General features: G+C 40.0%; 1 protein-coding gene, 1 long non-coding RNA gene, 2 other non-coding genes and 4 pseudogenes across 5 annotated transcripts; 4 read left to right on the forward strand and 4 right to left on the reverse strand.

Moving 5' to 3' along the window:
- Positions 1-21,089: 21,089 nt before the first annotated feature.
- On the reverse strand, positions 21,090-21,253 carry LOC116272608. The gene has a single exon (XR_004181252.1). It is a non-coding gene; the product is annotated as a U1 spliceosomal RNA (small nuclear RNA).
- Positions 21,254-26,614: 5,361 nt separating this feature from the next.
- Positions 26,615-26,688, reverse strand: TRNAN-GUU. The gene has a single exon. It is a non-coding gene; the product is annotated as a tRNA-Asn (tRNA).
- A 158-nt stretch (positions 26,689-26,846) lies between these two features.
- On the forward strand, positions 26,847-27,617 carry LOC108581409 (annotated as a pseudogene).
- An 11,980-nt stretch (positions 27,618-39,597) lies between these two features.
- On the forward strand, positions 39,598-57,429 carry LOC101020046 (neuroblastoma breakpoint family member 6-like protein). Of its 2 annotated transcripts, none has more exons than XM_009217520.4 (9): positions 39,598-39,816; positions 40,032-40,241; positions 42,487-42,589; positions 45,283-45,518; positions 49,498-49,549; positions 50,465-50,628; positions 52,768-52,872; positions 53,655-53,776; positions 56,983-57,429. In XM_009217520.4, the coding sequence occupies exons 2-8, from the start codon at positions 40,064-40,066 to the stop codon at positions 53,759-53,761; spliced, it is 945 nt and encodes a 314-aa protein (XP_009215784.2). In that variant the 5' UTR covers positions 39,598-39,816; positions 40,032-40,063; the 3' UTR covers positions 53,762-53,776; positions 56,983-57,429. The 2 variants fall into 2 exon arrangements, with proteins under 2 accessions (XP_009215784.2, XP_009215779.2); XM_009217515.3 differs by having other exon boundaries at positions 39,603-39,816; positions 52,765-52,872.
- Positions 57,430-72,005: 14,576 nt separating this feature from the next.
- LOC110740775 lies at positions 72,006-73,127 on the forward strand (annotated as a pseudogene).
- A 9,504-nt stretch (positions 73,128-82,631) lies between these two features.
- On the forward strand, positions 82,632-89,631 carry LOC110740776 (annotated as a pseudogene).
- Positions 89,632-90,713: 1,082 nt separating this feature from the next.
- Positions 90,714-98,035, reverse strand: LOC110740777. The gene is made up of 3 exons (XR_002515903.2): positions 96,972-98,035; positions 94,579-94,666; positions 90,714-93,268 (listed from the first exon to the last, which is right to left on the reverse strand). It is a non-coding gene; the product is annotated as an uncharacterized LOC110740777 (long non-coding RNA).
- Positions 98,036-126,955: 28,920 nt separating this feature from the next.
- Positions 126,956-134,418, reverse strand: LOC101024619 (annotated as a pseudogene).
- Between the last annotated feature and the right edge of the window lie 5,554 nt (positions 134,419-139,972).

The raw sequence follows: 139,972 nt of genomic DNA on the forward strand, positions 1-139,972 counted from the left end.
ATGTTCACCAATAAGTTTTCCTTAAGATTGTTCATGCAGTTGATAAGGCTGCCACTTGCACTTGTGTTTAGCTGCAATACTATAGTTGTAAAATTTAGAAGCCAACGTTCTCCCTTAGTTTAAAATGTAATATTGAAGAATCTACTCCAGCATTATGTAGTGCCAGAAACTTTGGGATGATAATGCAATGATATGTCCAGCAAATATGAGTTTGTACCTGATCCTTATTAGTCTTACTTCTGATGTGATCTACTATAAAATGAGACCACTGAGAGCTTTAAAATAATTAATAATGCCAAGCTGAGGCGGTTAGTTTGTGGGATATTCAGTAGCCATAGGAAACAGTAGTTCCTACTCTGTAACTCAAGTGGGAGTCCACTGTTCAGTATGTCAGCATCAAGACCCTGATCTGCAGTGGAATTTGCAGCCCCCTGCTGTGTCAGCTTCATTACTTCAAGGGAGGGTGAAAGCCTTCAGTTCCTTAGGTCACAGCTGACACATGGAGCACATTTGGTACCTCTTCAGTTACTGACCTTTATGCCCAATCATGTCAGGCTTGCTCACCTGAGAGATTCACAAGATCACATTCCCAGTGCATCGGATCACTGTGTCACACACACACACACACAAAAGCATTTATTTGTCATTATGTATCTCTCCTGAATTTCCACCTTGATAGGCAACATGGCTCACAAACAGCTTTAAATTTGGTTTCTCAAATGTCTAAGGGTTTACAAAAGTCCAGTTATTCAAATGAATTTATCTGACAGTCTGGTTGTCTATTGTTCCATGCTGTGCCTCTGTGACATAAACCAAGAGTCAGTATATAAAAAGATTTATTTCCATTCCTTTATAACCAACCAATAAATAGTATGCCTGTTATATATAGTTCTGTGCATTGGGTTGCCAGTCTCCTTCCTTCTTTTACCTGATTTTTGTTGGAAGTGGAGATGATGTAATATTATGGGTCACTTCTATTAGCGTCCCTGGACTACAGTTCTACCATCTACTTTTTAAGCTGTTTTACCTTGTTATTATAAGATCTGCATATTTGTGAGCATCATTTATGTTATTAATAGTTAACATCTATGGTAGTCACTTCTTTGGTTAGGTCAGAGACTTAAATCTGAAAATTAGAAATTCATTCTTTATTTCAGGTGTGTGCGTGCTGTTGTGTTGATCCCTCTCCTGTCTCAGAAATGTCATTGTGGGCCCAAGTCGATGAAGGGACAGACTGTGAAAGAATGGATGCAGAGCGTGGACTAACTATGTAGTGCCCACTGAATGAAAAACTTTGCTAAAGTTGCTTTTGTGCTATTGTCTAACATTCCTCTGAGTCACCTCGTCTGCTGCTTAAAAATCCCAAAGCATTTTCTTCACCGTCTTGTGGCCATTGTTATAAACTCCACTCTGCTCCTCCTATGTCAACTACCACAGTCTGTTTCATTGCATGGCCCTAAAGGCAGAGCCATGTTTCCAACTTTAAGTGCACTAAGGGTATCCTGTTTCTGCAAAACCAATGGATGTTAGTGGTTCTCTTAGGGTTTTTTTGGTTTTTGTGTTTTTTTGACATATAAGGCCATAATTGGAGTAATGTGAAAAATATTTTTTCCTCCAGAACTTATTAGATGCTGCTATATACAATATTTTTTCTATCATTACACTGTAATGTATCCCAGCTACGCATTTTATATTTCCTAAAACTTCACTTCTGAGAAGGCCCTTCACGTGTTTTTAAAAATTCATGGCCCACCCAGCAGCATTACTAAGTCTTTTCTAGTCTGGCTTCATGGTCTTTCTGTTGATTTTCCTACTGTCAACATGTAATCTGTGAAATGAAACAAAGGGAGGGGATCCAGGCTGAGACTTGGTGACACTCAATTCATCGACCCTTTCACCAGAATACACCTGTGGGTGTCGGCTACTGATTTTCTCATCTCCAGGCACCTCATGCTGAGCTGGGAGCAGAAATCTCAAGCTCTTGTCACTAAGGACTCTTCTGGGCTTCCTCTGTATCACCCACCGTAACTAGCATAATGCTTTACCCACAGGGGCTCAGCAGATGCATTTGTTGAGCTCAACAAATTGAGAATCCAAGTTGTCTCGATAAGCAGAGATGTTATAGTGTAGAGAACTGGATAGGGTAAGCAGAGGAACAAATCAGGTTGTCATTTTGTTGTTATTGTTGTTGTTTCTAATAGTACAAAAATTGTGACTGGCAACTGCTGGGGAATCCTAAGGCAGCACTCTAGTCCCTGACCCCCCCTACATTCTCACTACATTCATGGAAGCTGCTTTACTCCTTTCCGCCTTAGTTATTTAATCTATAACTAGAAAATAAAATACACAATTTCTAAATGCTAGTACTATAACTGATACAGAATTTATTTTGGACACAGGTGACTCTTGAAGTCTGAAAAGCATTTAAATTACCAGACAGAGGCTGGGCGTGGTGGCTAACACCTGTAATCCCAGCACTTTGGGAGGCCGAGGTGGGTGGATCACCTGAGGTCAGGAGTTCGAAACCAGCCTGGCCAACATGGTGGAAGCCCGTCTCTACTGAAAATATAGAAAGTTAGCCAGGCGTGGTGGCACACGCCTATAATCCCAGCTACTCAGGAGGCTGAGGCAAGAGAATCACTTGAACCTGGAGGCAGAGGTTACAGTGAGCCGAGATCATTCCATTGCACTCCAGCCTGGCAAAAAGAGTGAAACTCCATCACCATATACATATATATATATAAATAAAGCCAGACAGAAGATAGATCATCTGTGATTACTATGTCAAGGACAATTTTAGAATACTTGTTAAACTCACCTCTTTCTTTTCACAGCTAGCCAGGACATAGTCAGTATCTACTGATACCTTGAATACCTTGGCTGTGTTAACTGTTTTGAGCCAACATGGAGCCAAGTTGTTGGTTGTGCCTTGAGATGCTGACATCTGGCTGAAGTCCAGGGTCACTGGCCCAGGACAGGTCATTCAGCTGTTTGAAAAAAAAAAAAAAAGCAGAAAAGAGACCAGGTCATCCACTGCGGTCATCTCCATGCAGCATGGGCCACTGGTTCCAATGAATCCACCATCACTATACTTCTCAGGAATCGCTGGTCACTAGACTGAGAGTTCTGTGACAGCTGAGATCATGTCTTACTGATCTCTGTGTTCGTGGTGCCCAGCTCAGGGTCTGGCACTGAGGGAGTTCTCAGGAGAGTGTTCATCAGTTATTGAATGAAAGTGATTGCAAACCTCCTCTCACCTGCATTCCTGTCCCAAATGTCCTGTTGGGGGTGCTGAGATTTCTCCCAGGATGCAGCAAATCCCTTTCCTTAGACTGGCCATTGCCTTACACCATTCATGCTCCAGGATCCCTCTCTCTGGGACATTGGAGGAAAATGAGTCTGATCTGAAGAAGTCCTCTTATGGTTCCCCCTGTCATTAGGAGCAATGTCTGCACCTAAACTCCCATTCTCTGGGTTGCCGCAACACCCCATGTGGGGGAACTTCCATATTTTCTTAAAATGCTATGTTTGTGTTCTTTCTCTCATGAGCTTCAGTCCCTTTGGGGAGACATTAATATCTGAATCCCAAGTGTTTAACACAGTGTAAAGAAAATTAAACATCCAATAAATATTTATGAGATACCATTTGGAAACCTCCTTCAACTGTAAGTACAGAAGAATATTATAAGTATCACTGCTTTGTATACTAGCAAGGGACACTTACTCTGGCACCTGACCTAGGGCAGAGCTTTTTAATGTAAGAATGGATGTCTCCAACCCTTCTCCCAGCATGGTTACTCCCTCTAACCCACACTGACCTGAAGAGCATCCACTGCTACAGCAGCCCCAAGGTCGAGGCTCCTGGGTCTGGGGCGGGGGCTCATGGTCGCATCTTCCCCCTCTTGGAGTTGCTGCTGCCCCTCACTATAAACCAGCTCTGATCCACCCCGTGGCTCTCCATGGCCAGGGGCAGGAGACTCCTGTGGAGTAAGTTTCTCTCAGTCCCACTGCTCAGCTCGCGCTGCTCCTTGAGGGTTTGGATGATGATAGGCATTGACAATTTCCCCTGAGGCTTCTGTCCCAATTTGTCCTATTCCCCCCTTCTTTGGTTTTCATTTACCAATGGCTTGTCCTTTGTGGGTTGTTCTCATCCCCTAAACCTGCTGATTTTCTTTCTTTCATCTGTTCCCTCAGTTCTGGGCTTCCAGGGTGTGGACTCAGCTCAGGCCCCTGCAGGAGACACAGAGTCAGGTCTCAGCTGCCGGTGCTGTGCGGCGTTAAAAACCATCTCAGTTCCTCAGAGACTCAGAGAAAACACAGCAGGAAGGGACCTCAGAGAGGAGCAATAAGCCCCTACCTTACTGACAAGGAAAGTGAAGCCAAGAAAGACTAAGACTCTCCCAGGCTCCGTCACCACATGGTGGCAGCAGATCGACCAACAAGCCTTGGCCTCAGCCTCCAGGTCCAAAGCACCTAACTCACCCTCCAGGAACTCACTGCTGTGTTTCAGAAAACTCTGGATGAAAAACAGCAGTTTCCACTGTGAAAACAAATAAAGTAAAAGGGCATTTCACTGGACAAACCCTTTATCACGGTTCTGTAGTTCTAGTATTTATACTCAGTCAGTTGTCATTCGCTGGCTGGTAGACTGGGGCAGGGAGGACATAAAGATTAAATAATGCTTAACACAAGCCTGCTTTCCGGGCCTGGGATCTCAGCTCCACCATTCTTCAGGGAGTTTCCTCTGCTGTAACTGCTGGAGAGTCTCAGCCCTCACGTGGGTCATTTCTCCATGACGATACCTGTTATTTTCTTCCTCTCTTGGAGATAAGAGAGGGCAGAGATTGGTTCTGGGTCTCCACAATTCTAGGTTTTTTCCTAAACCAGCCAGGTCAGCTGAAAGCAATCATGACAGAGAGGTCAGGTCAGTGAAGAGGGTCCAAGGGGAGCGGGAGTTCCAAGGACAGGCCCTCATGGAGATGGTCAGGATCGTGCCACGGGCAACATTTGACTAATTCTGCTGGGGATGATGTGCCAAGGATTAAGGGGAGGATGCTGCCATAAGGAGAAAGGGCAAGAACCAAAGGAGTAGGAGAAGAAGGAAAATAAAATGATTTCTGTAAAGACAGAAAGAAATGCAGAGCCCAGAGGCAAAGCCCGTGTAATAGAGGTTAGTTCCAGGTTGTGGATCCTAATCAAGAAATTCCGGCCGGGCGCGGTGGCTCAAGCCTGTAATCCCAGCACTTTGGGAGGCCGAGACGGGCGGATCACAAGGTCAGGAGATCAAGACCATCCTGGCTAACACGGTGAAACCCCGTCTTTACTAAAAATACAAAAAAATTAGCCGGGCGTGGTAGCGGGCGCCTTTAGTCCCAGCTACTCGGGAGGCTGAGGCAGGAGAATGGCGTGAACCCAGGAGGCGGAGCTTGTAGTGAGCCGAGATCGCGCCACTGCACTCCAGCCTGGGTGACAGAGCAAGACTCCGTCTCAAAAAAAAAAAAAAAAAAAAAAAAGAAATTCCTACTGGGCTTTGCTCAGCCCCATTTCAAAAAGGTTTTGGATCAGTGACTTCTTTGGTACTTCCACCTTCCCCCTTTGTGAACAAGAATCACTAGAATCGTTTTTCTATGTCTGTCCACCATTGCACACTGACGGCAGATAAGCTGTTTGTTGAGTTTAATAGGTTGATAGAGGGAAGGGAATTATGTCAAGGATCTGGACTTAATGGACACCCTCAGAAGCCTCATTCACACTTGGTGTAGATGATTAAGATGAGATTTTAAACTTTTGATCTGATATGGTCTACATAACATTTTTCACTTTGAACTTATGCTTTAATGACATGAAATTTGGAAACCTTAGGGGAGAGGATGAATGTATTTTGCAGATGGGGGAATGTGAGTGTCCGACTGTGGTAGATGGAATTTCTGAAATGGTCCCCAGACATGCCACACCCTTATCTCTGAAGCCTGTTAAGGTGAGGAGACATCATTCCTGTGATTATGTTGTTACATGGCAGTTATATGACTTTAAGATGATGAGATTCCCTGTGTAAACTGGATCTTATCACATCGCTGCATATATGCCAGTGGTTTCTCTAGCTGTCAGGAGAAGGTGACGTCACAAAGAATGGGAGCTTGAGAAGGACTTCATGAGCTGTTATTGGTTGGAAAATGGAAAAGGCCAGGTGAGAAAGAATGCGGGTGGCCTCTGGAGTCAGAGCGTCTCCTGCCCGACAGCCAGCACAGAAAAAGAAAACACAGTCTTTCAACCCCCTAAAAACCAATTCCTCCTATATCTGAAGAGAACTTGGAGAAGTAGCCTGAGCACATAATTACATAACCAGACACACCTGGATTCAGCTTCCTAAAACTCTTATCATGGAACCCAGCCTCTGTTCCAGACTTCTGTGGTTTCAATTCACTACAGCAAAAATCTTGCACTCACCTTTATGTCACTATTCTGGAGCCCTTGCAACCTGAAGAAGATAATGAGAGGCATTCCAAGCACGTGAGGAGTATCTCTAATGTTACCAGCCAAATTTCTGAAAGAATAAAGATGGTACAATACTAACTCCACATAATCTTATCTGCAAAGTCATCATCTGTCTCTATTTATTATAGCAGATTATTTTTTTTTTAGCTCCTTCATTTAGGTTTGCCAGACCAGGTTTGGTAGCAACTATCAGTTATCAGTAAAAATGAAACAACTCGCAAAGAGCAATGAAAAGGACTATTATTAAGTTCCTCAAAAAAGTGCCTAAAATGCAATATTTCCTCTAAATGTCACAAAACTAAGACAATGAGTCACTATAAAAATTCCCAATCTAAGAAAAGTTGAAATTTAATGATGTCGGTTTTCCAAATTTTTATTTTGTTGGGGCCCAGTCATGGGCATCAGAGATTAGGAAATGACTGTGCAGAGGCTTGAGGGAATTTGGGGAAAGAAAAAATATTCTAAAGTGTGACTCTGCTGATGTCTGCACAATTCTAGAAACCTCCTTAAATGATTACTTCGTAGAGTTAAAATTGGTGAGTTTTATTACAAGTAACTTTTTATTTTTTATTTTTATTTATTTATTTTTTGAGACAGAGTTTCACTCTGTCACCCAGGCGGGAGTGCAATGGCGTGTGATCTTGGCTCACTGCAACTTCCACCTCCTGGTTTCAAGAGATTCTCCTGCCTCAGCCTCCTGAGTAGCTGGGATTACAGGCACGCGCTACCACGCCTGGCTAATTTTTGTATTTTTAGTAGAGATGGGGTTTCACCATGTTGGTCAGGCTGATCTCGAACTCCTGACCCTGTGATCCACCCACCTCAGTCTCCCAAAGTGCTGGGATTACAGGCTTGAGTCACCACACCTGGCCACAAGTAACTTTTTAAATGAAATTTCTGGTTTCAACTCTGGCATATAAAAAGTTGGGAAGTCACCGTTTGTCCTCACAACAAGACAAAAGCTGAACAAATTGAAAACCAACAACTCTTCTTAGATGGCCAGAGAATTGAGGTCACTGCCACCCTGAAAACTAGAAAGACAGGCAAACACAGGGAGTCACAGCTTGCCAGGAACAGAAGCTGCCGGAGCCAGCACCTGGGAGGAGCACTTAAATGGTATTGACAGATTACTAGAAGCTGAAGGTGGCCTGGCTTGAACATTAAAAACTCTCTGAGAACCAGCCATGTGGGGATATCACACTTTCCTAAGTCTGACCACTAGGAACTCAACAAGGTTCTCATGGTGAAGATGAGAAAAAATCCCTGAAGATTGGCTCTGCCAACTTCAGGACATATTGTAAAGCTACAGTAATCAAAACAGTGTGGAGTTGGTGAAAAAAGGTAAAACAGACTCATAGATCAATGGAAAAGAAAACAGAGCCCAGAAATAGACCTACATAAATATAATAAACTGATCTTTGATAAAGGTGCAAAGGCAATTTAATAGAGCAAGGATGGCCTTTCCAACAAATGCTGCTAGAACCCCTGGACACCCACATGAAAAAATAAATAAATGTACACACACAAATCTTAAAACTTTCACAAATGGATCTTATAACTACATGTAAGTTTCAAAACCACAGGATTCCTAGGAGATAACATGGGAGAAAAGCCAGGTGACCTTGGGTTTGGTAATGATTTCTTAGAAACAGCATGGAAAGCAAAATCCATGAAAGAAACAAAATTGAAAAGTTGAGCTTCATTACAGTTAAAACCTTCTGCTCTGTGAAAGACACTGTTAAGAGAATGAAAAAACAAGTTACAGACTAAGAGAAAATATTTGCAAAATACAGATCTGATGAAGGGCTGGTGTCCAAAATAAACGAAGAACTTCAAAATCAATAATAGGAAAGTGAACAACCCAATTTAAGAGTAGGCAAAGGATCTGAACACCTCACCGAAAAGATGTACAGATAGTAAATAAGTAAATGAAAGAGATACTCAAATTCATTTGTCATTAGAAAATTGCATATGAAAACAATGAGATAACAGAACACACCTATTAGACTGACTAAAATCTGTAAAAAGTGACAATCCCAAAAGCTGTCGAACAGGGCTATAGGAATTGTTGGTGAATATGCAAAATGGTAAAAAATTGCATATGAAAACAATGAGATAACAGAACACAGCTATTAGAGTGACTAAAATCTGTAAAAAGTGACAATCCCAAAAGCTGTCAAACAGGGCTATAGGCATTGTTGGTGGAGATGCAAAATGGTACAATCACTTTGGAGAACAGTTTTTGTTGTGTTTTGTTTTGTTTTTTCATTTACAAAGCTAAACATAGTCTTACCCTATAATTTTGCAATGGCAGTTTGACCTATTTAGCCAAATGCGAGGAAGGCTTGTGTTCACCAAAAACCTGCACACAAATATTTACAGCAGTTTTATTTATTATTGTCAGCAACTCGAAGTAACCAAGATGTCCTTCTCAACAAGTGAATGGATAAACAAATTGTGTTGTATCCATACAATGGAATATTAGTGATGAAAAGAAATGAGCTTTTTCATATCCTTTGCACACTTTTTGATGGGGTTGTTTTTTTCTTATAAATTTGTTTTGAGTTCTTTGTAGGTTCTGGATATTAGCCTTTTGTCAGATGAGTAGATTGCAAAAATTTTCTCCCATTCTGTAGGTTGCCTGTTCACTCCGATGGGATTTTCTTTTGCTGTGCAGAAGCTCTTTAGATTAATTAGATCCCATTTAAATGTCTATTTTGGCTTTTGTTGTCATTGCTTTTGGTATTTTAGACATGAAGTCCTTGCCCATGCCTATGTCCTGAATGGTATTACGTAGGTTTTCTTCTAGGGTTTTTATGGTTTTAGGTCTAACATTTAAGTCTCTAATCCATCTTGAATTAATTTTCGTATAAGGAGTAAGGAAAGGATCCAGTTTCAGCTTTCTACTTATATGGATATGAACAGACACTTCTCAAAAGAAGACATTCACACAGCCAACAGACACATGAAAAAATGCTCATCATCACTCGCCATCAGAGAAATGCAAATCAAAACCACAATGAGATACCATCTCATACCAGTTAGAATGGCAATCATTAAAAAGTCAGAAAACAACAGGTGCTGGAGAGGATGTGGAGAAATAGGAACACTTTTACACTGTTGGTGGGACTATAAACTAGTTCAACCATTGTGGAAAACAGTGTGGGGATTCCTCAAGGATGTATAACTAGAAATACTATTTGACCCAGCCATCCCATTACTGGGTATATACCCAAAGGATTATAAATCATGCAGCTATAAAGACACATGCACACATATGCTTATTGCAGCACTGTTCACAATAGCAAAGACTTGGAATAAACCCAAATGTCCATCAATGACTGACTGGAGTAAGAAAATGTGGCACATATACACCATGGAATACTATGCAGCCATAAAAAAGGATGAGTTCGTGTCCTTTGTAGGGACATGGATGCAGCTGGAAACCATCATTCTCAGCAAACTGTTGCAAGAACAGAAAACCAAACACTGCATGTTCTCACTTATAGGTGGGAATTGAACAATGAGATCACTTGGACACAGGAAGGGGAACACTACACACTGGGGCCTGTTGTGGAGTGGGGGGAGCGGGGAGGGATAGCATGAGGAGATACACCTAATGTAAATGATGAGTTAATGGGTGCAGCACACCAACATGGCATATGTATACATATGTAACAAACCTGCACGTTGTGCACATGTACCCTAGAACATAAAGTATAATTAAAAAATAAAAAAAAGAAAGAAAGTGGCCATTCTTTTAAACCATTATACTGGCCGCTGCACCATGTTTTCCCATCCTGGACACTCTGGAGGGCACCGTCTACAGCCATACCCATCTCCCCACCGAGGATGGTGCAGCAGCATTAGTTTGGGGGATGCCAGTGGGCAGGGAAGGGGTGAACCATGAAAGCTGAACAGGAGAAAGCAGGTGGAAGGGGGCAGCAGGGTGGAAACAGAGAGAGAAAATAAAGATGGGGTAGAGAATGGGGGGCTTCAAGGGGAAAAAGAGAGAGAGAGAGAGAGAGAGAAGCAGATCTAGCCACAAAGGAAGGAAAAATCCAGAAGAGAACATTTGTCTGCTAAAGTAAAATCACTTACACCTAACCAGATGCAAGGGCACTGCAGGTCGTGGGTGGCATGCCCTGGTCATGCTGTGATGTTTAGGGGCCATGACATCTACCCTTTGAATCCGAATCATAATAGAGGGGACTCTGTCCCTATCTAGCTGGCAATGCCTTGTGATTTTCCCTTTCGGATCTGGCAGCTCTCCACATCTGCTCACTTTGTGGGAGGCAGCTCTTGGCACACCAGATCAGGACGATTCAAAAACCAGAGCCTTGGAGACTTCACTGGAAACCCTGGGCAGTAGTAGCTGGTGGCATCCAGAGGGTAGAGTCCAAGAGGTAGCAGCGCTGAGGCTCCACACACCCTCAGGAGGACAGTAAGGGGTAATCTCTTGGTGAGTGCCTACTTCCCCAGGAACCTCCGCCTAGGTGGAAATGGGCCCCACGCCCAGCTTTTCTCTGGACAGGCCCCAGTCAGGCATCCAGGGTACTGGCTGAGTCCTGGGCAATGCAGATTCCTGTGTGCTGACCTTGTGGTGGCTGGAAGGGGTCCAGTTTCTGGGACCCCTTCCACTTGGAACTGGACTTGCAAAGACAATGACTCCTGCTGCTTTCAATTTCCTTGGACTTTGGCAATCAGATTTATCCTTTTGGAATGGGAACATGACTCTTTTGCATCACCCAAGGTATGGGGTGGCCTTGGATCTGCCAGTCCTCCCCAGGCCTCAAGGACTGGCTGATGGTCATTGTCTAGGTTGCTGTCACCGCACTCACACTCCCCAGCAAAGATCCCCCAAAGTGTCCTGACTAGCAACATATTCCTCAACTTCCTCTCAGACTGTGATAGCCAATTCTTCTGTTAGTGTAGGCTGCGTGTGGGAGGCTGGTGGTGGGAAGGGTGGGAGCCTACAGAAGGAAGAGGAATGGTAGCCAAGAAGGAACTGAGGAGAGGGAGGCAGGAAGTATGGAGAGCTGGAGGGGGCTGGGGAAAATGGGTGTGGGGGTAGTGTGAGGAAGACAGGGAGAGAGAGGGGATTGGAAACAGAATGAGAGGAGGAGGAGAGAGGAGAGGAGAAGAAAGCAGAAGAAGAAGAGTGGAAATTCCAGCATATCCCAAATCTTGTTCCGGAAATGGTCATCAGTGCTCCATGGATAAAGGGAAAAGGAGAGTTGCAAAGAAAAAGAAAGAAACGTCCCAGCGGGTAGGAGGTCTGGGCAGAATGTTTATTTCAGGGCAGGAAACTCTGGCAACCCAGGCAGGACTGGTGGCTTTAGTGGAGACCTAAATATAGCTCTTCCTTGTCCCTAATCCGGAAAGGAGATTAATCTCATTCTCTGAGATAGAAACCTAAAGAGAAGATCAGAGAGACATAAGTCTGGGGCGACTCTTCCTATTGTTAGGCAGGGACCTGGACCTGACATGGCGGCGCCACTTGGCGTAGCAGGCCCTTTGTTCAAGCAGGCCCTTTGTTTCCAGACTTTCCTCCCTCTTTGAACACACTTACATACATCAGAGGTTCCAGCTGGGCAGTCACACTCCCCCATGACCTGCAGCTCACCTGCATTCCACAAGTTCCTAAACAGCAGTTTTGGTTGACAGTTTCCAAAGACCCCTTCCTCATGACCCTTACTCAACTCCTGCCCTAGTAGTGTCAAGACCCCCCAGGCCCTGTTTGCACAACCAGCTTCCCTACCTCTCAGGCTATAAGAAGCCCCTACCCTCCTCCCTCAGCGCGACTTCCTCAGCCCACGCCTCTGGACGAAGGAACCCCGCCCACAAGCCCTAATAAAAGGCTATTCTCACTGCCATTTGCCTTGTGTCTTCGTTCCCAGTTCGGCTCCAGCCTCAGTTTACCTTTACACCTATTGTAGGTTAAAGGTACTCAAATTCTGTGTGGCAAGGAGAAAAGAATACCTGCAAAAGAAATTCTGGTGATTATGGAGGCTTGCCAAAAGTCAATAACTGAAAACATTCCAAACAGCCGGTTCTAGGGGCTAACGGAGAGCGCTCTGGACTCTGAATCCAGCGATCCGAGTTCGAATCTCGGTGGGGTGTTGCTTTCACTGGTGTTTTACCAGTGAGCCAGAAGCCACTCTGGGAAGCAAACTCCCGCCTCAAAGACAAAGCGAAAGGGATGTGGCTTACATTTGCCCTTCCTACTAAGTCCTGGGTTAAAGAAAGGAAGGTTTGGGTCCCGGGGAAGGAAGCTCTGCTGCTGCAGGTACCCTCCTCCCTCCTGCTCCCGCCTCCCAATGCGTCCGGTACGATGTCCCTTCTCCTCTCCCGTCCCCTCCTCAGAGGTCCGGGTCCCAGAAACCGGCTTCTCACAGGGGTCTGGTCCACAGAGAAATTGCCCAAACACCCAATGGTAGTCACCAATCCTGGTCCCAGTCCTGGGCGAGCCTCCTGGCCCCCTGCAATGGGAGGCCCGGACCCCGCAGCCAGCGCCCCAGCAACCGAACAAGTCCCCACCCACTCTCAGGGCGACCCTGGGCCTCGGGATGAGAGATCTCCTCCACTAAAAAGGCTGCCGCCCCTCAATCCTAGACCCCGACATTCTTTTCACCCGGGAAATCTGGTAATCTTGTCATTTTGGTAAGTAAGCGGTGGGGTGAAAATTTTTGATGGGGTTAGCTCAATCATTGGTGATTGCGTCTAAATTTAGGGTGGATGGTTTGAGACCTAATTTAGGAGTAACACTGTTTTATTCAGATGGCCCATCCTATTCCGAATGTTAATTTACTCTGTTCTTCATATTCAGATTTCCATGAGCCGAATCCAAAGTGTTCTGCCAAGCAGAAGAAAGGATTTTTGCATCTGTCTTGTCCTGAGGTGTCTTCTCCTTGGGGAGAGGTCCTGGCGGGACCAGGGGAGCCCCATCGTCCCGCACTCATCCCTCGGAGCTGCTCAGGCTCCTTTTACCCGTGGCCCCGCGGGAGCCCGGCCTGGCGACCGAGGATCAGAACCCGCGCTCCCAGCCCGGGCGCTTGAAGAAGCCGCCACGCGGATTTCTTTTTCCGGCTGAAATCTTGGGCCCAAAGAATGAGATTTCCCGTACAACCTAAGGCGGTGAATAAAATGCCTTTTTATTGAGCTGCAAAAGAGGCCGCAGTTTCATCAGCAATGTTTTCCTTTCTTTTTCTTTTTCTTTCAGAGACAGTGTCTGGCTCTGTAGTCCAGGCTGGAGTGCAGTGGTGCTACCATAGCTCACTGCAGCCTCGAACTCCTGTGCTTAAGTGATCCTCCTGCCTCAGCTCCTGGGTCACTGGGATTACGGATTACAGGCCAGAGCCACCATGCCTGGTTTTCATCAGCAATGTTTCCTGAGGTTACAGAAAGATTTGTAATCCTGGGAGGAAACACTCCCTTGAAGCAAAAGTGTTCTTCCCTAAAAATGCAAGGAGCTATCTTCTTGATAGCCAGGCAGATAATTCTCAGGTTTTGCCCCCCAGAATCTCTATCTAAAATACAGCAGTGGTCATGCCTAGTGAAAAATTTGAGGGAACTCGCCCAATGTGGGGTTTCTTCAGATATATATATATATATATATGACCAAATATCCTAAAAGATACTTCCTTCCATCATTCCATGCTGTTAGACATTTATAGGACCATGGATGGTGATCTTCTCCACACAAAAATAAATGCTGGTGAAGAACAGGTAAGTGTACTATAATTCGAGTACATCAGCTTTTGTCATTTTAAACCGTGGGTAAGACATGTTAGAGCAAGAGGGCAGGTTGATAACAAGAGGGAGTGTTTTTCTTTTAATTTTCTAATAGCAAAGTGATGTTTCCACTGTCATTTCAGAGTGAGGTGACAATTTGTTGTTGTTGTTGTTTGGTTTTGTGAGATTTTTTTGTTTGTTTGTTTTTGAGACAAGGTCTCACTGTCGCCCAGGCTGGAGTACAGTGGCACGATCATGGTTCACTTCTGCCTTGACCTCAGAAATTCAAGCAAACCTCTTTGCTAATCCTCCTGAGTAGCTGGACTACAGGCAGGTGACACCACACCCTGGGGTGTGAACTGGGATTTGATGTTTTCAGTTGGCTCCTTAACGGAATAGGTTCCCTTACTATTCTGGAATACAGACTGTCTTCATGATTATCATTCTCATGTGCATTATATTTCTACTACCCTGCTAATTTTTTTCTTTTTTTCTTTTTTCTTTTTGAGATGGGGTCTCGCTCTGTCGCCCAGGCTGTATTGCAATGGCAGGATCTCAGCTCACTGCAACCTCCACCTCCCGGGTTCAAGTAATTCTTTTGCTTCAGCCTCCTAAGTAGGCACCTGGCTAATTTTTATATTTTTAGTAGAGACAGGGTTTCACTATGTTGGCTGGTCTTGAACTCCTGACCTCAAGTGATCCACCCGCCTCAGCCTCCCAAAGTGCTGGGATTACAGGCATGAGCTACCACGCCTGGTTCTCAAACCATTTTAAGTAAGGAAAGACAGATTTGTCTGACTTTTTAGTACGTTGCTGAATTATCCTCCAATCTATATTTTTAGGAAGGACCTGGGGAATGGCAACATGGAGATATTTGGCTAAAATATGAGCCATTTCATGTTCTGCTTCAGTCTCTTTTGAAAATCCTTCCAATTTGACTTTTGCAACCAGTTAGTGGCCTTGCCTTTCTCACCAGCATGTGAATTAATTGATAAAGGTCAGAATATTTGGGCTCAAAGGTTTCAAAAGTTAAGTCAAATTTTCTGTCAAACCCTGTAAGGATCTTGGAGGATCTTGGAGCCTGCTTTAGTAACAGAAGAGCGAAATGTATTTAAATTTAGATCAGGGAAGTCTTTTATAATATTCTTAATTCACGTTTTGGTGAAGCGGTATACACAATGATAGGCTCCCCTCTTCCTGTGGGTTTGGGTTTTACCTTGAAAGGGGCTGTCAGAACAGAAGGTTCAGGGAAAGGGCCAGAGCCCTGGGGACTTTCCTCGGGTGATGGTGATGGAAGAAGAGGCAAGGCAGGACAGGAAGGCTCAGGTAAGAAAGACTATGCAGGCGCAGGGGCAGGAGGAGAAGGAGCAGTTGGAGGCGAAAGAGACAAAGCCTCCTCAATATTTCTCAATTTAGAAAACGTGTCAGTTTACCTCCCTCAGCTTACTTCCTCAATGGAGGCAATTTTCTCAGTTCTTTTAGAAATTTGGGAAATTTAGAAATTTCTAGGTCTCATTGGAAGTAAGTCTCCCATTTAATTTGTCTGGTTCTAAAACCAAATTTCTCTCTCTCTCTCTCTGTTTGTTGTTGTTGTTGTTTTGTTTTGTTTTGTTTTTGAGACAGTCTCACTATGTCAGCCAGACTGGAGTGCAGTGGTGTGATATTGGCTCACTGCACTCACCGCTTGCTGCATGACAGCCAGCAAGTCGAAGGACAAGGTGTAGGGGCAGGGAAGGTGACGTTATTCCAGAAAGCCACCAAACTGAACAGATGGTGAACTAATATACTAAAGAACCATCTTAAATTAATACAATTTTCAAGTTCCTTGTATGTTAGGGAAGGGAGGAAGAAGGAGGTGGTTGAGGTGAAGAGGTCTGACAATGACAGACTTATGGGCTGCAGTGAGAGCCCAAGGGGATGGTGAAAATTCTTTGTTCTTTGTCAGGTCACACTGCTCTTATAAATCTTCAACATAACACTGTTACTTGTGCATACAACCTCTTTATCTTCTCATGAGTCAGTTTGGGGAAGTGATTATTGTCATCTGTGCTTTAAAGGTAAACTGTAAGCTAAATCCCTCCCATGGTAGCTTGGCCTATGTGCAGAAATGAGAAAAAGCAGTTAGCCTGAAAGATATCACCACAGGGTAGGAAGGGTTAGGATAAAATGCAGTTAGTCACGCTAGGCCTCCTTTTTATTGTTATATATTTAATTCACTTGAATACGTAATTTTAATTTTTTATACTTTTTTTTTTTGAGACAGAGTCTCACTCTGTCGCCCAGTCTGGAACAGTGCAGTGGTGCGATCTTGGCTCACTGTAACCTCTGCCTCCCAGGTTCAAACAATTCTCCTGCCTCAGGCTTCTGAGTAACTGGGATTACAGGAGCCCGCCACCATGCCCGGCTAATTTTTGTATTTTTAGTAGAGAGAGGGTTTCACCATGTTGGCCAGGCTGGTCTTGAACTCCTGACCTCGGGCTCCCCAAGTGCTGGGATGACAGGCATGAGCCACCTTGCCCAGCCTAACCAAGATTATTAAACCATTCTAATTTGTCTAAAGAATCACATTGATTTTTAAAAAATAATGTAATGGGCCAGGTGAGTGGCTCATGCCTGTAATCCTAGCACTTTGGGAAGCCGTAGTGGGCAGATCACGAGGTCAGGAGTTCGAGATCAGCCTGACCAACATGGGGAAACTCCCATGTCTACTAAAAATACAAAAATTAGCCAGCTGTGGTGGTGTGAGCCTGTAATCCCCGCTACTCAGGAGGCTGAGGCAGGAGAATCGCTTGAACCCGGGAGGCAGAGGTTGCAGTGAGCCAAGATTGCACCACTGCACTCCAGCCTAGGTGACAGAGTGAGACTCTGTCCCAAATAAATAAATAAATAAATAAATAAATAATAATAAGATAATGAACTTTTTCATGTCTTTATATATTAAATATTTACATTATTTAAATTGTTCAAAAGCATCAAAGATTCCTCTCTGCTATCAACTTCATTTCATTTATTTTGTTGTACCAAACTATCAAGACCATTCATTTAATCTACAGCTAAATCTAGTATTTTTTCATGTTAGAAATTCAACAAGAAAATTTTTCCCTAATGAAACCTCACATTTCAAGCATAAGTAGGCTGGGCGAGGTGGTTCACACCTGTAATCCCAGCACTTTGGGAGGCCGAGACAGGTGCATAACTTGAGGTCAGGAGTTTGAGACCAGCCTGGCAAACATGGTGAAACCCAAATCTACTAAAACTATAAAAATTAGCTGGGTGTGGTTGCGTGCTCCTGTAATCCCAGCTACTCTGGAGGCTGAGGCAGCCAAATAGCTTTAACCTGGGAGGCAAAGCTTGCAGTCAGCTCAGATCGCACCACTGCACTCTAGCCTGGGCTACATAGCAAGACTCTGTCTCAAAACTAAATAAATAAATAAGCATAAATAGTAAAAAATAAAATAAAATAAAAAATAAGGCACAGGGTCTTGCTCTGTTATCCAGGCTGGAGTGCAGCGGTGCAATCATAGCTGACCAACTTGGAACTTCCGGACTCAGGAGATCCTCCTGGTTCAGCTTGCCTTGTTTATTTTTAGAGATGAGGTCTTGCCCTGTTGCCCAGGTTGGTCTCCAACTGCTGGCCTAAAGCAATCCTTCCGCCTCAGCCTGTTAAGTTGCTGGGAGTACAGGCGCAAGACATGCAGCCTAGCATTGTAGTAAAACAATTTTCAACAAATTCTTAATTTTCTTTCTTTCTTTTTTTTTTTTTTTCCTGAGTTGGGAGTCTTACTCTGTCACCCAGGCTGGAGGGCAGTGGTGCAATCATAGTTCACTGCAGCCTGCCTCAGTCTCCCTCATGCATTATCATGCCTGGCCAACTTTTAAAAACTAGCTAATACTTAAAAATTTGTAGAGACAGGGGTTTCACTGTGTTGCCCAGGCTGGTCTCCAACTCCTAACCTCAATTGATCCTCCCTCCTCAGCCTCCTAAAGTGCTGGGATTGCGGATATGAGTCACCATACCTGGCTTAATATTCTTATTTTAATTTTATATTAGTGATTATTATTGTTCCTAAGATAATTGGGGCAGTGACTCCTTTAAAATTTTAGAGACCTAATTTGTCTATTCACTTCACTGAAAGAATATGACAGTTTGTTTCATGAGAAAATATCCTATATTTATAAAGAAGGAAAATTCCTTCCACCAAACTAGAGGACATTCTAAGGAAATGAATTGCGCTAAGTAACATCACTTAAGGTGAAAACAGAGGCAATGAATGGTATCTATTAATGTTTATCAGTGAAGGAAATAAACTGAAAATATTAGCATCATTAGATCCTTGGAGGGCCTTCATCGCTGAAAATCTGAGTGATTTTGTGACACCCTTTTGAGTCCGGCAGGACATTCTCTTTCCAGGGCATAGAACAGTGGGTGAATAACTTCTTTTCATTCATTTTCATTAAGGGATGAATTTCCTTAATGTTCTGGAGATTATTACATTTGATTTGTATGGTTGTGAAAAGTGCTCATATTGCTGATTCCATTGCTTGTATGTGATCATATAGATCTTTTCTCTCCTTTCTGTAGTGTGGTTTAAACTTAATCCTTAAAGGACAAGTGTTTGAATTTTAAAGCTGGTTAGAAACCTGAATATACCAATCACAGAACACTGCTCCTTACATGCTACAGATTCAGTTTTTTTCCTGTACTAAGATTTCTTTTAGATATAGTAAATTTGTTAAAGCCAAGAGCTCCTGTGGAACGAAGTTTGGTGGGAGGGGGGACATTGAGTAGTAAGATCACTCTTGTAACAATGATGCCACTCTTGCAGATATTGACAACTACTGGGCCCATAAAATTTTTACCAGACATTTGAAAGACAAGATATGAACAACTTACCATTGCTGCAGTCTCAAATATCAGGAAATACCATTATTCTCAGGACAATACATAGACAATAAAAGAGACTCACAGAGCAGATTAGCTGTCATGTATTACCAAACAGGGATTGGATCCTTGTCAACAACACCCATCAGAGATTGTCCCCAGAAATTCACTTCATAACATCAAAATCAAAAACCCACACTGATGGCAAAAAATAATGATACAATAATGAGAGAGACAGAGAGAGAGAGAGAGAGAGAGACCTGTCCTATAGCCATACTTAGTGGGTAAAAGCCAAAGAGCTCAATTTCTGCTCATGATGCTTAATAGAACAGAGGGAACATAAGCCAATAGCTCAGTGGGTTCACATCTGCACCAAGTGCCTGTTGCATGCAGGATTCTACTGTCTCCAATAATATGTCACAGATAGACTAATTGTTTTTTTTTTTTTGGACAGAGTCTCGCTCTGTCGCCCAGCCTGGGGTGCAATGCAATGGCGCGATCTCAGCTCACTGCAACCTCCGCCTCCCTGGTTCAAGCGATTCTCCTGCCTCAGCTTCCCGAGTAGTTGGGATTACAGACACACACCGCCACACTCGGCTCTTCTCTTTTCTTTCTCTTCTCTTTCTCTCTCTCTTTCTTCTTTCTTTCTCTTTCTTTCTTTCCTTCTCTTTCCTTCCTTCCTTCCTTTTCTCTCTCTCTCTCTCTCTCTTTCTGTCTTTCCTCTCTCTCTCTTTCTTTCGTTCTTTTTTTTTTTTTTGTATTTTTAGACAGGGTTTTGCCATGTTGGTCAGGCTGGTCTCGAACTCCTTACCTCAGTTGATCAGAAGTAGGTGAGGTCAGAAAACACATCCTGGGAGAGGCTGGCAAAATGTCCAGAACCGCCATCGCTAGGCCTGGGGTTTTCTTCTGTAGTGGAATTCATGTAGTGCAGGGACAAAACCAATTAGATACTTCTGGGAGTTAAAAAGAGATGAATTTACAGTGCCATTTGAGAAGGGGTATTAAGGAATTTGCCAGGGTACTGACGCGTGTCAGGTGTAAACCGCGAGTTGAGAGAGAGCTAAGTATTTTCTGTCCATGAAGGTGATAAGCGAGGGCCTGAAGAAAGAGGGAAGGGGGAGGACACTGGCGCCAGAAATAGGAAAGGGCCGCTTGGAGGCAGAAGGATGGGTCGGGATGCTATCTAGAAAGCTGCCTGGCAATGGATGTAGGATGTGGAAGCGAGACATCAAACAAGAAGCTGTCGCTTAAATAAAGTCTGAAGAAAGACTAGATATGTAAACGGCAGGAGACAGCAGGGAAACTGGACCCGGCTCCTCATAAAATTTCCCGCCTTATATTTCAGGGCGGATTGCAGCGCATTTCCGCCAAGACAGTTGAGACTGCGGTTCTGACCTGGGGGCCTGGATGAATTGCGTTAGGGCACCTGGGCGCCAGCAGGGCCGTTCCCCTACACAAAGTAAGCCTGTTATGTCTACAGCCAAAGGGGACACTAAGAGCCCCAAAGGCTCTGCTTTCACCCCAAAGAACAGCGCCCGTCTGCCTAGTTTATACCTGGCTCTATGAGGTGAGAACACATTCCCCGCTAGCACAGAAATCCCACAAACTCCTGTAGGGGTTGCGGTTAGAAGCAGAGTCTGTGTAAAAGGTGACTGGGGGCTCGGGAAAAACACGAAGATTTTTACACAGCGTGAGGACCCAAGAGATTGGAAACCATGGACCAATCTCTGCAAGAAGCAGTCCCTCTTAAAAAGGGAAGAGCTGTACGGCCTTCGCACGAGTTAGCTTGTATTAAAAAGGCTCACAAGGGCTGTCGCTTCATATTTCTCTTGCGGGGGAAAGAATGGCGACTTGTTACTTACTATTCCCCAGCCTTCCGAGTACAAGAATTACACTTAAGACGCCACCAAGACAAGACCCACACCAGTAGAAAAAATAACCTTTAACGTATAGCCTATTCTTTAAACTACAATAAACTCAGGGGAAAGCGCGAACGCAGTCCCCCACTACCACAAATTATGCAGTCGAGTTTCCCACATTTGGGGAAATTGCAGGGGTCAACACATCCGGAGTGCAATGGATAAGCCTCGCCCTGGGAAAACCACCTTCGTAATCATGGTATCTCCCCTGCCAGGTAAGTATGAGCTCCGGCACCTCTGCCCAGCCACAGCCTCATACGCCTCACCCTTTACACACACGGTCACTTGCCCCGCGCACTCCCGAGTCCTTCTAGCCCTGACACACAGCTGGGACTCTCAGGTCCGACCAGCGGTCCTGAACCCGCTCCTACAGCACGGGAACTCCTTCGTGGGGAAGCAGCAGGTGGCGAAGCAGCAGCCCCTGCGCTGCCTCATCTACATAGAAGTCGCCCTATCCGTGATGTCACCGACAGTGCCTTTCCCAGTCCCTGTCTGCTTTTCTGTCACTTAGCCGACCAACGCGCTGCGGGAGCCGGCAAGAGGAAGTGACGTCTGCCTCTCCCTTTTTGCCTCAGTCACCGCATCTGTTCTCTCCCAAAGAAGCGGGTCCTTATCCTATGTTGTGAAGCAACCTTTGGGCGGCCAGCTGGGCCCTGGGCACCCTTCTTCAAATAATGGCTTTTAATTCTCGGACTAGGACGTTTAAGATTACAAAAGAAACCGGTTCTCTTCACACCGTTAGCCATGTAATGTAGCATTACGCTTGAAATTGGAAGCCATTCAATATCAGCAAGAAACCATATTTATGAAAGTAAAGAGGCTGCTCAGATGACTGTAAACCAGCCTTCCTCACTGATTTTATCACTGGTAATGTTATAAAGACAGTTGTCCAGTTTCATGAATCTCGTAGTTTTTTTTTTCCTTTCCAAATTCAGTATTGTAGAAAAATATGCTGCCCCAGAAGAGATGATTGGACACTCTCAAGCGTGGTGTTGGACTTTGTCATCTCTTGCACAGCCATCTCCAGACCTTAGTGCTTACCTCATGTTAGTATTTTATATTCTGCAAAGACAAAAACCAAAATAATCCAAATTTGACACAAATACCTGGGATCCATCTTATTTGAGATGTTTAACACATGTCTGGATCATCTTTTCTTATATTGGATTATAACACAGGAAACACTGTGAAGTAAGCAAAGTTGGAATGCCCAAGTCAAAAACCATTTGAATATTTACAAGCAGATTTGAGACAGGAATAATACAGGGTGGTCACAGGATAACAAATTCTAGGCAGCAGATTTACCTGACTTGAGGCTACAGACTGAGAAGATGCTGAAAAACCAGGGTGTGGACCAAGCTGGCTAAGACTGACTAAACCCAATGTGGTGCTGGATTTGACACAGGTTTTACCTAGGCCCTCATTATATGCTTATTAACATACTAAATCACACACCCACCAGTGCCATGACAGTTCTGAGACCAATATTTGATGTAAAAATGAATGGCACCACAGTTCTCAGACATCTCCACCTTTACCCAGGAATTTTCATGAATATTCCACTCTTTGGTTAAAGAAACCCATCAAGATGAAACCCCAGAACCCATTGTTCTCTCTCGGGTATGCCCGAACTCACCTTTCTTGAGTGTGTACTTTTTGCTTTGCAATAAATCTCTTTTTTCACTATTTGCTGACTCATCCTTGACTTCATTCTCAAGATGGTGTCAAGAGCCTGGACACCACAGCTATGATCAAGGTCAAACCAGAGTCTGGGAACCTCCCCTGGCCCACCAGTATCAGATTCTATTCCATTGCTCAAATCACAAAACATCGAGTGGAGAGTTCTCCTTGGAGACCATAAAGTAAAGATTCTGTGGCATGGCGGCCAGTTAGGCCACTGGAAGGCATGGCAAAATATTGAAAATGAGGGATTAGGTGACAGTGTAGCAACTGCTGAATACTAAATACTTGATCCAGGCCCCATTCCCTGGAGACTGACAGGGAGACACATTGTCCAGGTAGTAGTGGAGAAATACTTTCTGGGTATCTGACCAGCCTTTGTGGAAAGAACTGGCACCATCCTGCAGATGTAACCGCCTGGTGGGTTCTTCCTGCCCACTGTACATACAAAATCAATTCATGGAGACTATGGTATTACAGTAAAGAGTTTAATTGACACAGGCCAGCCACAACCTGTGGGAGGCAGAGTTATTACTCAAATCAATCTCACTGAAGGCTTGGAGGTAAGGGGTTTTTCAAAGATAGTTTGGTGGGGAGGGCGCTAAGGTTTGGGCAGTGTGGATCGTTAGGGATGAAATCACAGGGAAGTGGAAAATGGCCCTCCTGCATTGAGTCAGCTTCTGGGTGGGGGCTAAGGGACTGGTTGATTTTCAGGCCAAATGGTGCCATCCAGTAGTCAGAAATGCAAAAGCCTGAAAATACATCTCAAGAGGCCAATCTTAGGTTCTACAATAGTGATGTTCTTCACAGCAGTAATTGGGGAAGCTGCAAATCTTGTGACCTCTGGAATAATGACTGGTAATTATTTAATGAGGCATACATCTTAGTAGAATTCAGGCCCCTTTCATCCTTCTAACTTGGTGGCCTTTCATTAGTTTTACAGGGGTAACTTAGTTTTGGGGAAGGTTATCATTTAAACAAATCTTTTTGGCTGCCCTCAACCTTTTTGGCACCAGGGACTGGTTTCATGGAAGACAATTTTTCAATGGAAGGGGGTGGTGGATGCTTTCTGGATGAAACTGTTCCTCCTCAGGTCATCAGGCATTAGTTAGAGTCTCATAAGGAGTGTGCAATCTGGAATCCCTCACATGCTCAGTTCCCAATAGGGTCTGAGCTCCCATGAGAATCTAATGCCGATGCTGACCTGACAAGATGGTAATGCTTCTGCAAATAAACGAAGACCAATCAAATGGGAAAAAAAGCAAAGGCTATTTATTCTGAGCTTGCTATAGCAGGGAGTCAGCCACTGTTACTTGTGTTTTGGTAGAGACCTGAAGGCAGTCAGAAGGGTGGGAAAGCTTTTTAAAAAGAAAGGCTTCAGGTATGCTTGGACTGGAGGCTGTCAGCATGGTGAAGCTGTAGATAGATGAAAAAATCAAAATATTTTACTCCAGAATATATTTCTTTGGCATATTTTAAGATGGCTGTCAGAGAGCCAGCAAGCAGAAGTAACTCTGCAAAACTATCTTTTGTAGGGGAAATTTACACCTGCAGAGAATCTGCATTAATCCAGCCTTCCCTTGTCAGGATTGAGAAATAAAAATAAGCCCTAGGCCCTACAACGAACTGAATGGACTCCCTCTTGGCTGACAGGACCTCAGAGAAGCCTTGAAAGCTGTTTCTGGCTGTGACAGGATAGGATGTCGGACATGCCCCCTTAAAACCCCTCCCTCACTAACTGCCATTATAGGCAGAACAGCGAGGGAATTGGAAGTTGGATAAAAGGCAGAATTAGTAAAAGCAGAAACAGAAGCAAGGTGATGGGGTGGGAGAGCAAGAAGGAAAATAAAAGGCAGAAGTTGAGTAGCCAAAACAAAAAGTAAGATTAAAAAAAGCAAGCAAGCCTGGGTGCGGTGGCTCACGCCTGTAATCCCAGCATTTCGGGAGGCCAAGGCGGGCAGATCGCCTGAGGTCAGAAGTTTGAGACCAGCCTGACCGACATGGAGATACCTGGTCTCTACCAAAAATACAAAAAGTTAGCTGTGCGTGGTGGTGCACTCCTGTACTCCCAGCTACTCAGGAGGCTGAGACAGGAGCATCGCTTGAACCTGGGAGGCGGAGGTTGCAGCGAGCCGAGATTGCACTACTGCACTCCAGACTCTGTCTCAAAAAAAAAACCAAAAAAACAAAAAACAAAAAAAACAAAAAAACCCAGCAAGGATCCCTATTGCTGGCAAGATCCAAAGCAGTAAAGGGGCAGCTCCTCAGAGATAGACATGTGCATTCGAGAAAAAAAGTATCCTTAACCTGACTCCATATGATAATCAGCTCATTAAAACTCATGTATATGGACTACATATCATGCATGTACTTAAAATTATGGGATGGAGGCAATGTGCAAGCACACAAGGGCCAAAGTAACTAAGCAACCCACCTATCAATCTAAAGGCAAACACTGGCTAAAGAGTAGGCATCCTTGTGAAGAGAAGAATAAAAACCACACATGAAAAAACCCAAAGTACATCAAACTAATACTGATCTCATCTCCCAGAGGTCAGCCCACTCTCCCCACTCTGAGAGTGTTACTGTGCTTAATAAACTTTTGTTTTGCTTTGCTGCTTTGTGTGTGTCATGCACAGTTCTTTGTTTGGGACACCAAGAGCCTGGAACTGCACGGCACCATCTGGTAAGAATTAGGATTTTTTTCCCTATGGGTTAACCAACCAACCCTTTTGAAAGACTTGCTTCACTACTGTTATCAACCAGCAGCCTGACACTTTCCCTTCCTTTTGTGGTTTTGACAAAGCAAGCAAGCAGCATTCCCTCCTGATAAGAGACTACTGATCTAGGAATGATTATGGCCAGACTACAGAGGATGTGCAGTGAGGGTTTTCATGTCCTCTGCTTCAGCTTTTGACGTCAGCGGGCCACAAACTCCACTCTCAGATAGCTAATGCCACCATTTTATGAACATGGGCCCCATGGAGAGGCACGAAACTCAGTTGCACATCTGCACATTTTTCCTCTTGTAAATATTCATATTGGAATATTATTAGGTATTGCTCCCGTGAAAGATACATTTGCAGAATGTACTCAAATTAGAAGCGTTATATAAACACTATAATGTAGCAATGGCGCATCCAGTTCTCTACACTATAGAAATATCTGTGGTGTAGACATTTCCACAATGACCAAAGATATGTGTACAAGAATAGTGACTGCAGCATTCTTTGTAATCCTAAAACCATGAAACCAACCTCATCTCAAAAACATTTTTTGTTTTGTTTTGTTTTGAGATGGAGTCACACTCTGTTGCTCAGGCTGGTGTGTAGCGATCTCAGCTCACTGCAGCCTCCACCTTCCAAGTTCAAACAATTCTCCTGCCTCAGCCTCCCAAGTAGCTGAGATTACAGGCACATGCCACCATGCCTGGCTAACAAAAACATTTTGAAAAGGGTTAAATAAATCATGCACAAACTGAGGAAAAATACTGTTTTCAAAAATGATGGAGAGGATCACTATGATGATGAATGATTCCACTGGTCACATTATTGATAGAACAATCAGTAAGTCCAGGCACATCCTGGGGATACTACTGGACTCCTATTACTGAAATATGAAAAAATGGAGTCACGTAAATTACTTGTTTAAGCGTATGACGGACTGAATTAGAATTTTATCACACCACAAGTGGGTTCCTAGGTCTCTGTTTCAGGATTCTTGAGTTACGCAGGTGTAAACCTGCCATTTCAGGAGATACCCTGTTAAGAATCCGGTCCGGGAGGTGGGCTGGTCCTTGACGTGGATCAGTCATAAATTAGTGGTTTGGTACTCCGGGAAGATAAAATCTTCCCCGTTGGTCTAGTGATTGACAATGCGCGCATGCTTTAAAAGTTGCAGTAAGCGTCCCTGGGTGGGCTCGAACCACCAACCTTTCGGTTAACAGCCGAACGCGCTAACCGATTGCGCCACAGAGACAAGTGCTTTCGAACTTACTAGGCGATACAGGAAGGGTGCACTCACTAAACTTCCTCCTTTCCTTCTATTCTCAGGGCCCGCCCGGCAGGACGACTTAGCAAGGCCTTGGAAAACCAGAGAGATCAGAGCGGTGAGTCGCGCTGGTCACGTTGGACACCTGCGCGTTAGGAGATTTTGGAGCCAGAGGGAGAGCCGAATGGCCTTCGCCCGCCTTGCCCCTCTCCTTCCTCAGAAGCCCCCAGAAACTCCCCGGTCGGCGACCCAGCCCGAGCCGCCTGGGGTCCCAAGGGAAACTGAACGCCCGGCGGGCTCCCGGGATGGCTCTTCCCGTTCTCTGCGCCGCCTTCACCCAGTGAGGGAGCCTGTGCCCACCCCGCCCAGTCGCTTGCGGGGCCGCTGCGGAGCTGCCGCTGCCATCTTCGGATCCTGTGTCCCGCACGGGGGCTCCACCAGGGCAGGGATGGTGGCGAGGGTCGCTCGTGGGTCCCCTTGCAGGGAGCAGGGTCTGGCACTCACCAGGGCGCCCGACTAGGACTTGCCGAATGAATCCATCGTCGCCTTTAGCTTTTAGTCCTTTGAAGAACCCTGAGAGTGGAAATCAAGAGATATTTTCCGTGAGGAAGTTCTGTTTACAAAGCGTTGATTTCTCGGCACCCCGCGGGGCGGGCAACTGGCAGGGCCTCCGGTGCACCTTCTGCGCGGTGGAGCCGTGGGGACTCAGCTGGGCGGTGGTCTGGTCCTGGGGCCATAGAGCGGGAGCGGGGGAAGGGAAAAGCAAGCGCTGGGAAAGAAGCCAGGGAGCGGCGGAACAGACCTCCAGACCTCCTGAAAGGCTCGTGCAGAGGCACAGGCGGGATCTTCTGGAAGTGAGAATTGTTTTTGTTTGTTTATTTATTGTAGCAGAATGGGGAAATGGAGAGAGAACCTGAAAGAGCCCCAAACTCGAGGACCTGTTGCTCCCCAAGAATAACATCTTCCAGAACTAGACAGAAAACTAGGAGTCTGGGAACCCTGAAATCCTTGGAGGAGTAGCATCATCATGACCCTCTGTGTTCCTTTTGGCAAAGGACTTGCTTCCATTGTTTTTTTGTTCAATTGTCTGTTTGCTAAATAAATAAAACCCTTTTCATGTATCTTTAAAATTATGTTGGTTCCATTATTTTATGATTACAAATAGTGCTGCAGGCATCATTCTTGTACATTTCTCATTGCCCACTGGTATATTTCTATAGGGTGGAGGCCTGGAGAGCAGTTGTTCCAGGATAGTGTTTACACAGCTTTTATTTCATTCCGTTTTCTTTCTTTTGTTGCTTTATTAGCTATAACCCTTTTCTTATTTCAGTGGCTGCTTTAGTGTTTCTGGGATACATCTTTAATTTCTCACAGTCTGCTTTCAAGTGTCATTATACCTCCTTTTCTGGCCTTTATCCCAGTGTTATATATTTTTGCTTTATGCATTATAAGCTTTGGGATTCATTATTATTACTTTTATTTTTTATGTCAAATATTTTTAAAAGATTTAAATTATAAGAAAATGTGTAGTACATGCTTTCTAAATGCCATTTCCAATATTGGTTTCTTTGTATGGGCCCACATTTTATTTGGTATCCTTTTGCTTCTGCCTGGAGGACTCTTAAGATTTCTTGTAGTGTGGGTTGGTGAATTCTTTTAGCTTTTGTATGTTTTTCACTGTCCTTATTTCACAGTTTTGAAATTTTATTTTTGCATAGAATTCTAGGTTAACTTTTTTTCTCAAGGTACTTTAAAAATGTTGCCATTAATGAAGCATTGTCATTATAGTATCTTTCTTTCCTGTGTTTGTAAAAATGGCATAAAGCCGGTTTCTTGTGCTGGTTATGTAATTTTCAGATTGTGTATTTAAATTAAAATATTAAATTTTACTAAAAAAACTAAAAATAATAATCATGAATGTCGTTAATTCATCTTAAGTTCCACCAACAGTGCACTTAAAATGTGCCCAACCTGAGAGTCAAACCTACCTGCTGACGTGTAATTTGTGTTTGTGAGACATTCTCAACAGCATTTGCTTTCCCCAGCCGAGTGATTTTCCTCACATCTGAATGTCTTCAGTGCAAAAGGAAACATTTTTCTTTGCAAAAATACTTGAAATTATTCTTACTTCAAGTAAGTGCATTAAATACAAACTTCTCAGTTGCATCCCTGGAATCCATCAAAAGCCCCAGAGAGACAATCAAGTCCTTCAGGATCAAGAGCTAAACAGGGGAGGACAAAGCGTGGCTTCTTCACTAGGAGTCAAGCCAAAGTCAACTGATTTGGTCTCCAACGGAGACCAGAACTCGGTTCACCAGCCACGTGAGGACCCAGCCCAGAGGAGGCGGCCTTTCTCTTCGTGGTGCCTTCAGATAGGAAATCTCCTAGGATTTCTTTCTTTCCCTTTGATCTACTTCCAACTCTCCCGTTCTATTTCTTCAAGACCTTTTTCGGATCCCTACTGCAAAGGACCTAAAGGGCTGGTGCCCTTCCCTACTGGTCTTTCCCTGGCTGGGTATCTTCACCCACACTCACCCGGAACGTTACTGCCCGCCAGAGACAGCGAGAGGACCAAGGAGGGCGGCGGGTGCGGTGGGAACCACAGAGTCACCTCACACCTGCGCCTCATGGGCTCCTAGCAAATTGAATAAATGCCCCCTGGAGCTTCTCTGCAGGTCACAGGGAAGGGGAGGGTGGCTGCCAACCTGGCAGGAGAAGCTTCAAGAAGCATCAGGAGGACCTGGCCCTGCCCCTGCGCCTTGAAGACAGGCCTGGCCAGGTTGATTTTGACGGGTAGGCCCAAAGGAAAGGTTCAAGGGCGGCCCAAACCCTACCCAGAGATTAAGGCTCTTAAATGTCTGACGGTTTTGAGACTCCTCATTAGAATCGATCCCGCCTGTATCAGGAGACTCCTTTGCCAAAATTCAGAGACCAAGAAAGAGAAAGATTAGGCAGATCAAAGTCTGTAATTAACCAACCAGGAAACATAATTTTTCTGACAAATTATATGTGTGCTACGAGAAAAAGACTAGCCTCAAGGAGAGTCTGTTTTTTTGGCTTGAGTGTAGGGAAGAATGGAGTTGCCACCAACTATGGTGTGTTGAAATGGCAGGTGCATCAGGATGTAGACGTCAAGGAATTAAAAATATTTTACCCCAAAGTACATTTCTTTGACATATTTTGAGATGTCTGTTCAGAGAGCCAGCTGCAGAAGTAGCCCTGCAACGTTGTCTTTTGTTGGGGAGATTTGCATCTGTAAAGAGTCTGCATTGATGCAGCCAAGTCTTTCTTTACCCAGATCTAGGAAAGATGAACTGAAATCCTGAAACCTGTAAAGGTCTGAAAGAAACTTTTAGGGTTTATTCTCTCTGAGAGCTGCTACCTGTAAGGTTTCATTTACATATTAAGACCAACTTTGCTAGCGAAGCCTCCTCTTCTCTCCCTCCCATAACCTGTCTTTCCCACAATAAATGGATATACCTCTGACTCTGATGGTACCTGGTTTTGGCCATGCTTTGAGCTCTCATTCATTCTGTTACCTTCAGATGGTATATAAGCTTCTGCATCCCATTGTGGGTAGGGTAGGGTAATCACTCTGTGACTCTCCCCATGTACATGTTAGTACATTTTATGCCTTTTCTCCAATTAATCTGCCTTTTGTGACTTGATTTTGGAGTGAAACTTCAGAGGGTTAAGAGGGGGTTTCTGTTGACCTCTACAGTTTTGGAGCTGTAAGCAGGATAGCAAAGCTCTGCTCTTCTGGAAGCTGCAGTGAAGAACCCAGGATCAGATCAGCTGTCATAAGGGTAAGAATTTTTTTACCAGCCAGGCTCCCGGCCTCCTTCTCTGTGTGGAATCTGATCAAGTGGACAGGAAAAATCACTGTTTCTTTTCCCTCTCCAAAATCTTGATTAATGGGAGAAAAGGATTTGTGTGACTAGTCTTGGGTATAGTGACTCTGGTGTGCTTTTTGGTACTTTGTGGTACCAATTCAAATTGTTTAATCCCTTTCTTCCCAGAAATTGTCTGTTCCTTTGTCTTTGTCTCTATGTGTTATTCTGTCATAAAAGGGGGTACTGGTTGAGGTTCCTTCTCATCTTATTTGATGTCCTTGAGAGCTTGACTTGTGGGAGCACTTTCTCTTGGTTTTCGGTATCTGGAAAGAGGTGGTAATTTTCAGGTCATAGTAAGTGGCCTGTCTGAAAATGGCTGGGAATGTGAGCACACTGTTTGCTCTGACTATGTCAGGCTCTTGGGATTTGTCTTAAGAAATCCCATCCCTTCAAGGCTTTTGTCGTCTCAACTTTTGTTGCCTGGTTAGTCCTAGGAAAGCTCAATCCCAAGAGGACCTACCTGGTATAACAGATTCACAGGTCTGTGACTGGAAGCCCCCACAAATGTGTGGGTTACTGGAGGCAAACATCATCCTTAACCATCTGTGGCCTACTCCTTGCATTGAACTTTTTTCTTGGAGGGCAATCTTTGGGATTGCCTCTTGTATGACCTTCCCAGGAAGTTAACCTGGAAAATGACATCCTGGGCTTTCCACAAAGAGGCTATTTGGTTGAATTGCTTTTGGAATAATTACACCATTGGAAATTCTAGTTGACAGTGGACTGAAGATGGATCCCTTAGACACCTGAATTAAAAAAAAAAAGATTTTAGAGATCTCTTATTTTAAACAGTTGATAGGAAGATCAAATTTAAAGAAAGGCACATACTAGTGCCATGGCTACGCTTAAAAATTCTCTTGACAATATTATCTGTGTTGTGTAGGGAAAAAAATTCTCTTGACTAAATGAAAGAACAAAATTTGACCCAAAACAAAGTTAAAATTCTTCATAAGCTTAAACTGCCTGCTCTGGATCCCTTCCAGGATTCACAGTAAAGTCTGCTCTACCTTGCAATTCAGTACTTAAAGTTCTGTGCTTTTGCTGCCATAGCCTGGGTTCAATTTGCAGTCAGGGAACCAGTTTATTTTGGCTTGATATTTGTGTGACTTTTGACTTTTTGGAATACCCATTTATTGATCCTTTTCCTTTTCATGGGCAGCTTTTGTTTGTTTGTTTGTTTATTATGATGGAGTCTCACCCTATCACCCAGGCTGGAGTGCACTGGTGCAATCTTGGCTCACTGCAACCTCTGCCTCCCAGGTTCAAGTGATTCTCCTACCTCAGTCTCTCAAGTGGCTGGGCCATGCCTGGCTAATTTTTGTATTTTTAGTAGCGACAGGGTTTTGCCATGTTGGCCAGGCTAGTCTTGAGCTCCTGACCTCAAGTGATCCACCCGCCTCAGCCTCCCAAAGTGTTGGGATTGTAGATGTGAGCCACCGCTCCTGGCTGTTGGCAGCTTTTGATTTCCTGTCCTTCCAGCTTCCAAAGTTTCTGATGAGAAACCTGTTGATAATCTTAGTAAATATTTATGGCATATGACCAGTTGCTTTTCTCTTATCGATTTAAAGATTCTCTGTTTTTGACTTTCGAAAGTTTGATTATAATGTGTTTTGGTGTAGGTCTCTTTATCTCACTTGGGGTTTGTTAGGCTACTGTGTTTGTATTCATGTCTTTCATCAAATTTGGAAACTTTTCAGCCATTATTTCTTCAACTATTCTCTCTTGACCTTCTCTCCCTCTTCTTTAGAAATTCCACAGTGTAAGCCTGAGTGCGGTGGCTCATGCCTGTAATCCCAGCACTTTGGGAGGCCGAGGTGGGAGGATCACCTGAGGTCAGGAGTTTGAGACCAGCCTGACCAACATGGAGAAACTCCGCCTCTACTAAAAATACAAAATTAGCCAGGCATGGTGGTGCATGCCTACAATCCCAGCTTCTCGGGAGGCTGAAGTGGGAGAACCGCTTGAACCCAGGAGGCAGAGGTTGTGGTGAGCTGAGATCGTGCCATTGCATTCCAGTCTGGGCAGCAAGAGCGAAACTCCGTCTCCTCACCGCCCCCCTCCCAAAAAACAACAACAACAAAAAAGAAATTCCACAATGCATATGTTGTCCACTTGATGGTCACTTAGGCTCTACTCACTTTTCTTCAATCTTTTTTTATTTCTGTTCCTCAAACTGGATGATTTCCATTGCCTTATCATCGGGTTCACTGATTGTTTCTTCTGCCTGCTCAGCTTTCTTCAAATTTGACTTTGAATCTCTCTAGTAAATTTTTTGTTTCACTTATTTTACTTTTCACATCCAGCACTTCTTTTTTCTTTCTTTTTTGGTTTTCTATCCTTATTTATATTTTCATTTGTTCATGTGTCATTTTCTTGTCTTCTGCTACATCTTCCTTTAGTTAGTTCTTTGGGCACCTTTGAGACAGCTGTTTTAAAGTCTGTCTAGTAGAACTTCCAGTGGATTTTTTTTTTAATTTTTGTTTTTTCTCTTTAATTATTTATTATTTTTCTTTTCATTTATTCCCCCATGACCTAATCTTAACTTGACTATCAGGTATTTTTCAGTAAGAGTTTCTGTTGGTTCATTTTTTATTTTTATTTTTATTGTTGTTGTTAAAAACTGGACATTTGAATCTACTAGTATGGTTGACTCTGGAAATTAGATTCTCCTCCTTCCTCAGGGTTTGCTGTTTCTTTGTTATTTTTTTGTTTTGTTTTTTGATTATTGTAGGTTGTCTCTATGCCAAGGATCAGCCTGAGGTATAAAGTTGTGGTCTTCACAGATGTTTTCTGAGCCTGAACCTTTCCCTGGGTGTGTGGTCACTCCCTAATTTTACCTGTATATGCAGCTATTCTTGAATATTTTATCCTTTAACGTCTGGCTCCCAAGAGGGGAAAAAGAGAAAAATTGAGGGAGGGTGAAAAAAGGGAACCATCCCTTTAAACTTCCTGGAAGTTGCTTCAGCTTAGGGTGAAGAACTTGCTACAACGGGGGTAGGTACAACAGTAGCTTCCAGCCTCTTTGTCTCTGTGCTGCAGTCAGCCATTAGAGAATAGAGCCCCAATGTGTGTGTGTGTGTGTGTGTGTGTGTGTGTGTGTGTGTGTGTGTGTTTTGAGATGGAGTCTTGCTCTGTCGCCCAGGCTGGAGTGCAGTGGTGTGATCTCAACTCACTGCAGCCTCTGCCTCTTGCGTCAAGTGATTCTTGTACCCCAGCCTCCTAAGTAGCTGGGATTACAAGTGCCTGCAACCACACCTTACTAATTTTAGTAGAAATAGAGTTTTACCATGTTGGCCAGGCTGGTCTTGAACTCCTGACCTCAGATAATCCACCCACCTCGTTCTCCCAAAGTGCTAGGATTACAGTCATGAGCCACTGCACTCGGCCCAGACCCCCAATATTTGGAGACAGCATCCTTTTTTGCCAATTCTGGATCCTGAAAGATGTGTGCAGCTTACCGTAGGAACACAAGTTGCCTACCTTGGAGGTAGTGTTGGGTAACTGCTATTGTGCTAAGGGATGAAATTGACTGAAATTACCTACAATTTCCCATCTGGGCCTTCCTCTGGAAGTTGCAAGCCTTCAGTAGGCTCCAGAGTTCTGAAATATTTACATCAGACAGATCCTGCCAGTGCAGTTGTTGTCTAAATTCCAGGTGCTTCTGATTGCACCATCTTCCCAGGATACCCTCTGACCTTCTGGATTTTGAATTCGGTCAAGCTGTTCTGTAACAGCTGGGGTGAAAGCCAACAAAGTTCCTGCTAAGAAAGCTCCCTGGAAAAAAATGTTCAAAAGTAACACAAATATCAAACTGGAAAAAATTGATTTAGGAACCGAACCCAGATTGTCATAGTGAAAAAAGGGGCAGACCCTTAGCTACTGAACTGCAGCCTGGGTGTGAGGTGACAACCATTGCTCTTTTAGTTTGGTTTGGCCAGCAAAGGTGGCCTTGTTATATAAATAAAGCCCCTCAGGTAGTCAAAACCTCTCTTTTGTTTTTTTTTTTTTCTTTTTGAGAAGGAGTCTTGCTCTGTCACCCAGGCTGGAGTGCAGTGTCGCGATCCTGGCTCACTGCAAGCTCCACCTCCCAGGTTCACGCCACCCTCCTGCCTAAGCCTCCCCAGTAGCTGGGACTACAGGCGCCCACCACCACGCCTGGTTAATTTTTGTGTATTTTTAGTAGAGATGGGGTTTCACCATGTTAGCCAGGATGGTCTCGATTTCCTGACATTGTGATCCATCCGCCTTTGCTTCCCAAAGTCCGGGGATTACAGGCATGAGCCATTGCGCCTGGACAAAACCTTTATTTTCTTGATGGCTGGATTTGTTTTTGTTTTTTTTCCCTTTCGCTCTCCCTCTTTTTACATTTTATTTATTTACTTATTTATTTTTCTGCATGGATTTATCCAATTCAGAGGCCTTGTCCCCATAATTTGGAACTTTCCTTTGGATTTGATCAAGTCAGATAGAATGGGTCAAACCCAATGGGGAAAAGAAGGAAACAGCAACAAAAACTGAAACAAACAGACAAAACAGTTAAGAAAATTAATGATCACACAATTTGTATGATTGCTGAGCACTGTCATGGTAAGAAGAAATTATGACCAGTTGGTTGTTAATCTTAACTTAGGTCATTTAGGAGAATTTCCAAGACAAAACACAGATTCAGTTACTTATAGGAATGGGGCCCAGGCTGAACACTGCTCTGTACCATCCTAGAAGCAGGAAAAAATCAAACTCCCCTTCCCTGTCAGAAGTGAACTGAAACTCCAGAAAGGAATTGCCTGCTGTCCATCACCACGGAAGCAGGAAAACTTGCCTTCATTGTTGGAAGCAAGTAAAACTCCAGAAAATGAGCTGTACAGCAAAATAAACCTTAGATCTCAACCAAATTTTGGGAAATCAGGGATTCTCTGGAGGGGGTGGATCTCTGAGGCCTCAGCAAATTGTCCTATTGGTTTGAGCAATAAAGATAGCTCAAGCTGGTTCCAAGCACCTATAAGAATTTTGCCAAAGGTCAGGACATCTCCACTCAGAATTCCTTCATGGTTATCAATTGTAAACTAAAAAGTATGTGAGACAGCTCTGAATTGATTTAGAAAGCTTATTTTGGACTCTTACTCATAGGTATTTCCAGTCTTCATAGAGGCATAGCAGCCAGGTGCAAATTGTGGGGACCTGGCAATAATTTTGGTATAACAGAGATTAAATAATTTGTCTAAGCAATAGCTTGGCAACTTTGGGAGCCAAGTTGTAATCCTGGAAAGATTAATGCTTGGCCTGAGATGTAACAGCCACTCTTCCAGCTTGTCTTTTAATGCGGGAAGTAAGTTCTAGTGTGTTTCTGTAGTGTGGAACTTTTAGAAATGATATTCTTGTCATATTTGACAATACCTATGGCTGATCTAGACAAAATATCATCCAGTCACTGTTTAGCCCTGATTTGCATATGAGGCTTTGGGCTGGTCATCTGGTAAGTTTTCACTCGTCAGTGGGGATGAAGTAACTGAAACTCCAGAAAGAAGACTTACTAGATACCTCAAACATGATGAAGATATTAGAAGTCCTGGCCTTAGGGGTCCAAGGAAGAGCAAGGTTTGTGGGTAATAATCTGTATAAATCTGATAGGAAGCTATAAGGAGGACTCTTAGGACTTTGAGGTGAGTGAAGGTTAGAGCCTGGATTAATCAAGGGCCTATGGCTTCTAACACCATCAGTTGCCTGTACTCAGCCACCTTCAGCAGTGCTATCTGGTTCTAGAGAGCCATAGCATTCCAGGAGAGGAGAGAAGGCTGCACAAAGACCTGGTGTTTGTGTCCCCCCATCTAGACAGACAGACATAGCATGCAGGGACAAAGCGAAAGAGAAGAGTAGGCAGAGACAATGTGAATCTGTTCACCACATATTGTAAATGCATTTAAAAGTATTGTTAGCTCATATTTGCAGGTAGCACTAATTATGAAGTTGTTGGACTGAGGACTTTATTTATTTGTGACTCTCACCATCTTCAAAGTCAGCAATGAAGAGTTTCTTCCTCATTGAATCACTAACATGTTTTGGATCTCTCTGACTTGCTAGATCGCTGACCTCTGACCTCTAGACCCAGACTTTAAAGGCCCATGTGATTATATTAGTCAACCTGGATTATCTCCCCATTTTAAGGATAATGTAATTATATCTGCAAACTCCCTTTGCCATACAATGTAACATAATTATGTAATTAGCAACCATAAGAAAGCTGAAGTGACTTTTAACCCAACCCAATTGTCCCATGGAACTGATGTTTACGGTTTCTTTTGAATAAACATAGAAATTGACCCCCTCAGTCTTGAAATTTGAGAAAGTTACATTTGTATTATGTGAGTTCCTTTCTCAGGAAACCAACCATGGGCCTTCCAGATAGCAGCAAAGAACTGAAATTTACCAGAGTACCACATTTGCACAACAAGATGTCAGACCCCTCACCCCATCATAAACGCCTAAGTGGTCACCTGCTTCCTGTTGACCAATTCCTCTTTCTTACCTCTCCCTAATTCCTGTTTTTCTGCATGTAGTTACATTTCTTCCCTGCTATCTAAACCCCGACTTTTCGTTGGTCAGGAAGATGGATTTGAGACTGATCTCCCATCTCCTAAGTTGCAGTACCTGACGAAAGCCTTCTTCCCTGGCAATACTAGTTGGATTCAGTGATTGGCTTTCTGTGCAGTGAGCAGCAAGACTTAAATCAAACCTCTGGCGTTTCAGTAACAACTATCCTAATACCAGAAAAAATAAACAAGAGACTTTAAGACAAAAAAGTTATCAAAGACAATGAGGATATTTTGTAATGATACAAGGGTTAATCAATCAGGAAGAGAGTGCAATAAATACATATACATCTAACAGAGCCTCAAAACACAGGAAGCAAAAACTGAGAGAATTGAATGGAGAAATAGATAATTTAACAATAGTAGATGGAGACTTTAATACCACAACTTTCAATAATGGATAGAGTAACTACGAAGAAGACCAATAAAGAAATAAAAGATTTAAACAACATAACCTACCAGACATCTGTAGAATACTCCACTCAACAAAAACAGAATACACTTCCTCTCAAGTATACATGGGACGTTCTATAGAATAGACCATATGCTAGCCCTTAAAATAAATCTTAATAAATTTAAAAGGACTAAAATCATATAGTTTCTGATATATCTCACAAACTAATACTGTCATGCACTATAGTTTCAGGTTAGCATGTAAGGTATGCAGTTTGTTGGTCCTGCTTCCTTCTGTTTGTCATGAATGTGGAGGTGACCATGGTTACACAAGTGTAGGCCAGTAGCCCAGGAAAGTCAGGCAGCTGAAGGGAAAGGACAGATATTTCATAAGAGTCTCCCTATCTCAGTCTCACAAAACCAAGGAGGAATTGATACATAGGAAGTGAAGAGGTACATCAGGGGATCCCTTCTCTTCTGTCTATATATGCCTGTCTTTAAAACCTCAGTTTCTATCCCACTAAACCCCATTGCACAGGAATGCTGTTGATCACCACCAACCACCACAGACTCATGACCTTGATTTTTACCATGATCTGTCTGAGAATATATCCTCAGGCCAATGGCTTTGGCTCAATGCAGATCTTTAGTGTTCCATAAAAACTGCTTCAAACGTATACTAACAGTTTATAAGTCATTCCAAATTAGGTGGCCACTACATGTATTTAAAGAGATATACATACATTATTTCAGTGATTATGACAAATTGGAAAGAAAACCTGTGGAGTTAAAATGAAAATCATAAGTGACAAGCACAAAATATGTATATAGAGATCATAACACAAAGCAATCCACACATAGGGGAGTGGGGTTAGGAGTTACGAATATAAAACTTGTCCTCAAGTTAAGTGAAAATCCAACATGGGCCAGGTGTGGTGGCTTACACCTGTAATTCCAATACTTTGGGAGGCCAAGGTGTGAGAATAACTTGGGCCCAAGAGTTTGAGACCAGCCTGGGCAACATAGTGAGACCCCATCTACACACACACACACACACACACAGACACACAAAATAGCTGAGGGTGGTGACATGTGCCTGTAGTCCCGGCTATTCAGGAGGCTGAGGCAGGAGGATCCCTTGAGCCTGGGAGTTTGAGGCTGCAGTGAGCTGTGATCACGCCATTGCACTCCAGGCTGAGCAGCACAGCTAGACCCTGTCTATAAACAAACAAACAAACAAACAAAAAACTAACATGCTTCCCCAGTGGGAGAAAAGATGCCAGTATAACATTGGTTTGCAGCAAGAAGTATATTAAGACATTGACCAAAATCCTTTTATTATTTATTTTGTTTTTATTCTTTGAGACAGGGTCTCACTTTGTCATCCAGCATGGAGTACAGTGGCGTGATCTTGGTTCACTGCAGCAGCAAACTCCTGGACCCAAGTGATCCTCCCACCTCAGTCTCCTGAATAGCTGGTACTATAGGCATGTGCCACTATGCCTGGCTAATTTTTAATGATTTTTTTGTAGAGGCAGGGTTTCACCATGCTGCCCAGGTTGGTCTCAAACTCCTGAGTTCAAGTGATCCAACCACCTTGGTCTTCCAAAGTGCTGGGATTACAGGTGTGAGCCACTGCACCTGGCCTCTAAATCCATATACATCAATTATTCACACACTGAGAAGAATATTCAGAAATTTTTTCTTACAATATTAAAATGATGTGCAAAATGGGAGCGCCAAAGAAGAACGTCAAGACTATCTAGAAGTTTTAAAGTTTTCATTAGGAAGAAAATGACTTCATGTCAGTCCTCAGGAGAATGATAGAACTTAGGGAACTATGTATTTCTTGATGTTTTCTATGCATTTGCAATAATAAACAATGAAAATATGGTTAAATTTTAGAATGAGGCCTGTGGTATTGTCACAAAGGTATACAAATACTGAGAATGACTGCTGAGGGAGAGTTGTCTCCATTGGTGGTGTCCTTCAGAAGAGACCTTGTGTTTCCATATGGCCTAGACCTGGAAGGCAGAGATCCTAACATTCCATGACACCCCCACCTTCTAATTCTGTTATTGTGACTCCAGACTGTTACCTGGCACTGGGTCTTACCTCTGGCATTCCTATCAGAGCCTGAACCACAGACAGTACCTTAGACTCTAAGCTCAGGCACCTTGTGCCTTGTTTTTGTGGCTGAGGATTCTTAGAGTTGTGGGATGCTGACAAAGTTTATCCCAAAAGTAAGTTATGAATCAGATCTGCTTTCTTTTGACTCATTTAAATCTTTGTTTAATGTAAAGAAACTTTATTGGGGTGTAATTTACATACTATAAAATTTACCCATTATAATTGTACAGTTCAATAATTTTTAGTAATTTACCCAAGTAGTGCAACCATTACCATAATCCATGCATTTGTTTTTAATGTATTATTTGTTTGGGTTTATTCTCCCTAGGCTCTGATTCCACTTCCTCCACAAGCTTCAGCATGGCCGTATCTCCCACCACTTGTTTTGGTCCAAGGGCAGAAACGAGCATCCTAGAAACCAATCAGTACTTGCGCTCTGAACTGGAAAAATGCAAACAGAACTTCCGAGACCTCACAGAGAAATTCCTGACATCCAAAGCTACTGGCTACTCCCTGGCCAATCACCTGCAGAAATACAGTAGGTCCCACAGGGGCATGGTCAGCAAAGTGATAAATGATTGTCCATTTTCCTCTGTGAAATGAAACACTGCAGACTTTATTCTTTATCAGAATTAATTTTATCCTAACTGCACTCCCAGAAAGGTAGAAGTGGGCATTTTACTCTCAATTTGCCAAGGACAGAAAAACTGAGGCACAAAGGTGTAAAGTTTACAGAGCAAGTGTAGTGAGGAATAGAGACTAAAACCTTGGTTTAGGCATGAAACTGTCTTTCCCTTCTCAGCAATGAGTATCAGCTTCTACAAATATGTAATATCACTGTTGGTTAAAACAGCTCAGGATTCAATTAAAACTTTTTAAAGAACACCCATTTGCAAAGCACTGTGCCAGGGGTGAAAGAGGTAATAGTATATACCCTATCCTCCTTGAAGGAACTTAAAACTACTTATTCTCAACTGAGTCACAGATATGTGGAGGTGCGAACTTCAATAGCAGACATGCAGAAAAGTCTTTATGATACCTGGATCAAGATTCTCTTCCCACATAAGTTCAAATAAGCCATTCCTCATGCTCTGGTTAGATTGAGGGTATTTTCAGAAAATCAGAGACTTTGTAACACTCTTTCTGTCTCTGAGTATCAGCTTTACGGACAGCAAACAACTGCAGGTGGACGTCCAGGATCAGAGCTATGAGACATATGGCCAAAATGAGAACAAGGCCAAGTGGAGCAGACCGCCGTTCTCAGTAGAAGGCCAGGCCAGGTTAGGGGCTGACCCTTTCCTCTCCACAGTCAGCTCTCACATTTGTAAATCCACTGTAAAACCCCAAACCTGTTACTAATAGTCGGGGAAGAGAGAAGCTGTAATGACAAGGAAACATGGGAACAAGGGCATGACAGGAACAGGGATATTAGAAGAGGATTCTGGTTAACATTAAATTGAGTTTTCTTTCCAATTTCTACAATCATTTTAAAATAAATCATTGCGTGGGGGTGGGTGGTGGCTAAAAGTTGCTGTCTAACTTACTGTCACAGAAAAGTAAAGCCAAAAGCCCACTTACTAAAGAAGGGAAAAGATGAGCTTTGGTGTGTGGAAAAACTAGTTTAAAAAACAAAACAAAACAACCACTTCATGTCTTATAATTGTAGGACAAAATTTTCTCAAGCTAGAGAAGAAGAAAGACATTACCTAAGACCTTAGTATAAAGGTATTATCGCGCAGTGGTTAAAGAGCATATGCCCTAGGGCCAAATTTCCTGGGTTCAAATCTAACTTATCGTCACTGTGCCTCAGTTTCCTCATCTGTAATGGTAATAGAGTAGTAACTACCTCTTTGGATAGTGGTGATGATCACATGATGATAATTCTTAAAAACCTACTGCATGACAAACACTACGTGTTGGTTTTCCCTTTAAAACACCACCTACCACCTATTAGCATTTGGGCATATATCATTTGGATCGTTCTCCTCCATATGCAGTTTTACACAGTTGTATACCGATAAATGTTTAAATCTTTGAAATATTTTGGGATTATTGAAACTCTTGAAACAGGAGAAATATCAGTCCTACAGTTCTTAGTATCTTCCCAAACACACAGGAAGTCATTATTTCATGGCCTTATGTTCATGTTTTACTTAAGAGGCTGTAAGGCTTGGTAAATTGGCCTTAAGATTTGAAGTCATGGCAGGGCGCATTGGCACACTTACTGTAATCCCAGCAATTTGGGAAGCCAAGGTGGGTGGATCATTTGAGGTCAGGAGTTTGAGACCAGCCTGGCCAGCATGGTGAAGCCCTGTCTCTACTGAAAATACAAAAACTAGCTGGGTGTGGTGGTGCACACTTGTAATCTCAGCTACTTGGGAGGCTGAGACAGGAGAATAACCCAGGAGTCACAGGTTGCAGTGAGCTGAGATTGTGCCATTACACTCCAGCCTGGACAACAAAGTGAGATTCCATCTAAAGGAGAAAAAAAAAAAAAAAAAGAAAAGAAAAGAAAAAAAGAGATTTGAAGTCAAACCTCAGGGGATGTGAATTCTAACTGTCTCTTTCCAGTTGAATCATCTTGTCATGTTACTTTATCGGCCTGTGGGCTTTTCTTTCCTGATCTCTAAAATGGGGAGTAGTTGAGAGACTGAGGAATAAAGATATGGAAATCCCAGTGTAAAGCCTCGTACTGGGGATGCTTTTATCCTTGAGATAGACCCTGCCTCCTGCCCTGCAGGCAGTGAGCCTTCCATGATGCAGGCATGTCTGTCTTTTCTCAGACTGTGAAGAATGCAAAGACCTTATAAAATCTGTGCTGGAGGAGGAGCTGCAGTTTCAGGAGAGGGAGCTGGCCGAATTGCCGAGGCCAGCTGCAAGGCTCCGGTAAGGAGGTACCTCTGTGGGAAGTGTATAAATACTGTTTGAAGTGGGGCAGCCCAGGCTGATAGAACAAAGAGAAAATTTGTGCATGGAGAAGGGCAGAAATGTATGAGGCAGGCACAGAACTAGACTAAGACACAATGAGGCTATGGTCCAGTTAGGTGTCTGGGGTTTTCCGTTAAATAGCATATTAGTAAAATGGAGACAGCTGCCTGTGTTGGAATACTAGCAATGTGGCTTCTATCTGTGTGTCCTTGGTCAAATTTACTTCACTTTTCTGCATGTCATCAACCTAGGCTACCTCATTTATAAAATGGAAATACTGAGAGTATCCACCTTAGAGGATTATGAAGATTAAATGCACAATTGCAAGTAGTTAGAACCATCTCTAACACATAGAAAACTCTGAACAATTATTTTCTATAATTATTATGTTTGTTCCCATTTATAGATGTGGTGATTGTCATTAACATTTTCTATAAGAGATATTTTCAAACTTTCCAAAGTGCCTTTCATGATAAGAATGTTTCTCCTCCAAACTTTTTAAAAAAGTGTTATACTAGGTGGAGTATTAACTGCTAGGGCTATTGGATAGATAGATGATTGAGCAGATATTGTGTGGAAAATGAATTATTTGCTCAGGACCAGCATTGACTATCCTTAGAGGGTTTCAGACATAAGGTAGATTGTAGCATTCGAAACTTCTTTTAATCTTTCTTTTAATGCTTTGTTGAAATGAAATCATAGAAGCTCAAATGTGTAAAACTCACCAAAGCAGAGAGATTTGATTGAAGGGGGGACAGGTCTGGAGCCCCTGCTTTTCCCCAGTATGTGTCTTTACTTCCCCTGACACTTTCTAGTAACTCTAAGGAATAGAGTTTGAAAGAGGACCTGCGGATAACTACTTAGAAGAGTATCAGGGAGAAAAATCAAGCGTTAGGGGGTAGATGACTATAAATGTTCAGTCCAGCTCTGGGACTACATGGTTCTAAACATTAACTGAATAACTACTTGTATGTGTACATACTACCGGGTGCTGTATGTTGGGTCATAGGTGGCACTGTCTTTAGACTCACAGAGCTCACACTCCACGTTGGAACCCACGTGTATTAGTCCATTCTCACACTGCTATAAATATGCATCTGAGACTGGGTGATTTATAAAGAAAAGAAAAGATTTATAAAGAAAATCGGCTCAGGGTTCTGTGGGCTGTACAGGCTTCTGCTTCTGGGCAGGCCTCAGGAAACTTACAATCATTGTGGAAGTCGAAGGGGGAGCAGGCATGGTCTTCACATGGCCAGAACGCGGGGGAGAGAGAGAGAGCAAAGAGCGAGGTGCTACACTTTCAAACAACCAGACCTCATGAGAACTCACTCACTATCACGAGAACAGCAAGGGGGAAATCCGCCCTCATGATCCAGTCACCTTCCACCTTCCAGCAGGTCCTTCCCGCATCACTGGGGATTACAATCCAACGTAAGACTTGGGTGGGGACACAGAGCCAAACCATATCACCATGAGAAATATTTAAACAATAATTAGAAAACAATGAAATCCAACATAGAATAATGAAATTACTACTCAGAACTTTACTTTTTTTCTTTTTCTTAGATGGAGTCTTACCTTGTTGCCCAGGCTAGAGTGCAGTGGTATGATCTTAGCTCCCTGCAACCTCCACCTCCCAGGTTCAAGCGATCCTCCTACGTCAGCCTCCCAAGGAGCTGAGAGTACAGGTGCACACCACCAGGCCAGCTAATTTTTGTATTTTTGGTAGAGATGGGGTTTCACCTTGTTGACCAGGCTGGTCTCAAAACTCCTGACCTCAGGTGAACTGCCGCCTTGGCCTCCCAGTGTGCTGGTATTACAGGCATGAGGCATTGCACCTGGCCAGAACTTTAGTTTTAACAGCCTTCTTACTGATTACGGCCTATCTTCAGGTCATTCAAAAGAATACTGCCCTTCTTGACTTTTTCACTGATTTTTCTTTTTAATTTTCAATTCATACCAGAGATACCTGCCCAACATGTTTGATCCTGGCTTGCTTTTTTTCTGGTTTTTTTTTTTTTTCTTTTTTTTTTTTTTTTTGCCAGCTACTGCATAACGCTTGATGTATATCATATGAAAATGTACTTGGACTAAAGTGGGGAACCCATGGGGCATCTTTTTAATGCAAAGTTAGTAAAATAACAGACAAATCCAGAACCCAAAGCTGTTTCTTCATTCCTTCTGCCACAGGCAAGTCACACAATTTGTACAAGAATTGATCTTGGGCCGGGTGCAGTGGCTCATGCCTGTAGTCCCAGCATTTTGGGAGGCCAAGGTACACGGATCACTTGAGGTCAGGAGTTCGAGATGAGCCTGGCCAACATGACAAAACCCCACCTCTACAAAAAATATATAAATTTTCCTGACATAGCGATGGGTACCTGTAGTCCCAGCTTCTTGGAAGGCTGAGGGAAGAGAATTGCTCGAACTTGGGAGGTGGAGGCGGAGGCAGAGGTTGCAGTGGGTCGAGATTGTGTCACTGCACTCCAGCCTGGGCAACAGAGTGAGATTGTCTCAAAAAATAAGAATTAAAAAAAGAATTCAACTTGGGAGTTCCTCACAGGGATTCTAAGAGATCTCTCCTCTGAAACTTCTATAATCTGTTATTCACTACATTCCCTCTTACATTTTACTCCTCTCTCCCACCTTAGGATACAGGATCCCTTAATTCAGGCTCAGGCTAAAGAACTGACCCACTTACGACAGAAGATACAGGAAGGGAGAGGTGTCTGCTACCTTTTCACCCAGCATGTGAAAAACACAGTCAAGTCTTTTGAGGGCCTTCTCAGGAACACTGGCATTGCCTACTACCAGAGACAGAGATTCTGTGAGCAAATGGTACAAGGAAGCCAGCTGACAGAGATCCTTGTCAGAAAACTGGCCACAGGTAAGTTGGCTACAGGCTCTGAAGACCCTTAGCTCCTCCCAAGTGCCCCAAAGTGAGGAGAAAAAATGCAAAGTTATTTCCATTGTAGATTTTATTTTAGTTTTGCCTATGGTCCTTAACCTGCATTCTATTGTTTTCTCTTTAGAGCACTCAGGTAATCACTTTTAATGTTCTTTCCAGAGTTCTTAGTTTTGTTTTTTATTTTGAGACAGAGTCTTGCTCTCTTACCCAAGCTGGAGTTCAGTGACACGATCTTGGCTGACTGTGATCTGTGCCTCCTGGGCTCAAGCAGTCTTCCCACCTCAGCCTCCCAAGTAGCTGGGACTACAAGTGTGTACCACCACGCCTGGCTAATTTTTGTATATTTTGTAGAGACAAAGTTTCTCCATGTTGCCCAGGCTGGTCTTGAACTACTGAGCTCAAGTGATCCACCTGCTTTGGCCTTCTAAAGTGCTGGGATTACAGATGTGAGCCACTGTGCCTGGCCTGAGAGTTCTTAGTTTCAATCAGTAAGAGAGATAGAGTATAGTGGATTACTTCATCTTGATGAGCATAAGAACTCACCTTCACTTCTGGAAGATATTTTCACTGGGCGTAGGATTCTAGTTGACAGTTTTTGTTTTTAAAGTGTTTGAAAAGTGATATTCCACTGTCTTCTGGCTTACGTTGTTTCCAACAAGAAGTCTGCCATAATTCTTATTTTTGTTCCTCTGTACATAATATGTCATTTTTCACTGGCTGCTCTTGAGATTTTCTATTTATCACTGGTGTTAAGCAGTTTGATTATGATAAGACCTTATATAGTTTTATCTTTTATGTATTGTTTTACTTTATTTAGTTTTTTGCATCTGCATGTTTATAGTTCTGATCAAATTTGAATAATAATGACATGTATGTCTTATATATGGCATATACAATATATTATATATGGCATATATATATATCAAATATATATAATATATATTCTTTCTATTCTCTCCTTCAAAGACTCCAGTTATATTTGTATTAGCTGCTTTGAAATTTTACCACAGTTGACTAATGGTCTGTTCATTTTTTGTTGTATCTCTTTTTTCTCTCTTTCTTTCTTTCTGTTTCCATGTCTTGGAATTGATTAATCTTTCCTCAGCAGCATCTAATCTGCCATTAATCCTGTCCAGTGTATTTTCATCTCAGACTTTATTTTTCATCTAAATTTTATTTATGTCTTTTTTAAACTCTTCTATGTAACTCCTCATCATTTCATATTTTCCTCTATCTTCTTTATTTTATTTTATTCTATTTTTTGAAACAGAGTCTCACTCTGTTGCCCAGGCTGAAGTGCAGTGGTGAGATTTTGGCTCAAGTGATTCCTATGCCTCAGCCTCCTGAGTAGCTGGGATTATAGGCACTTGCCTCCATGCCCAGCTAATTTTTGTAATTTTTATAGACATGTGGTTTTACCACATTGGCCAAGCTGGTCTCAAACTCCTGACCTCAGGTGACACACCCACCTTGGCCTCAAAAAGTGCTGGTATTACAAGCATGAGCCACTACACCTGGCCTAGCTTCTTTAATACAAGGAATATAGTTATATTTGTTTCAATGTCCTTGTCTACAGATTCTGTCATCTGTGTCCTTTCTATTGTTTTTTAATTCTCACCTGATGTGTCCTTTCTAAGTCAGTTTAAGTAGATTGATTTTTTTTCCCTTCTCATCATGGATTATGGTTTTCTGTCTCTCTGCATTCCTAACATTATTTGATTTGGTGTTAGACATTGCAAATTGTAACCTATTGAATGCTGGATTTTTTGCATTTTGTGTTAAAATTCTTTTGACTTTGTTTTAGTATATAATAAAGTTACTTAAAAACAATTTGCATCTTTTCAAGCCAGCTTTTTAAATTTTTTAGGCAGGATAAGCACAGCTATTAGTCAACGGCTATTTTTTTCCCACTAAGGGGGCAATATGCCTTTTAAGAAAATAGACCTTATTTTTTAGAGAAGTTTCAGATTCACAGCAAAATTGAGCAGGAAGTACAAAAAGTTCCCATATACCCCCTGCCTCCACACATGCATGGCTTCCTAGACTATCAACATCTCTCCCCAGAATGGTACATTTGTTACAGTTGATGAACTTACATTGACGTGTCATTATCACACAAAGTCCATAGTTTACACTGGGGGCAACACTCTTTTGAAGGTTCTAAGCCAGTGATCTCCCACAGTTTTGGCACCAGGGACTGGTTGCATGAAAGACAATTTTTCCACAGACAAGGTGGGGGTGGGATGGTAGAGGTTGGGAGTTGGGTGGTTTCAGTAGGAAACTGTTCCACCTCAGATCATCAGGCACTAGTTAGAGTCTCCTAAGGAGCGTGCAGCCTAGATCTCTGGCATGTACAGTTCACAATAGGATTTGTGCTCCAATGCTAATCTAATGCCAGCGCTGATCTGACAGGAGGCAGAGCTCAGGCAGTAATGCTTTCTGGCTGGCTGCTCACCTCCTGCTGTGCGGCCCCATTCCTAACAGGCCATGGACCAGTGCTGGGGATTGGGGACTCCTGTTCCAACCAATGCTCCCTCTATTAAAAGGGATTTTCACTGTAGTTGATGGAAACACCAAGTGTTGCAAGCTCTGTGTGAGCTACAGAGATTATTCCTTTTGGGAAGTTCTTTCCCCTGCTTTGCATAATTCCCTCAAATACATGTATTAATCAGTACTTAGCTGAAGATTGAAGACAGATATCCAAGGCATTCTGTCTGTGCAGCAATCTATTCTCTAGTCTGTCCTGTGATGTCTAGCCACCCTGACTTCTTCAAGCTTACTACCAGGCTCTGCCTGGGTCCTCCCTCCCTGCTCTGCACTTGACAATCTCAGGCAGGAAACTGGAGCAATCATAGGGTTCACCTCTTTTATTTTCTCTCTCTCAGGGATCACTGTACTGTACTGCACTATATCCAATGTTGAAGCTACAGTTTAAAATACCTTTTCCAGTTTCTTAGTTGTTTAAGGTGGAGGACAAATCTGGTCCCTATTACTCCAACTTGGCCGGAAGCAGAAGTCTCCGTTCAATCTTTGTGGTCAGAAAGAACAGTATGAGAGAAGGCAGCCTGTTAGAATGGGAAGACCCCTGGGCTAAGAATCAGAATTACCTAGGCTCTAGTCTCAGCACTGTGTTTACTAACTTTGTGCAAATGATTGATCCTTCTTGAATTTCTGTTTCCTCATTTGTAAAGTGGGTCAAATCATAATTCCACGGCTGCTGTACAGATCGGTTGAAGTAGTGTCTTAATGTTCATGAGTGTATTTCTCTTTCAGGGTTATTTATTTATTTATTTTCAAGTCCCAATAAACTGTCCAAATCTTTTGGGGTTAGTTTAGGCACTGGATATAGTAGAAGCTGATGTTAGAAAAGTTGATTTATACTGGAACGTTTTTCATGGAATCACCCCCAATTCTCACTAACAAACTGAGAAGAAAAAAAAAAAAAACAAGAATTACCCCCAAGAACATCTGAGGAAGCACAACAGGGACAGACTTGAAGGCAACTGGGCAGTCCTCTGGTTTTGGAGTAGAGGTAGGACAGGGCTATTTGTCCTCTCAGAGACTGGAGCAGGTTCTGTGTGTGAGTAGCAAGGGGACAAACAGTCATGGTCTGGCAACCAGCCTGTGGCAGGAAGGAAGGTTACAACTGGAGAAGTCCAAAGGGCAGCCAGGCAAGTATTCTTTGAGCTGGGAAACAAAAGACTTTTGCTCTGCTTCAGGCAGCTGATGTCATGGTGATGATTCACCACATCAGGAACACCCTGTCCAGTGGGCTCAGGCAAGCCCGCCAGGCCACTTCTCTAAAAACACAACCTGAGGCCTCCTGCAAAAATTCTCGCAGAGCATTCTGAACACACATATAAAGTGTTATGTCCCTGATCATATAGGCCCCATGTGTGCAATGTGTGAAATGGGACCTGCTTAATTTCTGACCAGCTCTTTTAATTTTGGTTTGCAGAAAATCACAATGGTAAGAAAAATGAAGACAGGCAAAAGCTACTGGCTCCCAGGTAACTCTGAATGATGAAGGGGCTGATAATGGACACCAAATCTAGAGAGGATTCTAGAAGCAAGGACTCAAATCTAGAGAGGATTCCAGAAGCAAGGACTCAAATCTAGAGAGGGTTCCAGAAGCAAGGGCTCAAGAGGTTAAAGGTCCCAGATCTGGAAAAAGCAGACACTGCTGAGTGTTCCTTTTTTTGTTGACTGATTATACAATGTGTCCTTTTAAAAACGGTTCTCTGCTCTCTTTGCAGTTCTTGTATTGGTTCCTATTTCCTAGTAATTTCTCACACTTAGTTAACTAGTCAGTTTTACCAAAAAGTAAACTAACCAGGGATCCCTAGTTTCTGTATCTTTAAATCCTATATGGTTGCAAACCAAAGTGAGATGCCTATCTGGTTTCTGCACAGTTGTCCTGAATTATGTTGGCACATATTTTATAGCCAGAAAATTACCTTGAAAAATAAATTGAAACCATAGCAAGTATTTAGAGCTAGGGGTCTAAAATCTGCAAAAGCCCTGGGATGTTACGTTGTCTCAAGAGCCAGTATTCAATGGACCACCCCACATCATATTAAATAAAATCTGAACACAGCATTTTGAATCCAATAGTATGGGTCTCTGTGTCCTGTGTGCCCTGAGTGTATTTTAGAGTAGTTGTTGAGTCTGCTGCCTTATCTGTGTGTGATGAGATCAATGCACTGATCACTTGCTGTTTTCACTTCTATACTAACTCTCGACTCACTATACTCCCAGTCAAAAGTGGATTGTATACTTCCTCTTTGATATGATGGTCCCTCTTTGATATGATGGACCAAGAGGTCCTCTTGGTGCCTCTTCCATGAGCTTCAGATCAGAACTAGCTATGAAGCTGTGGCTCCAGGCTGCCTTGGTTTAATCCCTTGTCTTGCCTACTCCACCAGGCTCAGGAGGGAGGCCCAGGAGGAAGAAATGGATGAAGTCCTGGAGGACTCACTAGATGAACAGTATTTGACTCATTCCAGCCGCCATGACTCCCACCAGCTTCCCAGCAGCAATGCCTTCCTCTCTGATGCACAGGAAGACCCCTCTGCTCTGGATATAGCCAGTGAGTGCTCCTTTGATAAGAAAAATAAAGCTCCATTAATCTCTCAGTAGCTCCTACATTCTACATGCTCAACACCTCTGTCTAAACTGAGAGATGTTATTCTCTGCAGGCAGGCCCTGAAGATTCACTTTAAAAAAGTGATTAGGCTGAACACAGCTCTGGTTTCAAGTCTCAAGTATAGGTCTCTAGTGTGGGCCAGGTAATTTGTTCTGTTCCTGTCCTCACCTCAGTCCCTCTGGCCCGGACTGGCATCTGCAAGCTGGTATACTCAAAGTAGGCCAGAATGGAGAGAGTGAAGAGATTATGGCAGACTCTCTGCCACTACTGCAGCACATGTACAAATCCGTTTAACAGATCTCCTTCTTTAAAACGGGACATCTTATCTTTCCTGAAATATATAAATTTTTTGAGACTGAGTCCCTTGTTCTGTCACCCAAGCTAGAGTGCAGTGGCATGATCTCAGCTCACCACAACCTACAGCCCAGGGTCAAATGACCCTCCCACTTCAGCCTCCTGAGTAGCTGAGACCACAGATGCATGCCACTACTCCTGGCTATATTTTTGCCTATTTGGTAGAGACAGGGTCTTGCCTTGTTGCGCAGCCTGGACTCAAACTCCTGAGCTCAAGCAATTCACCCACCCCTGCCTCCCAAAGTGCTGGGATTATAGACGTGAGCCACCGAGCTCGGGCTTCCTGAAATATTCTTGATAATTATAGTTCCTGAACAGTTTTCCCAAGCTGTTCTAGCCATCCCATGAATGTTGGCAGGCTTGTCCATATGTTTGGAGGTACAATTATAATTTCAAGCTCCAGTCTCCATCTCCCCTCAGGTGCTTGCTTTCCTATAAGGTTCCATCTGACTAGTAAAATATCAGGGCATTTCCATAAAGACAAGACTTTGATCTTGGCAACCCTTTGGTAAATAGCCAGGGTTCTCAATCTTTGTGCAGCACCAAGGTATTTTTATGATCTCCGTTAGTTTAGTCTCAACGCTGTAATTCAATCTAAATAAACAACGAGGCTATCTGCTGGAGAAAAGGCTGAATCTAACAGCAATGTCACCAGCACGCTAGCCATTGGAGCTTCTCTAGGTATATAAGAGCCCTTTGGGTTGGTAGCCTCACTGCTGTGTGTATAGATTAAAACCTTGACCTATATATCTCCTCTCCCTTACTTGAATGTTTGACTTTACTTTGGGGGCAAAAGTTTGGATTGTTAGGGGACTATAATATACTCTTCTACACAATAGAAAGAGACCATATTAATTCACTCACTGAGCTTTCATAGTAATATAAACCATATTTGGCTTGTCGTTTTGTCAGGGATGGGTATAAGTATGTGGCTTTTATTACTCATACCATCCTCTGACAAAGGCATCCTTATTTCTCTTTACAATTTCACAATAAGGTGCAGAGGAAGGTCATTACCATCTGTTAAAGATATTCAGGGCCGGGCACGGTGGCTCACACCTATAATCCCAGCACTTTGGGAGGCCTAGGTGGGTGGATCCCTTGAGGTCAGGAGTTTGAGACCAGCCTGGCCAACATGGTGAAACCCTGTCTCTACTAAAAATGCAAAAATTAGCCAAGCATAGTGGTGCACGCCTGTAGTCTCAGCCACTCGGGAGGCTGAGGCATGAGGATCCTTTGAACCTGGGAGACGGAGGTTGTAGTGAGCCAAGATGGTGCCTCTGCACTCCAGCCTGGGTGACAGAATGAGACTCTGTCAAAAAACAACAACAAAATAAAGATGTTCAGGAGAGATATTTTGTAGAGAGGAAGATGTTCCCTAGTACCTATAAGTCATCTCAAGGAGGTGGTCACACCTTTCCTAGTGCTAGAAAAGCCCTACCCAGAGACCTCCAGTGTTTTCCCACCTCCTGTCAACCTGCTTTATACTTCCCACATCTCCATGTGGGAGGCATCCCTGTGGAATTTGCTTAGCACTTGGCCATGCTTTGTTTGAAACCTTAAAAGATCTTAAAGAAAGTTGCCTTATGTTCCCTGATGAGAAGATGAAGTTGGCAAAAGAATGGTGAAGGGCAGGGATCTTGATGAGAGGCCCCTGACTACTTCTTTAGTGATCGGCATTCTTCATTTCCCATCTCATTCCATGTCCTGGTGGAATGGCTGCAGAAGATGAGATCCAGAGCCAGCGGCAGCACCTGAAGGAAACCCTTTTCATCAACAACTGCCTGCGAGAAAAGCTGGAACGTTATCTCAGCAGCTTTGATGAAGAAAATGGTAGGAGAGGCCCAAGTGATCTGCTTCTGGCAATATGTATTGTTCTAAAGGCCTGTGACTGGGGCAGAGTTTTATAGATTTCAAGCACTTTGACATACTTTACTTCACTTATTCATTACAAATGTCCCAGCTAGAGAGGTAGGGCAGCTACTATCATTCCTATTTATAGGTGAATAAATAGGCTTAAAGATTTGCCTCCATCTTAGAGCTGTCTACCTCTAAAATCATTCTTGTGATTCCCAGGCTGTCCACCGTCTTCTCTCTGCTTCTGTACACCGCCTGCTGTCTCTCTGCTTCTTATGTGATTGGCATTCAGTAGAACCCAGGTTTCTGAGCACCTCATGTAGCAGAATGAGAGTCTCCTCTGCTGCCATCCTCATCAGCTTCCCTTATGTCTTGGTTACTCTTCATTCTACCACCCCAAGGTGGTTCTCTCCAACCCCCTCCTCTTCGATTGCTCTCACACAGAGGCCATCATTTCACAACATCATGCTGGGCCAGAACAGTAACCAGGTCCCTTCCCATACCAAAGCAGCAACTATTTCAGGAAAGCCTCCTTCATATTGCAGCCATTGGACGTGATAATACATGTGATGTGCTGGCATTTGTTCAGAATCATGTGAAAATTAAGCTTCTGCCCCATCACACTAAAGTTCCAGCCCTGAGTCCCCACAGTTTTCTCCCTAGGCTAAGATAGAGAGGAAGAACATGGAATGTGCAGAAAGCATTCTCGTAAGCAAACGTATATGACTTGCCTAAACTGTAATTATTTCCTGGAACAGGATGCACCTCTAACCTCTACAGGCAGATCATAGATTCCGTTGTCCAGCTGTATAATGAAAATAGAGTTCTCAGAGAAGAATACCGGAGACTCCCCCGGCTTGCCTGAATCAAATTTCCAGAGGTAAGTGGTGAAAGGCCACAATATGAAGTCACTCTCAGATGGGTCCCTTCTCTTGTCACACCCCACTTAGAAACAAAAGAGGATGGGGAGGCCATAGCTGCTCAAAGCCTTATAACCCACGATTCTCATAGTTACTCTCAACTTAGAGACAGCTGCTTTCTAGATGCACCCCATCCAGGCCCCCAGACTGCCAGCCTCCAGGAATAAGTAGCTCTAAGAAATACACCATTTAGGTACAAGCCACACTCCACTATTGCAAATTGGAGAAGAGAAGGACAAACTTAAAAGGTGAAAATATTTAAGAGAACAACATGGTGAAACCTGGTCTCTACTAAAAATACAAAAATTAGCTGGGCATGGTGGCACGCGCCTGTAGTCCCAACTACTTGGGAGGCTGAGACAGGAGAATCATTTGAACCCAGGGCGGAGGTTGCAGTGAGCCAAGATTGTGCCACCGCACTCTAGCCTGGGTGACAAAGCAAGACTCCATCTCAAAAAAAAAGAAAAAAAGAAAAAAATGTAAGAGAACAATTATTTTAACTGAATACATTTTGTCAAGATTAAATCAACTTTCCCTTAGAGTACTGAAACAATAAGCAATCATAATTTAGATTCTAAGTTACTGGTCTTTGAGAAAGTGTGAAAACCAAAAAGATATCATAAGCCAAAAAAGGAGCAAAAGTCCTAATTTTCAAACTGATGAAAATAAAGTACTAAAAAATTGAAATAGTCATAGTTCATCTTGGTCCTTGGCAAAATACAAATTTATTGATTTAAATCATAATATCCTAGCTACCTTTCTGTGCCTAGCTCTTACCACTGAGGAGAAAAACCAAACGTAAACAAAAGTATGTTCAAATTGGCAAAAATGTTTACAAACCTGCAAAATCTCTTCAGCCTATCCCTTAAACTCCAGACTTGGTATTTACTAAGCTCTGCTGTGTACAATACCCACCTTAGTATCCATTCTTGCACAAGTTCTGTTAGGTATAAGCCAAGACCACATGGGATTTCTTTTTTTGTTTTTCAACCTCTCATGCCTATGTTTGCTTTTGCTTCCAAAGACCCTTCTAAGGACTGTCCTCAGACTACTGGAGTCACTTAGTCACAAGCTTGCCTGAGGCTCACAGCTGGCAATATCTGGGAGTTTATGTCAATCCCACAGCACCCAGCAACCCCGCCTGCAAAGTATTTACCCATGATTGACAGGTGCAGGTGTATGAAAGCCCAGCTCCTTGACTTGATCAGTGCCTTTGAGGTGAATTAGCTTTGAGAAAAGGGAATCCAGAGGACAACTTAGTAAAAATTCAGATAGATAAATGGAAAGAAATCTTTGCCTTGGCAGTCCGATTGAGAAAAGATAGCGATTTACTTGAGACTGTGAAAAGACAGACTGACGTCTTCACTTTCTCATGGGAAAGAAGCCTATGGTGAAAGAGAAACAGAATGGTGGGAAATAGGTGGGTCTACTCAGTAGCTTTAAACCATTCTGTCATATTATAAAGCCTGGTGAGGTTTTAACTAACACAAGTGCCTGGACTCTACACAGAGATTCTGATTTAAATGCTTCCAGGTAGGTAGAAACCACTAGTAGTACTGAAAAGTTCCCAAGTAATTTTAACATGTGGCTAGAGATGAAAAGGACCATCTATCTACTAGAATCTCAAGTCACCAGCATAGAGGTGTCCCAAATGTACAACTACCTCATAGAAAAGGCTTAACACCACCCATTGATGGAATTTGCCTTCCTCTCTCCATGGTCTTGTATAGCATGGAAAAAAGAGAAGAGAAAAAGAGGTAGACAGATAGATTGAACCTATCATTTGCCTATGTGGAGCAGTTTCTCAAACTTTTCTGACCACAAGATGCAGCGAGAAATACACAATTCTTTGTGATCAGTTTTTTAAAAATCTTTTACTATGTGTAATCCACCCTAGCTAGTATTTAAATAAAGCCTGTAGTAGTATGCAGTCCAGTATATTGATTTCACAACTCATAAGTGGTTCAGAATTGCAATTAGAAAATTTTTACTTTTGGCCAGGTGTGGTGGCTCGTGCCTGTAATCCCAGCACTTAGGGAGGATCACCTGAGGTCGGGAGTTTGAGGCCAGCCTGACCAACATGGAGGAACCCCGTCTCTACTAAAAATACAAAAAAAAAAAAAATTAGCTGGGCATGCTTGTGCATGCCTGTAATCATAGCTACTTGGTAGGCTGAGGCAGGAGAATTGCTTGAACCTGGGGAGTGGAGGTTGTGGTGAGCTGAGATTGCACCGTTGCACTCCAATCTGAGCAACAAGAGTGAAACTGTCTCAAAAAACAAACAAACAAACAAAAGTTGTTTACTTTTGCTCAGCCTTTTTATCAAGCAAAATCCTGAAATAAGATTTACTGTAAAAGAACATTTACTATAAACATCTTTCTGTGAATCCTTATTTCTGTCCCAGCCACCATGAACCAATAATCTCTAGAGCCTGTTAGTGTTCTCCAGATTGAAGACTTCCTTCTAACTGCTCCTAAACTCTGTGATGGAGTGGAAGAGGTTTGAAGCCTCGATTCTCATCCCAGGTTTTTCACCCACAGATCATATGGCCTGAGCCTCTTGACACCATTGTCTCCTTATGGTCAAAGATGGAACTGTACTTGGGTAGTATCTGAGCACCCTGCTGGCTTTCACATTCGAGGGCTCTTCCCTTGGCACCACTCTCTTATTTAAAAGGAATAGAATGTGGACTTAGGAGGGTTATTTCTCTGCAAACTGTCCTCTCTTTCTGATGACAAGTTATTTCTGAATGTGCACATTTGAGGCTAAGCAAATCCCTTCCTGGTAGGTGTGAAAGAACTTTATTTCTCTCCACAGGAGTATTATGGAGAGTCAATTATTACTGAGGAGGTGGTAGAGACCTAGCTAACTCATCTGCAGTGGCTTTGAGCAAGGCTTTTAGAATCATAAGGTGGCTGGGGTCCTGTGTCCTACACCACAGGCCAGCTAGTTCATTTCAGGAGACTTTCTTTTCAATCTATTATTACTATCTTCTTCTAGGAGAGAGATTATCTTCACTACCAGAGATTATCCACTTAGCTGCACTCAAGTTTGCACCTGGCCTGTATCACCACTTAGCTCTCACTCCAGTCTCAGTTAGGTATCAGCAAACCTCACCAAACACTATCGTTTAGTTGTGTGTCTGTGTGTTTTTGTTTATTTCAGGTAACAACTAATGTTGGAACTATGAAAAGCTCTTCTCTACTTTTAACAAAGCTTAGTCGCAAACAGTTCCCTAGTTGATGAGAAAAACTGAAAGAACAGAACAATTGAAAGTCCAAATCTGAAAGCTCCATCTCTGAGAACCAAATTTTACAGCCACTCCAGATTTGTACTCCAAATGGATAGTTTGATTGTAGAAATCACATCCCTTCAGCCTGCAAATGTGATAACTGCCCAAGAGACAGTGATACCTAGATTCATAGATAATCCCCTTTTCCCCAACCTATATGTAACTGGAGTCAACAGCAGCTGGAGGAAAATGGCAAGGACTTGGAATCAGATTTAGAATAACATTGCTGTAGACTGTTTATCAACTCTTCAGCGTATGTCCGTTTTCCTTGAAGGATGAGCGTTTAGAAACCTCTGACAATAAAGTTTATTTTACACACATTCTCTTGCCTATGATTTTTTTTGTACAAATCACAATTATAAAACTTTCTTGCTCCAGCTAAAAGCAGGAAACTCAGTCATGAATGTGTTCACTACATGTATACCACAAAATGATAGCAACCAGTCTGAATGCATCACTTGATTCCAAAATTAAATGTTAGCACTCAGTAGTGAAACTGCATGTATCTTCAACTCCAGAAGCCGCAGGCAAGATATTCCTGTTTCCTTGCAAGGAAACAGATCTATAAGCAGGGCAGCAGTGTCACACATGTACATTCCTGGGAAACCCAAGGAAACAGTGGTAGTGACGCAGGGCAGGCGAGCCCCAAAACTGGTTCATAACCTGGGAAAATTCTTCCAGACTGCAGTTTCCGTGGCTTTGCCAAGGAAAGAATTCAAGGGCAAGTCGCTGGTGAGAGAAAGCAACTTTTATTGAACTGGTGCTGCTTCTTGCAGAGCAGGGCTAATCCACAGGCAGTGTGTCCAGAGTTGGTGCCTGTGGGCTGCTAGTTAGTTGTATTTAGACCTACTTTTAATTACATGCCAATTAAGAGGTAGGTTATTCAGAACTTTCTGGAAAAGGGGCAGGGAGTTTCCAGAACCATATAAAGTAACTTTCAGGTCATTGCCAAGGTGTGTTGCCATGACATTTGTAAACTGGCCATGTCCCAGTGGTAGTGTCTTTATGCTCATAAGCAGTGAGGGCAACTAGAGGTCACTTTCATCATCATCTGCTGGTTCCAGCAGGGTTCTTCACTGCGCCCTGTTTTGACCAGATCCTGCTCTGTTCAATGGGGTTGTGACTGGAAAATAAGTCCTACTGGTCTCCTACCTCATTTCCCCATCAGAGATTCTATACTCCTCCTTAATCTTAAGGGGCTTGCAGAAGGGTGGAGGTTCATCTTCTGTAACTGCTTCCTGCTGATGTTATGGGCGTAGACCCTGCCTAGCACTGGAGAAGTAAAATCTCTGGATACCTGTTCTAAAAGGCCCAAAGGCAGGATGTCTTTATTTTCTGGGTCAGAAGACGGGATGGGTTGGAAGCCTTGTGCCAGCATCATCTTTACATGGAATTATTGTAATCTAGAAGACACAAACTTTACAAGGAGGTTAAAGAAGCAAGGACCAAAGATTAGTAATAACAAGATATCTGTTAAAGGTCCTAGGAAGGGTAAAAACCAAGTGCCTGCTGGTAGAGATTCCTTTATTGAATTCCATCAGCAGGGCAAAGCGGTAAGATAGAAAACATCATAATTAGGAGTAAGAGAAAAACTTTCATGCTCATCCACAGCATAATGTTATTAATACTTACCTGTGCATTTGCAAAACAATACCTTTAAGTCTTCTGGGAGTTTGCAAGTGTAGGTCATGGCATCTTCCTCTGGCATCTGTGAGGACTCGTAAGAAACTTTGAGGCTGGGCACGGTGGCTCATGCCTGTAATCCCAGCACTTTGGGAGGCCGAGGCGGGCAGATCATGAGGTCAGGAGTTCAAGACCAGCCTGGCCAACATGGTGAAACCTCGTCTCTACTAAAAATACAAAAAAAAAAAAAAAAAAAAAACCAACCGGGCATGGTGGTGCATGCCTGTAATCCCAGCTACTCGGGAGGCTGAGGCAGGAGGATTGCTTGAACCCAGAAGGCAGAGGTTGCAGTGAGCTGAGATAGAGCCATTACACTCCAGCCTGGGTGACAGAGCAAGATACCATCTCAAAAAAAAAAAGAAAAGAAAAGAAAAATTTAACTATGAAGTTTGGCTAATTCTCCAGGTCAAATGGGGGAGTTAATCCTTATCCTTGTGGAAGGAGGTTACATTTCATTTCCATATGGTTGAAGGGCCTTTTGAATCTGGCCTAGGTGATAATCTATGTGTCTCTTCATCAAACAGAAGGTCTAAAGTTAAAAAGGGCCTTCCATAAGTCATTTCAAATGGACTAAGCTTTAAAGTTCCCTTTGGAGCCATCCTCACATGCAAAAGGGCTATAAGTAGTAGAGAAACTCAGGCCTCTGAGGTCCCCTGAAAGAGTTTTGCTAATATCATGATTGGCTTTCTATGTTATCTGAAGATTGAGATCTCCGTGAGGAGTGAAGATAGGAGGGTCACCTTAGCTGTGAAGGGAGGTCAGTTATCACCTTTCAAAACTTTTGGTAATCCAAATCTTGGGATGATTTCTTTAAGTAAGAATTTAGACATTTCCAGTACTTTTCCTGTCCTTGTGGGGAAAGCTTCTATCCACCTGGTGAAAGTGTCTATAAATACTAGCAAATATTGTCGTCCCCTGTAAGGTGGCATCTGGGTTAAATCTGTCTGCCAGTCTTCACCATGGTATGTTCCTTGGTGTTGTACAGGTTTAAGCAGGGATCAGGGTATGGGGTGGCTTCCTGAATGGTAACCCTTTTTATAGTTTGGAAGAGTCCCTTCCCCAAGAATATTTAGGAAACTAATTTGAATGGAGAATCCTGTCCCAAATGTGAGGAATCGTGAAAACGTTTAATTATTTCCCATTTCTCAGCCTCAGGAATAGAGTTTGTTATATTCTAGCAACCATTCAGAGAGGTCTCACTGGAAGCCTTTTACTCAGTTCCTTTAATGTCCTTAGGGGTATGGTATGGTGCCACTGACATGGATGGAGTACCTGGTAGTAGTGCAGCAGCCTGAAATACCAGGGTTTCCTTAGCTGTGGCCTTAGCTGCTCTTTCCACCAGGGACTTTCCTCTAAACATAAAAGTGTCTCCCTTCGGGTGTCCCCTGCAGTGAATACTTGCTATTACTTTGGAAGTTGGACGGCATCTAAAAGTTCCAAGATCTGAGTAAAGTTGTATGGGGGATCGCTTGGCTCTTGATAGTCCCCTTTCCTTCCGTATGGCTGCAAGAGCATGGAGCACCAGGAACCCATATTTGGAGTCAGTAAACACACTGACTCTTGATATTTTTTTCTTTTTTTGGGAGTAATCTTGCTCTGTCGCCCAGGTTGGAGTGCAGTGGCATGATCTCAGCTCACTGCAAACTCTGCCTCTCAGGTTCAAGCAATTCTCATGCCCCAGCCACCTGAGTAGCTGGGATTACAGGCGCCCACCACCACACCCGGCAATTTTTGTATTTTTAGTAGTGATGGGGTTTTGCCATGTTGGCCAGGCTGATCTCGAACTCCTGACCTCAGGTGATCCACCCACCTTGGCCTCCCAATGTACTGAGATTACAGGCCACCACACCCAGCCTTAAGTCTTTTCATAGTTGGAAGGCCCTAATTAGAGCAGTTAATTTTGCTTTTTGAGCAGAAGTCTGAGAAGGTAAACCCTTGGCCTCAATGACTTCTTGTTGGCTAATCTTCCTCTCTTACTTCTTCATGAATAAAGCTATTTCCATCTAAATCTCTCAACATTGGGGTTAGACAAGGGCTTGTCTTCAAGGTTGGGCCTTCTAGAGTAGATCTCTTCCATGGTTTCCACACAGGTGTCGATGAGTTGAGGATCTGTTTCTTGGGACATGAGGTCCAGCAACAGAGTAGCAGGGTTTAAAAATCAGCAAACGTTAAGGGTAACATCTGGGGTGTCAAGCAGAAGGGCCTGACATTTCAGTAACTGGCCCCCTGGTAGCCATGGTGTACTTTTGCTTCTAAGACCCTCTGTACTGTACTTCATGGGGTGGTGTGGGGCGGGGGTTGGTACGGCATCTAATTGTCCCAAGTTAAACTTACTGGCTTCCTCTACCAACAGAGTGATGGTAGCCACAGATCTCAAGCTTCCTGGTCACCCAGGTGCCACCTAGTCTAGCTGTTTAGAGAAATAAGCCACTAGTCCAAGGTAATTCCTGAGTCTTCGAGTTAGAACATCCAAAGCAGTCCCTTGTTTTCCATCCACACAGAGGGTGAAAGGTTTTTCTAAGTGTGAGAGTCCCAAAGCAGGGACTGTCCCTAGCTTTTCTTTTAAGATTAAGAATGCCTGTTGAGGCCGGGCGCGGTGGCTCACGCCTGTAATCCCAGCACTTTGGGACGCCGAGATGGGCGGATCACGAGGTCAGGAGATCCAGACCATCCTGGTTAACACGGTGAAACCCCGTCTCTACTAAAAATGCAAAAAAATTAGCCAGGTGTGGTGGCGGTCTCCTGTAGTCCCAGCTGCGGGAGAGACTGAGGCAGGAGAACGGTGTGAACCCAGGAGGCTGAGCTTACAGTGAGCCGAGATCGCGCCACTGCACTCCTGCCTGGGAAACAGAGAGAGACTCCGTCTCAAAAAAAAAAAAAAAAAAAAAAGCCAGTTGACAGGTTCCACTCCAATACAAAGGCTTGTGACCATTCCCTTTCGGAGGTTCATAGAGTGGCTTTGCTATGAGCCCAAACCTGGGAATCCAAACCCAGCAGAATCCAGCTGTTCTCAAAAAGGCTTCTTAATTTGAGGGACCTGGAATGCCAACAAGGTCTCTTTTCATCCCTGGGCCAAGATCCTGGTCCCAGGAGTGAGCATGTGTCCCGAATATGTGACCATTTGGACAGAAATTGGGCCTTTGGGGGGGACACCTGATACCCTTGTTTTGCTTCAAAATTAAGGACTTGAATTGTACTTTTATCAGAGCCTTCCCCTAGTAGGGCTGGAAATTAATAGGTCATAAACATACTGTAAGGGGGATCCATTAATTAACTGCAGTTCCCTTACCTCTTTTGCCAATGCATTGCCAAACAGATGGGGACTGTCCTAAAACCTTGGGGACACAGGACAGTCCAGGTAAGATGAGATGCAGCATGAGTGTCTGGATTAGTCCATTCAAATGCAAAAATGTATTGGGAGTCTAGGTGTAAAGGTATGTAAAAGAAAACATCTCTTAAAATGAATACTATGAACCAATGAGCATCTTCAGGGACTTGAGTTATTATTGGGTAAGGATTAGGAACTATGGGGTGACTGGAACTACTGCCTCATTAACTGCTCTAAGATCCTGAACAAATCTGTATTCCCCGTTTGCCTTATTAACAGGAAAAACAGGGGTGTTACATTGGGACTAACAGGATCATAATAATCCATACTTCATTATCAGGGGATGGATGCCCCTTGGAGCCTAAGATCTAAAAGGATACTGGATTTTTTTGTTTTTTGCCTTTTCTTTTTTCTTTTTTTTTTTTTGAGACAGAGTCTTGCTCTGCCATGCAGGCTGGAGTGCAGTGATGCGAGGCTCACTGCAACCTCTGCCTTCCAGGTTCAAGCAATTCTCCTGCCACAGCCTTCTGAGTAGTTGGGATTACAGATGTGTGCCACCACACCCAGCTAATTTTTGTGTTTTTAGTAGAGATTGAGTTTTGCCTTGTTGGCCAGGCTTGTCTCAAACTCCTGGCTTCAAGTGATATGCCCGCCTTGGCCTCCGAAAGTGCTGAGATTACAGGCGTGAGCCAACACACCTAAAAAGATATTGTCTTTCCCATAGATAATTAACATTGGGTTTCAAAGTATCCTGGACTGGGAGTACATGTACAGTTCTTCCAGGAACTTCCATGTAACAAGCAGATGGGTCTACTTGAGAAGTAGTATGTGGTGGAAGGAACGTCTTCTCTTTATCTGTGTTAAGATGTGAACTTAGAGCTAGGAGAAGTGTCCCTTCCCAGCCTGTGGCCTTCTCTTGAGGTGCTCCAAATTGAACTGCAGGCTGTTATTGGGAAAGTGAGTCTCTTCCCAGTAAAGGAATACAGCACTCAAGAATAAGCAAAAATCTGTGGGAAAACATATGGTTCCCCACAGTGCAACTAAAGGAATGGGTGAGTCTCCTAGCTTTTAGATGGTCATCAGTCCTCACTACGGTACAGGAGTGGGAAGACAGTGGCCCCAAGGACTAGATCAGAACTGAGAAGGTGGCTCCCATGTCCAATAACTCAATGTTTTTACCCGCCATGTCAAGAGTTACCTGAGGCTCTTCTGTAGAGATGGTAAGGTGTCTGGTGGAAGCTGCAGGGAACCCTGGACCCTGTCAGTCGTCTGTTCTCTCAGCCATTAGGGGTCCGGGGAGCTCAGACTCCCTTTGGAGACTGAGGCAGTCTTTCCTCCAGTGGCCTCTTGCTTACAGAAAGCATGCTGATTCCGGCCCAGGGGCTGGCAAGCTGGCTTTTGTCTGGGCATCCCAAAGCCACTCTTACAACACTTTCCCAGGATGGGCAGTTCAAAAGCAGAAGGAAACTAAAAGCAGCTGCTAAAAATTGCACTTTTTGGCAATTTCTTCTGGTTTTCTCCTCTTCCTCTGCCCTGTCCCTATTGTTGTAAAATCCAAAGGCCATGTTTAAGAGTTGGCTCATGGAGTTTGGTGTCCCATTCCTGCCTTTTGTAACTTCCTCCTAATGTCAAGGGTAGATTGAGTAATAAAATGCATGCCCGGAAGAGCCCGCCCTTCCTGGATGCCTGGGTCTACATTAGTATATTTCCTGAGTGCCTCAACCAAGCAGCCCTAAAACCGAATGGGATTTTCATCCTTCCACTGAGTTACTTCTCTCTCCTTGTCATAATTAACCGTCTACGAAACAAGTTAGCATGTGATTTCTATGTTCAAATTCTTGGGAACCCTTCTGGTAGTCCCACTGAGGGTCTCTATGTGGAACTCCATCTCCTCCTACATAAATGGCATGGCCTTGGATATGAGCAACTACTCTCTCTGTATATTCACCAGATAGTACCCAGAATCCTTTGCTTCTCCTCTATAGTACAGCAGGTGGATAATAATATTTGCAAATGGTACCAAGTTAAATCAAAGGACACGATCAACCTAACAAACTCCTCTATAAACTTCCCTGGATCCTTCAAAAACCAGCCAAATTTCTTCTTCAATGAAGTCAATTTGGACATAGGAAATAGCACATATATTCTGATTGTTCCTCTTTCTCTGCTAGCTACCTCCCGCAATGGACACAGATTCTATTTCAGGGGCTGATATAGAGCTCCACTCCTGGTGGTACTGGTTGGGCTTACTTCCTTGGGCAGTGGAGGATATAGGCTGGAGCTAGCTGAATAAAAGGGAGGGGTTCCTGATGACATTGGGGTGGAATCCCACAGTGGAGAACTGGCAGGACACCTCTCAGAACTGGGGGACTGAGAAGACCCTGGGGAGGGCATGGGCCTTCCAGGGGGTGCCACTAGGAAGGGAGCATCGAGGATATCCAACGCAGTTTCTTGGTTCCTGGAAGTAACATGAGCCAGACACATCCTGCAGTTGGCTCTTAAGTCAGAATCCTGGTAGGGGGCCATAAAAGCCTGTACGTAAGGAACTTCTTCCCATTTTCTTTCCTTTTTACTGAATAAGTCCAATTGTAAAATAGTATTATCATGTAAAGAACCAGTTTCAGGCAAAATTTCTTGTTCTCCCAAGAAAATGTGTTTCTTTTTCTTTGAGCCATCTGATTTGAATTTGCTCCAATTGCCTTAAAGACACACTAGTGGGGAGTCCTTTGGGATGCTCGCCCATGTCTAACAAGGATCTCTACTACACCCAGAAGTTTTTCTAAGTCTAGCAAAACCTCAATTACTTTTCCCCTCAAATTCCTACCTCCTGCAGAGAAGATGTAAGTACAGGTAGCAAAGCATTATGAAAGTAGATTATGAAATATGAATGGGAAGTAAAATGACGGGTTTGAATTCCCCAGAGAGTGAAGAAAGCGTTTTAGTTTGGGCAAAGAGGGAATAAAAGAAACAAGGCGATCATGAAAGGGAAGAAGGGAAGGTGTGAACAATGTTGTCTGCTGAGCTGCCAGAGAATCTACCCAGCAGCCACAGACACTGAAGAAAAATATTTGGGCAAAATGTTTGAGTGGCTGCTGCTTGTCTGCCACTATGGGTAGTTGTCACTTGGGTCAAGGGTCCAGGAACCCCTGGTCCCTGTGACCAAGAGTTCAATATGGGCTTGAGCAAGGTCACACAGGAAGCCACAACTGGCTGTTATGGAAAATTGTAATCTTTTAATTTAAGGGCAGAGAAGATGACATCGACACTTCCCCAGGGGAGGGGCTCTAATCCACAATCCTATAGGGAATGTCAATGCCGAAAACCCCAGAGCATCCAGGGGGAGACCAACAGTGACAGTGGAACTCTCACCCACAACAAAATGCCAAAAACCCAGAGTACCCAAGTATCAGCCAATGAGGGTTCCTACACCAAATGCTGAAACTCCAGGGGGTAGCCAATGGTGAACCCCAAAGGCCATGTTGGGGGCACCGAACAATGTCACTCTGGCATCTCAGGGTCAACACAGTAAAGGACTTTTCACAACCAAGTGTCCTGCCTTAAACAGTTCTTGACTCTGTCCTGTCCTGTCCTGTGTCATGTCACGTCCCATCCCATCTTGTCTTGTCTTGTCTTGGTGGTCACCAGATGATGCAAGACAGGACAACCCCAAAATTGGGGCTTAGCCCAGGAGAGTTCTTGGCTTTGTCCAGGTGAGAATTCAAGGGTAACCCCGCAGTGAAAGAAAGCAACTTTTGTTAAACTGGTACTGCTTCTTGTGGAGCAGGGCTAACTCATGGGCAGTGTGTGGGCTGCTAGCTAGCTGTATTTATACCCACTTTTAATTAGATGCTAATAAGAAGGTGGGTTATTCAGATGTTTGTGGAAAAGGGATGAGGAGTTTCCAGAACCATATAAGGTAACTTCCTGGCCATTGCCATGGCATGTTGACATGGCATTTATAAACTGTCATGGCACTGGTGGGATTGTCTTTATGCTAATGAGCAGTGAGGGCAACTGGAGGTAGCTTTTGTCTCCATCTGCTGGTTTTGGTCAGCTTCTTCACTGCACCCTGTTTGGACGAGATCCTGCTCTGGTCAAACGGCCACAACCAGAAAATAATCCTGCCACTTTCCTACCTCAGTAGAATCTCTGCCAAAGAAAGATCTTGAAAGTTTGCTGTTTACTCATGATCTGGAAAAATCTTCCTGCATAGGCCAAATTCCTACTCTTGAGATTTCTGAACGACCAACAGGTAAAAACAATATACCCCAATGGGACTGTTAGGTTTCAAATAACTTACTGTGCTTTGGATTTCTTTTTCTGAAAATAAATTCTTCATACACATTGACTTGTCTTTTGCATTCCAATGTAAAAGTGGGACATCTTCTTCAGAAGCTTTGAAACATACAAATTAGCCTCAAACGTACCTACCAGACTTCCAGGCTAGAAGGCTGATTCATGTAAGAAGGACTAAGAAGACATTTCACCCATATCCTGGGTAACAGGAGGGCATGCTTTAAGTAGGTTTGTCCACCAGACGGGTAACCTATACTTTCTTCTAGCAGTGAGAAGTACTGAGATCTGTCACCCACTCCTGCAAGGCTGAGACCCAGAGAGAGCCAAAGTTTAGCCTAGAACTCAGTCAGCTCTTCACAATCTCCCAAGTTTTACATTTTCCTCCACAATTGTTTACTTTGAAAGATTTCAAACCTACAGAAAAGTTGAAAAATAAAAAAAGAACACCTCTACACTGTTCACCCAAGTTCAACAATTAACATTCCTTTACCTTTTTGCTCTGTCTACACACACCTATACACACATTCATATTTCATAGTAAATGCAGACCAAAAAAACTTCATCCCTAAATAGTTCAGCATCTATTTCATGACATTAAGGATGTTATCCTATATAATTATAATACAATTCAATTATCAAACCTAAGGATATTAACATTAATTCAATAATATTCTAATATATAGTCCAGGTAAAAATTTTCTAATTGTTTAGAAAATGTCACACCTATACACATATGTATGCATGTATATAGATATTTATGCATATATAGTGTGTGCATGTGTGTATGTATGTGTATATATAACACACATGCACATTACATATGCATAAATGTCCTAATTTAATGATACTTATATGTATAAATATCTTAAAGATATATACATATCATTATCTGGAAGCTGCCTCTATCCATATTTTAAAGGTTTCTCCATATGTAGTGAACTGTAACCTAGCTGGATGTATAAACAACCTGTAACCTACTCTTGTGCCAATGACTGAGTTTTAGCCAATTAAAGATGGTCAACTGTTCAAACTGGGTTCAAATAAGACAAACTCAGAGCTGTAACCAATCCGATTCTTTTTGTACCTCACTTATGTTTTCCGTAAGTCACTTTCCCTTTTCTATCCGTAAATCTTCTTCCACCACATGGTAGCACTGGAGCCTCTCTGAACCTATTCTGGTTCTGGAACTTTCTGATTCAGGAATTCTTCTTTGATTAAACTCTGTGTGTGTGTGTGTGTGTGTGTGTGAGATATATTTTATATATATGTAATCTATATATGCGTATATGTATATATAGTATTTATTTAAGAGAGAGAGAGACAAGTGACTTGTGGTACTGATGTTGCTTCCCCAGGTTCCAAGTAAAGTTCAATTGCACTTTAGTTACCTAGAACTGTGCCTCCATTTCTTTGTTTTTGCTGCTAAGTTTTTGAAGTGGATAAGCTAGTTATCTTGTTCAATATCCTGCATTCTGATCAAACTAAACATTTTTGGAAAGAACGGGAATAGGAGTTTGTGCTTCTTACCACTCAACCTGTCAGAAAGTAAGCGATGCAAGAACAAAATATTGTGAATATTTTTACATTGAAATTATTAAAGAAAACTCAGCATCTGCCAGCAAGTTCATGGTGTGCATTGGTAGTATAGTGATTGACACTTGGCGTTGTGAATGAGAACCTCGGTTCCAATCCAAAATGGCAGTGTCTGGCATTTTTTTGGGTAGAAACTGAGCTGTCTTTTGGTTTGCTTTCAATCTCCGCACTGACTGAGTCCTTTAGCAGGGTTTACCACTGACTCCTGCAATGCAGTGCAGTCAGCCAAAAAGAAGGAGACCCCACCTTGCACACTCCTAGGGCCCGGGACATGCCCTATGTCTCACCATTGAGCAGAAAATATCCCAAAGGGTAAAATGCCACCTTTCGATCTGCCAGGTTGGTAGCTTCCACTGATGCAGTGGTGTGGTCATAACTGGTTTTTACTGTTCCTCACAATGGCTGCAAGTCTTATTGGTGACTAGAGAACAAGGCTTACCACTGATTTGCCAGCGTGATACAGCCAGGACCATCAAAAACACTCCTGGACTAGGTCATTGGGAACTTTGGAGGTGCCTCACGTCTGGGCATGTGTTGAACCACCCCACAAGGTGAAATGCTCTTCTCAAGGAGACTTGTCTGTAGTTTCCACTAATGAAATTGTGTAGTCATGGCTGTTCCTCTGGTTGAGATATTAGCAGGGATTTTTGGTGAGGTGGGGGGAATGAAAATGAGCTTTTAGTGAGTTTAAAATAAAATCCAAACTCCTTTCCCTGGTCTACACTGGCTTGTCTCCATCTTCCATCCTCCACCCCCCATGTTTACGCTAAAGAGCTAACTTTTGAAATGTAATTCACATAGTGTAAAATTCAAACATATTAACTAGACCGGTTATTAAATATTGACAAATGAAATCATCACACAGATCAAGTTATAAAAAATTTCCATCATCCCAAAAAGGTCTGTAGACGCCAGGCGCGGTAACTCATGCTTGTAATCCCAGCACTTGGCAGGCTGAAGTGGAAAGATTAACTGAGCCCAGGAGTTTGAGACCAGCCTGGGCAACACGGCAAGATCCCATCTCTATAAAAAAAAAAATTTTCAAATTAAAAAAATAAAAAAATTTAAAAGTTCCATAGAGTGCCTCTCCAGGCAATCCTACCCTTCTCCATTTAGTTAATCACCATTCTGATGTTTATCACCATAGATTATGTTGCTCTATTCTTGAAATTCACATAAATTCACTTTTTGTGTTATGGGTTTTTATTCATGTCTTTGAAATGTATCCATAATATTATATGTATCTAGTTTATTTGGGTGTTACTGGTGAGTGTTATTCCAACATGTGAATACGCCACAGTTGATGGACAATTTGGTTATTTCTAGTTTGGACTATTATGAAGAAGGCTACTGTGCATGAATATTCTTGAACAAATCTATTTATCAACAAATATCCTATATTTTCTTAGATTTTGTATTTGTCTCTATTTGGCATCTATTCATCACAGGACAGTTATAATAACTATATTTTCTTTAATTTAGTGATGTATGCTTCATATACTAAAAGCTGTACATATGTAATGAACACAATTTGCTGAGTTTGGAAATAAGTATAGACCCATTAAATCATCACCACAATGTATGCAATGAAACTATTCAGCTGGGCACAGTGGCTCACACCTATAATCCCAGCACTTTGGGAGGACCAAGCTGGCAGATCACTTGAGATCAGGAGTTTGATACCAGCCTTCCCAACATGGTGACACACCATCCTACCGAAAATACAAAAATTGGTCAGCATGGTGGTGCACACATGTAATTTCTACTACTCGGGAGGCTGAGACACAAGAATCACTTGAACCTGGAAGATGGAGTTTGCAGTGAGCCAAGATTGCACTCCAGCCTGGGCAGCAAAGGAAGACTCCATCTCAAAACAAAACAAAACACAAACAAACAAAGCTATTTACCACCTCTAAAAGTTCTCTCCTGCCCTCTTTGCTTATTATTATTTTGTTTTATATCCTAACTGATACAAAATAATTATTCATGTTTATGGGAGTACATATGATATATTGATACACGCCTACAACGTGTAATCATCAAATCAGGATGTTTAGGATATCCATCATCTCAAACATTTTATCATTTCTTTGTGTTGGGAACATTTCAAATTCTCTCTTCTTAGCTCCTTTGAAATGTACAATATACTGCTGTTAACTGTAGTCACCCTACTGTGCTGTTTCTTTTCTGAGATTCCACCTAACCCTTGATGTTCCAGCTGCTGTGGTTGTCTAAAACTTTCTCCTCTGTTCCTTTAATCTAGCAAGACAGTTTGGTTTTGTATTCTAATTTAGCTAACCCAAGTAAGGTGGAGCAAAGTTTGTTCTATAAACTAAAAATAAAACCCTAAGTCCCCCAACTGACTAAATGGACCCCTGTTGGCCAACGGGACCCTAGGCAAACCTTAAAAACTGAGTCCCAGGCCAAGAAGGAACAGGAGGCCAGACAAGTCTCATCACATTCCCAGCCTTTTGCTGTTTAGACAAAACTGACCAATATTAATGTTATCACAGAGATCATAACGCTGACAGAACTGACTCTTTATAGCAATAAGACACTAAATGATAAATAAGACACCATGCCAGGCAAGGGTTAACTCACACACCCCCTACATGCAAAGAATAAACTATGTTCTAACTGCCACAGGGTTTTTCTCTAGCAGCTAAACAAGCACTGGCCTTGAGAATAGGGAGTGTTGAAGCACTTGCTGCTCACCCCTCACCAGATACTGAACCCCACTCTTCCACAAGCCATAACTACAGCCTTGACTGACAAGAGACTGATTTCAGTAACTTTCTTCTGATGAGAAGACCAGTCACCATGGACTAGTTCTGTCAGTTTTACAGTATTTCTGCATTTGAGTGCCTTTGTGTCCTGAAAAGACCTTTGTGTATAGGGCCTAACTGTAATGCATTAAAATGCTAAGTATCCGTAACAAGGTGAACATGGTTGTATATTACGTGAATGTTTGTTGAATAAGCATGCATCAGGATCCCCTTCATAAATATTCATGAATCCTCCTATAACTTGTTGAATATGTATATTAGGCCAACCCATTCAACTTAAATCCTGTCTTGCCCCTCCCTGCCTCCAAGTGCCTGCTTCTGGGCTTCCTGCATTTCCCAGCCTGTCAGGACGACCACCTTACACGCTGTAACCCTTTACAAGAAATAAATTCTCCTCTGTAACCTCACAAATTGTACGGTTTTTCAGTTAACAGCTGTCTGCTGAAAGTTTGCAAAATGGAAAACTCACTACATGCTGTTCTTCCATATGTCTGCCTGCTTTTGTTCAGTCTTCCAGCACATTCACTTTTTTTTTTTTTTTGGAAATAAATTTTTCTAGTTTATAGTCCTTATCTGTGGGAGAGTTACTCTGAAAGCAGCAAGCAGTCATTACCAGAAGCAGAACTCATTCTGTCAGTAATGGCAGCTCAGCAAATGGCGCAGGAGCCCCACCCAGCTGTGGATCAATGCATGGCTGTGTAACCTTCAGCAAGCTGCTTAGTTAACCTCTGAAGTCAGTACTGATGTGTGAGAAATGGAGATATGAAAAGAACAGGAGTGCTTGGGTGCCCAAGGGAGAAAAGAGTAGGTAACAAGGTTTTCGGTCAGGAGCATGAGAAACAGGCAGAGCCTCACCATTAACTCCCCTTCTTCACCAGAGTTTTCTAGCACAAAAGGCTACAGAAACTCTCCTGCTCTGGGCCTTGGGGCACATTGCAAGTTCCAGTAACAAGGGGGAAGATCTCCTGCTTTTGGAGATCTTCCAAAAGCAGGGAACGTATGTTCCCTGACCGGGAATCAAACCTACACCGTGGAAGTGAAAGGGTGGAATCCCAGTCACTAAACCATTGGGGAATCACCAGCATTTTTCATTCCTCTTGTCTTCCAAAGTTTTCCCCAAAAGATGAACCTGCACGCAATGCTCACAAAGGTTGCCAGATGCACCAGTCAAAACTGATCTAGAGGCTCTGAAGTCTGCTGTGCTCCCTGAGGAGTGCGGAGCCACTGGAACTGCAGCTATGAGGCCAATGTAAACCTGAAGGCCTATCACCTGGCAGATGTCCACCACCTCACCGTAAAACCATTGGACCTCCTTCAGCAGTCATGTAACTACAAGCAGCTTCAGACAGGAGCCAATGAGGCCATCAAAACCCTCAACAGGGCTATCTGTGAATTCACTGTGGTGGCTGCAGACACCAAGCCGCTAGAGAACATTCTGCACCTCCCACTGCTGTGTGAAGACAAGAATGTGCCGGGCCTGCCTGGAATGTTTGTGCACTCCAGGTAGGCCCTGGGGCGGGCCTGTGGGGTCTCCAGGCCTGTCATCACCTGTTCTGTCACCATGAAAGAAGGCTCACAGCTGATCCAGTCCATTCAGCAGTCCATTGAGGAAAACAAAAACACACAAGATATATTTTCTTCTCTCAAAAAACTTACATTCTACTAGTGGGGAGGCTAAGAAATTATGATGTAACATGAGGTAAGTTTTATGCAGATTTATGGGAGCACTCAGGAGATACAGTACCCACAAAAGATCACTACAGAATTTACCCGTATTGTTGGCCAACATCCCCAGAATAGACTGTTCTACCTGAATATCATTTAACATGTCCTCTCAACAGGAAAAAGAAAGAGCCAGGAGGAACCCTCTTTGGGTAATAACAAATCACAAACACTGACCTCAGTAATTATTCCTTCAAAGAAGTCTGAATTTTATTAAATTACTCAGTAGAGAAATTTATGTTCTAGGGTATTTTGGAAACAATGGAACAATCAGCAGGTAGTTAATTACATTAAAAGCTGGATGTAGTCAGGAAAGGGGACAACATAAGCTCTGCCAAAATTATTGTCACCCCAAGGTGACTAGGCATATGTGTGTCCTCTGAAAAGCAACATCAAAGACTTAACATAGCAGAAGTATAGGGGAGGATAGACTTTACAAAAATAATCCAGCCAGTCACTGAACAAGTAAACAAGCAAATAATGAAAACAAGACCTAGTGGGGAGAGAGGGGAGAAAGACCAGTAACCAGAGTTTCCATAATATGTTATACAAAATTCCAGTTTCCAATATAAACTATAAACTATGCAAAGAAAGTGAAAAATATGACCCATACAAAAAAAAAAAAAAAAAAAAAGAAAAGAAAATCAGACAACAAAAACTGCTGGTGAAAATGTGACTAGATGCCATATCTAAAAGATAGACTTCAAAGTATCCATTGTAAATACATTTAAAGATCTAAAGAAAATCATGATTAAAGAAGTAAAGGAAGATACATGACAATGTCACATCAAATACAGAATACCAACAGTGAGATAGAAATTATAAATAAAAACCGCACTAAAACTCTGGAATTGAAAGTATAACCACTGAAAAGTTTACAAGAGCACTCAACAATCAATTTGAACTAACAGGAAAAGAAAATAATGAAGTTAGAGTGATAAAGATTATGCAGTTCAAAGGAAAATTTTTAACAAACATGAAAAAAATAGAGCCTTAGAGAAATCTGGGACACAATTAAACACACCAAAACTGGTGTAATGGGAGTACCAAGAAGAAAGAGCAAAGAGAAAGGAGAAGGAAAAAATATTTGAGGAAATACTGGTAGAATACTTTCCAAATTTATTGAAAAACATAGAGTTACACATCTAGGAAGCTCAACAAATTTCACATAGGATGAATGCAAAGAGGTACACAAAAAGACATATCATAGTAAAAATGCTGAAAGTCAAAGTCAATGAGGAAATTTTGAAAAGCATCAAACGAAAATGGCTCATTATTTACAAGTCAGCCCCAATAAGTTTCACAGCTGACTTTTCAGCAGAAACAATGAAGACTAAAAAGCAATGGGATAACATACTCAGTGTTCAAAAAACAAATCAAAACTTGTCAACTAGGAATTCAATCTCAAGGATTTTAAAATTGTCTTCAGTTAAAATAATCAAAAATTGGAGGCCAGGCGTGGTGGCTCAAGCCTGTAATCCTGGCACTTTGGGAGGCCTATGCAGGCAGATCACCTGAGGTCAGGCGTTCAAGACCAGCATGACCAACATGGTGAAATACCGTCTCTAATAAAAATACAAAATTAGCCAGGCATGGTGGCACACACCTGTAATCCCAGCTACTCAGGAGGCTGAGGCAGGAGAATCACTTGAACCCAGGAGGTAGAGGTTGCAGTGATCCAGGATCACACCACTGCACACCAGCCTAGGCAACAAGAGTGAAACTGTGTCAAAAAAAAAAAAAAAAATCCATTAATCCATTATCCCATTAATTCTTAAATCCATGAACAGATTAATCCATTCATAAAGGCAGACCTCCCATGACCCCATAACCTCTTAAAGGCCCCACCTCTCAGTACTGTCACATTGGGGATTAAGTTTGAACATGAGTTTTGAAGCGAACAAAAAAATATTCAAACCACAGCAATTGCTTAAAGGAAGTGGACTCAGTTGGGACAAGGGCCTGTTTTGGTCTTCTTTTTATTATCATTATTATTATTATTATTATTATTATACTTTAAGTTCTAGGGTACATGTGCACAACGTGCAAGTTTGTTACATATGTATACATGTGCCATGTTGGTGTGCTGCACCCATTAACTCATCATTTACATTAGGTATTCCTCCTAATGCTATCCCTCCCCGCTCCTCTCAACCCATGACAGGACCTGGTGTGTGATGCTCCCTTTCCTGTGTCCAAGTGTTCTCATTGTTCAATTCCCACTTATGAGTGAGGACATGTGGTGTTTGGTTTTCTGTCCTTGTGATAGTTTGCTCAAAATGATGGTTTCCAGCTTCATCCATGTCACTACAAAGGACATGAACTCATCCTTTTTCATGACTGTATAGTATTCCATCATGTATATGTGCCACGTTTTCTTAATCCACTCTATCATTAATGGACATTTGGGTTGGTTCCAAGTCTTTGCTATTGTGAATAGTGCCACAATAAACATATGTGTGCATGTGTCTTTATACTGGGACTGGTGACTTTATAAGAGGAGGAAGAAAAACCTGAGCTAGCATACCCAGTTCTGCCACCATGTGATGCCATGTGCCACCTCAGGACCCTTCAGAGAGTCCCTACCAGCAAGAAGACCCTCACCAGATGTGGCCCCTTGACCTTGGACTTCTCAGCTTCTATAACTGTAAGAAATAAATTCCTTCTCTCTGTAAATAAAAAAAAAAAAAAAGAAGAAGAAGGAGAAATTTGCTAAGTCCTAGATCTTAAATGTCCTCACCATATGCACACACATACACAAAAGGGTAATTATGTGTGGTGATGAATGTGTTGCTTAATTCAATTGTGGTAATCATTAAACAATGGCTATATATATTAAGTATTCACGTTGTATACTTTGAATATATACAATTTTTATTTGTTAGTTATACCTCAATAAAGCTGCAAGAAATTTAAAAAAAATTGAAACCACCAAAATTTTCTTCAAGAAGAAACTACTTAAACTGTAGTGTATCTATATCTTGACTCAACAATGAAAAGGGACAAACTATTGATAGAAACACACAATCTAAATCAATCTCTAGACAATTATGCCAAATGAAAAATAATGCATACTATATTTATAAATACATACTTATATATACTATGCTATAAATACATACTATATTTATAAATATATAAATATTTACATTTCAGTTTAATTTCTGTCTTTGTCACATACTAGGTTTGTGATTCCATCATATATATACACACACAGAGATATGTGTGTGTGTGTGTATAGCATCCTTCAAATAAAGCAATTATTAAAATTGAAAATAGATTAGTGATTGCCAAGCTGCTAAGGGTTAAGAATGGAATGTGGGTGACAGAAAAGTGAATGTGCCTATAAAAAAGCAACAGGAGGGATTCATGTGGTGACTGACATGTTCTGTACCTTCACTGTAATAATGTCAACATCCTAGCTGTCACAGCATAGTATAGTTTTGAAAGATATTACTCTTGAGGATAATTGGGTAAAGGATACATGAGATCTTTCTGTATTACTTCTCATAATTGCATAAGAATCTACGGTCATCTAAAAATACACTTGGAATCAATATGATCTGAGTTTAATTTCTGTCTTTGCCACATACTAAGTGTGTGATTCTGTGATAATCACTTACCTTTTTTAAGCATCATTTTTACCTCTTTAACGGGGTCATAATTTCTTGTATCTGAAACTGCCAGTGGTAATATATATTCTCACTATGAGTTTAGTAATAGAACCCTCTGGAATTTTAGCTGAGTACACAGATGGCAGTTAGTTACTACATTTATTAGCTTTCTTTGTGGCCAGATTTGACCACTATATACTATTAGATTATAGCTACATTGTATTGCTAAGATATTAAATAAAATATATATAAAGTTTTCAGCAAAATGCCCAGTATATAGTATATAGTGATTGTTCAGTAAATAGCAATTGTGTATTTTTTGCAGCAATAGGAAAAAGTATAAAAACAGTTTCCTCTTTTTTATTTTAATACTTTTTTCTTGTTTTTTCACCACCCTCACCTTCCTGAAATTGTCTAGTCTCTTAACCTCCAGAAACCACTGCACTCTTACAATTCCTTTCTTGGACAACTTGTGGTCTTTTTCCTTCTTTGGTCTACACTTCTCAAGCATTTCCGTTCCATCTTTCTCTTTCTTTTTGTTCTCAACTCTCTTCCTCTGGTTACATTTATCAAGTGTAATTCTACATATTTATTAATGCTGACTCCCAAGTTTATAAACTGAAGACAGACTTAAGATCCAAGCCAATATTTCTGATTTATTGCTGCATATATCTGCCTTTCCCTTGAGCTTCATATGTCAAGACTGAACTCACCCCCGGCTTTCTCATGTTGTTCTGCCTTCTGTGTTTTCTGAAAGTTACCATCTCCTTACCACTTTGAGCTAAAATCTCAGCAATAACTGCATTTCTCCAACTCCTTATAGCATCATTTAATCTTTTGCAAAGTACTTACTTATAACTCTTTTATTCTGTAGTAACAACAAATTGTCATTATTGCCAAGAGGAGAGAGCCATCATTTTTACTGCAGGCACTTTCTCTCCAATATTGCATCCTAAACCGGTCACCTGGGCTCTGCTTGAACACTTTCAGTGATAGGCTACTTAGCACATGCCCCACGAGGTACCCTACTCCATTCGTGACAGTTCAGTAGACCAAGAAGCAAAGAAGCAACCTTGGTATGAATGACAGTCAGGAATACCAGAGTGGTAAGAGAAAGAAAATCCCATTGTTTTCAGAAACAGACTCAGATCTGAGGCAGGAATCAGGAATTCACAAGCACTCCTGTACATATCTTCCCACCAATTATCCTGAGATCTTCCCTGTGCATCAAGTCTTATTTACAAAGGGTTGTAAAGAAGGGCAAGCAGCAAACAGGCTTCCTTCATGGAGCTTGCAGACTTATGGAAGAGAGATAAAACATCTCTCCCTCATACATAAACACAAACACGTGATAAGAGGCAACGGTGAACAGAGTTTAACAAATAAACATCGTTTATTTCATTTTATTTTCACTGTGTCACCTATGCCCTAGAACAAATGGTCCCTGAGGCGACTTGGACACAATCTTGTTGGGGAGAGCTAGGTCACCATGACAATGCGTAATACGGGGCTATGTCCCTCATGAGAATGTAATAAGGGCTGGCTACTGCTGCCTCTGTTTGCTTCAGGACCCCATCTGCAAAACCTCAGCCCTACCATGCCACAAACAACTTAGAGACCAGCATGAAGTATCAACTTTATTGAAGAGTTTCTAGGGCAAGCCATACCTGCTCAGAGGTAAAAGTTAAACAGTCTATTGACAAATATCAAAAGGCAGGTTATGTGTGTGAATGTGGAAGACAGTCAAGCAAAGAAGTAGGTGAACTTATGTGACAAATTTTGTCCTTATTCAGGTTAGACACCCTCAAATCCTTCATCCATTCCCTACAATTTTCAGTTCCTTATAATCCTGAAAATCACCTGAATTTCTCGAGATATACAATGGGCTAAAAATTTGAAAAAGCTTAATCATTCGAACATCTCGGGGTGAGTACCCTGTCATTTTAATCCTTTATTCATATGTTTATGATTCTAGAGATAGCACCTGAGAAATGCATTTGAAATGTTCACAAGAGTGAGGGATTTTTTTTTTTTTTTAAGTGGCAATGTGGTAAAAAGTTAGAGATTTGTAAAGACATTCATTGGTCAGGGCAGGAAAATATGTGTGGGAAAGGGGAAATCAGAAAGCAGAAAGCCATGATAAGAGAGGCAGAAGCCAATCTTGGTGTTTTTAGGGTGTGGCACTTGTCTTGCCCTAAGGCAAGACCCAAAGAAATACCTATCATATTAAGTCTATATCTGTGAATTCGAACGAGATTAAAAAAAAAAACAACTATTGAATGAATTTGACTGCCATACACAGAGAAGACAAACAAACAAAAACCTTTTATTCTTATATAAATGAGTCCATCTGGCTATACTCATGGACATTTAACTTATTTCTGTGGAAGATGTAAAGGATAGAGGTTAAACTTCCCACCATAACTTCACAGAGAGATTATCTAGGTTTATTCCACTTCTACAATTTTCTAGATGTATGATCTTGAGAAAAAAAACCACTCATCTTTCTGTGTCATTTACAAATAGAAAAAACGGTGCTTAAACTCACTGGGCTGTTGTGAGAATTAAGTTAGCATACGAAAAATACTACCCTACACAGACTAATCAATTATTTTTATATCTTCTTTATATGCCTTGTAGATACAGACGAAGACAGTAATTATAATAACTTCAGACAGTCCTCAGTTGTTAATTCACCAGTTTTTTTGGTAGGTGCATTAAGATTGTTCAATTTGCGATGATAAAATGAGGAATTTAAGGGAAATAAAGAGAAACAAAACAGGCAGTTTTCTCTGGGAGTGGGATATGCCTATACACAGGGCTCTACCTAATGTGTCTCCACAAGAAGGCTTGTGTTGCTTTCCATAGAGCACTACTGAACACCAGGCAATCTGCTACTAACCTTCACTTATGTGACATCTAGAAGGTAGAGGTTAAACAGGAATCCAGGTAAATGTGCTGGTGTGAATAGCTGATTTGGATGATCCAAGTGATGTCTACATGATTTAAGACCCACAGAGCTATGGCATCACCAGTGTGCTTTACGATAATAAATTGTTTCATATTATGGGCAAATAATTATCAGCTAATTATCTCTTTTAGTGTGATATAATCTAATGAAGTAGGAATGACATATATTACCAGCAGCTGCAGCAGCAGAACTATTTCACAAATAATAAAACAGGTTCGACATTCTACCCTTGAAATGACATTCTACCTTTTAAATTTCCAAGTTCTTAAAGTATTACCTTATTTATTTCTTAACTTATTTGATAAATATGCATTGGTTATGTATTATTGCCAAAGCAATGAACTTAACTAGAATAGAGCAATGAGTGAGATCTCTGCTACCAAGGAGGAAAAATCCAGGAAGATACATAGCTACCCCACAGGAGTCATGGTCATAATAGCAGCTGTGATTGTGAAGGACCTTTTGGACAAAGTCCTCACAGAGGCACTGTTGTTTACTAGGTTTATTCAAGTGCAAAAGACCAGAGATAAAATAACAGAGTGGTGTCTTGAAGAACTCTGATGTGACCAGAGGAATAAATAAGAGGAATGGAAAACAGGAGTAAAGGGGAGGGTAATATTGAAGGGGAGCATTCAAAGGCAAATAAAAAATAAATTGTACAATAGCATCAATATCATCTAGTCCTGAGAAGACCAACCCATAAACAGCTCTTCTTGGTTCTGAGGGAAAATGCAACGGGAGAAGTCTTCAAGGTGTTCCCCATTAATTATTACTTGGAATCTAAGTTGCCAAATGAGAAGGGTATGTTTAAAGAGATCATCACTGTGTGACTGTTAACACAGTGTACTAAGCTGTACTCTGCTGCCCTGATAGTAGGATTCTCCCCTGATATAAAAATTTTGTAGCACTAATAGAGGAGGAAGGGCTCCCAACTGCTGATGGAGAAAAGACACACCTAAAAGTTAAAGCAAATAAGAAACAAACAAACAAAAGAACAAATACAATAAAAGATCAGTGGGCACAGTGCTGTGATACACTCAGAGCTACAGAAGGGATCTAAGTACTATGATTCAGAAGTAGTCTATTGAGGAGGGCCTCTTCAAAAAGGGAGGGCAGACTGGGAGTAGGAAAAGAATAAAATAACAGATCATTTCTGGTGGACAATACGGGCTGAAGTTGCCTTGGTCGGAGAAGAAAGTTCTTGGCAGTAGCAGGCCAGGTGGAATAGCAAAAAGGGTTCAGTTTTGAGCAACTGAGCTTGCTTGAAACTTACGAAGATGATGATATAATATTACTGAGAGTGGGCAGGAGGTAGGGGTATGGGCACCTCTGGGCACAAGGGGACCAACTTGCAGGCTTGTCTTTGAATCAGCAGACAATCAAGCCATGGTAGGCTACAGAGCAAGATTGGCTTCCAACAAACTTGGGAACGGTCAGTAAATTTGTAAGGCTGCTTCCCACCCTTCACTTCATTTTCCAATAACTTCTCTTCCACATCCCTCAGGACTGACCTGGTAAGTTGGAATTTCAACCAATTTTATCCAGTGCAATAACTGGAAAAGAATGTTGGTTTTCCTTTAGTTCAATTATCTATATTTTCAAAGTATAATATGAAGCTGAATAATGTGAATTCAAGCTACACAAATCAAGACTGAAACTCATTCCAGTAATATTTATTGAGTGTCTACTATGTTTTGCTACTGCTCTATTACACTGATAATAGAGGGTTGAGGACAAGTCCCTCTTCAGATGTTCTGTCATTTTTCAGTCGGCCTTAGCATTTCAATTCCCTTACCTTGTCTCTTGAGAGTTTCCAGCCATCATTTTCAAGTTTTTCCCATCCTCTGTTATCACCTACTCCTGAGTCATGCTGGGCTTCCTTCCTACCCTGTCCCTAACCTTACCACACATACTTTCTTTTTAAACTCTCACTCAGAAAAGTATCCGATGCATTAAAGTCACTGTTTCCAAACTGGACTTTTTGGACACTTGAGGGTACAAAAATAAATATAAAAATCTTCTAATGTCCAGACAGGAATAGCTCCAAAGGACTGATTCTCTCATCTTCAACTCCCTTAAGAGCTCTTAAAATTGATCTGCTAGAGAAAGTGTCTTTTCCTTTCCCACTTCTCTTTTCAATTTTTTTAACAAGGAAAGGCATAGCAAAATATTGCCATATGGAAGTGTCCAAGAGTGTAAGTTAGTGCCAATGCCAACGTCAGTGTCGAGAAAGTAAAGGGTTAATAACTGGGTATCAGATCCTTTTGCAGGTCAGTGATTTACAATCTATTCCTTTCAACGCAATTGAAATAGAAGCTAATCAAGTTGTCAGTTAATAGATGAATGAAAATAATTTTGATGATATGTTACTGGATATTTTCTGGCACACAACTAATAAAAAGTTTAAATAATCTAGTGTTATGTCGATAACAAAACTAACTTCCATTCATGGAGCTATGGTACATCAATATCACTTATATGTGAATTAGTTTTCTTAGGGTTTACACCTCCAAAATGAAAATTCAGAATAGAATTGATGCTAAAATCTTTCTCATTGTGGTAATAAGTCTTACAATGCACGCAAACATTGGACAAAAGCATAATATACATTATTATGAGATAGTTTTCCAGTAAATTAAAAAATTTTTGTCCAATATATTTTTAAATGTTTTATTTATATGTATATTGCTTTAGGTAAATGTATTCTAATTATATAACAGCTAGAGAAAATCTTTTATAAATCACTCATAGTCTTTTTTTCTTTTTTAATTTCCAACTTTTTTTTTGTTTGTTTGTTTTTGTTTTTGTTTTTTGTTTTTTTTTGAGATGGAGTCTCGCTCTGTCGCCCAGGCTGGAGTGCAGTGGCCGGATCTCAGCTCACTGCAAGCTCCGCCTCCCGGGTTCACGCCATTCTCCGGCCTCAGCCTCCCGAGTAGCTGGGACTACAGGCGCCCGCCACCTCGCCCGGCTAGTTTTTTTTGTATTTCTTAATAGAGACGGGGTTTCACCGTGTTAGCCAGGATGGTCTCGATCTCCTGACCTCGTGATCCGCCCATCTCGGCCTCCCAAAGTGCTGGGATTACAGGCTTGAGCCACCGCACCCGGCCTAATTTCCAACTTTTATTTTAAGTTCAGGGGTACATGTACAGAATGTGTAGGCTTGTTACATAGGTAAACGTGTGCCATGGTGGTTTGCTGCACAGATCATCCCATAATCCAGGTATTAAGCCCAGCATCCACTAGCTATTCTTCCCGATACTCTCCCTCTTCCCACCGCCCCCCAACCTCCAACAGGCCCCGGTGTATGTTGTTGTCCCACCCGCCCATGTGTCCATGTGTTCTCATAATTTAGCTCCCACTGATAAGTGAGAATATGCAGTATTTGGTTTTCTGTTCCTGTGTTAGTTTGCTAAGGATAATCCATCCATGTCCCTGCAAAGGATATGATCTTGTTCCTTTTTAAGGCTGCATAGTATTCCATTGTGTATGTGTACCACATTTTCTTTTTTATTATTATTATTATACTTAATGTTTTACGGTACATGTGCACAACATGCAGGTTTGTTACATATGTATACATGAAGCACTCAGTCTTAAAAGTACAGGAACAAAAAACATGTAGGTAGATACAGAGAAATCAATAAAAGACTTGCAATTATAAATATATTCAATACCATGAATTGTGACTTTGGTGAAATAAACGATGTTAAATTTCCAGTTTTACAAAGATATGCTCATTTGTGTACTTGTTTAAACAAGTATCAATGGATATCATTACCATAGCACTGATATTTAGATTTCATTGAATACATAAAGAAGTAATATAATAGTTTCATTTAAAAGTTCGATTATCATAATGCAGTAAAAAATTAGATTCCCTATGGCCACATAAATGTCTGATAAAAAATAGATGTTGTGTCTGTAGTCCTAGCTACATAGGAGGCTGAAGTGAAAGGATTCCTTGAGCCCAGGAGTTTGAGTCCACCCTGAACAACACAGCAAGGACTCATCCTTACAAAAAAATTGATGTCAAGTTAAAACTATGCAAATTAGTATATCATTTTTTAAGTGTCTTTTAGGAAAATAATGTTTAAAGACAGGTACTTAAATCACACCAAAAATGAAAATGCTTAATGACATGTGACCCAATCCCAAGTCAGACTTGTAATTTTACCAGGGTCTCCCTGGAAATGTCAGGTCACTGGCAATGTTAATAGAAGACTGGAAAAGCACAGAAGAATGGTTGGGAAAATGACTTCCTCTTTCATTTTCCTGCCTCACCAGCTGCATCAGTTTCCTATGGCTGCTGTAACAAACTGCTACAAATGTGGTGGGTTATAACAACAGAGAGTTATTGTCTCACAGTTCTGGAGGCCAGAAATCCAAAATCAGTATCACTTGGCTCAATTCAGGGCATGGGCAGAGCCGCACTCCTTCTGGAGGCTCTTGAGAAACACTTCCTTACCTCTTTTAGCTTCTGATAGCTGTGGGCATTCATTCAAGATAAAGATCTTGTGGCCAAAGCATTGCAGTCTTCAAGGCCGGCATCCTTAAATCTCTCTCTGCTTTATCTACATTGCCTTCTCCTCTGTGCGTCTGTTTCAAATTTCACTCTGTCTCTGTCTTGTAAAGACCTTTTTGATTGTATTTAAGGCCCACCTAGAAAATCCAGGATAAGTCCCTGTCTCAAAGTCTTTAATCACATTTGCGAAATGTTTGCTATATGGTGTAACATTTACAGATTCCAGGAATTAAGACATGTACAACTTTTAGAAGGTTCATTTTTCAACCTATTATATCTCCTGGAAATGAGACTGTCTAATGCTAGCACCAAAAATGTATTCAAATAGATATGTAAAGTGAATGGAAAAATAACTGTTCTCTGGAGCAGAGCTTCATTATCTCCAGATAATTTCCTTTGCATTGAATTGTCTCTCCATTTGGAAATGAATATTTTTCAAACCAACTTCATACTGCCATGTTGTCTTGCATTAGAGTTCAAGCAATCTCCTTGAGTTATTATTTCCTCTTAGTATAATTTCCCTTGAGAAATAAGCTTGTAGGCTCCAGCTTGAGGTCACACCTTCTTTTATTCACTCATTCAACAGATATTGAGTAAAGGTGCTGTAGGCTTAGGAGTTTATGATTGTTTCTAAGGGATGTAAAGGAAGAGCATGTCCTGGACAAGAAAACAAGAATCAAAATGCCAAGGCAGTTCTGAAATCACTCAGAAAGTATTTATCAAATACCCACTGTAGTTAAGATTGCTAGGTAATTGAGTACCCAAGTCTGTTAACGTTTCCTATAAGGTGAGAGACAAAATAGTAAAGTGAAGAGGAAAAATGATACAATAATTAATATACCACTAAGCATCTTCAGTGGTTATAAACTGTGAGGGTATGTTGGCGGTTTGTTGCAGCTGTCTTTTAAACCTCTTGTTCTTCCTGTGATTTATTTTAGGCACTTAAGTGGACAGAGACCATGAGAAATTTGAGTGGAGGCCATGTTGAGGAGTTTGTCTTGGGGGATTCCCTACCGCTCCACCCCTCCAGCTGTTCCACTTTGTTCCTTTTTTTTTTTTTTTTTTTGTGCAATTTACCTTCTGACATTGTTGGAGAATGCACTCATTGTCTTCACAATATGGCTCACTCAAAGCTTTCATTGCCCCTGTACTTTTTCCTTGGTCATCTCTCTTTCCTGGAGCTATGGTACATCAATGTTACCATTCCTCAGCTTTTGGCAGCCTTTCTTACCCAGGATAGTAGAGTCTCCTATGTAGGTTGCATGACCCAACTCTACTTCTTTATTGCCTTAGCCTGTACTGAATGTGTGCTGTTGGCAGTTACGGCCTATGACCGCTACCTGGCCATCTGTGGACCCCTCCATTACCCTAGTCTCATGCCTTCCAGTCTGGCCACTCACCTTGCTGCTGCCTCTTGGGGCAGTGGCTTCTTCAGCTCCATGATGAAGCGTCTCTTTATTTCCCAATTGTCCTACTATGGACCCAACATTATCAACCACTTTGTCTGTGATATTTCCCCACTACTCAACCTCACCTGCTCTGACAAGGAGCAAACAGAGCTAGTAGACTTCCTTCTGGCCCTGGTGATGATTCTCCTCCCTCTATTGGCTGTGGTTTCATCATATGCTGCCATCATTGCAGCCATCCTGAGGGTCCCTACTTCCAGGGGACGCTGCAAAGCCTTTTCCACTTGTGCCACTCATCTGGCAGTAGTTGTTATCTACTATGCCTCCACTCTCTTCACCTATGCATGGCCCCAGGCCATGTACACCTTCAACCACAACACGATTATCTCTGTGCTCTACACTATCATTGTACCATCCCTCAACCCAGTCATATACTGCCTGAGGAACAAGGAGGTGAAGGATGCCTTCAGGAAGACAGTGATGGGCAGATGTCACTATCCTAGGGATGTTCCAGACTGATATACAACAGGTCCTGGGAGAGGCAAAAATTGCAGAATCTTAATAGGGCTTCCTTAAGGAATCAGAATGGGCTTAAAGGGAACACAAATATAATTTGCCAACATTTTCTTTAAATATTGTCTGGGACCTTCTGATAGAAATGAAAGTTTGTGAATCATTTATTTTTTACAGGGTTTTCAAACTGAGGTTGGACTAGCTACACAATAATCAACTGGAAATTTGTTAAAATAAAGATTCCCCCCCACCAAAAAAATATATGGAGAGTCTTACTGAGTATGTCTGGAATGTGACCCTGCTGTGAATAGTTTTCAGAACTTCCTGGGAATTCCTATTTCATAGACAGTTTGGGATTCCCTAGTCTAGACCAAGCCCATTATTTTATAAGTGTGAAAATATAATGTGAGGAAAAAAAGGGAACTTACTGGTGGACATGTCAAGAAAAAAAATTAGGTAGACTTCAATGTAACAATTTCAAAGATCCAGATTCTCAAATCCCACTTTCATAGGAAACTGCACAAGTATGTTATACCCCAAGAACTAAATTTCATATCATCTCATCAATACACTTTACCGCTACAAAACTCATATTCGTTGAAAGTCAAAGCAGAGAGAGATGCAGTGCTGTTCAGCTGTATATTCACGACTCAATATGACTAAATATCCTCTCCATCTCCCTTCTTTGAATCTCAGGGAGATATAAAGCTTGTTGACCTAACAAATATTGACCAGGTAGTAGGCAAAATGTTCTAGAAAGCTTGTATATAGATCTTCTCCTTCACTGTGGCCAGCACCCGTTTTAACTAATTAGTGCCAGGGCCATACCAGTTGTCAAATATTTTAAATTGTGTTCCTAGTCAAAGAACTCTAAGAACAGAAAATGCCTTCATAAGAAAGAAGATTGAAGAGCCATAGATAGGATGCAGATATCTCTATGGCAATTGGGATGTCTCAGGTTCATAGCCTGAATCATAGGTATTCTAGCAAGTTCCTTTGATTTTTGGAAAGTTGCTTGAATTGCTTAGAGAAATTTTTCTTATCTTGAATCTAGGCTCATTTACGCAAATTTCTGCATCTTGAATCAAATTCAATGACTATTTAGATATGAAATATATGAAACAAAATAAATATGCAATTGAACAAATTCCAATAAACACAGATTGTTGGTCAGTGCACATTTCCCTATTCTGAGACAGGTTTTGAGGGAGAAAAAGACATGTGTCCATCAATGCATTGATTCTATTCAAATCAGGCTAAAACTTAAGATGATTTGTCCTTCCTGAGCTAATAATAATTGGGTCAGATAAGGAATTAATTTGAATGAAGTGTGTAAGATAACAGCGAGCCATAGAAGGAATTAAATTGAATGAACTGTATAAGACAATTGGGGATTAAAGCTTGCCAGGGACTAAAATGTAATCATTAATAAATTGCTACTCTGCCACTATGTAGTTGTTTAAACGTAGAGAAAATCACTTAAATCACTCTGGGATTTCCTTATCTGAGGAAAAAAAAGAAGTTTGAATTAAAATACCACTGATTTTAAAATGCTATTATTTCATGAGACAAGTCCACAATGTGTGACTGACAGTTGGCTACAAGAAAAAGTGAGATGGTTTAACCTGCTGCTAGGTAATATGTTTGAGATCCAGAGTACTGGAACCTTCAACTGGCTCTTGGCTCTCAGCCCAGCCCTTTGATTCTCCTTAAATTTTCATTACTTGCATAGAGAGCCATTAAAACTATTTTTAAAGGTACAATTTAATTCCCAGAAGAAAAAAAAAAGCCTCACCCAATTCATAGATCATCCTCTACATACTCATACACAAAAGTCAGTGGATTATAAAAATTAAACTTGCTATTTAATTTCAATTCTGCCATCAGGCAACTTAGCTGTGTACCATTCAGCTAGACATTTAATATCTTTGGGTTAAGTCAGCACCGTGACATTGGTGCTAACTCCACGATGGTGAAGATCAGACAGAACGATGTGAATGTGCTTTCACATACACAAATGTGAGTTACCATCTGGCGGTAAAGATGCTTCCATATATTCAGCAGAGCCTCCTCAGAATCCAGTTCCTATGAAACCTCCACTGGAAGGAAGGCTGTTAACTCTGTGAGCCTTGCTCTCTTCCTCACAAGCCTGCCCAACAGACTTTCTAAACAGTCTTAGAAGGCACTAAGATGTGACTCAGACAATCTAGCCCTAGAAATTAGGAATCTAGACTCCTTACTACATCTACAATGTATGTGCCTTTTTTTCCCCAGTAGTTGTTCATCTTCTACAAGAAGTTTATTCTAACAAATGTACAAATTAGCACTCTTCCAAAGATTTGAGGAGATCCCTTTGCAGCTATTAGACCTCCCTCTGTGGGTGCTAATCCCTTCTCTCTAGTTATCTGTCTTGAAATGGCCCCTTTGTCTTCTTTATACTCTAATCTTTATCTAATCTAGTCTCCTTAATACTCTAATCTAGTCTTCTCTGCAATCTTTGTCCAATCTAATCCTTAATTCAGTAAGACTACTTGATATATTTTTGTGTCCTCTGCTGCCTATCTCTCTCTCTCTTTTTCTGTCTCTGTCCATATCTATCTATCTATCTATCTATCTATCTATCTATCCATCCATCCACATACATATATATACATACACATGTATATACACATATAGAGCTTGTATTATTCCAACAGTTATGTCTCAGTATTATCTAGTATTAGCTCAGTGTTGTTATATTTTTAAATATAAGAAGTATATAAATTTCTTATATTTAAAAGATTTTAACATATTTTGTCTCACTCCATCATGGTCACACAGTGTCCAGGACTAAAGTCCTATGGAATTACTTATGTTCAACTGGATAATACTGAGACATAAGTGTTGGAATAATTCCAGCTGAAGTTAACCATGGGCTGCTTTTTCTCTTTCACTCTCTTAACTCCCATTTCCACCTTCAGTTTTTCTTTAGAGCTAAAATTAGGATTGTCAGGATCTGTTACGGGGGTCCACATTTCTTTGGTTTGTACTCTACAGATACTTTCTAAGTCATAACATGTGGAAATCATTTCTATCTCTTTTCTCAGGAATAACAGTCTTATTCTGTCTCTTGTCTAATGTTTACAAACTGTTATGTCATATATTTTTCTAACTTTTAGTTTTTTAGGGTAGAAAGTTAAGTACAATTTATATTAATCCATCTTGATAGGATTCTATATCTTACTGATATTCATTAACTTACTCAATGCCTTTTACATAACATACTTTTGAATATAGTAATTGTAAAATAAGTAGAAAAGGAGGCCACAGAAAAAGAAAAAAGCATTACTTAAAATGTGTATAAATAGAACTTTCAACAGTTTTTCCTTAATAAAAGAAACCAGCACACAGTCACAGACTGTATTAGAAGAATATCTAGGTTTCCTGATCCCTGCCCAGTGCAACGGTGTTTCCCTTCAAGATGCTTCTCAGGTGAGCACATCCTCTTTTGTGTTGGAAAAACACTGTTGAACAAATACTGCAGCTTAGAAGGTGCCACTTTAGAGCACATCCAGAAACCCTAGCTTGTTTTTCTTTTGATGCTTACGGGATTCCCACCTATATACTGGCCTTACGCCCAAGAGAATGTACTTCGTATATTGTGTTACTACTGGTTCAGTAGGAATAATAACAGGGTATGCAGCCAAAAAGAAAAAAAGAAAAAAGAAAACTACTCTCTTACTGAGTGAGGATTTAGGGGAAGTAAGTAGTAGATTCAATATTTTGAAAGCAGAGAAAATGGATCTTTCATTATTGTAACTTCCATTGTCAAACTCAATACATAGTTGATGAAAGAGTAAATAATTGATAGACTCTTAAAGGCAGCTTTATTTATTAAATTACTATTGTAGTCAGTCAATTTCTCTCCTTTATTTTCCAATATCTATACTAAGGCTGCTTTTCCTACCTAAAAAAGCTTGACAAATCAAGGGATAGTAAGAATGCCTTCCTGTAGGAGTAATTGGTTGGCTTCCTTTGACTTGCTCCCGCTTTCTGTTACATCTATTACTGAAGGGTAAGTGTGGGTAGATAGAACCAGTCTGAAAGTATCCAACCTGAAAACAATTTATACACATTCTTTCTTTGTGTTTATTCACAGAATGTTAGATTCTTTTTTTTTTTTTTTTTTTTTTTTTTGAGACGGAGCCTCGCTCTGCCGCCCAGGCTGGAGTGCAGTGGCCGGATCTCAGCTCACTGCAAGCTCCGCCTCCCGGGTTCACGCCATTCTCCTGCCTCAGCCTCCCGAGTAGCTGGGACTACAGGCGCCCGCCACCTCGCCCGCCCGGCTAGTTTTTTGTATTTTTTTTAGTAGAGACAGGGTTTCACCGTGTTCACCAGGATGGTCTCTATCTCCTGACCTCGTGATCCGCCTGCCTCGGCCTCCGAAAGTGCTGAGATTACAGGCTTGAGCCACTGCACCCGGCCAGAATGTTAGATTCTTAATTCCTGCTTGTCAAGACAGGAAAAAAAAAAAAAAGCAGAGAAATATCATTCTCTGTATGTTTTGCTATTCATTTACTTTTTAGCATAGTGTATTTTTGTTAAAATGAAGAGAAAAGTAAATCTTGACCAACAAAACATGTAACAAAAGCATTAAGAATAGTTGTAAATGGCATAATTGTTTTAGAATATCACTGCCACAAAGGAAGGTTATAAGAGATATGTGGTGGGAGACATGAGAGACTTGACAGAAAATCATGCCATGGCATTTTTCTCTGTGGCAATAGAAGAAACTTTTCCAGGTACCTCAGGGAATTTCTTACTTTCACTTCATAAGATCATGTCCCATCCTCCCACAGGTCCTGCTTCTACCATCCTGATAATTATAAAGTTGCCTAGGTAATCTGGCAATCCAGGTAATTCTTATGGTATCATGAATTAATCTGTTCTACTTCACCCACCAGCTTTATACTATTTCCAAGAATGTGTGTTTTGTTTGTTTGTTTGTTTGTGTTTGAGACATAGTCTCTCTCTGTCGCCAGGCTGGAGTGCAGTGGCGTGATCTTGGCTCACTGCAACCTCTGCCTCCCGGGTTCAAGTGATTCTCCTACCTTAGCCTCCCGAGTAGCTGGGACTACAGGCGCGTGCCTCCACACCCGGCTAATTTTTTGTATTTTTAGTAGAAGACGGGGTTTCACCGTGTTAGCCAGGATGGTCTCAATGTCCTGACCTCCCAAAGTGCTGGAATTACAGGTGTGAGTCACTGCGCCTGGCCCAAGAATATGTTTCTTAAAAGGGTTACCTATTACATTTTAGAACTTGTGTATGTTAAAGAACATAGTTTCAGTGATTCCCATGATGTGATGGAGCAGAAATCAAGCATGAGGGTGTCCAAAATGGAGCTTGTGGAGACTGACTGATAAGTGATTTCATTTTATTGAGTATCTAAGACAAATGTATGAAACATCTGACCATATTACCATGATTCACATTCACCCCTCACCAGGCATCAGTATTCAGCCATAGTTCTCTTTGCCATTGAGCATAAATAACTATTGGAATCCACGCAACCACTATTAATTGTGTTTTCATACAATACAAATACTGTTTACTATTCAAGTCTAGAAGAGATACAAGCAAACAATAAGAGAGGCCACCAGTACATTGCATATTATAAATGGGATGTGAAAAGACCTTCGTATTCTGAAACTATATGCTAAAATCAAAACAATAATTTAAAAGAACAAATTCCAAATATAATATTGTTTTAAAGGATAAAATTAAACTAAACTAAGCATAATAGGTTTCATAATCATAGGGTTGTAGATATATAACATTAAACTCTTTAGTCTAAGCAACCTCAGCGTCAGAGGAGAGCACATATGTGGTAGAACTGATAGAGAAGTAGTGAACTTTAAGTTGTATTGACATAAAATTGACTTCCAGAATAAGGAAAGTGATTATCTTAAGTCACCTGCAGTGTTGCCTCATTTCCTGGTAAGTCATTTTAAGAACACTATTAACAAAGTGGAAAGTATCTATAAAGAATCTAGAGAAAGATAACCAGGATTTTGAGGAGCCTGTGAACTCAGATATATCATGCAGTTCAAAAGCATCTTCAGGTAGGTTAAGTGTTTAATTGAGGCATACATTATGCTTCTTCAAATATTTGAATTGTTGCTGTGTAGGTTAAATATTATATGCAAGTTGTACATCTCTAGAGACAATAGGAGCAAAAGGAGGACGATACATAAAAGTAGAATTTTGTAACACTTAGAAATATTTAACTGTGATATAACTCCCTATTGAGTAAATAATTGAGGCTAGAATGCTGCAGATGAGAATCCTACAATGACTGAGAAGTGGAAATGATAGCTCCGGGTTCTCTCTGACACAGGTAGCTCATAATTATAAAAAAAATCCATTATATTGGTTCCATTTTCTTTATAATCTTGTTGTAAAGTGTCTTACTAACATTTTTCTAGACTATAGAGAAGTTGTAATAGTTGAATCTTCTATACTAAATTACAACCCATGATGTTTTACTTGTCACCAAAGAAACTAAAACCATTCTTTAAGTATACTGAGAAATCAAAATACTTATTTGTTCAAGTTTGAAAAGTATTTGAGGCTTGAACCTGATTTTTAATAAACCCGAGTTTGAGATGGCAACCCACAAAGCTCACTGAAATAATATAGTGGGAAGCATGTACTATGAGGCTAGTAAAGTGCTATGTAAATGAAAAACAAGAGTATTATTAACATTAAAATTATCACTATGTCCTCTGAAATAGTTTTTCTGTAGATGCGAAATAATCTTATTACAGCTTTAGGAGGAACTCCTCCTTGGCAAATCACTTTCCAAATGGCCATCTGAATGTCCTTATTCTTGAAGCTATACACCATGGGATTCAACAATGGAGTCACAACGGTGTAAGGTCACCATCACCAGCCTGTTCTTGCTGGATGATTATTTGGCTGATGGTCGCAGGTAGACAAAGGAGGCACAGCCTTAATGGACAATGGCTCTTTGCTTGCTTTCACGTATGGGATCCTCAGGATGGTGTGAACAATGAAGCCATAGGAGATGCAAATAAAATCAGAGAAACCATAAGTGCTAGAATTCCACCAATGAAGATGACTAGCTCCCTGATGTCGGTATCAGTACAGGTAAGCCAAATAACTGATGAGATGTCACAGAAGTAGTGGTTGATCTTGTTTGGGCCACAGAAAAGCAGTTGAAAAACTAAGAAGGAGCCTATCAGTGAGAACGAAAAAACCAATCACAGCACATGTTGCTGCCAGTTGTTTACATATCTGGCAGCTCATAAGGACAGGGTAGTGAAGTGGATGGCAGATGGCAACATAGGAATCATAAACCGTCATGCCCAGGAGCATGAAATTAGTGACAGCAAAACCCAGAAAGAAGAACATCGGAGTGGCAGTTAATAAATGAGATTGTTCTGAGCAAAGACAACAGATCTATGAGCATCTTGGGCAGAATGACAAAGCTATAGCATGTCCCAGAAATGGAGAGGATCCCTAGGAAGAAGTATACTTGTATGTGGAGGCTTTGAGCCAGCGGATGACAGTGACAGTGGGGATATTTCCACTCAGAACAATCAGATATAGGCACAAGCAGACAGAAAAAGGATCTGCTGGATTTCTTCAAGGCTGGAGAACCCAAGAAGCAGGAACTTCGACAGAGGAGAAGTTAGCTTGATTGACTTGATCCCAGAGATTGACCTACAGGGAACAAAAATGAAAGAACAGATAGTTTACCCTAAAAGAGGCAGAGAGTTAGTTACACTATGGATTGAGAAACAATAAATCAGAGAAGGGGGTAGAACTTGTAGTAGTAAATGCCCTACTGATCATATCTATTCATTGTATTGTTTCAAAATACTCAGATTACATTTGTTTCCAGTGACATGTTTACATATCTTATAGTGCTTAAGTCTAGGTGATTTTTTCACATTGCCTACTTTAAATAGCAAACAGGAAATTAACATGTTAATTTAATTACTTTATTAAATAAACACATTTAATAAATACTTACTGTCTATATTACACAACTTTCTTAGGTTGTATAAGCAAAGTATAATTCTTAGCAGGAATGATGCTAAAGCATCTTACTTTCTTCACCAAGTGTTCTCTCCTCTCCCCAACTGCTCTTCTTAAATGCTCCAATAAAAAAAATGAGGTTTTTTTCTTACTAAGACTATGTTTCCTCATCTCACAGCATCTCACCTCTGTGATTTGCTCATCTCTTTCCTTCTACCTGGAAAATCTTTACCCACTTTGCATTCATTTTTGATAACCCAAATAGAACTATAACCTCCGGCAACTCTGGTCTCTGAAGATAAGGGTGATATTAACTTTTCTTTCCTTTAAATTATTTAGCAACTTTCTATTCTACACTAGAGTGAATCACAGAAGATAGACATGAACTCTAAGTTCACAAAGTGCAACTCTAAGTTCATAAAATTAGTTATATAAATTTAATTTTTTTCTTTAGTGCCCAGCACAGTGCTATTCACAAAAATTATTAATATACAATGATTGAATAGTCAATTGCATGATCTTGAAATGCATTTTTTCATATACCAGAGCATAAAGGCCTTCGGAGTAATTTTATATTCCCCATAACATTTACAAACAAATTGCTATCTAAAAGCTATTTGTTTAATTAGTTGATTATTAAATATTTTATTATATAAAGGGCATCTGTAAAAGGCATTATTTAAGCTCATGAAGGGTATGGTGGAATTTTAAGCCTCAAAAGGAAATTGATGGGAATAAAGAGCCAGTTTGAAACCTACTAGATCACATTGCATATTTATAATTGTACTGCGCACATTTTGATCTTTCACATGACCAAGAAGTTGTGGAATATGAACCAGATCTAGCTCTCATGAATTTCCCTACTGTGGCATTTATTTTTACTTTTATCTTTTTGTCTCTCAGTCTGGCTCTTCACAATACTTTATGTATTAACTGGTGACTAACGAAACAAATAGCACCAGGATCTTCCCTGAGGAGTGCAATTTATTTACCTCCTCAGTTGCCATCTCTGAGGCTTATGCAGTAGATTTTTTTGTCCATGGAATGTTAGGATGGTGAGATTCAAAAACAGCAGAAGGTCTGTAAAGAATGACAAGTTAGACAGTCATTTTTTTTTACCTCCTCATCGCTTATTAGACATTTCTAATATACCTTTGTCACCAGATAATACTGTCATGTGACATTTGAGAATGAAAAATGAGTGAAATGTTGAAAGCTTATTCTTGATGGAGAGTCATGGGAATCTATTTTTTCCTTTTTCAGTTACCCAGAGAAGTGTTGTTTAAGGAATCAGTCTTTCTAAGATGGCTCATAGAGAAGTAGTCAGTGCTATGGGCTCAAGAGAACATTTTTTATGGCATTTGCTTGAAGCAGTAGCTTATTGTAGCTCATTTGGTGAGGTTCTATTTTATCTCCCCAAGCCCTATACTAGCTTCCATTTTTCAAGCTGTCATATTATTTCACTGTCACTGAGTAACTAGATAAACAAACTAAAACTCACGGGAGAATAAGAGCTTTTCTAAAATTATCATGGTGACTGGTATTTTTCTGTTAGTAAATTCACATACTATCTTCATTCCACTTCCCACATAAAATAATACAAACAGGGTTATTTTCTTATGTCCCCTATAACATAGCTACTGTAATCCAGTGAAATCTTCTAATGAGACGAGACTCAAAAATTAATATTATCACAACCATTTCTATATTGAAATAACACTATTTTATTTTTTTCTACTATTAACCTCTCAAGGCCCCAAACTGTGCATCCCTACCTGCTCTTCTGATAATTATGAGAAGCATTTCCCAAATCACCATTGGAAAAGTTTTCTTTAGTCTCTTATTAGCTGGGGCCCCAATATGTTGCTTGGTACTTATACTTTCCAAAACTCCAGGGAGTCATTATCGCAATATTATTTTTGGCACAGTTCTGCACTTCTCTCACTTAGCAAACGGGATGCAGAAAACACCACAGATCCAAAATCTCACAGGTCTAATAGAAAAATAAAATAAAATAAAAAACAGAAGGCGGGGCACAGTGGCTCAAGCTTGTAATCCCAGCACTTTGGGAGGCTGAGGCAGGTGGATCATCTGAGGTCAGGAGTTTGAGACCAGCCTGGTCAACATGGCAAAACCCCATCTCTACTAAAAATACAAAAATTAGCTGGGTGTGGTGGCAGGTGCCTGTAATCCTAGTTACTCAGGAGGCTGAGGCAGGAGACTCACTTGAACTCAGGAGGCAGAGGTTGCAGTAAGCGGAAATTGTGCCACTGCACTCCAGCCTGGGTAATAAAATGAGAGTCCGTCTCAAAAAAAAAAAAAAAGGAAAAAAATGGCATTGGTAATTAATTGATCATCTCTTCCAAGTTCCCTGGTGGCTCTTAGAGGCTCAAGGCTATTGTAAATTAAGGAAGTACAAGCGAATACAGAAAAAACCATATAAACCATATTACAGGAGATAATGCAGGCCTATTTTTTATGAGGCCTTTTTTAGTGAAGCAGAAGCTCTTTTTTTCTTAGACTTCATCAGGACAAACAAAGTCTTGCTGTATTATTGTCAAAAAAGAACAAAGTTCTCTCTTTTAGTCTGTGTTCATCTGAAGCCTAACAATTCAGTTGCTATGCCAAGGAGAGGAGCATAGGAGCACAGCATGAGGGATGGGGAAAAGAGCAATGTTTTGATGACAGAGCTGAAATCTTGAAGAACAGCAGCAAATAATATATATTTAGAGACTGAAGACAAATTTTGGAGTGCTTAAGTGCAGGTCACAGAAGTGATACTCCGCTTTTTTCTAGCTTTCTGGAGGTGACAATATCTTCAATCAAGGGTCCGCCTCAGCATTTGCGAATGGGAGTAAAGCATGATGGGTAACCTCTTAGAGGGCTTGGGTCATCCCCCAGTTATTCTCATTCTTTCCTGCAACTCTCTAATAGTCTGACTCAAGACAGATGAGAGGGACTTGGGATTGGAGAGAAAACAATTAAGTACCTGTCTACATTTGTGTGCCACTGTTGAGTTACCCTGAAGTTGAAATTAGGTTAAAGGTCGAGCTTTTCATTCCTGGACTCAGGTAACACAGTGTCCAGATCGTCAAGTTTCCTGGAAATTGTTATTCTTCCTCCTTTCTGAGATAACAGAGGAAAATCTGCCCTCTCTGTTCTCCCTCAGCTTGTTATGAGTGACTTGCAAGGGGATGGAAGAGAGAATTGAAGGCACTTAGCATCCAGGTCTTCCCCAGCCTGACTCTATTTGTTGCAGTTTCTGTCAGTGGCTCCCAGCAGGGACTTTCCTGGCATTGTTCCCAGCAGCTGCCCTCAGAGCAGCAGAAACTCCCAAATGAGAGGATTCCTGTCTCAGAGTCTTTTTCTTTCCAATTATACTAACCATTGTCACAGGTTACCCATGGAGATCCCACAGCAGCTACTGCTGCTGCCAGCAATTTTCGAATGTTCACACAGGTTTTTGTTTTTTTTTTCCATTTGCAGCTGAGTTTTGGGGTGTTTTTTGGACATCTGGTCTGCTCATTGCATCTTCCCAAATAAACATTTCCCCACAGGATGCTGGCCAAATCTCCAGCCTTGGTACTGCATAACTCTATAAAGAAAACTGTCCAAAAACCTCTAAAGTATCAGAATGGAAATAGACCTGAAAAAAAAATACTATAGTTAGTCACATTTATTGGAATACTTCTTGACACAATTTGGGGTGAACTTGGGCACGACCCCAAACCAGTAGCTGCCACTGATCACAGTCTCATACACCTGAGGATAATTTTCCAGGAAATTAAAGATAGCCATTCCTTTTTAAACTAGAGTTTAACCAGGTTTCCAGTAAACTTAGTATGATACATATTTCATCTCAAATATTCCAATACAGTTCAAGTGTGCAAACAAAGAATATCTTTTATTTCTATATTCAGAGAAAGGGACTTGAATTACTTCATTACGCTCAGTCTTCATTCAGAGGTCAACCTCTGAAAAACACCCCCTTTATAATTTACTTTTTCTTCTTAACATATATTAGAAATTTCTGTGTAATTATCATTACATGTTTTCCTTTACATATCTCTATTTTCTGGTTTGTGGGGTTACTTTTTAAAGTTTTGCTGAATGTTTAGCCCCATCATTTAGGATACATAGTAAAAAGGTAACATATGTATTTCTTGAATGAATAACTAAATACTTTTTCTTTCTCTGTTTCACTTGATTAAGTTTCACTATATGTGCTATGTTTCTTTTTCATTGCTGTGGCTTTATCCAAATTACAGAAAAAAATGGAGGTAAAAGCCTTAAATATATGTTCTTAGCAATTCAAAAAGCCGAAACATTCTCAGTCTTGTGTCTCCCATATATGGGATGTAATCATGTCTTTTGCAGGGACATGGATGGAGCTGGAGCTACTATCGTTAGCAAACTAACGCAGGAGCAGAAAACCAAATACAATGTGTTCTCACTTATAAGTGACAGCTAAATGATGAGACCACATGGACACATAGAGGGGAACAGCACACACGGGGGTCTATTGGAGGGTGGAGGGTGGGATAGGGGAGAGGATCAGGAAAAATAACTAATGGGCACCAGGCTTCATATCTGGGTGATGAAATAATCCACACAATAAACCCCCAAGACACACATTTACCTGTATAACAAACCTGTACATGTACTCTTGAATTTAAAAGTTTAAAAAAATCTCTTTTTTTTTGGCTAAAAGTTAAAACAATGTGTGATTGATTTCACAGGCCTTTTTACCCAATCCTAGGGTAAGAAATAGATGAGGTAGGTTAGTCCCCCAACTATATATTTGAAAAGTTTTCCAGATTAAGTCTTATACTGCAAAATTTTTAAATTTAACTCAAACTAGACTTAGCATATAAACAGGAAGAGGAATCTGTAATCTCCTATATCAAAATATACATCAGAACATCAGATGATGAGCTGTAGGCAAATTGTGGATTATAGGCTAAGATGATTAAGATCCAGTTTACTTGTTTTCTTAACTATTCTTTCTCTTGTCTTTCAACTTCATTCTCTGCCTGGTTTTCCTTATGATACTTAATATGGAAGGAAAAATTAAAGTCACTTTTCTTTTATCTTGCATCTACAGAGAAGCAAAATAATAGAAATCTGTGTGTTGACACTATATTGTGGAAGTTAGACTCAGTTTCTGCTCCCTTGATTTGTTAGGTATTTAGAGAAAGCTGAAAAAAATGTTGGCTCCACCAGTAGCAGCAATGTTTTCTTGACCTGTGGATTACAGTTATCATATGTTCTTGAAAGCCAAAATTCTAGTGATAGTCCCTTGACTCTTTCAAACTTCCCAATAATTTGGAAGCATGTAATTTTTTACACTAAATTTTCTATTAGAATACTTACATAGAAATACCAGACAAAAAATTCAAAAGATTGATTATTAAACTACACCAGGAAATGCCAGATAAAGGTGAAAACCAACATAAAGAAATTTTAAAAACAATTCGGGATATAGATAAAAATTTCCTAGAGAGATAAATATCATAAATAAAACCAAATGGAATTTGGTTCATTTCCAAAACCAAATCGAAATGAAAGACATACTTAGGGAATTACAAAATAGTGAAAAGTTTTAACAATAGACTAGAAGAAGTGGAAAAGAGAATTTCAGAACTTGAAAGCAAGGCTTTTGAATTAACCCAAGCAGACAAAAATAAATTTAAAAAAGAATCTAAATAAATGAACAAAGTCTCCAAGAAATCTGGGATTATCTAAAATGGCAAACCTAAGAATAATTGGTGTTCCTCAAGGAGAAGAGAAAGCCAAACTTTGGAAAACTTACTTGAGGAAATAATTGAACAAATCTTCCCTGGCCTTGTTAGATATTTAGATATCCAAATACAAGAAGCTCAAATAACTCCTGGGAAATTCATTGCAGAAAGGTTATAAACAAGGCACAGGGTCATCAGGCTATCTAAAGTCAACATAAATGAAAGTTCTAAAAGCAATGAGACAAAAGCATCAGATAGCCTAAAAAGGAAAACCTGTCAGAAGATTTCTCAGGAGAAACCCTACAGGCCAGAAAGGATTGCAGTCCTATCCTTAGCCTCCTTAAACAGAATAACTGTCAACCAAGAATTTTGTACCCAGCAAAACTGTTTTCTAAATGAAGAAGAAATAAAGTCATTTTCAGACAAATCCTGAGGGAGTTTTACACTGCCAAACCAGCACTGCAAGAGCTTCTTAAAGGAGTTCTAAATCTTGAAGCACACTCTCTATATGCACCCAAACAGAACCACTTGAAAACATAAAACTCACAGGGCCTATAAAACAATAACACAATGGAAAAAACAAAGTATCTAGGTAACAATTAACAGATGAGAAGAACAGTACTTCATATCTCAATATTAATGTTGAACGTCAATAACCTAAATGTTTCACTTAAAACATACAGAATGGCAGAATGGATAAAAAAGTCATAAACCAGGCTGGACACAGTGGTTCACATCTATAATCCTAGCACTCTGGGAGGTCAAGGCAGGCAGATCATGAGGTCAGGAGTTTGAGACCAGTCTGGCCAACATAGTGCAACTCCATCTCTACTAAAAATATAAATATTAGCCTGGTGTGGTGGTGTGCACCTGTAATCCCAGCTACCTGGGAGACTGAGGCAGGAAAATTACATGAACCTGGGAGGCGAAGGTTGCAGTGAGCCAAAATCACGCTATTGCACTCCAGCCTGGGAGACAGTGTGAGGCTCCATCTCAAAAAAAGAAAAAAAGAAAGAAAAAAAAGCAACATCATAAACCAAATGTCTGCTATCTTCAAGAAACCCACATAACATGTAAGGATTCATTATCTCAAGGTAAAGGGGTGGAAAAAGATATTCCACACAAATGAAAACCAAAAACGAGCAGAAGTAGCTATTCTTTATTCAAACAAAACAGACTTTAAAGTGACAATAGTAAAAAAAAAAAGACAAAGAAGGTCATTATGTAATGACAAAATGATCAATGATCAATCAAACAAGAAGACATTACAATTCTAAATTTATATGCAACTAACAAGGAGCTCCCAGATTCATAAAACAGTCACCATAAGACTTAAAAAATAAGATAGAAGGTGACACAATAATAGTGGGGGAATTTAATACTCCACTGACAGCACTAGACAGATCAAGACAGAAAGTCAACAGAGAAACAATGGACTTAAACTACACTCTAGAACAAAGATACTCAACAGATACTTATAGAACATTCTACCCAAGAAGTGCAGAATATACATTATTCTCATCAGCACATGAAACATTCTCTAAGATAGAACGTATGATAGGCCACAAAACAAGTCTCAATAAATTAATAAAAATTAAAATCATATGAAGTATCTTCTCAGAGCACTCTGGAATAAAACACCAAAAGAAATCATGAAAACAATACAAATACATGAAAATTAAATAATCTCCTCCCGAGTGATTTTTGTATTCACAATGAAATCAAGATGGAAATTTTTAAATTCTTTGAAATGAATGATAATAGTGAAACAAGTTATCAAAACCTGTGGGATTCAGCAAAAGCAGTGCTAAGAGGAAAGTTTATAGCACTAAATGCCTATATCAAAAAGTGTGAAAGAGCACAAATTGACAACCTAAAGCCACACCTCAAGGAAATAGAGAAAGAAGAACATAATAAACCCAAAGATAACAGAATAAAAGAAATAACAAAGATCAGATTATAACTACATGAGATTAAAACAAAAAAATACAAAAATATCAATGAAACAAAAAAACTGGTTGTTTGAAAATATAAACAAAATAGATGGCCCATTAGCTAGATTAACCAAGAAAAGAAGATAAAAGTTTCAAATAAGCTCAATTAGAAATGAAACTGTTGATATTACAACTGACACCCAGAAATACATAAGATCATTTGAGACTACTATGAACATCTTTATGCATGCAAACTAGAAAACCTAGAGTAAATGGATAAATTCAACCCTCCTAGATTACAGAAACATACAACCCTCCTAGTTTAAATCAGGAAAAAATAGAAACCCTGAACAGACCAACAACAGGTAGTGAGGTTGAATTAGCAATTTACAAAATTGCCAACAAATAAAAGCCAAGGACCAGATTAATTCACCGCTGAATTCTACCAGACATCCAAATAAGAATTAATATCAAACCTGCTGAAACTATCTCAAAACACTGAGAAAAAGAAAATCCTCCCTAAATCATTCTATGAAGGCATTATCACTCTGATTCCTAAATCCGGAAAGGATATAACAACAACAACAACGACAAAATAACCATAAACCTATATCCCTGATGAACACAGATGCAAAAATTATCAACCAAATACTAGCTAACTAATCCAACAGCACATCAGAATAATACATCATGATCGAGTGGGTTTCATCCCAGGGATGCAGAGTGGTTTAACATATGCAAGTCAATAAATGTAATACAGGCTGGGCATGGTGGCTCACACCTGTAATCTCAGCACTTTGGGAGGCTGAGGTGGGTGGATCACAAGGTCAGGAGATCAAAACCATCCTGGCTAACATGGTGAAACCCCATCCCTACTAAAAAATACAAAAAATTAGCTGGGCGTTGTGGTGGGCACCTGTAGTCCCAGCTACTCAGGAGGCTGAGGCAGGAGAATAGCATGAACCTGGGAGGCGGAGTTTGCAGTGAGTTGAGATCGTGCCACTGCACTCCAGTCTGGGCGACAGAGTGAGACTCCATCTCAAAAAAAATAAATAAAATAAAATAAATAAATAAATATTAAAATACATCACTTAAACAGAATTAAAAACAAAAACCATATGATCATCTCAATAGATGCAGAAAAAGCATTAAATAAAATACAGCATCTCTTTATGATAAAAACTCTCAACAAATTACACATAGAAGAGACTTACTTCAAAATAATGAAAGCCATATTATATGACAAACTCACAGTCAACATTTTACTGAATAGAAAAAGTTGAAAGCATTTTTTTCTGACAACTAGAACAAGACAAGGAGGCCCACTTCCACCACTTCTATTCAGCATAGTACTGAAAGTCCTAGCCAGAGCAATCAGGCAAGAGAAGGAAATAAAGGATATCTGAATTGGAAAAGAGGAAGTTAAACAATTGCTGTTCCCCTATGATACGATTGTATGCATAGAAAATCCTAAAGATTCCTTGAAAAGATTCCTAGATTTGATAAGCAAATTTAGTAAAATCTCAGGTTACAAATTAATGTACACAAATCAGTAGCACTGCTATATACCAACAACAACCAAGCTGAGAATTAAATAAAAAACTCAAACACTTTTAAAATGGCTACAAAACAAAACAAACAAACAAAAAACAACAAAAAAACCACCAACAAAAAACTCTAGGAATATTATTAACCAAGGAAGTGAAAGATCTCTACAAGGGGAAATATAAAACACTGCTGAAGGAAATCATAGATGACACAAACAAATGCAAACACATCCCATGCTCATGGCTGGGAAGAATCAATATTGTGGAAATGGCCATACTGCCCAACGCAATCTACTGATTCAATTCAATTTCCATCAAAATACTAACATCATTTTTCACAATATTAGAAGAAAACAATCCTAAAATTTATATAAAACCAAAAAAGAGACTTAACAAACAAAGCAATTTTAAGCAAAAAGAACAAATCTGGAAACATCACATTATCGGACTTCAAATTATACTGCAAGGATATAGTTACCAAAGCAGAATGATACTGGCATACAAGTAGTGACAAATTAACAAGAAAAAGAAATAATACCATCAAAAAGTGGGCAAAGGACCTGAATGGATATTTCTCAAAAGCAGGTATGCAAATGGCCAAGAAACACATGAAAAAATGTTCAACATCACTAATCATCAAGGAAATTCAAATTAAAACCACAATGAGATACCACCTTACTTCCACAAGATGGCCATTATTAAAAAGTCAAAAAACAATAGACGTTGATGTAGATGTGGTTAAAGAAATTTAAAAGGAACACTTATACACTGGAGGTGGAAATGTAAATTAGTACAACCTCTGTGGAAAACAGTATAGAGACTCCATAAAGATCTAAAAGTAGATCTGCCATACAATCCAGCTATCCCAATACTGGGTATCTACCCAAAGAAAGATAAGTCATTGTATGAAAAAGACACATGCACACATATTTTTATAGCAGCACAATTCACAATTACAAAGATATGGAACCAACATAAGTGTCCATCAACCAATAAGTGAATATAGACAATGTGGTATATATACATCCTGGAATACTCAACCATCAAGTAATAAAACAAGGTCTTTTGCAGAATCTTGGATGGAGCTGGAGGCCATTTTTCTAAGTGAACTAACTCAGGAATGGAAAACAAAAAGCATATGTTCTCACTTATAAGGGGGAGCTAAGCTATGAGTATGCTAATGCATACTGAGTGATGTAGTGGACCTTGAAGACTCAGAGATGGGAGGATGGGAGAGAGGTGAGGAATAAAAAACTACATATTGTGTACAATGTACACTACTCAGGTGACAGATGCATTACAATTTCAGAATTCACCATCATATAACCCATCCATGTAAACAAATACTTCTTGTACCCCCCAAAGCTATTGAAATAAATAAATAATAAAATACTTATATAAAATTTTATATTTTCTTTATTAATTTTTAACTGAATGAATAATTAATTGGCAATTAGAAACATGTAAATGGTATAACATTTTTAATTTTCACAGTCTACTAAGAGTTAATACTGTATGATTACAACAAAACTCATCCCGTGTTCCTAAGTGGTTAGATCAAAATGCTTTTCAAAAAATGTGCTAATCAAAAATACCATGTCCAGCAAAACCGTCTTTAGAATTAACGTGGAGATAAGTAATTTCTTAGACAGAACAGTGACCGAAAGAGTTTATCATCAACTGACCTACCTTACATAAAATGCTAAAGAGAGTTCAAACTGACAAAAAAGAGTGTCAAACAGAAATGTGAAAGCATATGAGAGTATAAAACTCACTGGTCAAAGTAAATAGAGATTCTCATTGACCTACTGTGGGGTTACATCTTGATACACCCACTATAAGTTGAAAATATTTTAAGTTAAAAGTGTTTTGTCCTTTTTTTTCTCTTTTTCTTTTTTCCTTTATGATTTGTTAATTTTTTTGTAGTGATATGCTTTGATTTCTTTTTAGTTTTCTTTTGTGCATATTGTACAGTATTTTCTTTGTGGCTACCACAAAACTTATATATGACTTTTCAAAGTTATGGGTATTAATTTCAAGCTGATAACAACTTCAATTGCATACAAAACTCTAAACTTTTACTCTTCCCCTTTATACATGTTATTGAAGTCACAATTTACATCTTTTTATGTTGTGTTGTGGATACCTTGACAAATTATGTAGTTTTGGTTATTCTTAATAGTTTTATCTTTTAAATTTTATGTTGGAATTAAAAATGATATTGCTACATCACCATTACAGTATTACAGTATTCTGTATCTGTCTATATACAGATGATTCCATGTACAATGTTTCAATATTTTAAGTTAAAAGTTAAGTTAAAGTGTTTTTAACTTAAAATATTTTCAACTTACAATAGATTTATCTGGATATAACCCCATCATATGTTCAAGGAGTATATAAAATGTGTATCACTTTTGTACCATCATAAAGTAAAAAAATCATAAATTGAAATATTGTACATAGGGAATCATCTGTATATAGACAGATACAGAATACTGTAATATTGTAATGGTGATGTAGCAATATCACTTTTAATTCCAACATAAAATTTAAAAGGTAAAACTATTAAGAATAACTAAAACTACATAATTTGTCAAGGTATCCACAACACAACATAAAAAGACGTAAATTGTGACTTCAATAGCATGTATAAAGGGAAGAGTAAAAATTTAGAGTTTTGTATGCATTTGAAGTTAAGTTGTTATCAGCTTGAAATTAATACCTGTAACTTTGAAAAGTCATATATAAGTTTTATGGTAGCTACAAAGAAAATAGTACACAATATGCACAAAAGAAAACTAAAAATAAATCAAAGCATATCACTACAAAAAATTAACAAATCATAAAGGAAAAGAGCAAAAGAGAAAAAGAGAAACAAAAGAACAATAAGACAGTCAGAAAATGGATAACAAGATGGCAACAATAAATCTTTATCAATAATTATATTAAACTTAAATGGATTGAACACCTCAATTAAAAGGCATAGGCTAAATTGATTTAAAAACCACAAGATCCAACTTTATGCTATCTACAGAAGACTCACTTTGTATTTAAGGACCCACGTGAACTGAAAGTAAGATAGTTAAGTAAATGTTAACCAAAAGACAGAAGGGGTGGCCATACTTACATTACATGAAAAAATCTTTAAGTAAAGAACTATCATAAGAGAAAGAGAGGCTTTTTATATAATGACAAAAGTGTCAAGTCATGGGAAGAAGATAGTTGATTGGAACCATTCAGCAATTGTCCCTTCATAGGACCACCAAATTGAACAATCATCCATGCAAGAAAGCACCTTCATAAGAACCAAACAATCAGGTGAGCAATCACAGTACCTGTTGTTAACAATGTCAAGGAAAGAGGCATTGAAGAGATTAGGAAAGATAATCTTCCTTTGCCTACATCACCTCTCCCCCAATCCCTGGCAGCACCACATGGAAAAGAATCTGTGTGCTTGGGGAAGGGACAGTGAAGTGAAAGTGATTAGGAGACTATGCATTGAAACTCAACGCTACTCTGTCACAGCAGAGCTCAACACAGGACAGAATTCTGCCAGCACCCATGGAGAAAGCAATTAGATCAACCCTGGCAGGAGGGAACTAAGTTCTGGCTGGTTCTACCACAAGCTCACTAATGTGGTCTGGGACCGAAAATAGATTTCAGAGGTAGTTAGGTCCTAAGGACTGCAGTCTTTGGGCAAGCCCTAGTGCTGTACTGTGCTTGGAGGCAGTGCAATTGGGGCACACAAGACCCAGTAAGACACAAACTGTGGTGGCCAATGGAGTGTTTGCACAGCTCGGGGAGAGACCCTTTGTGCTTGGGGAAAGGAGAGGGAAGAGTCCTGTACATTGGGTACCAGTTTAGCCACAGTAAAACAAAGCACCAAGCAAATTCCTGAAGACCCCATCCAGGCCTTAACTCCCAGATAGCATTTCTAGACCCACCTTAGACCAGAAGGGAACCTGCTACCATGAAGGGAGGGACCTAGTCCTCACAGGATTTATCATCTGCTGACTAAAGAGTCTATGGGCTTTGAATAAGTAACATCAGTAGATAGGCAGTAGTTTCCACAGGCCATGGGCAAGACTTAGTACTCTCCTGGCTTCAAGTATCACCCAGCAGAATGCCAGCTGTGTAGCCACAGAAGTGCTTGCATCAGCCCTCCCCCAACTCCAGGCAACCCAGTGCAGAGAGGAGACTTTTTGATAAAAGGAAAATGAAGGAAGAGAGTGATAGACTTTGCCTGGTAATCCAAATAATTCTCCATGATTCTACCCAAGCCCATTAAGGCAGTGACTCCAGAAGTCCAAAAGAGTCCCAGCATTACTGGATTGGGGTGCCCCCTCATGCTGATATTGTTGTGGTGACAGTAGGCTTACAACCCAACCTTCATTTCCCTTTGAATACATGGAAAACAAGAAGGTCTGGTGCAAACAAGCCCCGACTGGTGCTATTGAAACAAATACCTAACTCCTCTATGCCCAGACATTGCTGGACATTCACAGGCCTCAAGAACATCCAAGAAAACATGACCCCTCCAAACAAACTAAATCAGTCTCCTGTGATCAATCCCAGAGTAATGGAGATATGTGACCTTTCAGACAGAGAATTCAAAATAGCTGTCTTGAGTAAGCTCAATGAATCACAAGATAACATAGAGAAGGAATTCAGAATTCTATCAGAGCAACTTAACAAAGAAATTGAAATAATAAAAAAACAAAAATTTTGGAGCTAAAAAATTCAATCAAAAAGGTGAAAATGCATGAGTCTTTCTATGGAAAAATTGATAAAGTAGAAGAAAGAATTAGTGACCTTGAAGTCAGGTTATATAAACATACACAGTCATAGGAGAAAAGAGAAAAAAACAAAGCACATCTACAAGAGTGAGAAAATAGTCTCAAAAGGGCAAATCTAAGACTTATTGGCCTTAAAAAGGAGGTAGAGAGATTGGAGTAGAAAGTTTATTCAAACAAATAATAACAAAGAACTTTTCAAATCTAGAGAAAGATACCAATATCCAGATACAGAGTCACAGAACACTAAGACGACTCAACTCAAATAAAACTATCTCGAGCGATTTATTAATCAAAATTGAGTGATCGAGGATAAAGAGCAAATCCTAAAAGCACTAAGAGAAAAGAAACAAATAACATAAAAAGGAGCTTGAACATGTCTGGCAGAAGACCTGTCAGTGGCAGCCTTACAGGCCAAGAGATAGTTGGATGATATATATAAAGGGCTAAAAAAAAAGACTATTATTCTAGAGTATTATATCCAGCAAAAATATCCTTCAAACATGAAGGAGAAATAGACTTTCCCAGACAGACAAAAGCTGAGAGATTTCATCAATACCAGACTGATCCTACAAAAAAAAATGCTAAAGAGAGTTGTTCAATCCGAAAAAAGGACATTAATGAACCACAAAAAAATCACCTGAAGGTATAAAACTCACTGCTAATAGTAAATAAATAAGTAAATACAGAATACTCTAGCACTGTAACTGTGGTGTGTAAACCACTCATATCTTGAATAGGAAGAATAAAATACAAACTTATCAAAAATAATGACTACAACAACTTTTTAAGAGGTAGAGTGTAGAAAAAGTTATAAATAAAAACAACAAAAACTCAAAAAGCAGGAAGAATAGAGTCAAAGTGTAGGGGTTTTTTTGTTTTCTCTTTGTTTATTTGTTTTTCTTTTTAAATAACCAGTTAAGTAGACATCAATTTAAAATATTTGGTTATAAAATGTCATTTACCAGCTCACAGTAACAGCAAATCAAAAATCTGCAAGAAATACACAAAAAATAAAAAGTAAGAAATTAATACTTACTATCAGAGAAGATTACTTTTACACAATAGAAGAAAGGATGGAAGAAAAGGGTCAATTCATAAGAAGATACACTAATTATAAATCTAAATATGAGTGTGTGTGCATCCAGTATCTAAGCACATAAACATATAAAACAAATATTGACAGATCTGAAGAAAGAAATACACAGTGATAGCAATAAAGATAGGACATTCAGACAGGACATCAATAAAGAACCAGTGGACATGAACAATGTAATAGATCAAATGATCCTAATAGACATATGCAGAATATTCCAGACAACAGCAGCAGAATACACATTCTTCTCAAAAAATACACAGAACATTCCTCAGGAAAGATCATGTGCTAAGTTTCAAAAAATAAAAGAAGATTAAAATCATATATGAATATGGTTTGGATCTGTCTCCCTGCCCAAATTTCATGTAAAATTGTAATTCCCAGTATTGAAGGTGGAACCTGATGGGAAGCAATTGGACCATGAGCATGAATTTCTCATAAATGGTTTACCACCATCCCGGTCGTGCTGTTCTTGTAAAAATGAATGAGTGAGTTCTCATAAAATCTGGTTGTTTAAAAGTGTGTATCACCTTCTCCTCACTCTCTCTGTTGCTCCTGTTATGGCTGTGTGATATGCCTACTCACCCTTCACCTTCCACCATAATTGTAATTTTTCTGAGGTCTTCTCAGAAGCCAAACAGATGCCAGCATCATGCTTCCTGTAGAGCCTGCAGAACCATGAGCCAATTAAACCTCTTGTCTTTATAAATCACTCAGTCTCAGGTATTTCTCTGTAGCAATGTGAGAATGGACAGATACACATAAAAATATATTTTTTAACCACAATAGAATGAAGCTAGGAACAAACAGTAGGAAAAAATGAAAAATTTACAAATATGTGGAAATTAAACAACATACTCTTGAACAACCATTGAGTCATAGCAGGAATCAAAGGGAAATTAGAAAGTATCTCAGGACAAATTTAAAAAAATTATGGAATGCAGCAAAAAGAGCAGTAAGAGAAAAGTTTATAGCAAGAAACACTCTCATTAAAAAAGAATGATCTCAAATAAGCCATCTAACGTTATACCTAAAAGAATTATAAAGATTAAAGCAGAAATAAATGAAATAGAGAATATTAAAACAATTGAAAAATATTTAAAACCAAGAATTAGTTTTTTGAAAAGATAAAAAAAATGATTAAAAGGTATGTAGGCTAAAAAAAAAGTCTCAAATAAATTAAATCAGAAACAAATGAGAAGCCGTTACCACTGATGCCACAGAAATGAAAACCATCTGTCTTTTTTTTTTATCTTTTTTTTTTATTATTATTATACTTCAAGTTCTAGGGTACATGTGCACAACATGCAGGTTTGTTACATATGTATACATGTGCCATGTTGGTGTGCTGCACCCATTAACTTGTCATTTATATGAGGTATATCTCCTAATGCTATCCCTCCCACCTCCCCACTCCCCACAGTAGACCCTGGTGTGTGATGTTCCCCTTCCTGTGTCCAAGTGATCTCATTGTTCAATTCCCACCTATGAGTGAGAACATGCGGTGAAAACCGTCTGTCTTAATCAGTTCCAGCTGCTATAACAAATTTCCATAGACTGGGTGGCTTAAACAACAAACATTTATTTCTCACAGTTCTGCAGGGAGGGAAGTCCAAGCTCAACTACTCACAGATTCAGCATCTACTAATGGGGCTTGCTTCAGGTTTTAAGATAGTTGTGTTCTAATTATAGCCTCACATGGTGAAAAACAGAGAAAAGGCAACAAGTTTTTTCTTGTCTTTTCTAAGATTACTAATCACATTCAATAATATTCCATTGTAAGTATATACTACATTTTCTTAACCCATCAATCTGTTCATGAACATTTAGGTTATTTTTTTTCTTGGCTATTGTGAATAATGTTATAATAAACATGGGATTGTTAATGTCACTTTAAAATCCCAATTTTAATTATTTTGAATATATGCCCAGAAGAGAAAGTGATACAGTATTAGTCAAACTCATAGAAACAGAGTAGAACAGTGGTTGCCATTAGGCAAAGGAGGAGAAAATGTGAGTTCCATTTTGTTGAATGTAAGTTTCAGTTACACAAGATAAACAAATTCTAGAAACCAACTGTAAAACATTATGATTTTATATAGTTTGAATATTTGTTTCCACCTAAATCTCATGTAGAATTATAATCCCCAATGCTGGAGATGGGACCTGGTGGGAGGTGTTTGGATCATGGGGATGAGTCCCTCATGGCTTGGTACTTTCTTTGTGATAGTAACTGAGTTCTCACAAGATCTGGTCAGTTAAAAGTGTTGCACCTTCCCTTCCTCTCTCTCTCTCTCTCTCTCTCTCTCTCTCTCGATCTTGCCCTGGCCAAGTGATGTGCCTCCTTCCATTATGCCTTCTGCCATGATTGAAAGTTCCTTGAGGCTTTACCAGAAGCCAAGCAGATGCTAGCACCATGCTTTCTGTTAAGTTTGCAGAACCATGGGCCAATTAAACCTCTTTTCTTTATAAATTACCCAGTCTCAGGTATATTCTTTATAGCAAGGCAAGAATGGCATAACACAAGAAATTGGTACAGAGGAGTGGGGCATTACTATAAAGATACCTGAAAGTGTAGAAGCAGCTTTGGAACTGGGTAATGGGCAGAGAATGGAAGAGTTTGGAGGGCTCAAAAGAAGACAGGAAGTTGAAGTTAAGTTTAGAACTTCTGAGAGACTTGTAAAATGGTTGTGACCCAAATGCAGATGGGTGATATAGACAGTGAAGTTCAGACTGAGGAGGTCTCAGATGGAAATGAGGATCATACTGGGAACTGGAGCAAAGGTCACTTTTGATATGCCTTAGCAAAGAACTTGGCTGCCTTCTATTCATGCCTTAGGGATGTGTGGAAATTAAAGTTTTGAAATGATAATTTAGGGTATCTGATGAAAGAAATTTCTAAGCCGCCAAGCACTCAAGATGTGGCCTGGCTGCTTCTAACAACCTACACTCAGATGTGGGCACAAACATGTGTTTAAAGCTGAAACACACATTCAAGAGGAAAGTAGAGAATAAGTTTGAGAAATCTGCAGTCTGGCAATGTGGCAAAGGACGAAAAAGCTTTTGAGGGGAGAAGAATTCAAGTAGGTTGTATAACAACCACTTATTAAAGAAATTTGCATACCTAAAAAGGAGCCAAGTGCTGATAACCAAGACAATGTGGAAAAAGCCTTGAAGGCATTTCAGAGAACTCTGTGGCAGCCCCTTCCATTGAAGGCCCAGAAGTCCTACTGCCACACACAGCTTCATGACACTACTCCCTGCATTCTGCTGCTCCAGCTTCAACTGGAGCTCAAAGGGGCCCAGGTACTGCTCAACATGCCACTTTGGAGAATTCAAGTCACTGTAAGCCTTGACAATTTGCACATGGTTTTAAGCCTGTAGGCACACAGAGTTCATGAGTGAATGAGAATTGGCACCATCTGCCTAGATTTCAGAGGACATATGGAAAAGCCCAAGTGCCCAGAGAGATGCCTGCTGTAGGGGTGGAGAACCCCACAGAGAACTTCTACTATGGCAATGCAGAGGGAAATGTGGGTTTGGGCCCCCCACCAGAGTTCCCACTAGGGCACTGCCTAGTGGAGCTATGAGAAGGGGACCACCATCCTCCAGACCCCAGAAAGGAAGATCCACTGGTAGCTTGTCCTCTGCACATAGAACAGCCAAGAGCACTCAACACCAACCCATGGAAACAGCCATGGGGACTGAACCCTGCAAAGCCATAGACTGTTAGGAAGGCATAAATATATTTTGCAATGTGAGAAGGACACAGATTTGGGAGGAGCCAAAGAAATATTGACATAGTTTGGATATTTGTCCCCACACAAATCTCACATTGACTTGTAATCACCAGTGCTGAAGGTGGGAAGTGTTTCGGTCATGGGGGTGAACTTCACATGGCTTGGTCTAGTTTTATGATAGTAGCAAGTTCTCACAAGATCTTGCCATTTCAAAATTTGTGGCACCTTCCCCTATCTCTCTCTCTCCTGTTCTGATCGTGTGATGTGGCCACTCCTGCTTCACCTTCCACCATGATTGAAAGCTCCCTGAGGCTTTACCAGAAGCCAAGTGGATGCCAGCACCCTGCTTCCTATAAATTCTGCAGAATCATGAGCCAACTAAACCACTTTTCTTTATAAATTACCCAGTTTCATGTATTTCTTTATAGCAATGCAAGAATTGCATAATATATTATTACAGTTACCAATACCGTTTTACCAGGGGGTGGGGGTTTATGTTAAATGTTCTTACCACCACACAAAAAAATCAGTGTTGACCTAGTTGAAAAACTAGCATACCTGTGACCCATACTATATTAAAAAACAATTATTGAATAAATCCAGAGTGCTATTGTTTTTTCTGAGTGAAATTGTAATTGACCTCTCTAACCCTTGTTTCAAATGCTCTTGTTAGAATTTTCAGAAAAATTTTAGTGGAGTATACTTTATAAACATCTGTTGACATTAACATAATACCAGGGCTCACAGAGATGAATAAAAACTAAATCCTGTCAAAATTTTAAAAAGAAAGAGAATTAAGAATGTAATTGCCTTTTAGCTCCAAATCTACCTTTATTTGTCCTGATTGTGTTACTGGAATGTTTCTCCTTTACCCAGCAGACATGATGTTAAGCTTTTCTTTGGAAGGTGTGAAAGGACACTGAAGTTAAAATGGGGATCTCTTCCCATTTCTGGCATGCTTTCATCTACCTGGACATGCCGTGTGTGTGAAGTCTAGTAACAAGTAGGACTCCCAGTAGCGCTACCTCCCAGGCAATACCATCATCAAAGATATTTTCCCAGAAGGTTGCAAACAGAAGCGTCTTCCCATAGATGCCCCCTATCCGCAGAGTACATCAGAGAGTGGTTTTCCAGCAAGTTCTAAAGTATAGCACTTCCTCATGGATGGTTTCCCATGAGGATTATGAGGGCAGAATCCAGAGGGCATTACATTGATTTCAAGAAATGTTTATTAAGCTACACTTTAAAAGACAGTTTAGTATTAGTATAAAGATGAACAAATAGATTAATGGAACAAAACAGAACATTTAGAAATAGAAACATATATGTATAGTTAATTTTCTACAAGCCTCAATGCAATTTAATGGTAGAAGAATACTCTTTCCAATCATAAAGCATTTGGATAGAAAAGAATCTTGACATTTTTTTCACACCACTTACACAAATTAACTGGAGATGAATCACATCCTGCTTATAAGAACTAATATTATTTAAAAGAATGTTAAATAGAACCTTAGTGAGCTTGAATTTTTCAGAAACTTATTAAGTATGACAGAAAACACTTAAACTATAAAAGTCAAAGTCAATAAGTTGGACTTTATCAAAACTAAAGGAAACTTCTGCTCTTCAAAAGACATAGTAGAAAATTAAAAGCAAGTTACAATATTTGCATAATATACATGTAACAAAAATAGATATACCTGGAAAACATAAAGAACTCTTAGATTTCAATTAAGAAGACAAAGGAACCAATTCAAATATTGGAAAGAAGAAAATATGCCTCTAATTGAGGACTGGACAAAAGATCTGAAAAGGCACTCAACTAAAAAATATGTAGATGGTCAATATACACACACAAAAATATATTCAGTGTCTTTAGTCATCAAGAAAATTTAAATTCTAACCAAAATTGAATACTATTATGCATCTACTTAATGTATGAAATTAAGACTAACACATTTTGTTGAGAATATTAAACAACTGGTAAATCTCATACATTTCTGTTGAGAGTGTAAGAAAATAAAACCATTGTGTATATGTACACAATGGTACAAAAAGAATGAACTGTGAAATCACATACAACATGGATAAACCTCAAAAGTATGCTTAGTGATAAGAAGTTAGAAAGCAAAATGTTATTTTATTCTGATAAGATTCTTGTATTGTCAAACTAAATTCTGGCAATAGAAAGCAAATCATTGGTTTCCTGGGGCTGATGGTGGTATACAGGGCGCAATGGGATGGGGCATGTGAAAAAATTTGGGGTAATAGAAATGTTCTATATCTTTTTTCATTTTTAATATCATTTTTACAATAAATTGCCTTGAGGGCCTTGTAGAAAATTAACTATACATATGTGTTTCTATTTTTGAATGTTCTGTTTTGTTCCATTAATCTATTTGTTCATCTTTATTCTAATACTAAACTGTCTTTTAAAGTGTAGCTTAATAAACATTTCTTGATGTTTTTTAAAAGTATTGTAAAACAAATACAGACTGGATATTCTGTTACACAACTTTTAACACATTTGAAATCAGCAGAAAAGTTACTTTGGGTAAGTCTGGGGTAAAGGATTGCCTATATCTGATTTTAATTGAAAAGCATTGCAAGAAGGGATGATATAAAAAACAAAAAATCCTCTTTTAACTTGAAATGACTTATCTGTATGAATAAGTAATAGAGTACAATACAAATATATGCAGAACGTGTTGGAGGCTAAGCCTGATGTAGGGTAGAAACTGTCACTGACAACCCTTTGTTTCTGTCTTAATGCAAAGAAATGTTCTATATCTCGATAATGGTGGTGGTTACAGGTTTGTACATATATGTCAGAACATCAAACTATACACTTAAAATTGGTGTATTTTATTGTATATAAATCATGTCTCAGTATATTTGATTAAGGCATAAAACATAAACAAATGAACCTGCATCATATGTACAAGCTAATACTATAAAGCTCTAGGCACAAATATAAGGGAATGTTTCTTTGATCTCAGTTTAGGAAAATGTTTATTAGACAAGACACAAGAAGTACTAAACACAAAAGAAAACAATTGTAAATTTAATTAATAAAAATTCTATAAAGCCTGCCCTCATTAAAAGACACTACTTAATAATAGAAATTCAAGGCACAGACTTGGGGAGAATATTCATAGTACATATGTGTTCCAAACAAACTTAATACAGAATATATAAATAGTATGATTAAATAATTTTAAAATAATCTTATTACTATGAGCAGAAGACTAGGGCAATTTACTAAAGGAATGAATAGTCAATAGGCAAGTGATAAAAGAATGCTCAACATAATTAGATATCAGACTAATACAAAATAAAACTAAATGAGGTACTACTTACCCTCCCTAGAATTATTAATATATTGTAGATCATTCCAAGATGGCTGAATAGGAACACCTCCAGTCTACAGCTCCTAGCATGAGCAACACAGAAGATAGGTGATTTCTGCATTTCCAACTGAGGTACCATGTTCATCTTATGGGGACTGGTTGGACAGTGGGTACAGCCCATAGAGTGTGAGCCAAAGCAGGGCAGGTCATCGCCTCACCTGGGAAGCGCAAGAGGTAGGGGAATTCCCTTTCCTAGAGAAGGGAAACCATAACAGATGGCACCTAGAAAATCAGTACACTCCCACCCTAATACTGCACTTTTCCAACAGTCTTAGCAAACGGCACACCAGGAGATTATATCCTGCACCTGGCTCAGCGGGTCCCATGCCCATAGAGCCTTGCTCACTGCTAGCACAGCAGTCCGAGATCCAATTGCCAAGTGGCAGCGAGGCTGGGGGAGGGGCGTTCACCATTGCTGAGTCTTGACTAGGTAAACAAAGTGGCCAGGAAGCTCGAACTGGGTGGAACCCACCGCAGCTCAAGGAGGCCCATCTGCCTCTTTAGACTCCACCTCTGGAGGCCGGGCATAGCAGAACAAAAGGCAGCAGAAACTTCTGCAGACTTAAATGTCCCTATCTGACAGCTTTAAAGAGAGCAGTAGTTCTCCCAGCGTGGAGTTTGAGATCTGAGAACAGACAGACTGCCTCCTCAAGTGGGTCCATGACCCCAGAGTAGCCTTACTGGGAGATACCTCCCAGTAACGGCCAACTGACACCTCATATGGCCAGGTGCCCCTATGAGACGATGTTTCCAGAGGAAGGATCAGGCAGCAACTTTTGCTGTTCTGCAATATTTGTTATTCTGCAGCTTCTGCTGGTGATACCCTGGCAAACAGGGTCTGGAGTGGACCTCCAGCAAACTCCAACAGACGTGTAGCTCAGGGTCCTGACTGTTAGAAGGAAAACTAACAAACAGAAAGGAATAGCATCAACATCAACAAAAAGGACATCCACACCAAAACGCCATCTGTTGGTCACCATCATCAAAGACCAAAGGTAGATGAAATCACAAAGATGGGAGACAACAGAGCGGAAAAACTGAAAATTCTAAAAACCAGAGAGCCTCTTCTCCTACAAAGGATCACAGCTCCTCACCAGCAATGGAATAAAGTTGACAGAAGTAGGCTTCAGAAGATTGGTGATAACAAACTTCTCTGAGCTTTGTTAGAGAGCTTTGTTAGGGAGGATGTTCAAACCCATCACAAGGAAGCCAAAAACCTTGAAAAAAGATTAAACAAATGACTAACTAGAATAAACAGTGTAGAGAAGACCTTAAATGACCTGATGGAGCTAAAAACCATGGCACTAGAACTACATGACGCATGCACAAGCTGCAGTAGCTGATTCCATCAAGTGGAAGAAAGGGTATCAGTGATGGAAAATCAAATGAATGAAAAGAAGCGAGAAGAGAAGTTCAGAGAAAAAAGAGTAAAAAGAAATAAACAAAGCCTCCAAGAAATATGGGACTATGTGAAAAGACCAAATCTACGTTTGATTGGTGTATCTGAAAGTGATGGGGAGAATGGAACCAAGTTGGAAAACACTCTTCAGGATATTATCCAGGAGAACTTCCCCAACCCAGCAAGGCAGGCCAACGTCCAAATTCAGGAAATACAGAGAACGCCACAAAGATACTCCTCGAGAAGAGCAAACCCAAGACACATAATTGTCAGATTCACCAAAGTTGAAATGAAGGAAAAAATGTTAAGGGCAGCCAGAGAGAAAGGTCGGGTTACCCACAAAGAGAAGCCCATTAGATTAACAGCAGATCTCTCAGCAGAAACTCTACAAGCCAGAAGACAGTGGGGGCCAATATTCGACATTCTTAAAGAAAAGAATTTTCAACCCAGAATTTCATATCCAGCCAAATTAAGCTTCATAAGTAAAGGAGAAATAAAATCCTTTACAGACAAATGATGAGAGATTTTGTCACTACCCAGCCTGCCTTACAAGAGCTCTTGAAGGAAGCACTAAACATGGAAAGGAACAACTGGTACTAGCCACTGCAAAAACATGCCAAATTGTAAAGACCATCAATGCTAGGAAGAAACTGCATCACCTAATGAGCAAAATAACCAGCTAACATAATGACGGGATCAAATTCACACATAACAATATTAACCTTAAATGTAAATGGGCTAAATGCCTCCAATTAAAAGACACAGACTGGAAAATTGGATAAAGAGTCAAGACCCATCTGTGTGCTGTATTCACGAGACCCGTCTCACATGCAGAGACACACATAGGCTCAAAATAAAGGAATGGAGGAAGATCTACCAAGCAAATGGAAAACCAAAAAAGCAGGGGTTGCAATCCTAGTCTCTGATAAAACAGACTTTAAACCAACAAAGATCAAAAGAGAAAAGAAGGGCATTACATAATGGTAAATGAATCAATTCAACAAGAACAGCTAACTATCCTGAATATATATGCACCCAATACAAAAGCATCCAGATTCATAAAGCAAGTCTTCAGAGACCTATAAAGACACTTAGACTCCCACACAATAATAATGGGAGACTTCAACACCCCACTGTCAACATTAGACAGATCCATGAGACAGAAAGTTAACCAGGATATCCAGGACTTGAACTCAGCTGTGCACCAAGCAGAACTAATAGACATCTACAGAACTCTCCACCCCAAATCAACAGAATACACATTCTTCTTGGCACCACATCACGATTATTCCAAAATTGACCACACAGTTGGAAGTAAAGCACTCCTCAGCAAATGTAAAAGAATAAAAATCGGCCAGGCGCGGTGGCTCAAGCCTGTAATCCCAGCACTTTGGGAGGCCGAGACGGGTGGATCACGAGGTCAGGAGATCGAGACCATCCTGGCTAACATGGTGAAACCCCGTCTCTACTAAAAAATACAAAAAACTAGCCGGGCGAGGCGGTGGGCGCCTGTAGTCCCAGCTACTCGGGAGGCTGAGGCAGGAGAATGGCGTAAACCTGGGAGTCAGAGCTTGCAGTGAGCTGAGATCCAGCCACTGCACTCCAGCCTGGACGACAGAGCGAGACTCCGTCTCAAAAAAAAAAAAAAAAAAAAGAATAAAAATCATAACGAACTGCCTCTCAGACCACAGTGCAATCAAATTAGAACTCAGGATTAAGAAACTCACTGAAAACCGCACAACTACTTGGAAAGCGAACAATCTGCTCCTGAATGCCTACTGGGTAAATAACGAAATGAAGGCAGAAATAAAGATGTACTTTGAAACCAATGAGAACGAAGACAGTGTATAGAATCTCTGGGACACATTTAAAGCAGTATGTAGAGGGAAATTTATAGCACTAAATGCCCACAAGAGAAAGCAGGAAAGATCTAAAATCGACACCCTAACATCACAATTAAAAGAACTAGAGAAGCAAGAGCAAACACATTCAAAAGCTAGCAGAAGGCAAGAAATAACTTATATCAGAGCAGAACTGAAGGAGATAGAGATACAAAAAACCCTTGAAAAAAATCAATGAAGCCAGGAGCTGGTTTTTGAAAAGATTAACAAAATAGATATACTGCTAGCAAGACTAGAGAGAAGAATCAAATAGACACAATAAAACATGATAAAGGGGATATCACTACTGATCCCACAGGAATACAAACTTCCATCAGAGAATACTATAAACACCTCCATGCACATAAACTAGAAAATTTACAAGAAATGGATAAATTCATGGACACATACACCGCCCCAAGACTAAACCAGGAAGAAGTTGAGCCTCTAAATAGACCAATAACAGGCTCTGAAATTGAGGCAATAATTAATAGCCTACCAACCAAAAAAAGTCCAGGACCAGATGGATTCACAGCTGAATTCTACCAGAGGTACAAAGAGGAGCTGGTACCATTCCTTCTGAAACTATTCCAATCAATGGAAAAAGAGGAAATTCTCCCTAACGCATTTTATGAGGTCAGCATCATCCTGATACCAAAACCTGGCAGAGACACAAAAAAAAAAAGAGAATTTTAGACCAATATTCCTGATGAACATCGATGCAAAAATCCTCAATAAAATACTGGCAAACCAAATCCAGCAGCACATCAAAAAGCTTATCCACCATGATCAAGTTGGCTTCATGCCTGGGATTTGCAAGGCTGGTTCAGCATACACAAATCAATAAATGTAATCCAGCATATAAACAGAACCAAAGACAAAAACCACATGATTATCTCAATAGATGCAGAAAAGGCCTTTGACAAAATTCAACAGCCCTTCATGCTAAAAACTCTCAATAAACTAGGTATTGATGGTACGTATCTCAAAATAATAAGAGCTATTTATGACAGACCCCAGCCAATATCATACTGAATGGGCAAAAACTGGAAGCATTCCCTTTGAAAACTGGCACAAGACAGGGATGTCCTCTCTTACCACCCCTGTTCAATATAATGTTAGAAGTTCTGGCCAGGGCAATCAGGCAGGGGAAAGAAATAAAGGGTATTCAATTAGGAAAAGAAGAAGTCAAATTGTCCCTGTTTGCAGATGACATGATTGTATATTTAGAAAACCCCATCACCTCAGCCCAAAATCTCCTTAAACTGATTAAAAAAAAAAAAAAAAAAAAAACTTCAGCAAAGTCTCAGGATACAAAATCAATGTGCAAAAATTACAAGCATTCCTATACACCAATAATAGACAAACAGAGAGCCAAATCATGAGTGAACTCCCATTCACAATTGCTTCAAAGAGAATACAATACCTAGGAATCCAACTTACAAGGGATGTGAAGGACCTCTTCAAGGAGAACTACAAACCACTGCTCAATGAAATAAAAGAGGACACAAAAAAATGAAAGAACATTCCATGCTCATGGATAGGAAGAATCAATATTGTGAAAATGGCCATACTGCCCAAGGTAATTTATAGATTCAATGACACCCCCATCAAGCTTCTAATGACTTTCTTCACAGAATTGGAAAAAGTACTTTAAAGTTCATATGGAACCAAAAAAGAGCCCCCATTGCCAAGACAATCCTAAGCCAAAAGAACAAAGCTGGAGGCATCATGCTACCTGACTTCAAACTATACTACAAGGCTACAGTAACCAAAACAGCATAGTACTGGTACCAAAGTAGAGATATAGACCAATGGAACAGAATAGAGCCCTCAGAAATAATACTACACATCTACAACCATCTGATCTTTGACAAACCTGACAAAAACAAGAAATGGGGAAAGGATTCCCTGTTTAATAAATGATGCTGGGAAAACTGGCTAGCCATAGGTAGAAAGCTGAAACTGGATCCCTTTCTTACACCTTACACAAAAATTAATTCGAGATGGATTAAAGACTTAAATGTTAGACTTAAAACTATAAAAACCCTAGAAGAAAACCTAGGCAATACCATTCGGGACATAGGCATGGGCAATGACTTCATGACTAAAATGACAAAAGCAATGGCAGCAAAAGCCAAAATAGACAAATGGGATCTAATTAAACTAAAGAGCTTCTGCACAGCAAAAGAAACAACCATCAGAGTGAACAGGCAACCTACAGAATGGGAGAAAATTTTTGCAATCTACCCATCTGACAAAGGGCTAATATCCAGAATCCAGAAAGAACTTAAACAAATTTACAAGAAAAAAAATCAGCAACACCATCAAAAAAGTGGGGGAAGGATATGAACAGACACTTCTCAAAAGAAGACATTTATGCAGCCGAAAGACATATGAAAAAATGTTCATCATTACTGGCCATCAGAGAAATGCAAATCAAAACCACAATGAGATACCATCTCACACCTGGTAGAATGGCGATCATTAAAAAGTCAGGAAACAACAGGTTCTGGAGAGAATGTGAAGACATAGGAACGCTTTTCCACTGTTGGTGGGAGTGTAAACTAATTCAACCATTGTGAAAGAAAGTGTGGCGATTCCTCAAGGATCTAAAACTAGAAATACCATTTGACCCAGCGATCCCATTACTGGGTATATACCCAAAGGATTATAAATCATGCTACTATAAAGACACATGCACACATATGTTTATTGCGGCACTATTGACAATAGCAAAGACTTGGAACCAACCCAAATGTCCATCAGTGATAAACTGGATTAAGAAAATGTGGGCCGGGCGCGGTGGCTCAAGCCTGTAATCCCAGCACTTTGGGAGGCCGAGACGGGCGGATCACGAGGTCAGCAGATCAAGACCATCCTGGCTAACACGGTGAAACCCCGTCTCTACTAAAAAATACAAAAAAATAGCCGGGCGAGGTGGCGGGCGCCTGTAGTCCCAGCTACTCGGGAGGCTGAGGCAGGAGAATGGCGTAAACCCAGGAGGCAGAGTTTGCAGTGAGCTGAGATCCGGCCACTGCACTCCAGCCTGGGCGACAGAGCGAGACTCCGTCTCAAAAAAAAAAAAAAAAAGAAAATGTGGTACATACACACCATGGAATTATGCAGCTGTAAAAAAGGATGAGCTCCTGTCCTTTGTAGGGACATGGATGAAGCTGGAAACCATCATTCTGAGCAAACTATGGCAAGGACAGAAAACCAAACACTGTATGTTCTCACTCATAGGTGGAAACTGAACAATGAGAACACTTGGACACACGGTGGGGAACATCACACACCGGGGCCTTTCGTGGGATGGGGGAAGTGGGAAGGGATAGCATTAGGAGAAATACCTAATGTAAATGATGAGTTAATGGGTGCAGCACACCAACATGGCACATGTATACACATGTAACAAACCTGCACGTTGTGCACATGTACCCTAGAACTTAAAGTATAATAAAACAATTATTCATATATTAAAAATACAGGAAAATAAAACAGGCAGTGCCAAAAGTTGGAGAGAATGTGAAGCAGCTGGTAGGAAAGTTATGTGGTGTACCCATTTTGGAAAACATTTGGGAATCATATTATAGAGTTAAATGTCTACCTACCTTATGACCCCAGAAGTGCTACTCCTAAATATATAAGAGAGAGGAATGAAAACAAATGTCCACAGAAGATTTGTTCAAAATATGTTCATGGCAGGTTTATTTATAACAGCCAATAATTAGAATGAACAAAATGTCTATTAAGAGATAAATGAATAAATATGTTTTTGCATATCCATTTAGGTGACTACATCGATAGAAAGACAAACTATTTTACATGCAATAAGATAGATGAATCTCATAAGCATTAAGTTTTCTGAAAGAAGTTAGACACACAAGAGTATATACTATAATATTACATATATCTCAGATTCAAGAAGTGCAAACTGAACTGTATTGATAAAAATCAATTATGTGTTGTTTCTGGGTAGGGAGTCACCTGGAAATTCGCATGAGATAACTTTTGGATGTGACAAAAATATGTATTTCTTGATTGGTGGGGTGGTTAAATGGGTGAATGTATTTGTAAAACCTCAAATAACTGATACTTAAAATACATAAATTTTTAAATGTAAACTATTCCTTAATTTAAAAATAAGGAAAAAAGTGAGTGTAACAGGGAAATTAAAAACCCTCATGACCATGTTTTTTAAAAATCTAATTAACATATACTTAGAGTTCCTCTAAGTATAGTATTAGAAATGGTGATAAAGAAACAAGAGCAAAAGAACAACTTCTGGAAGTACTAATATCGGGAGAACAACAAGAACAACAAAAAACAACTGCCAATGATAATAACTTAAAAAGTCAGTTGGCCGATTTGATATTAGCCAAAACAAGGAATGTTTAGAGGTTCCAATTGACAGTTGAATACTTTCTGATGACAACACAAGAGGGAGCTCAAGAGCTGCAAAAGTAGGAATACTATCCTCCCCTTACAAGAGTACATGAAAACTAATCTCACTAAACATGAATTCAGGGAAAGATCACCCCTATATCTCATATGAAGTTATTATGAGAAAAAAAATCATTAGCAATACAGCATTACTATAGAGAATAACTGTGCACCTACAGAGTGAAAACCAAGATATTCTGCCCAGGTTCCTGTTCAAATAAAGGACTCGTTGCTCCCCAACTGATGATAGCTCTGTCAGTAGGCAGACTTTAGCTGTCAACTGAGTCATTGTGTCAGCAACACAGACACCTTGTCCAAAGTAACAGGCTTCTTGGAGCAGACTACACCCAAACAAAATTATGCAGATTAATAAAGCCCTGGTCATCATGGCCCAGCTCAGGATGTCTTTGAATGGTCATTCTAGCTACGGCGCTCACTGTTGGGTCCACTGAGGCTGTCACTAGGAGTGCATTCGGCTTGACCTCTCTCTGTACCCAATACTTCCCCCCACATTCCACAGGTGTTAATCCCATGCATTTATTAACAAATACTCTACATGCCAAGCAATCTCAGCATGTGCTTCCCAGGGAATACAACTTGCAATAGCCAGGAAGATATGACTTCAAAATCTCTGAAAACTCTAACTAAATATTTCAAAATGAGGTCAAAGAAGTTAAAGAAGTGATAGAAAATACAAAATAATAGCAAAGATCGGAATCATAAACTTAGGAGTGAATACAGGAGGAGAAGTTTTGAAAAGAGAGGGGATAGATTAGGAAGCAGTTGGAAATGAAAGAAAAATTATTTCATAAATGAAGGCTAAACTTGGAGGAACATAAGACAATAAACATGATGGATAAGGCTATAACAGAAAAAGATACAAAAAGAGAAAAAGACTAGAGTAAAAGAAAATAATCCTAGGGAATATATCTCTGTAATTATATTGTTATAAAGTGTGAAGGCATGAAAATACTAATGCATGATATTAGAAGCCATGAATGTTGTTTCTGTTGGAGAATAGGCGGGGGGTAATGAAGTGTTTGGAATGTTATATTTTTTCACCTGTTCATATTCACTTTGTGATAATTAATTGATATGTTCATCATAATTTGTACACTTTTCTGTGTGTTTGTGTTTTAATTAAAAAATGTACATGGTATACTGTTCTTCTTTCATGGTTCTGATATATTTTATATGAATGTATCAATTACTTTATTTTTTATCCTATGCAGTGTCTGTGTATCCCCCCTAGGGATTCTCTCTTATCTTTAGGTATCTGTGTTTCATGTTAAAGCCTTCTTCAAATGTCTGATAACTCTTGGATGTTCAAATATATTCCAGACCACAGCACTAAAAAGCCCGTTCGAAGCTCTCTGCACATGGGGAGACCTTGTGAACTGGTGGGCTCCAATGAAGAAGTCAGGCAAAGCAATGCTATTCATTTTGTTGAAATTGCTCCTAACTTCTCATTACCTTCTCCAGAAAGAAACACTCCTACTACCTAAGCGAAAGGTGTAAGACTGTCTGTCAATTTGGGGTCTGAGTGTTGGGAAAGAGGCTGGTGGTTCCTCACAGTATGAAAGCACTCACATTTACTACTCTGCTTGGAGTACAGACCCTTACATTTGCCTCTGTTCTATCGAGTGTTTGAAGTCAGAAGTCCTTAGTTTAACTGCCATAAAAGTTAACCTCCAATCTTAACCTGGCATGCAACAGATACAAAGCAATGCTACTCCAGTGGGAGTTGGCAGTCTAGTGCTGATCTAAGAGCTTTTTGTTATTGGCTTGTAATGAGACAGGTATAGAAACTAAATTATATTTTTGTTACTTACCAGTGGTGAGCAACTACTATAAAATTTGATGTTACTGAGACACACAAACACACAATCAGCCACATTTTTTGGAACAGAGTATAGAATTGCTCAGGTGCTTTTCATTTCTTTTTTCTAGTCATTGATTTTTATTGTATTTTATTGAAGTATTGGCCTTCTATGAAATGTAAAATGAAACTGGTTCTTTATTGCAGATGATTTGAGAAGCACTGATGGAGAATTTGAGCTCCTTATTCAGATATTAAACCAATCTTACTCTTTCCAATATCATCTGGGTGACCCAATTGTGACAAGAATGTCCAGATACAGTTCAGCATTGTGAACTGGTTGGCTTCCCCATTTTGCAGGTGTGTTTTCAACTTTCTCTCTTCCTCTTACAACTATGTCAATCATCCTTTTTATTTTTGCTTCTATAATTGTTTTGATATCTCCCCTGTGTTGTTCTCTCCTGTTTATCTTCTTGATGAAGGCTTATATGTATTTTTTAATACACCTACTATTATTTTAGTGCATTTATAGGTAGAACATACATGTTAAATCCCAAGAGGTTTACCTAGTATGTAATAGAAGAATTCACAACAAAATTCAACGTCAATGTTGCTAGAGTATAATAAAACTCTAATAAGCTCTAAAATGCAGTGAAACATTTTAATTCAGCAATATGAAACCATGACAGGTCATATACACACCAATAACAATATAGTGTATTAAAATAGTTTAATTAAATTTAATTCATAAAATAAATATAACATCTACACATACCAAAATTTTAATCTAGGTGAATGTGCTTTGCTGGGCATAATTCATAAGAAACCATTAATAAAGCATAACAATTTGTAAAAATAGAACTGTCAATCACATTCTCCCACAACACAAAACTAAACTAGAAATAAGTAACAGAAGTTATTTAAATATCAGCAAGAATTTATCTATAAAACATAAACACTTCATTCTTAAATAATATTTGGTCAACAAATGAGAAATGTAAACCCATTAGAAAAAAAAAGAATAGAAGGAAACAATGGTAATAACCACCGTTTTACTTGAAATGCCATAATTATTTAACTATGAAAATGAAATGAAGTAAAATGAAAATAAATAAAAATACTCAGACCAAAAACTGGAAAAGGGAGATAAAAATAGGAACAGAGGTTATAATTTTTAAATATAAGAAAACATTGTTTGTGATTTGACACATTTTAATCTGAAAATCTAAATAAAGTTAACAGGAAAGAATACATTTATATTATACCCCAGAAAAAAGAGGCTGCATATGAAATATGAACTTCAGTTTTATTTATTAATAATTTTTTTTTTTTTTTTTTTTTTTTTTTTGAGACGGAGTCTCGCTCTGTCGCCCAGACTGGAGTGCAGTGGCCGGATCTCAGCTCACTGCAAGCTCCGCCTCCTGGGTTTAGGACATTCTCCTGCCTCAGCCTCCTGAGTAGCTGGGACTACAGGCACCCGCCACCTCGCCCGGCTAGTTTTTTTGTAGTTTTTAGTAGAGACAGGGTTTCACCGTGTTCACCAGGATGGTCTCGATCTCCTGACCTCGTGATCCGCCCGTCTCGGCCTCCCAAAGTGCTGGGATTACAGGCTTCAGCCACCGTGCCCGGCTATTTATTATTATTTTAAAAGAATACTGATAATCCACACCATAGCTAGAGAACTGCATCCAGGATAGTCAGGCATCTGAAATTCAGGTCACATAAGTTATGGAAAACGTTCAGATTGTCATAATAACTGTCTCAAACATCTGTGAATCAGGACTCGACTTACTGTATGACACAAGGGCTAGAATGCATGAAAAGCAGAGGCAAACATCAGCTGAAATGAGAGGGAATAATAGTAAGAGCTGAGTGCAATGGGATCATACCTTTTGTGAGGTCGTTGATGCTCAATCAGTGTTCTGAGAAGGGTTTCCCTTAGAAGAAGAAATTTCTGTACAGGTGAGAGATTGGACCAGATGATCACCAAAGTACTTCTCTCTCAAATCTTATATATTCCCATGATAAATTTGAAACTGGGTAGCTTTCTCTTCATAATAAATTCAGTGTGGAAAGCCGTAGGGACTTTTAGCCTGAGATGGGACAGAGTGGTTGAATATTGTTTTCCATTCCATTATGTAGCATAACTTCTATGTTACATAAGAAGTGGTTCAAAGGAGCAGTCAGAAAAGCTATCCCAAAATACCTGTTTTGAAGAACTTGAAAGACATAAAATCCTCTCAGTTATGCAAAGGTTGTTTGATATGAGTTCTACATTGTATATAGTTTCACATTTTGCACTTCTTTTACACTTTCTTTTATACTGTTTATAAGATACAAATAAAACCCCCATGAAGTAGAACACGAAAATTACATTATCCCTATTTTCCATGTATTAGAATTTAGATTCAGAGAAGAGTCAAAGCTTTAGTCATGACCTAACCAGTGTCCAGTTTTAAATCATCTAATTACCTATATGGTACAGTTTTCCCTGCCATGTCATACCACTAGATCTAAGCCACCTTCAGGCCTCGACACCTCATTTGAAGCTGGACATAACCTTAAACACAGTACAATCAGAGATTTTGGTCAAACAAGACAAATATAGGGCAAAAAAAGTTGGCCACTAAGACCTTTTTGAGGACTATAAATCCAGAGGAAGAAGAGAAAGAGGAGGAGAGTTATGTTTTATTGCTAGATATTTTGTAATCTCTCTTAATTACAATGACTCCAGGCAGAAAATATTGCTATCTCTGCTATACATAGAACATGAAGGCCCCAAATGTCAAACAACTCATCTGAGGCCTCACAGTTAGATAGATAAATAGACTAGATAATCTCATGATTTAAATAATCATGACACAATTGGTCTAATGGTGTCCATACTCTTAGAAAGTATTCTGATTATAGAGTCTTAAGAGAAAACCCAGACTTTCCAATCAGTTTCTGAATAGCCAGCTGCCCATCTTTGTTCCTGAGGCTGTATACCATGGGGTTCAACAGTGGGGTGATGATGGTATAGGTCACTGTCACCAGCCTAGCTTTGCCCGACGTATATTTGGCTGAGGGCCACAAGTAGACAAAGGAAGCACAACCATAATGGACAATGACTACAATGAGATGGGAAACACAGGTGGAGAAGGCTTTTTGCTTGCCTTCAGCTGATGGGATCTTCAGGATGGTGTCGACAATGAAGCCATAAGAAATGCAGATAAATATCAAGGGCAAAACAAGCACCAAGACCCCAAAGATGAAGATGATCAGTTCATTGATTTCAATGTCAGCACAGGCGAGTCGGATAACTGGTGAAATATCACAAAACTAATGGTTGACCTTGTTGGAGCCACGGAAAGGGAGGCTAAAGACCAAAGTTGGAGCCACAGAAAGGAAGGCTAAAGACCTAATACACCTGATGTATTAGGAAGCCACTAATAATGCAAGTTGCTACCAGTTGTCCACATACTCTCCAGCTCATGAGAACAATGTAGTGCAAAGGCTGGCAGATGGCAGCATAATGATCATAACCCTTCACTCCCAGAAGCAGACAGTTAGTAACAGCAAAACCAACGAAGAAGAACATCTGGGTGGCACAACTCACAAAGGAGAGTGTCCTTAGTACAGAGAATAAGTTGATAAGCATCTTGGGCAGGATAACGATTGTGTAGAAGATTTCCGAGATAGAAAGAATACCTAGAAAGAAGTACATGGGTGTGTGGAGGCTGTGATCCAAGTGAATGACTGAGATGATGATGATGTTTCCACTCCATATAATCAAATAGAGGCAGAGAAAGACCACAAAGAGGACAAGCTGCAATTTCCCAAGGCTAGAGAAGCCCAGCAGTAGGAACTCAGTGACAGAGGAGGAATTAGCCATGAAGAGTTGATCCCATGGAATAAAGCCAATACGATCAGACCCAGAGATCTTTGGAACTTAAAATTCAGGGAGACTTACCTTCATAAAGTAGCCATGCCAGCCTTGTTTGAATGAGAAACAACAAGCATGGGAGAGAAAAAAAGAGTTGTAAATGTAACGAGAAGATCTTCTAAATTGATATGCATTCAAACTGCTATTTTTCTGCTGCTGATTTTAGCAGTGAATCTGGGGACAAAAGTTCATGGGAAGTGTACAGTCATTTGCTCAAATAAAGCCTATCCATCAGGTCCCCTACTTGGAGACTTATATAGATCCCATCTAATTTTTTAATAGAGTGGTTCCTCCTTATCCAAAGTATTGCTTTCACTGGTTTCTAGTACCCAGGTTAGTTTCAAGTACCCAAGTCAACTGCAATCCAAAAACATCAAATGGAAAATTCCAGAAATAAACAACTCACAAGTTTTAAGTTGTGTGCCCTTCTGTGTATCATGTTGAAATTTCACACTGTCTTGCTCCTTCCTGCCCAGGACAAGAATCATCCCTTTGTGCAGTGTATCCGGACTATATATGCTATTACCCATTAGTCACTCAGAAGCCATCCAGTTATCAGATCAACTGTCATGGTATCACCAAGCTTGTGCTCAAGTAACCTTTATTTTCCTTAATAATGACTCCAAAGTGCAAGAGCAGTGATGCTGATATAATGTTATTATTGATCTACTTTATTATTAGTTATTGTTGTTAATATCTTGCTATTCCTAATTTATAAATTAAGCCTTATCATGGCCATGTATTATAGAAAAAAAATCACAGTATATTTAGAGTTCAGTACTATTCACAGTTCCAGGCATACAATGGAATCTTGGAACATATTCCCTGCAGACTAGAGAGGATTCTTGTAACCTAATGTTATAAAATCCTTTATATTAATTATTATTTTCAATGGTCACACTTTTATCCTGATTACTGATACATATACCAATAAGCGATAGCATGAATAAGCTGTAACACCATTGTCTGATGATTCACCTTTCTACGCCTGTTTTTAATACCTTCCCCATCTAGAAAAGCATCCATTTGTCTTTGTGTTACTTAAAGAGCACAGTTCCCTTTTACAACTAATTATATAACCAATTTTCATGCATTCATTTGTTAAACATAAATTGGTTTTGAACTATTGCTATTGTTTTAGGACTAGCTTTATGATTACTCTACAAACTCTTACAGGATTATAGGCCTGATTTCTCCTTACAGAAAAGACATGGCTAGAATCATTTAGTTTTGCTTCAGCATTCACTTGTTGCCCATTGTTTTATGTCCTATCCTTGATGTACCTGGCTTGGAGGCCCAAAACACTGTCATTCCAAAGAACTGTCTCTAAATTTCTGAATAGGTGGGCTCAGATACCTTCCCTAAGGCCTCCAACATATTTATCATTGCTGGTACTGAATTACATACATTTTAATCAAAGCACTCTTATTCTGTGCTACCTCTTGCCTAAATGTGTTCTTTTATCTAGATTCTGTATCTCAATAAGTAGTTTCAAAATACTCTTAAGCCATCTAAGCTATAAATTTCTACTACATGTTTAAACTCACCATTTTTCTAATCTTCCACATTCAATCTATTTTTGTTCACTTTTAGGATTCATTATTATTTTTTGCAAGTAATTGTCATTTGCTTGGACTATAGTATTATAAGTGAACTGACAAGATTCTCTCTTCCACTCTGAGTAATCCTCCATAATAGCAGCAGAATTGTCTTTCTATAGAACAAATCCTATCATATTACCAAACCAACTGACTCTCAGTTATCTATCAAATATTCTAGGTCTTTCACACTTTTCCCAGTTTCACCTTTTCACTCATAACTGCCATTATAGATTCCTTCATATGTACTTCAGCAGTGAGAATTTTTACACAATCGAGTCATTTTTCATACTACTTTCTATATCTGGAAATAGTCTCTGCTTTATACTTACCGTTTTTCTGCTTTTAATTTTGTGGTCTCCTTTTACTTTTCATTTAAAATGACTTTACTCATAGAATTCTTCCTACAGTTTCCTAATCATGCTGCATCATTTTTTTTTTCCTGAGTAGTCACTAGAATCTTACTTGTCTTGCCACAAACTACTATTATAAGATTATCTTTGACTCTACAAACTATAACTTACCAGATAACAGAAACTGCATCTCGAACACATACAATGACGCCCAACATATACTAAGTGTTTCAAAACCTGTTGGAAAAAAAATCAATGACCAATGATATCACTTTATTCTCTAAATCATTTGAAAACTCTCAGGTAGATGATATTTGATTCCAGGGATTTTCAAAACTTGTTACCTTAATATTTACCTACCCTGTAATATTAACACTCTGCTTCAACATTTTGGGATGAAAAATCTCTCTGACATTATTCTCTGAATGTAGAACAAAAAATCCCGTAAAAAATGTTGCTATATTATTTATCATTTCTGATTATCAAATAGTCTCCTCCATTATCTCACTAGCTAAACTTTTGATTTTAATTTTAGAAACACTTGATTTAGGGGCTTGAAGTCCTTTACAAATAACTAAATTGCTATCAATATTTGCTGTTTTGTTTAGGCAAATGTTTAATAAAATTTTGAAATGGGAAGAGAACCAAGAGTTTTATTTTCTATCTCAGTATATTTTTGAATGGCCTTATCTCTAAACTTTATAAATAAAGAATATACACCATGCATTTGACCAAAACAGATTCCTCACTAACATTCTTCCTGAGACATCATCTATGTCTTTCCACTTTCCATATATCCTTTCTTGGAGTGTTTTCTCACTTATAGGTTCATCCCCAATATTAACAGTGACAAAGTACGCAAAGAAAGTTGGTGTACGTGAAAGAAAATTGGTGTACCTGAAAGAGAAGTAAGGTCACATTACTCAGTATCTACTCTATAACTCCTACCCCATCTGTTCTTTCAAACTCATCCTTGGAACCTATGTGGAAACTAATAGTCAAAAATAAAATTTACTATGGAAATATTTGACTTAACTCAGTCTAGGGTACTGCTTACAGTTACTGGTAAATAAGAGGTAATGACATGAGTTTGGAAGGGAAGGCATTACAGATTGAAAGAAACACTTAGAAAAATGAGAAAGGGGAAGAAAAGAAAAGAAGAAAAATAGAGTAACTAGATCATCTTCTTAACAAGTAGAAATAGTGAATTCATATTTTCACATTATGCTGCATAGTAACTCTTCATCACCTGTAAGGTAAAGTCAAAATTCCTTAAGCTGAATCATAGGACAGATGATTCTCTGTCCCATATACATTTACAATCTCATCCTCTAAGTTTTCATCACACAGGAATTGTACTGAAATACTTAGTTTCCTTTATATGCCTTTGTGTCTCAAGATTCCACTGAGAAAGAGAGGAGAGAGAAATCTCAGCCTCCAATATCATTTCCCCTTCATGTATGGCCCACTCATTCCTCCCATTTTTAGAGTTATCAATTATCTAACTTTCCCCAATATGTCTAAAGAGGGTCTGCTGTTCCCTTCTTAGTAATCTAAAGCTTGTCTAAAACATGTTATATCTAATTTTTTCTTTCCCATTGGTCTCTCCAATAGATTTAATAGCCTCAAGGATAAATGCCTCATCTTATTCCCTTTGTATCCCCAACTTTATCCAATATTTAAATAAATGAGATATAGATACTTCAGGAATAAATAAATGTCTATTAATGAATTAATAATAATTCTAATTAGTTTATTTTGTAGTAACTTGGTTTCCTTAAGAGGCACTATTATGTGCCTCTTAAGTGAGAAACATTTCTGTATTCCTCATGCAGTGTATGTTTACTGTAATTTTTTTATTCTTCCTTTCTAAGACTAATACTACCCCCACCCCTGAAATAATCAAGACTTATCCTGGGTCTCTGTCTTTGCTTTGGCCTTGGTTTCAATCTTTATCTTTATTTTTTCCACTATTCAGCTTTTCTTTCTGTCATTTGATTACAATTCTGTTTTTTCATTAGTAATAACTAGGGGTAAACAGATCACTAGCTCATGGGAAAAACTCAACAATTTTAAAATTTGACACAAAAATAAATGACTGTCACTGGTCTTCTTAATAAAAAAAATTCAAGGTCTCTAAATAAAAATTAAAATTTTACATTTCTTCAAATCAGAGTTCTAGAGCCTTGTAACCTGCCAGTTTATTCAGTCTCAGGCACCTCCTAGAAACTTCTGTGAAGGTTTCTAGGTGAAATTTACCAAAATTGTCTTCCCTGTCATGATGCCTCAGGGTTCTTCTTCATCTTTCAGGAGCTCCCAAGACCAAAATAAGAAAACAGCATTACTCCACAGAAAAATGTTACCTGTGCCCTTTCTCCATGGCTACTTTAGGTAATGGCTCAATGAGTGTCATCAGTGGCCTTTCCTTTTTACATTAGCCATGGACTCAATGCCTTGGTTGGTAAGTGAGCTCTCCACCTCCACAGGGAGATAATTACCACATGTGCCCAATACTTGTCCATAATTTTTCTAATTAGCATGTGGAACCATGATAATATACTATAAGAATTCGTTGGCCACAGAAAAAGTCCTATTATTCATGGGGATTAGTTGACTCCCTCTTAGAAATTCTCTAGTCAGAAATGTGGAGGTTCTCCAGGCATCATTTGTTAAAATATACATCAATGAAACCATCTCCTTTGAATTTCCCTACATGGTGCCTCTAGAGTTTCGTTCCGAAATTGAAGAAAAGTATTCTTTTTTAAGCAGCTACACATTTCTATTTCTGAAAGCTAGAAGAGAGGAAGATATAAAGAATAGAGGATAGAATACTAGAATGGCAGAATCTTTCAGATACATTAGAAACAGGTTTGCTTCTGGAATATAATGTGAATTTGGTAAAAATTTCCTCAGTATATGAAGACAGTTTGGATTATGGAGAAAAGTGTGACAGTGCCTTCATATAGGTTTCCACAAAGCCCATCAGCTTTCTCCCCATTTCAGTTCACATACTGGTTCTTTCTGACAGTGAGTCCATCCACCTGGGCTGGAAGTGGGTGAAATGCTAGATACGCATGGACGTCTCTCTGAGGTGCTCACATGAACTGCTCTTGTATAAGTCATGTACCACATGTTCTCACTTACAAGTCAGACCTGAACAATGAGAATACATGGACACAGGGAGGGGAATAACACATACTGGGGCCTATGGTGGAGGGTGGGGAGGGGAGAGCATCAGAATAAATAGAGAATGCAACTGGGCTTAATACCTAGGTGATGAGTTGATGGGTGCAGCAAACCACCATGGCACATGTTTACCTATGTAACAAAACTGCACATCCTGCACACGAATCCCATAACTTCAAATTAAATTAAAATTTTTTTAAAAGGATGCTGCAGGGATGAGAAAGTAAGAGAAAAGCCCAAGTGATTAAGCCAGACAGGAACTTTTAGTGGCTGCTTCCTTCCCCTGAATCCAGATAGGATGAGTGACCACTTTGATCAATAAACTACAATCAATGTAAGACTGTATCCATTTATTAACCCTGGTCTCTAAAGTCTAGTAGCTGCTACTTATGGTGTGTTGAATCATCCACTTTTGTACCCTAGCAACCGTGTTTTGAGAAAGCCCAGGCAGCCCTTGGAGAATCTATATAGAAAGAAACCAAGGCTCCTGGCCAATAGCCCCAGCTGAGCAAACTGTGTGTGGAGGCTTTTATCCTTGTGGATGACACTGATAATGGTGACATTGCCACTAAGGATGACTAGATACAAAAAAAGAAAAACTACAAAGAGAGCCAGTTGAATTTCACCGAGGCTGGAAAAACCCAGCAACAGGAATTCAGTGACCATGGTGAGGTTTTCTGCCAAGAACTACAAAGACAGAAAGAAGTAAAACATATTCAGCTATGTGAATATCAGAATTTGGGGCGTGCAGTCCTTTGTTCCTTTCTGGAGGTGACAAAGAAGAATATTGCCTTTTACTTGCCTTTTCCGGTTCCTAGCTACCTCTCATGTTCATTGGTTCACGGTCCCCTTCTTCCGTCTTCAAAGTCAACAAAGTTACATCTCTTTCTCTGACTTTCTGATTCTCTCTCCCAATTTTAAGAACCTTATGATTACTTTGAGCCTACCAGAATAATACAGGATAATATCTCCATTTTATTGTCAGTTGACTTTCCTTCTGCAACCTTAATTCCTCTTGTTATAATCCAACATATTCTCAGGTTCCAGTGATTAAAACATAGAAATCTTTGGGAGCTCATTATTTGGCCTACTAGAACAAGCAACAAACTGTCTAAAAATGATGTTAAGAAAACAATTCAATTCACAATATCATTTAAAAAAGCTTAGTATCAGATTTAACAAAAAAGTGCAAGACATATACACAGATATCTCTCAAACATTTTTGGGATAAATTATAAAATATGGCTAAGTGAAGAACACCCATGTTCATGAATTTAAAGACATAATAAAATAAAGAGCAATTCTGACCAAACTGGTCTATGTAGTCAACGTAATTCTTAACAAATCCCAGCAGGCTTTTATTCTAAAGATTGATAAGATGATTATAAAATTTATATGAAAAGAAATCAGAATTGCCCAAATGTGTTCAGTTTAATCACTAAATAGAGGCCTTTGGAGCATTGTGATCCATTTAATAGTCACCATTTTAGTCTTACTCTAGGATCCTTAAGTGTTTCCGGAACACATCACAGCTCTTTGAAGACTGTTGATAGAAATAATTGTAAGTGTTGATAGAAATAATTGTAAGTTGATTATTTGCATTCTCAGGCTGATAACTTAAAAGTTTACCACTAATAATGCCCAGTTATATTTGTAATCATAATTAAAATAACCATAAACACATTTTACAAAAGAAGATATTATATACCTGAACAGAGGGTTGGGAGACAGGTTCTGTTGAGCCCAATATAGATGGATTGAGTTAGGTTAATATCACTTATTCCCCACTTTGAACAACGATAATGTAGACATTCAAGAAAAATAAGCAAACAGATTGTGAATAATTATCTGTATTTATATGCAGAATAAGTATTTTCTGAATTGACTAGAATTATCCTTATCACCTTTCTTCTTTCTTTATCCATCATCTTTATCTATAGACACACATGGAGCCCAGCATGCCTTAAATAAAACATGGTCTGTTGTAGAGTCATTGAATTCTGATACATAAACTGCTTTTAGGAAACACTTTGTATATGGTTTATGAAAAAATGAAAATTGAGGTTTGAAACTTATAATAGCTTTTTCTGCAGTAAAAAGTCAAAGCAATGTAGTATACTTTTGATTTTCTAGTAACCGTTAATTAAATGTTAGTATAAGAGAAGACAAGAATACTTTTTATTCAGGTAGAATCCCATTAAATAAAATTAGCTTATATGAAATTTATTCTAATTTGCACCTAAACCTCCTCTCAGGTTCTAACAAGTAGAAATAAGAACCTCTTCACTCTGTCAATAGTTTCTTTTGCTGTGCAGAAGCTCTAGTTTAATTAGCTCCCACTTACAAATTTTTGTTTTTGCTGCAATTGCTTTTGGGAACTTAACCAAAAATTCTTTGCCAAGGCTTATATTGAGAATAGTATTCCCCAGGTTTTCATCCAGGATTTTTAGAGTTTGAGGTTTTACATTTAAATTTTTAATCCACTTTGAGTTAATTTTTGTATATGGTGAAAAGTGATGGTCCAGTTTCCCTCTTCTGCAGATGGCTAGCCAGTTATCCCCGCACCATTTATTGGACACGGAGTCCTTTTTCCATTGTTTTCTTTTGTCAGCCTTGTTGAAGATTAGATGGTTGTAGATGTGCAGCTTGCTTTCTAAGTTTTTTTATTATGTTCCGTAGGTCTATGTGTTTTTGCAACAGAACCATGCTGCTTGGGCTACTGTAACATTACAGTACAGTTTGAGGTTGGCTAGTATGATACTTCTCTCTGACTTTGTTCTTTTTGTTTAGGGTTACTTGGGCTATTTGAGCCCTTTTTTGGTTTCATATGAATTTTATAATAGTTTTGTTAATTCTGATAAAATTACATTCGTAGTTTGATAGGAATAGCATTGAATCTGTAAATTGCTTTGGACAGTATGGCCATTTTAACAATATTGATTATTCCAGTTCATGAGCATGGAATGTTTTTCCATTTATTTGCATCATCTCTGATTTCTTTGAGCAGTGTTTTGTAGTTCTCCTTGTAGAGACCTTTCTCCTCTTTCATTAGGTGCATTTCTAGATATTTTATTTTCTTTGTGGTTATTGAAATATAATTATGCCCTTGATTTGACCCTCAGCCTGGACATTATTGATGTACAGAAATACTACTGATTTTTTTAGATTGATTTTGTATCCTAAAATTTTACTAAAGTCATTTATTATGTCTAGGAGCCTTTTGGCAGAGCCTTTAAATTAGTTTTCTAGATATGGAATAATATCAACAATGAAGACCAGTAGTTTGACATTTTCTTCCTATTTGGATGCCTTTTATTTCTTTCTCTTGCCTTGAATAGGAGTGGTAAGAATGGGTATCCTTGTGTTGTTTCAGTTCTCAAGAAGAATAGTTCTAGCTTTTGCTTGTTGAATATGATGTTGGCTGTGGATTTGTCATAGATGTCTCTTATTATTTTGAGATATGTTCCCCAAAGACTAGTCTGTTGAGGGCTTTTATCATGAAGGGATGTTAGATTTTATTGAAAGATTTTCTGCATCTATCAAAATGATCATATGAATTTCATTTCTAATTGTTTATGTCATGAATTACATTTATTGATTTTCATATATTGAACCAGACAACCTACAGAATGGGAGAAAATATTCACAAACTATGTGTCAGACAAAGGCCTAATATTCAGAATCTATGAGAAACTTAAATCAAGCAACAAACAATAAATGCCATTTTAAAATGTGCAAAGGATATAAACAGACACATCTCAAAATAAGACATACAATCAGCCATGAAACTTATAAAAAATGCTCATCATCAATAATCATCAGAGAAATGCAAATCAAAACCACAATGAGACACAATTTCACACCAGTCAGAATGCGATGAAATAAAATACTTGTTTCTATACATTTAAATGATCCATCACCCTTTCATCTTATTCATATTCATGACTATCCAAGTGCTCATAAACATTGATCAAAAACAGTAAAGACTAAAATGTATCTTACACATTTATCCTATATATTTAAAGAAGCATTAATTAAAACATTATTTTTTTAAGTTTAATTATTTTAAATTTTTAATTTAAAATTTTTAAAAGAATATGGAAAACCTATCTGTACAGTTGAGCAAAACCATTGACCAGTAACAATAAAAATAAAATCATATGAAAATCATATTTTTGAAAGCTCTTCCATATGATAAATTTTTTTTTTTTTTTTTGAGACGGAGTCTCGCTCTGTCACCCGGGCTGGAGTGCAGTGGCCGGATCTCAGCTCACTGCAAGCTCCGCCTCCTGGGTTTACACCATTCTCCTGCCTCAGCCTCCTAAGTGACTGGGACTACAGGTGCCCGCCACCACGCCCGGCTGATTTTTTGTATTTTTTAGTAGAGACGGGGTTTCACCGTGTTAGCCAGGATGGTCTCGATCCCGTCTCGGCCTCCCAAAGTGCTGGGATTACAGGCTTGACCATACGATAATCTGAAAATACTATTAAACAAGTGTTGGGGCAAAGGGAAAATTCAATGTAAAATAAAATAAATTCTAGAAAATAATGTCAGCTATATATATTAGACTATATGGGCTAAATTTAAAGCAGTTATCAGAAGAAAGTTTATACCTTATTTACCTAAACAAAAATTTAATTATTTTTAAAGTATAAAACATCTCAATGCCGTCTAAACTCTTTCTGACATATAGTAGTAACTTAATAAATACATCTTCAATACATTTTAAATATCAGTTTAAATTTTCAACACATATGTTCAAAATTTATTTTATATGTTAATAAAATACAAAAAAAATTGAAGAATAGAAAACATTGTATTACTGGACAGAAAATTTGAAAAGCTAAACTTACACAATAATGAAATATTATCAAGCAGTATTAAGCAACAATTTGTATAAAATAAAATATTTACAAAAATGGCACCATTAGAAATATTAGAAAGCAAACAACAAATGGGAAACTACCAAAAATATTCTTCAAATAAATTCATTAATAAAAAGTTTATTACAAACTGATGGAGAAAATAACAAACTTTGAAGAAGCAGATAGATATGAGCATACAGTTTATAAAATAGAAATAGAATGCGTCAAACATGTAAAAATTTATGTTAAAAATATAATTTAACTTGAAGTATATTTCAAGTAAAGTAAAGTAGAGACATTATTTACACCTATCAAATTAACTGGTGGTGTTATATGACAAGTAACAAAAAGTTTACTAATAAGATTATAGGCCGGGCGCGGTGGCTCAAGCCTGTAATCCCAGCACTTTGGGAGGCCGAGATGGGCGGATCACGAGGTCAGGAGATCGAGACCATCCTGGCTAATACGGTGAAATCCCATCTCTACTGAAAAATACAAAAAACTAGCCGGGTAAGGTGGCGGGCGCCTGTAGTCCCAGCTACTCGGGAGGCTGAGGCAGGAGAATGGCGTAAACCCGGGAGTCAGAGCTTGCAGTGAGCTGAGATCTGGCCACTGCACTCCAGCCCGGGCGACAAAGCGAGACTCCGTCT

This window comes from Papio anubis, chromosome 1 (genome assembly GCF_008728515.1).
Source record: "Papio anubis isolate 15944 chromosome 1, Panubis1.0, whole genome shotgun sequence".
Classification (NCBI taxonomy): Eukaryota; Metazoa; Chordata; class Mammalia; order Primates; family Cercopithecidae; genus Papio; species Papio anubis.

Excerpts from the sequence above, each read along its gene's own strand:
- LOC101020046 (XM_009217515.3), top strand. The coding sequence starts at position 40,064 with ATGGCCGTATCTCCCACCACTTGTTTTGGTCCAAGGGCAGAAACGAGC. Across the intron at positions 49,550-50,464 it reads CAAAAGCTACTGGCTCCCAG|GCTCAGGAGGGAGGCCCAGG; the intron begins GTAACTCTGAAT and ends CTACTCCACCAG. Across the intron at positions 52,873-53,654 it reads CAGCTTTGATGAAGAAAATG|GATGCACCTCTAACCTCTAC; the intron begins GTAGGAGAGGCC and ends TTCCTGGAACAG.